Source organism: Typopeltis vanoorti, chromosome 1, assembly GCF_054136105.1.
Source record: "Typopeltis vanoorti isolate ZY-2024b chromosome 1, IOZ_Tvanoo_1.0, whole genome shotgun sequence".
Classification (NCBI taxonomy): Eukaryota; Metazoa; Arthropoda; class Arachnida; order Uropygi; family Thelyphonidae; genus Typopeltis; species Typopeltis vanoorti.
In genome coordinates, this window is record NC_143549.1 from 168855308 (window position 1) to 168999486 (window position 144179).

General features: G+C 35.1%; 1 protein-coding gene across 1 annotated transcript; it reads right to left on the reverse strand.

Moving 5' to 3' along the window:
* Positions 1–804: 804 nt before the first annotated feature.
* LOC150110633 (failed axon connections-like) lies at positions 805–92772 on the reverse strand. The gene is made up of 5 exons (XM_090399957.1): positions 92272–92772; positions 39038–39240; positions 25290–25422; positions 4625–4762; positions 805–2843 (listed from the first exon to the last, which is right to left on the reverse strand). Exons 1-5 carry the CDS (start codon positions 92524–92526, stop codon positions 2457–2459), a joined length of 1116 nt encoding a protein of 371 aa, XP_090256083.1. The 5' UTR covers positions 92527–92772; the 3' UTR covers positions 805–2456.
* Positions 92773–144179: the final 51407 nt, after the last annotated feature.

The following is a 144179-nucleotide window of genomic DNA, read 5'->3' on the forward strand; positions in this document are numbered from 1 at the left end:
CTACCCATCCATTTTTTATCTGTCCAAGTGGGTTGAGTTCCCTGATTAGGGACTTGGGACTTAATGCAGCCTCCGTATAGTAATAGGGGTTACTATTTTACGTCTGTAAGACTGCATTCATTGGACTGCTTGTTCTGAGGGACAAAAAAAAAAAAAAAAAAAAAAAAAACCTGAGTTGCTGAGAGAAAAACCTGTGCCTCCATATGAGACAGGCTAACTCACCATTTGACTGAAAGGACATGATAAAGGTTCTTTACATTTGCAGATGGGATTTGAATATGAGTCTTTTCAGGCCACATCTATATCAAATGAGCTACAGAGGCTATGCTATTAAATATAAAAAGAATTTTAAAAATTACTAATTCTGTAATGTTATGATAATCAACTAAAATATAAAACTTCTGCAAGACAGTAGTCCACAGTATTTCACCAGACTTTTGAAACACAAGTTTTATTTCTAGAAATCTGTTCAAGTAATAAGAATTGGTTTTACTTGAGTGGTTTAGAATATTTCATAATTTTCCTACCTTTAATAATCCTTAATTAAACATGCATACTAACTATTGAAAGGACAAAAAAATTAAGGCTAACATCTGTCCTGGGGTACTGCATACAGCAATGTGTTTTTTCACTTAACTTGTTTTCCATTATGATTTATTTGTTTAAACCCAAAGAAAATCCCTGATCATTTTTCAAATAAATATATTCTGTTTTCCATAGTGAATAACTGGTATATTGGAATCCATGTTTAATTAGGAGTAATAAGCTCCAGCTGAAGAATTTAAATAATATTACAAATCACTGTTGTGTTTATGGAAGGTCATTTTAATGGGAGACACATGTACAGGCTGTAGGTTATAAATGCAAAAAACAAGAATCAGATATACAACTAAAACACCAAATACTTCCTTGCTAAACTTACACATGAAAGTAATTGCATGCGACACAATCAACCTTTTACATAACTGTTATTTACGTATGAAACAGGTATCTATTTCTACTCGACTCAATGTAAAGTCACCTTCATGGAATTATTCATTTGGATAAGTGACTTTTTTATATAGGATTTTCTCAGTTACTCCACTTCAAGGGTGGATTTAAATGACTTATGAATACAATGATGAACAAAGCCTGATTCACAGTTCGTTTTCTCTTTGTGAGGTGAATTTACAGGTTTTATTTTGATTTATGAAAACATTTATACAGTATGTCAGGAGTGCTGCGTTATGGTGCAAGACTGTTTATGGGAAGATTCATCTACATCCCCATTTCAAAATACTAAATGGGATGCATATGATGCTATAAAATTTTCTTAAATCTTTGTATAAAAAAGTAGGCAAAAAAACATTAGCAAGCATACAAAAAACTACAAAGAGAGCCATAAACTATATATTAGATGCTTAAAAAATGTATAGTTCTTTTTAAGGCCTATACAGCACATGCCTTATTAATTCTTCAGTAAGAAGACTAGTTCTAAATATTTGCATTTAGAAAAACTAATCAACTGCCACAATTATATACTTAGTTGGAAAAGTTTCAAGAGGTAATAGTTCCTTATAAATCACAATGCCTTTCTCAAATAATATTAGCACAAAAAAGACTGCAGATTTTAATACTTTGAATTCTCATTGGCACTTGCAACACAACCAGCATAGAGGGTGAGAAAACGAACTTGAGCATAGTTTGGTTGTTAGTATATTTAAAATAACACCAAAAAGGTGCCTAGATTTACTTTTTTTTTTTTTTTTTCATTTGTTTCAGTCACTATCAGGCTGTCTCATATAGAAATACCAATGGCAATTGTACAGAAGGTGATCTAGAGTCAACCATCATGTGCGTTACTTTTTTCTGAACACCAAGAGAAATAGTAATGGTTACAGTTTCTAAATAGGGACAATTCTTTAGAAGACAGAAGTAGTACCTCAAGCATATACAAGTTCTCATAAAACTGTGAATATACTATTTAAGTTAATTTATTTTTACTAGTCTACTAAATCCTGAAGGTAATTGCTGTGCTTCCTCGATATGGAAGTTAACACAACCGGCATCCAACAATATGTAGCACCAATAAAAGGCAACTTGCACATAATCATCTCTTCAGTTAAGCCATTATGAACTGTTCCTATTTAGAAACTATAAAACTTGAGCAACTCCACTGAAAAATTGTTAAATTTAAAAAGGGAAGAAAGTGGAAATATACTAAAAAGGAAGGCTTCACATCACTTAGGCATACACAAGTAAAAACTAACATTGATCTTGGAATGCCAAAATAAGTTCAGCCAGTTAAAAATCGCACCTAACCGACAACCTAACCATTGTCCTGTTTGTATACACACATACCACTTCACATCTCTCAATGTTCGTAAATCATACACTACCTTTCCTTCATTGGTAATGACAATTCAGTCATGCTGTCACTAATAAGTCCAAAGAATGGGAATTCTCTGACCGAAGTCTTATTCTTTCTTTTCTTCTTCAGCCTCCTTTTCCACGTTTTCTTCTTTACTGTCTTTAGGTTTTTCTTCATCCTTCTTTGGATCTTTCTCTTCTTTTTCTTTCTCCTTATCTTTCTCGTCAGCATCACTTATTTTTTCATTGCTTCCTTTTTCATTTTCTTTCTTTTCCTCTTTTTCCTTCTCCTCTTTCTTTTCTTCGGTTTTCTTTGGAAGATGAGAACTTGCTTCAGCACTCTTGCAGACCTCCTCCCAATCTGACCAATAACGTTCTTTCATGCGTTCAACAAACTGGATAAGATTAGAGCACTCAGATTCCAGGAACTCTTTCATGCCATTGAAGGGTACATAGATGAACTGACAGATATGAGCAAAGGCAACACAGTCAAGCTAAAAAAAAAAAAACATTAGTGTTTTACATATGATTTTGATAGAACCTGTAAAATATGAATTAGATATGGTTTGTTAACACTAGAATTCAAGAATGGATGGATGATATCATCAGCATGATTCATGGCTTTATATAAAGATCTTGCTTTAGCAATGTGCTTACTTGTCTATAATAAAGTGATATCTGAGGTGAATAAAGGAATTTGTTACTGTTGGATTTTACAAAAGTATCTATAAAACACTGCACAGAAATCTATTCTATAAAATGAGCAAATGGGGATGGACACAAAGATGGTAACATGGATGTGAGGGGAATGGCTGATAAACTAGTGTTCTGTATGGCTTATACTTGGTACACTAATATTTAAATTTGTACATTAACAATATTAGGGATAACTGGATGTTACTAAGGGGGCTAAACTTGGGACAGGGGGAAACAGTTTATGTAGAAATCTTGTATGGTGATTTGAATGCTGGCACTGTGTGCAACTGGTTGACCAATTTTTCCCAACAAAATTTGACAGTTCATCACTCCACCTTCTTTTAGGACATCCTCAGCATCACACTGGCAATGTCCTAAAAGAAGGTGGAGTGATGAACTGTCAAATTTTTTTGGCAAAAACTGGTCAACCAGTGCCAAGAACAGAGAAAAGTGGAAAGAACTGGAGGAGGATTTCATCCAGCAGTGGACAGAAAATGGCTGAAAAGAAGAGAAGAAGATGTACTTGGTGCTAAAAAAATTGCAAGGTATATGTTATACTCATGGAACTGAGGCCAGGAATATGAAAGACATGGTTTAAGTTCAGGGAACATGTTGCAAAAGTGGACAAAACAGGATCACTTGGATATTGTGCCAAGTGATTCTCCAAGTTATTTTGTAAAAATTAATTACCTATGCATTCCAAAACAACCTTATCACCTACAATGAAACTACACAATGCTGCATATAACTGAAATTTCTTCAAAGTATGCTTATGATCAATGTATTGCACCAGGAAATATTGCTTAGTTATCTAAATTTTACTTCCAAATTTCACATTTAACCTAGACCAAACTAAACTTATTTCAAACTTGATTTCATTTATTCAACATTTAAAATACCTTTTTATATCTATTCGTGTAATAGCTTGCATGTTATGATGTCAATGGGTAGCTAAATGTGTCCAGTAACTAGTTCCAAACAAAGCAAATAACAGTAATTATTTCTATAATTATACTAGTTTGTTATGCTTTAACATAGTCACATTACAGGAAAGAAAATGCCTTATAATAACATGATGGTAATTTATGAAAGCAAAATTATTTTATTTTTCTATACAATGAATTTACTTCAATAATTTATATTTCTATAGTACATTTAAAATGCAAGATATTTAAAACTCCTTTGAACACTGTAAATGAAGAAACTTGAGAGTATCTTTCTACACCTAATAAGATCTTGGAATAGTAGGTCCCTGATACTTTCCAGATGCTATAACTTATCTGTTAACTACAAATGTTTCTGATTTGGAAAAACTGCTAGGAGAGAAACTCTCCTATCTCTGTCTGCAACCAAGCTTTTTGAAGAAACTAAAAATCCCTCTCAGAACAGAATGTGAAGTGTTTTTTTCCTTTCCGTATCTAAGTGATTTGTGGTAAAATCCATAGAGACATTACTACTTTATGCTACACTATTAAACAATACATATTACACAAAGAAATTTAATATTTGTTGGATATTTCTTAAAAAGCATATTATATATCTTATGCAGATGAAAAATAACAGTAAGTGTTAATTTTACCAGGTGAGGCTCTTCTCCAAAGAAGAAAGGTTTCTCTGCTATATACTGACTCAGAGCCCTCAGATCTGCTTTACCAAATTCATAAATTTCTTCAGTACTATGGCGGCCTAAACCATGACCCACAGCTTGTTTGACATTCTAAAAAATAAAAATAAAAATCTCAACTTTGTGCCACTAGCAACAAAAGCAAACACTATATAATGAATAAGAACTATATAATGAATATAATGAAGAAAGTGGTAATTCACTTAACATCTTTCACTTTTTTATAATAAACACTCTTAGTATATGAGACTGTATAATTAAGATCCCCCCCCCCTAGCATATTTTCTTTTAATTAATATAAAGATAATACTAACATACCTATAATTATGCTCTTGGTCTTACAACAATCCCAACTCTTGCTTATGGCATGAAAAGGACAAGTCTGATAATTCATAACACTACATAGTCCATAACACTAAATGTACTAACAGTACATGTAGTCCATAACACTACATGTACTGTTATGAAGTCTTGCAACAATATGGATGTCGGCTATGCTAGCTACTGCTGGCATGATTTAAGGAAAAACACTTTACAGCCAATACAAAAGCAGTTTGGTGTATATCTCTGTTTTACAGAACCAATCTCTAAGGAAGCTGGAAAAGCATTCACATACTACTTGATCTGCAATCCTGTATGCATTTTTTGTAGAAATCTCAAGTGCTTAACAGCACAATTATCAAATTGGTAAAACACAAAATAATATAAACCATAAATCATGGGACCAAATTAATGAAATCACTAGTGATTTCATTAATGAGATTCTAGTCAACACCCAGAATCCAAGTCAAAAGCTATTTCTCTTTGGCTAACCAGGAAGGACCAGATGTAAATCTGGTCCTTCCTGGCACAAAAACAATTCATCCACAGTCTCCACAGATAGTACCTTTTTAAGTTCCTAGTACTTTTTGCTTATACAACACATATTATATAAATCCCAAATCTGCTCAAACATTAAACAGTTTCTTATAATTAAGATGAAAAGCAAACGACTATATTTTCTTCTGAAGTTAATTAAATTAAGGGGATAAAAATCCCTTATTATTTTACAGCCAGTATGCGAAACTCTAAGATCTATAATATATAATATATATGGGCACACCACTCTGGCATTCGTATAGTGAAGGTATGTAAGTAATTTTCACTTAAACTTTGACATCATCCAGGTCTACCTACTCACTGATGAGACCTCAAAAAAGGTTGAAACTGGTCTGGGTAGCGACCTCTCCTCATAATGTAAAGCAGTATTACATCTCCTAGGAGCTGTGTTTTCACATTATGAGAATATATCAAGGATAGTGATGGACCTTGCTCCACCTTTGCTTCAAGTTGCCTTGGTGTTGTACTACCAAGTGGTCACTTATGCTTGGATTCGCCGATAGTTCTTCAGCATGAAACTCGTAGATCATAGTTTTCGATCTTAGAGTTTCGCATACTGGCTGTAAAATAATAAGGGATTTTTATCCCCTTAATTTAATTAAATAGTTTCCTCAATTTATGATGGCTCATAATAAAACCACCCTAAGGATGCTTGATGTTGTTCCAAAGAGGATAATCCACTTTGGAACTCTCATAGACTCTGTTTCTAGGTATTGCTTTAAGGGAGCAATTTGAGAGTCTGGGGAAAGTGTTCTCCGGTACGGCCCGGTGAGGGGCTTTGTCGGTGAATGCTTTTCTCCAGAATATGAGCAGTTCTGCTCGATGGTGGTGGGTGGAAGGCCATCACTGAGTGGAGCCAACACTGAGATGGACGGTCTTTCGCCCACTATTGAGTGGCCTAGGGATCGTCCGAATTGTTTTAGAGATGGCTTTACTTATTCAAAAGGTTGAAACCAGTCTGGGTAGTGACCTCTCCTCATAATGTAAAGCAGTATTACGTCTCCTAGGAGCTGTGTTTTCACATTATGAGAAAATATCAAGGATAGCGAGGGAGCTTGCTCCACCTTTGCTTCGAGTTGCCTTGGTGTTGTACTACCAAGTGGTCACTTATGCTTGGATTCGCCGATAGTTCTTCAGCATGAAACTCGTAGATCATAGTTTTCGATCTTAGAGTTTCGCATACTGGCTGTAAAATAATAAGGGATTTTTATCCCCTTAATTTAATTAAATAGTTTCCTCCATTTATGATGGCTCATAATAAAACCACCCTAAGGATGCTTGATGTTGTTCCAAAGAGGATAATCCACTTTGGAACTCTCATAGACTCTGTTTCTAGGTATTTTCGTGGGTGCTCCACCGAACTGACTAGTACCTAATAAATGTGAGGTCACACGAGCAGCTTTTAGTCAACATCCATATGATTTGGCTTCACACCTTATTGAACTAACTTTGCAGCCTCCTTTTCATTGCATCTACCTTGTTCTTTGGAACTCCCTTCCTCGTACCATTTTCCTAGAAGACCACAGCCTCAAGCTCCCTTAGCACGCACGCACGCACGCACGCACGTGCGCACACACACACACACACACTAATGTTATCTTATAGGCTTAGGACCTCTTGTTTTGAAAGATTAATATTTTAAAAAAGAAATAAAAATTGTGTTCATTAATAGCAACAAGGCTTAAAAATGAAGAACTAAGTGGTTCTTCATTTGGAATCTTGGCCCAACCATTCTAGCACACTACGAGTTGTTTTTAATTGTGTATGACTAAATTTTTTATTTGAAAAAAAATAATTTCCCAACATAATTTTCACAATGTTAATAAAACAAACTTTTTGCAATTTGCAAAACTGAATTGTGCACTTTCATACTTTTTTGTAACTCCAACCTACAAAATTTTGTAAATCCATAATTCATTTGTACTGTGGGTGAGCTAAGATTTTTTTTTTTTTTTTTTTTTTATTTACTTCTTTCATAATCCAGAAAGCACACTGAGTCTCCAATAAGCAAGGAGGAAATCAGACCAGGTAATAAAATTAATTTTGCCAAGGAAACAAAATTTTTCAGAAAGAATTATATAGCCGTTTGGCTTTTCATTTTAATTACATTAAGGAGAAAGGTGACCAGCAGGTGCAGGAACAGTATAAAGCTCAGGCCAGAAAGGTAACAAGGGTGGTAAGAAAAGCAAAAGCAGATTATGAAAGAAAATTGGCCATGCAGGCTAAAGAGAATTCCAAACAGTTTTTTCAATATGTTGCAAGTAAAAGGAAAATGTTCATGGCAGAATGATTTTAAAAAATGCTGAATTACTGTGGAATTACTGAGCGAGCACTTTGCAAGAGTATATCATCCAGGTGGTGACATTGCAGGAATGGAAGAACCAACAGCTTATACTGGAATTGTGATGAATGAAGTAGAGGTAAATAGTCTATTACAAAACCTCAATGTCAACACATCTGTGAGATTGGGTGGTATACCAGCTCATGTCGTACATGAAGCGGCTAAAGAATTGTCAGTGCCTTTGACCATTTTGTTTAATTTGAGCCTCGGGTCTGGGTCAGTCCCAAGGGGGTGGAAAGAGGGGAAAACAGTTCCGCTGCATTAAGGTGGTTCCAAGGCTGCTGTTGAAATTTACCAGCCAATCAGAATAACAGGAATCGTTATCAAGGTCTTGGAGAAAATAGTCAAGAGGAAACAAGATTGGATAGATGAAAATGGGATACTGTATCGGAGACAGCATGGTTTTGTGAAGGGTAGGTCATGCCTCAGTAACTTGCTCATGTATTATAACACAGTGACGGCTGAACTGGATAAGGGTAATGGGTTTACAGTGATTCTACTCGATCTTGCTAAGGCCTTTGACAGGATACCACATGGAATTCTAATCAGTAAAATGCAGCATATGGGGATGGATATAGGGTTGGTGAGATGGATAGGAGGGTGGTTGATGGAGAGATATCAGAGAGTGGTTTATTCAGGAGTAGAGTCCAAAAGACGGCCTGTGACTAGTGGTGTGCCACAAGGATCTGTTCTTGGACCACTGCTGTTTAATTTGTTCATTATTGATATAGGAAAGGATCTGAGAGGAACAGTTCATTTGTTTGTGGATGATGCAAAGTTGGGTAGGGCAATAGCGAATGCAGATGATGTCAAAATTTTGCAGGATGATTTGGATAGATTGGCGGGCTGGGCTAAGGAGAATGGATGTCAATTTAATGTGGCAAAATGTAAGGATATACATTTTGGGGTGAAAAGATTAGCAGCAGTTTACTACATTGGTGGAACTGTACTCCAGGACATTGATGAGGCAAGAGATTTAGGAGTGTTGGTGGATAAGGAGTTGAAGTTTAGGGGGGGGGGGGGGCACATTGCAAAAGTGGCCAAATCAGCTCATCAAATCACTTGGTTGCTGCAGAATATGTTGACGAGCAGAGACAAGCATGTTATTGTTCCCCTGTATCGCGCCTTGAGAAGACCCCATCTCGACTACTGTGCCCAGATTTGGTCACCTAGGTTTCTTCTTGATGGAGAGGAGGTTGAGAGGATCCAGAGACGTGTGACCAAGATGATAGTAGGTCTGTGGAATAAAGCTTATGAGAACAGGTTGAAGATTTGTGGGTTGCAGAAATTGGTTGATAGGCAGAGGAGGGGAGATATGATTGAGACATTCAAATTACTGAAGGGTTTCTATAAAATTAATTCAGAAGATATTTTTGAGAACAGGGCTGGTTGTGGGAGGACTAGGGGACATCCATGGAAGCTGGGCAAGAGTGTGGTTAGAAAGGGTCTTAGAGCTGGGTTCTTTACTTTTAGAGTGATGAATGAGTGGAATGGGCTGCCAGAGTCTGTGGTGGGTGCTGTGACAGTGAATAAGTTTAAGGCAAGGTATGATAGATACTGTGCGAATGTCGAATAGTTGTGATGAACATGATTTGGGGCCTCCCTCGATGAGTCTAAGGACACCCTGGAGTTGCCCGTAATAATAATAATAATAATAATAATAATTTGGTAATTATGCAACAATAAGATTGGCTCAGTTATGGAATACTTTTATTTTGGAGTATGTTACAGCTTCCTTAAAATCTGATCAAGATATGGTCTGAAGAACTGAATACAGAATGTGAATAACTTTTCCAGGTCTGTGCTTCTTTCTATCTCCACTGGGTTGCCAACACGTTAATTTAGGTATGAACTGACTTTCAGAGCTGTTACTATTATCACCAGAACCTCTAGAGTTAAAAAAAAGCTTTTTATGGGAAAGTCTTCAATATATATAAAAAAAAATAAAAATAAAAATAAAAAAAGATTAAACTGTGCCATAAGCACATTTACTTTTTTCCATACATATGCACACACATATTCTTGAACAATGAAACCTAGAGTATCCATAACTATACAATAACATATTGCCACAGGGTTCTGTTCTAGGACTGCTACTATTTAATTTGTACATTAACGATATAGAAAGGATCTGAGAGGAACTGTTCAGTTATTTGGCGATGATTCAAAGTTTGGTAGATCAATAGTTAATACAGATGATGTCAAAATTTTGAAGGATTATTTGGATATATTGGCACACTGGGAAAAAGAGACCAGATGTCAGTATAATGTGGCAAAGCGTAGTTATGCATTTTAGGATGAAAAAGATTAATTTCCTGTACATCAATTTCCTGTACTCCAGGAAATTGATGAAGCCAGAGACTTGGAAAGGGAGTTAAAGTTTAGGGGGAACATAGCAAAAGTGGCTAAAGCAGCTCATCAGATTACTTGGTTACTGAAGAATACTTTGATGAGCAGAGACAAGCAGGTTATTGTTCCTCTTTATCGAGCCTTGATAAGACTCCATATCTGAACATCAGGGTTTCTTGGTAATGAGGAGGTGGTGGAGAGGATCCAAGGTAAGTGACCAAGGCTTGTTCTCATAAGGCTATGGAATGAGCCTTATGAGAACAAGTTGAAGATTTGTGGGTTACAGAAACTGGCTGATTGGCAGAAAAGGGGATGATATGAGAAAGACATACAAGTTATTGAGGGGTTTTTTACAAGATTAATTCAAAGGAAATTTTTCAGAACAGGTCTGGTGGTGGGAGAACTAGGGGCCATCCATGGAAACTGAGTAAGAGCTTAGTTATCAAGAGTGTAAGAACTAGATTTTTTGCTTGGAGAGAGAGTGAATGAGAGGAATAGGTTGCCAGTCTGTTGTGGGAGCTATGACTTTGAAGGAGTTCAAAGCAAAGTATGATAGATACTGAGTAAATGTTGGATGGTTCTTGACATGATGTTTAGGGCATCCCTCAATGAGTCTAAGGACTCCTTGGAGTAGCCCATAGTAATAATATATGCCACAGTAAAATAAATTTATTATCTAAATATTTCATCTGATGTATCATAAGACATCATCAGTACAAACAGCCAGAAAACAACAATAGGAATTGAATAAGAAAACAGTAGAGTACATGCTTAAATTGGAATCCCTAGTTATATACTCACATGTTCATGGATTAAAACTATTAGACTGAAATTAAAATTAATTTAAAATTTAAAAAAATACATAAGAGAGAAAATTTATTTAATACAACTGAGGATAACGATAACAATTTCCTAAACTTTTGGTATTGTGAGGTAGTCATTTCAATTGAGATTCGTCTATGATGTAGGACTTCAGCACTTTCTTTGTATAAATGTTCATGTTTATATACGAAATATCAGTATCCGACCTTGTTGCTCCAGGAACGGGGAATGAATGTAGGAAGACAAGTAGTGTGATAGGAGAGAATGAAAAAAATATATATATATATGAATGAGAAAATAATAGTTGATAGTGTGGAAGGTGTGAGTGACTGTGAAAGTTTAGGAGATGGTTTTGTTTGGAAAAGTGAATTTAGCTTAACAGTGACTGACCTGCAGAGGGAGATAGATGAGTTGAAAGAGGAGGTGGAATGTCTTGTGAATGAGAGCAGAAGTATGAAAGATAAGATTAGGAGAATGGAAGAGATAAATGCAAGCCGAATCAGAGCAGGGGAGAGAGAGAATTTTGGGAGGGCTAGAAGAGGAGAGAAAGGAAACAGTAGAAGAGTGGGAATGAGTGAGAGGTATGGGAATGCTAGCAGACGAGAGGATGGAAACAGTAAGAGAGATGGAATGAGAGAGAGATATGGAAGTGCTAGAAGAGGAGAGAATGGAAACAGTTGGAGAGAGGGAATGAGAGAGATATATAAGAGTGCTAGAAGAGGAGGAGAGAACAGAAACAGTAGGAGAAAGAGGTATGGGAATGCTAAAAGAGAGAGAGAATAGCAGTAGAGGAGAGGGAATGAGACAGACCTATGGGAATGAAAGAAGAGGAGAGAATGGAAACAATAGGAGAGAGGGAATGGTAAGAGTTATAATGTATGGCGACTCAATGATTCGTGGTGTTCAAGATAGGATGCGTGAGGAGTGTTTGCCAGGAGGAACAATAGAAAGGGTGGCTATGGCAATTAAGGTGAAAGAGTGGATGAGATGATTGTGACAGTAGGAACAAATGACGTGAGTGATAATGTAAGTTGGGCAGCTTGAGATATGAGATTTTTGCTTGAGGCTGTACGGAAGAAGACAGAAAGAGGAAAAATAGTGTGCATGTTGCCTAGGTATGATAATGATGAGCTGAGCATAAGAGTAGTGATATTGAATGGCATAATAGCGAGAATGTGTGACAAGAGAGGACTGGTATATGTGGATGCCTCGAGTGCGTTTGAGGAAAGAGAAGAATTGTATGTGAGAGACCGCTTACATTTGAATGAGGAAGGACGTAGGCATCTGGAGCGATTGCTGTTCTGAACGAGTCAGTGTGTCCCAAGGAGGATGATAGCAGGGGTGGCCTCTTGTGGGAATGGATACTTGGGAGAAGGGAAACGACATCAGGTAACACTGAGCCCAGTGGAGTCTAGAAGGAATAATGCTGGGTATAGAAACAATGGCATTTATATGCTTTATACTAATGCCAGGAGTATCCGGAATAAGGGAGAGGAATTGGTGGCGCAGATAACATCAGACTGGCCAAAAGTTATTGGGATCACCGAGACATAGTTGACAGAAGGGGATATAATAACAGAAACAGAAGTCACTGGGTACAGCATTTTTTGTCAGGATAGGAGAGGAAAGAGTGGTGGTGGGGGTACTGCTTATGATAAGTGATGACCTATGTCCTCTAAGAGTGGAGGCTTTGGAAGGAAGTGAGACAAATGATTTTGAGAGCGTATGGTGTGAGGTAGAGGTAGGCAAGACAGGATATTTAGTGGGGTGTTGCTACAAACCCAAGAGCACAGAGGATGGGGACCAGGAGATGTTTAGACAGCTAAGTTTGGCAAGTGCAAGAAGAATGACTGTTATGGGAGATTTTAACTACAGTAGTATAAATTGGAGAGAGGAAGATGCATGTAGCAATAGGGGAATGGAATTTCTAGAATTCTTGAGGGACAAATGTCTTAGGCAACATGTAACAGAGGGAACAAGAGGTTCAAGAGTTTTGGATTTGGTTATAGCATCAGAAGAGTTGATAATAACTGAGATGACATCTCTCCCACCAGTTGGAGAGAATGACCATATGGTTTTGACTTGGAAAATGAATAGACATGCAGGAGTATCAAAGAGACGGGAACTTATGTGGAATTATAATGCAGGTGATTCTAATAGTCTTAGACGTCAACTTCAGGAAGTTTCATGGAGGGAGGAATTGGAAGGCCGGGATATCATTAGCTCATGGGAAATTGTGAGAGAATATTTGTTAGCAGCAATGGTAAGTTGTATACCACGAGTCAAGAAGAGAACACAATTTCGAGTAAAGTGGATGACAAATAATATTAAACAGGAATTGCATGCAGAAAAAAAATGGCTATGGAACAGATATAAGGAGCCAGATGAAGAGAAGATGCATGAAGAATATAAGACACAGGCCAGAAGGGTGACTAGTGTGGTAAGGAAAGCGAAACTGGAATATCAGAGGAGATTGGCCCTAAGATCCAAAGAAAATCATAGGGAATTTTTTAGCTATGTGGCCAGTAGGAGGAGAAATGACTGTGGAAGAATGATATTGTGGGATAAAAATGGGAATAGAGTGACTGATGCAGAGGACATAGTGGAATTGTTCAATGAACACTTTATTGGAGTATTTCATCCTAGAGGAGTCAGTTTTAATGCTAGAGGGATAGGGCGATTCGAGGTTTAGATGTACAGGAGGAGAGCGTGTTTCAGATACTGAGTACTCTGGATGTCAGTAAAGCTTTGGGACTGGATGGTATTTCACCACGAGTTTTGAGAGAATGTGCTAGGGAACTGACAGTGCCTTTAACCTGGCTTTTCAATGAAAGTCTGGCTTCGGCAAAGGTGCCCAGAGAATGCAAGGAAGGTAAGATAGTGCCATTGCATAAGGGTGGTAACAGACTGGAAGTGTCTAATTATAGGCCAGTCTGTGTGTCATCAGTAGTTGTTAAGATCTTGGAGAAAGTAGTGAGGGACCGTGTACAGCATTGGGCAGATGAGGGTAATGTTATCTGTGAGAATCAACATGGATTTGTGAAAGGACGCGCTTGTTTTAGCAATATGCTAGCCTTTAATAATAAAGTTACAAGAATATTAGATGAGGGAAAGGCATATACTGCAATTTTCTTAGACTTAGCAAAGGCATTTGACAGGGTGCCACATGATAAGCTGATATTTAAGTTGCATCACATGGGTTTGGATGTCAGATTGGTCAACTGGATTCAGGATTGGCTGTCTGATAGGTATCAGAGAGTTGTGTATGGTGGATCAGTTTCAAGGAGGCAGAGGGTTAAAAGTGGGGTCCCACAGGGCTCAGTACTAGGACCTATATTGTTTAACCTTTATATCAATGACATTGCCAGGGGATATTCAGTTGTTTGCAGATGATGCGAAGCTGGGAAGGATTATTAGTAATAGTGCAGATGTGGTAGCCCTGCAAGAGGATTTGAATAAGCTAGATAGATAGGCAAATGAATGGGGGGGGGGGATCGGTTTAATGCAGCAAAACGTAAGATCTTGAGGTTTGGGACACATCGATGGGATACTGCATTCTCTATGGGAGGAGTTATACTGGAGGAAGTAGGGGATACAAGAGATCTGGGGTTGATGATTGATAGAAACCTGAAATTTAGGGGACATATTGCAAAGGTGGTGAAGGTAAGGTAACACAGAAGATTGCTGCAATTATGAGAAGGACAGTGACCAGCAGAGATAAAAGGGTTATCATTCCATTGTATAAATCTCTGATCAGACCACACTTAGACTATTGTTCTCAGATTTGGTCCCCAGGATTTGAAGGAGATAAATTAACTGTGGAAAGGGTACAAAGACGGGTGACAAAGATGGTTTCAAGACTGTACAAGCATAGTTATTAGGATCGGCTGAGGGAATGTGGACTGCAGAGTTTGGTGGATAGAAGAAGGAGAGGTGATATGATTGAGACTTTTAAACTGTTGAGAGGTGGTTACAGGGTTGACAGTGGGGAGTTGTTTCGCTTAGTTGAACAGCGGGAAGGAGTGATTACAAGAGGCCATCCCTGGAAGTTACGAAAGGAAACTGTGAGCAAGAGGTTGAGGACACTTTTTTTGTTTGGAGGGTAGTTGAACTGTGGAATGCATTGCCTGATGGAGTGGTGAGAGCGAGAACGGTCAATGAGTTTAAAGAGTGGTATGATAGACTTTGTGTTTCTTAGGGGGGGGAACCTCCCCTCGATGAATCTTGACAGACTTTATGTTCTTAGGAAGGACCTCCCACGAAGAGTCTTTTGACTCCATGGAGGCCTGAATAATAATAATAATAATAATAATAATAATAATAATATTTGGATCTAGGTAGCAGCTTAGCATTGACATTGGATCCTGTAGTCAGTGTTTTCAATTCCATGTTGTGCAAGGCCAGATTTGTGAGGATAAGACAGAAGTGGTCTTGAAGTTCAGAGATACATTTATTTACAGATTTTAATGTTTGTCCATAGTAAGACAAGTTGCATGAACATGATACTTTGTGTATGCCAGGTAGCATCAGTGGTGAGAGTTTGTCATTGGGAGAAGGTAGCAGGCTATGAATTTGGTTGATGCCACACAATCAGAGCTGCCTTTTTTAATATATGGCATAAAAGTCTTGTGGATTTCTTATTGTCTAGGTTGCTTTACAGAAGAGGGTTGATTATTTTGGGGGGTTTATTATTGAATTATATCCATTTAGTAAAGCTGTTTCTTTGACAATTTCCAATTCTTGTTTGAGAGATCCTTCAGAAGAATAATTCTTGTATGCTCTGAATACTAGGGAATTTATGATGCATATTTTTGATGGATGATGGGCTGATGTAATGTAGATATAACAACCTAAAAATGTTAGTTTTTGGTAGACAGAAGTGGAAATGGATCTTTCTTGCTTACACTGGATATGTACATCAAGAAAGAAAATACCTTTTGATGATTCTAGTGTGAACTTGATATGAGGATAAAGGGTGTTGATTTTTTGTAGAAATGATTGGAGTTCTGGTTCTGTATAACTCCAAACTGCAAAGATATCATCAATGTAACATAACCAAATTGTTGTTTTTGGGTAAATAGTAAAAATTCTTTCCTCTAGGTATTCTGGAAAAAAGTTTGCTAGGTTAGGTGATAAGGATGAGCCCATTGCAGTTCCTTCCTCCTGTTTATATATTTTATCTTTCCATGTGAAGTAACCTGATGTAATTGGAAATTTGAATAATGCCACTATGTCCAATGGAAATTTTTAGGTTAAACATTCTGTAGTCTCTTTGTGAGAGGTATTAGTGGGGGCAAGAAGAAGGTTAGACAGAAATCTTGATATTTTCTGTGAGGAACTGCTTATAGAATCCACAATAGGTCTAAGTGGATTACTTTTGGTGAACCATATATTCTAGGGGGTCTTGCATGGTACGTTCTGAGTCTTTTGATAGTTTCTTGATCAATGGATCTTGTTCAAACAACTCAATGATTAGTAGATAAAACAACATCCACTGATCAAAAGACTCGGTCTGGGTAGTGGCCCTCCCCTTGATGCATAGCATTATACATGTCCGCAAGGAGATGTGCTTTGCATTATGGGAGATACTAAGACGAGTGATGAGAGCTTGGTCCATCTTTACTATGAGTTGCCTCAGTCCTGAAGATACTTCAGGTGCAAACTTTGTTTGCTTACACTTGGGCAGAGGATTAAACTAAAAGTGGAAAATAAACTTCCAACCACATTGATGACGTCTTTGCAGTTTGGAGTCTACAGAACCAGAACTCCAAAATCATTTCTATAAAAAATCAACACTTTACATCCTTGTATCAAGTTCACACTAGAAAAAGGATCACCAAAAGGTATTTTCTTTCTTGATGTACACATCCAGTGTAAGCAAGCTGGATCCATTTTCACTTCTGTCTACCAAAGACTAACATATTCAGGTCATTATATACACAATTCATCAGCCCACCATCCATCTCCAAAATATGGCATTGTAAAATCCCTAGTATCCAGAGCATACAAGATTTGTTCTTCTGAAGGATCTCTAAAACAAGAATTGGAAATTGTGAAAGAAACAGCTATACTAAATGGATAAAATCCAAAAAAAAATGATAATAATAATCAACCACTCCCCTATAAAGCAACCCAGACAAGAAGAGGCCCAAAGGACTCCTATATCATATATTAAAGGCATCTCTGAACATGTGGCAAAAATTATGAAAAAACATCAACTCATTGCTATCTATAAACCCATCAACAAAATTCATAACCTGCTACCTTTTCTATCAAGCCAGAGAAATCTAACTTCTAAAATCTCTTCAAAAACCAAATGACTAAACTTGTTCGCAGTCAACATGCAACTGTTCAAGGCCTTGTAAAGTGTAACTAATGTCACATCGTGATTGCCATCATCTAAAGCATTGCCTTTGTTTCTTTTAATGTGCCCCTTAAATTTCAAGTCCTTGTCTATCATCATATCTGGATCCTTTATCTTCTCCACTTTCCTGCAGTATATTGCTGTCAAATGAATGCCGAACATTCCATTCTTACTTTCCAGACTTCAAGACATTACACTTACACTCATTCCGCCCACAAAGACTTAAGTCATTCAAATCCTCCTGGAGAGCCACATTAGATTCACTCCCAGCTCTCTTCATCTTTGTATCCTCTGAAATCGGATGCATATCCCTCTTTAAAATTTCTTCCCGATAACTACAAGTTAAACAATCATGATCCTAAAACAGATTGTTACAGCAAACCACTACCGATGGTTCTAAGATAAGTTGTAAGGGGTACAGTATTTTCAGGCAGGACAGAGATGACAGAATGGAGGGAGGGGTTTTACTAATGATAGATGAAGTGTTAAAGTCAAAAAAAGGTAGAAGTGCCTAAAGGTGACAGGTATGTAGAGGGCAGTTCATTCGAAGCTGTTAGGTGTGAGATAGAGATTAACAAGGCAAAATATGTAATCGGTTGTTGCTATAATCCAAGGGATATAAGGGAGAATGCAGAGAGTATGTATTGGCAAATTAGCACGATGAGTGAATTTCGAGTAATTATTATGGGGGATTTTAACTTTGGGGACATAGATTGGGAGAAAGAATGGTCTCAAGGAACAAAGGAAATGGAGTTTATACAGTTGTTAAGAGATGACTACCTGAGACAGTATGTAATGGAAGAGACAAGAGATTCTAGAGTGTTAGATCTGGTCATAACATAGGAGAACATATCAATAAGTAATTTAATTACACTGTCTCCACTTGGGGAAAGAGATTATGTGGTCTTGACCTGGGAGATTGTAATGTGCTGAATATTCTGTTAAGAAGGGGTATATGTGGAATTACAAGGCTGGTGATTATGACAAGCTGAGAAGTCAGCTTTCAGTAGGGCTATGGCATGAGAATTTGAAAGGGAGAGATGTTGATGGTGCATGGGAGATTGTCAGACTGTATTCACTTCGGGAGGATGAGATCACGTGCTGTTTACTATATTAACAGAACTGAACTGCAAGAAGTTGAAGTGGCAAAGGACTTGAGAGTTATTGTGGACAGATAACTTAAGTTTAAAGGTCATATTGCAAAGATTGCCAAAACATCACATCAAATTATTGATGTGATGTTTTGTTGAAGAACACACTAACAAGCAGGGATAAGGAAGTTATTGTTCCACTTTATAAGGCATTAATAAGACTGCATTTGGACTATTGTGCACAGATCTGGTCACCTGGATTTCTTGGTGAAGAAATGGTGGAGAGGATTCAGAGGCGAGTTCCAAAGATTGTTGCCGGTCTGTGGGATGTTTCCTACAAGGATAGAATGAAGATCTGTGGGCTCCAAAAACTAGCTGATAGACGTAGGAGAGGAGATATGATAAAAGCATATAAATTATTAAAGGGATTTTACAGGATTGATACTGATGACATTTTTAAGACCAGTGCAGGAAGGGAGAGAACGAGGGGCCATCCCTGGAGATTATGTAAGAAAATGTGGTTAACAAGTGTTAGGACTAGATTTTTTACTTGGAGGGTTGTTAAGGGGTGGAATGCATTGTCAGAGGTGGTTGTGAATGCTTCGTCTATGAATGAATTTAAGGAGAAGTATGATAGGTATTGTGTAAATAATGGTTAGTGTGTCAATGTGGGGTCTCCTGCGATGAGTCTTTTGACTCCATGGAGACACCGTTATAATATTTCAGTTAAGGGATATTATATCCCATATTGTTTCTTAGCTGAATAAGAAACTCAAAGAGTTTCATGACGAATATAGAAACTATATAAAGTTCGGCGATTCCAAGCGTAAGCTTGGAATCGCCAAACCTAGATAAAGCAGCAACTGACCCTTGAAGGTAGTGCAAGCTGAGGCAACTCATAGAAAGGGTGAAGCAAGCTCCAATCACTATTCTTGATATTTACCCATAATGTGAACTTAACTCCTAGGAGCTGTATTATTGTTCAACATTATGACAGAAGGTCAATACCCAGACCGGTTTCGACCTTTTTTGAGGTCTCATCAGTGAGTAGGTAGACCAAGTTAATACCAAGTTTGTAGCGAACAGAACTTACATCCCTTCTATGAAAATTGCCAAGAGGCGACCTATTAAATTACTAATTATAATGAAGAGCCAAAGGCTTCAATTTGGCGACATGAACTTATTTAAGTTAAGGTATATTATATCCCATATTGTTTCTTAGCCGAATAAGAAACTCAAAGAGTTTCATGCAGAATATAGAAATTATATAAAGTTCGGCGATTCCAAGCATAAGCAAATATCTGGATAGAGCAGCAACTGACCCTTGAAGGTAGTCGAAAAAAAAAGTCAAAACTGGTCTGGGTAGTGACCTTCTCTCATAATGTTGAACAATAATACAGCTCCTAGGAGTTAAGTTCACATTATGGGTAAATATCAAGAATAGTGATCAGAGCTTGCTCCACCCTTTCTATGAGTTGCCTCAACTTGCACTACCTTCAAGGGTCAGTTGCTGCTCTATCCAGGTATTTGCTTACGCTTGGAATCGCCGAACTTTATATAGTTTCTATATTCTGCATGAAACTCTTTGAGTTTCTTATTCGGCTAAGAAACAATATGGGATACAATATCCCTTAACTTAAATAAGTTCATGTCGCCGAATTGAAGTCTTTGACTCTTCATTATAATTACCATTATAATAGTAATAATAATAATAATAATAAAACTTTGCCAAGCATAACTTACTGATATCCGTCAGATCAGCAATCTTCTGCACATATCTTTGATCATGTTGTAAATGTTATTTCATCCACCGGCGAGGTGAATGAAATAGTGAGACCAAATTGCACTTCTTATCCATGTTATTATTATTATTATGTGACATGTCTAAGGAGTCCAAAGACTCATCGAGGGAGAGTGTGCCAACACTATCGAATGATTGAACCCCTTCCAACTACTAACTGCACTCAAACTTGATTAAGTTTTTGCAAGTGATTAATTAAAGCAGAGACTCTACCAATTGACCATGTCTATCTAACAGATGTTACAGAATCGTATCCAGATTTAGCTGGACATCTATAGACATCATGGCCAGTTGGAGGGTTAAACCCATGTTTGGCATTTTTTAAAGAAAACCTTGATAAACTCAAACCTGGATTCTAGTCCTTAATCTAACATCCATAAATCTGAATAAACAGATTCTGCACATCCCTTTGATCATGTTGTAAATGCTGAAATTCACTCTTCCCCTTTAAACCCATGTTCTGGCATTTTTTAAAAAAAACTTTGATAAACTCAAACCTGGATTCTAGCTCTGAATCTAACATCCATAAATTTGAATAAACAGATGTTGAACGTTTTTTCACTTGGTTACACTATAAATTAAATATGCCAAGAAATCATATTCTTGGTTTAATCCTTTATCCAAGTGTAAGCAAAATTTTTCTGCGTGAAGTATCTTTGCAACTGGGCTACTTGTACACAGAGGCTATTGCCTTCACATCAATTACCTTAGTATCCCATAATGCAAGGCACACACCCTTTTGGATGTGTATAATACTATGTATTATAGGAAGGACCACTACCCAAACTGGTTAGTTAAAAATACTTTCTACATCTAGGCTGAATATTTGAGGCTTCAATCTCCCCCCCCCCCTCTACACACACACACACACACACACACTTCACTTTTGCAGTGAAAAAAGGGCCATGCAAAAGGAAAGAGTCCATAAGAATGAAAATATCTACTTAAGAATCGCAAGACTGCTCTTAACTCCTTAGAACATCCCTTTACTGTTTGGGTAGAGATGCATTTGTAATGTTAATAAGTAACAAGATGTACTCTGCAGTGCAAAGGTGCAAGGTTATGTCATATATTAATGGAGGTGGATGAGATTCAAGATCTGGGGTGATAGCCAAGAGTGACCTTAAGTTCACAGGGTAGGTTGCATGTGTTACAAGAGCTTCATAGTGCACTGCTATTATGATAAGGAGCACAGTAAAAAGTAAATATAATTAGGGATGGATGACTATCACTACCTCAGGCAGTGGTCAATACTGCACATTGACTATCATATTTGGTTCACCTAGTTCCATCATAATGTGTAGACTCTTGTAGAGCACTAGGAGACAAGTGACTTAGGCAACATCTAAACTCTGGAATGCTAGTTTTGGGAGAGGTTGAGGAAATGTAAACTGCAGAGTTTAGTGGATACCTGATATCAGGACTGAACCTAGGAATTTTCCACCCCATGCAATAGCACATTTTGCCACCCCTCCCCCCTAAAAAAACTTTTAATGATGTCTTAAAAGCCATGATGTTAAGCTAGGCTTCAGCATGCCTGATCATAAATTCTAAATAGTAGCATTAGCTAATGAAAAGTCATAAATTAATGAAAAATTATCATAAACTATATCTTTTTATAGAAAGAGAGAGACAATTAACCTTTCAAAGGTGGAATTTTGTTCTGAAAATGTGCATCTGCATGGGTAATTAAAATCAAGTGAAGATGAGTATACTCATCAAATGCAGAGTAAATGCACTTGCTGTTAATTTTAATTAAATTATAGATTATAATTTATAGATGGCAATTATTAAAAGTTAGATTGTTTGAAAAATAAATAATATATTACTATTAACTTACATGTAAGCATTACTTACATTTAGCAATTCATGTAGAATGAAGAATTGCTAAATCACAAATATAATTTTTGCATTATAATTTTTACGTTATAAATATAATTTTTTTACATTCTAGAACACATGTCATGTCTTAACATGAATTAATTTACATTTTCACTCTTAAAATATAAACTTAATGTTTAAATTGAAACTTTTCTTGCTTTCATATTTGCAAAATCACAAAAATTAGGACAGTGTCTGTCTAATATCTCTACTCTAAGTGCAGTCTAAGGAAATTCCTTATTAGTTAAATGAGATTTACCCTCAGGTCAAGGTCAACTCACAGCCAACAATGGAATCAGAAATAAATGCAAGATAGAAGCTGTTCGTCACATCATCTGATATTAAATGCAACATAATACTACATTATTTTAAATTATTATGGTTTTTAAAAAATATACAGTACAATGAAGTTTTATTATGTAAAAATTTACTAACAACATCCTGAAATTTGGTTTCAACAGACAAGGAATAAATGACTTTTTTATGATTTATTTTTCGAATAGTTTAGGCCAATTTTGCCACACACCCCCTCAAAACTTTCCACCCCATGCAAATGCACTTGTTTCACCATTGGTAGAGCCAGCCTTGGGTGATATGATAGAAACATATAAGTTGGTAAAGGCATTTTATCACAATAATACAGAAGGGACTATGTGTAGAGCAGAGGGCAAGAACAAGAGGCTGTCCCTGGAATTCAAAGAGTGTGGCAAAGAAGGAAATGAAAAAGTAGATATTTTGTATGGAGAATGGAATGCATTTCCAGAATGTACTATGAATCAATTTAAGGTTTAAGATACAAATGATGTTCAGCAAGCAGACAGCATGGTGAGTCATTTGACTCCATGGAGGTTGTTATAGCTCTCATGCCTTTAAATTCAAAATTAGTGACAGTATCCATAGTGTTCAACATTGTGTATAATAAATTTATCCACTGGCTTGGATAAATTTATTCTCACTGTTGATTCTAGGTCCTACTATAAATATCCCCTCTGTCACATCCAACATACAAGGGTGGTCTGAAAAGTTCTCAGCCTAACAATGAAAAAAGAAATTTATAATTTCTTTTTTCATTGTTAGGCTGAGTTATTTTTATTTTTCAACATAATTTTCTAATACATTTATTCCAGTGATGTTCCAGCACCATTATCCCATCCCTGTAGTGGTTCTCAGTAAGATCTGCAAAATACCCCTCTACAGATGCAGTCACCTCTTGATTCAAAGAAAAACGCTGACCAGCGAGGAAGAGTTTTAGTTTTGGGAAGAGATAGAAGTCAGAGGGAGCCAAATCTGGGGAATAGGTTGGATGTTACAACAATTCATAGCGCAGATCCCTTAATTTTCCCACTGTCAAAACACCTTTGTGGTCAGGTGAGCTGTCCAGAAGAAAAAATCATTTTTCATCATGCAAACCAAGTCTTTTCTCACAAATTTTTTCATCTAGTTAAAAGATCGTTTTATGCTGGTTAAAAGATCGGAATAATATTTCCCGGTTATTGTCTTATCCTTTTCAAGATAATTAATAAACAAAATGCCTTTAGCATCCCAAAACACCGATGCCATGACCTTTCCTGCTGATGGAACTGACTTTGGTGCTGAACAACTGGCTTCTGTCCACTGTTTTGAGACTGCTGTTTGCATTCTGGTGTGTAATGGTGAATCCAAATCTCATCCATAGTAATAAAGCAACGCAGAGAATCAGTTTTATTCTTGTTAAAAACGAGATTTTCATGCGAGTGCATTTTTGATCTGCTGTGAGCAAGCGTGCCACTCATCTTGTGCAAAGATTTTTCATTTGCTATTCTTCATGCAAAATATATCCTACATGTTCTTTTGAAATGCCTATAGTCTCAGCAATTTCACACTTTGACTCACTGGTCATCTAATACCATATAGTGCACTTGATCAACAATTTCTGGTGTAGTTACACTTTTTGGACGTCTTTCACGTGGATTGTCTTCAAGGCTGGTAAGGACACGTTTAAACTCAGCAGCCCATTTCTTAATTGTCGAAAACAAAGGAGAAGAGTGCCCATAAACTTTTATGAACTTCGAATGAATTTCTTTTGGCGTTAAACCTTCTTTTACAAAGAATTTTATAACTGCACGATAGTCAATTTTATCCATTTCAAGGGATACCGACAACACTCATGCTTCAGACAGCTGTATAAAACAAACTACTTGATAGAATGACTTGCAATTCACATGGATGCTTATGACAGATGTACCAACTTAGAAAAAAAAAATGTTGCTGATAGTGTTGCCATCTATGGTTGAGGCTGAGAACTTTTCAGATCACTCTGGTACATCCCTTTTCTATTTTATTCATTCCAATTCTTTATTATTTTCTTGTTTTCTCACTTTCCCTAGCCCAAAATTACTGTGCTCAGTAGGGTGTACTTCAATTAAGCCTTACACAAAATGGAGCAAATTATCTATTCCTCTGTCAGAGACAGTCTAATTATTAGTGGCCAGCTTAATCTTTAACTTCATATCCAATTTTTGCATATGCACGTTATGTCTGCACAGTTAGCCTAGTGGCTATGCGCTTCGCAACCATATGCCTGGGGAAGGAGTGTCCTAGGTTCGATTCCCGTCGGTGACGTGAGGAGCTGAAGGATCTTCCTCAGCCATAGCCAAGTTAGCCAGTCTTGGGCATGGACAGCAGGGTTTTTCCCCCAGTTTATTCTGGGGGTTTTCATCCCGCAAAGAAGCAAACTGGCCTTGAGAACTCAACACTACAGGCCAAAGGATATACCGGGGCATAAGGCTGACCACCTTATCCTGTAAACGGAGTGAGGTCTGATGATCGATGGACCCTCAACACTGCATGGTAAAAGAGGGTATAAGGAAGATGAGAGGAGGTTATTTGGTTAGACTATCAAAAAAAAAAAAAAAAAAATGCTCAGATGCAGAAATAGTTTTGAAAATTTAAAATATTTATACAGTAGCATAAGATTAGCAGTGACTTACTGATGTCTTAGCTCAAGTTCATTTACAGATGAAATAAAATTTATATTTACTGATTTTATTTACATAACAAAAAAAGGAATGGGTGGGGAAAAAAAAGATAAATAAAAAACATATAGTACTTACCTGTTTCAGTCCAACTTTGACCAAGAAACTAAGCACAGGTTTGGGTAACTTGTAGGTCAAAACCTTCTTCACATCTAGTTGAGCAGTTCTAATGAACTGACCGGGATGGCTATACCGCCAGTAACGGAATACCCTGCATTTATATCACCGTATTTAGAAACTGTGGCACACAATTACAAATATATATCAATTTCCTTAACTATAAATGATGAAATAGCTAAAGAACAAGAACTTTACATGTATATATAGTATTGCAAAAATTATACGTAGACGTTGTTTTGCAAACTCTAATAAACCTTAGTACATCATTAACATGCTTTTAGCTTCAATCTTAGATATCACACCAAATGGAGCAGAATCCCTGTCCACTAAATGTTGGCAAATAAATGGATACAGGAACTCTGGTCTATTTTTCCATCATAAACAGTTCCCATAGTGAAAGTGGAACTGTAAGTCCTGTTCAACTGACAATGTTATTTTCTCAAATCATGTAGCCAAAGCTTTGAAATATGACATGCAGCATTATTAGTGTCATATGGTATACACCCTACTCCATATTTCCTATATAAAAACTAGATAATAATGCAAGGTCCTCAGACATGTGTGTGTTCTTACAAATCTGAATTCACCAAGATATTGCAATGTTTTGTGGGTTAAGCAAAAACACCTGAAATTATTAACAATAGAAATTGGTAAAGTAACATTAGCATATTCAAAAAGGCACAAGATACAAAAAACTTTACAGCTATCAACTCATGTAAACAAAGCATAAACAGTTCTGTCCATCCTCCCTAAAAATATTATACCCATCATACACTTCCTATCAAAATTATGTCCAAAGGCTATTTATTATAAATGTATGATGTTCTAATTTTTTTTTTTTTTATGTGATTCCCACTCACAGAAGGTTGTAAGCCTAAACTACATTAATACCATGGCTGGGATATTGGTTTTTTATTCTATTTATATTAATTTTTTACAGTCTGGAAACCCTACTCTAGAAACTAAACACGTAACTTTTTCAAGCCACTTCAGGCCTCCAATAAGCAGGGCAGTAGACTCACACTGGGTTTTTAAATTCATCACCCATCTAAAGCCAATCACAAACATCTATGACCACGGTGGGATTTGAGCCCATGACCTGTTAGAGCGGATATACTAACCACTCGGCCAACCAGGCCAGCAGTTTGCACACATTCTTCTGGTTAGTTGGCTTATTTTGCAGGATGAAAAGCATGAGTATTTTTGTCCTCCTATTGTCCTCGGTAGTCACATTTCAACAATAGCAAGTTTGTGCAAATGGGTTAATTTACTTTGCTTTTATCAACAAAATGCATCATCTTTTTCTATTCTTAAATATTTCTGGCATTTGTATAGCTATAACTTGCTTCAAGATTCTTCTGCTCTCACGATTCCCATCTAACATTATGTAATGCTATTGATGATGTGTCGCTATAGTTTTCTCACTCATCTATCGTTTATCGTTTTCATTTCTATTTTACTCTTTTATTGTTAATTTTTTGTAAATTATGCTAGACCTCTCGCTTCTAGAGCCAAACAAGTTCTACTCAATATGTATCTAAAATCGACTAACTCGGGAACCAGCTGAAAAAGAGACCTCGGAAAATTACTGTAGTAAGAAACCAGACAGTATCTAATTACATTCACGGAGCCCAATTTATTAATGTCCAGTAAACAGTTAAAATCATTAAAGCGTTCAACGTAACTCCATTGCTTGTCATATGTTCTGTAGTAAAGCTAATTCGCACATCACACAAGTTGCAAGTGCAGCTATATATATATATATATATATATATATATTTTTTTTTTTTTTTTTTTTTGAATTACTGTTAATCAGGGTTTTTATTTTATTTTATTTATTTATTTTTTTCCCTCAATGTCAAGACCTAGACCTATCAGTCAGGTCACTCATCCATTCTGGAGTTATTTCAACCGATAGGCAGATTGCGAATGTCCTTGAAAACGTAAAGGAGAAAACACAAAATATAAACAACGCAGCGACTACAACCGGGGAAAGGGAAAATTAGGATATCTGTACTTGCGTACAGATATCCTAATTTGGAAAGACTACAGTCTGATCCAAATCGCACCGAGGTTGGTTGAACTATCATAGCTATTTTCAGGTTATGGAATACTACTTTTGCATTACTGCAAGATTTTCACAGTTAGGGCACAGTGCTTTCATTAAGCTGAGAAATTTCAACAGCGCACTCTTAACAAAAAGGTTTGTTCATAAATACATGACACTTTGGGGGTAGAGGAGAGTTAAAATTTCATACATTTAGCTCGATAGCTAATTACGGGGCATTTGTTTGGAATTGGAAAAATCTTTGGTTCGAATCCGTATAGGGCAACGTACCTTCATAAGAATTTTGGATGAAGGAGAGGTAGTAAGTCTAAAGTGTATGGCAACGCTTTCCTTCAGATAACTCTGGTATGCCAGATCTCTCAAAACAGGAGGAAACAACCACCACACAGCACGGGTAGCTGACAATGATTAAACTCCCTATTACATCATTAGATTTATGTTACACTGCGGAAGAAATTGGTTTCTTCGCGATTTAGCAAATCGACAGGAAAATAGAGCAACCATCAAATAGTAATAATGTAAACTTAAAAAGTAATACTAACTTCCTCTCAACAGTTTTCCTCCAAATCAGTCTCATTCACCAAGATTGGTGAATGAGACTGATTTGGTCCTATTCAGATAGGACCAATTTGAAGGGATATTATCGATAAGAGTTAGTAGTAATGAATAGATAAAAATAATAAAACACTTAAATGAATAGTAAAACAATTATACACAAACAGGTGCTAATTATAATTATTGCTTGACATCAGTGACTCTTGTCTGACTGGAGCTTTATATTTCTTATTGCTCGCGTCTTTTCTTTAAGTTTGCATTACTTTTCACAACGGAGCTAAAATCTATGTTCACACTCATAGAAATTTTGTAATTTTCAAAATCAAGTCTCTTATTTTTCGTAACCAAAGTTAAAATAGTACAAACGGGTATAGAATGGAGTTGAAGTAATTATTGATTACTTTAACTAGGTTGCCAGATATGCCATATTTGTGCTGTTACACATACTTAACTCGTGAAATCTCTCACTAGAGACGATTTGTCTCCAAGCGAGAGGCCACAACCCTGCTTATTGGAGATCCGAGGTGGTTTGAAAGTAAACCCATAAACCTATACTACATTAATTCTGTAGACTAGGGTTTGCGGATTATATAATCCGCAGTCCTCCCACGGAACTAATATATTCTAGATTTATGGGTGAGATTTCACACACACTCCTTTTGCACTGTTTCAAGTAAAACTCCAGGGTTTGTTAATTTATCCCCCCCCCCCAAAAAAAATAAATTTTGAGAAACCTCTCGAGATTTTGGACCTGAAATTATGTTTTAATATTTTGGTACGAAATATGGTTTCTTGTGCCATAATTTGGCTGAAGACATTAAAATCTCACTTGTTCAAAGCCTATTCCTGGCACATTCATATACCATATACACAACACAGCACGGAAAGCTGTGATATACTTTTGGCAGAAGAACGATGTCTGCCATTAAATTAGGACATTAGGATAGGAAATTATTATTATTATGTGACACCTCCAGGGAGAGTGCGCCAATAGCATCGAACGATTGATCCCTTCCAATTACTAACTGCGCTCAAACTTGCTTAACTTTTTGCGAGCCATTAGTAGCAGAGGCTCTAACACTCGACCAACCTTTGCTGGCCATATTAGCCAGCAAAGGTTGGCTAATATGGCCAATAAAAGTTACTTGGTAAATATGGTTAATAAAAGTTACTTGGCCCTGCAAGACATTGAATCTAATACGTTAATTATTAATGGAACACCTCTGCCATGGAGTTCTGGGACTATTTGGGGGAGATTTTTCCATATCATACAATGCCAGTTATACTCCAGTTTAGGCAACATATTTTAGTCATTAACGATAAATGAGGAAGATTCCGCTCTGCTAATCCCACCTTAACCCAAAGAAGGCTCATTTGTTCTTTCAGACCGTGGTAAAGGAGGGGAAGGATCTTCCCTATATTTATTCTTCAAAAATCCCTTCACTACCTACGTCTGTTTTCACCTATTGGTCAAACCTTACAGTCCAAGTTATCCTCCTATTCACAATTCATACTTTTGATATGCTCTTACACGTGTACAGCACTTGAAGTGGTCCTGAAATGTACCTAATCTATTTTGTTCCTTCATCCCTCTGCTACTACTTAGTACTGTACACAATTTTATTTTATTTCTACGATCACACGATTTTATTTCTGTGATCGTAGTCTTTTAGAATTGCGTTGAAACGTTAAAATTAACCTAAAAAACAGCGCAGTGGTAGAATTTTTAAAACATACAATAAAATTACCCTAAATACCAGAGGACCAAAAAAGTTCAAAAACACCCTTCCTCTAAAAAGTATTAATGTTGAATTTGAGAGAGAAAAACGTTTATTCTCCGGAAACTTATGTAGTGAAGGGGAGATTATGTTGAGAAAGCCCCTCAAAATAAAACAGAGATTCAAACTACCTCGTTTTTATTACATTGGCATCTTGTAATAAAGATGTCATACAGGAGAAATTACGCTGAGAACACCATTCGTAAATAACACCTCTGGGGAATGAAATGGCTTTAGAGGATATAACAAAATAATTGCTTTATTTCGTCAACACATATTTATAGATTTATTTGTCCATGAGTTCCAAAATCCAGGTTAGGGTCTAAACATGAAAATCCCTTTTCAATACGTTGCATACTGTAGATTACAATAACCCGATGTTCACCTCATTTTGTAAACATTACAGTTTATAAGCCATTGTATCACATTTTAGTAATAAAACTTTCACACCATTGCCAAAATCAATTTACTATATATTATACCAGAGCTCGTGTGCATGAGCTAATTCCCAGCGGTGAGAGGCCCCAGCGCCACAGACTAGTCGAGTTTGGACAGTACGCGCTATTAAATGCAAACGGAGCCTCTGACTCTCATTCCCATAAATCATTCATTACATCTGGGAGGTCATTATCTCTGTGGAAATTCCCTTTCCGGTTAGTATATTAAATTATTTCTTTTATGATGCAGTGGAAGTCAGGCAGGAAAGCCATGACAGTCACGGCAATAGTCTGACTCTTGATGGCCATAAAGAAGGGAAAACGGTGCGAAGTAATCATATCTATTCTTCTTGAAATGTCTTACAAAATAAATAGAAATAAATTTTTCTCTTACTAATTTTTTTTTTAACCTTACAAAGTAAAAATAAAATTGTGAAAAATGTCCCAAGTCAACTTAACGTGTGGAATTCGGTGATAAAAAATTCTGCTGACTTATGATTGGAAGGCGTACCGCATTAAATCTGCATATTTTATTCTTCCTTATTTAAATTTCCATTCACAGGATAATCACATATTTAGATTTCAGGGGATTTTCTCAAAAATTATCCATTTTCATTATTTAACCAAATTTTATAATTGCGCTACTGTCCATTGAGCGCTGATGTTTTCTATTTCGTAATTTCAGTAGTCGTATAAAAAAATGGAGGAATCAGTACCAATGTCTGAAATTATGTTTAAATTGGAACCCAGCGAATACCACTTGTGATTGTTACCTTCATTCTGAATAATGGTAATGTTTCCACAAACTTGTGATACATGGACTTATCCATGGAAGTCTCAATGCTTTCTAGTTTTAAGGCTACACTCATTGCATTCTCCAATTAGTCAAGAGTTATACTAATCATGCTGCTCAAAATCTCCCATTTTCGTTAATGCTTCAAGTTAAAACGTTTACATTAAATTTCATAAGATAGGTATTCCGCTTCGTGTTCTAGATTTCAGATTACTTTTTACATTGTTTGGACAACATACAAACTAGAATCAATAATATTAAAAAAATTAATTTAAAAAAAAAGAAAAAGAATTGGGATGGGAAAAGACGCATCCTGAGTTCATTTGTTGCATAAAGAATAAATGGAACACTTTCCCGAAGAGCCAGAAATGTTTACAGTTGGTCCTTCATCGCTTAAAACAGGGAGTAACGTGTAAGAACTCATTTATCAGTCCATGGAAGAAGTTCTTTCCCTAAAAGAATCTCCAATTAATTGCTCACTCGCGGCATTATTGGTTTATAGTTTTGAGAACTTTGAGTGTGTAGTCGAAAAAAAATGTTTATCCTACTTAAAATCGAAGTCTGAAAAGAGGAGTAGACTTTCCTTTGGATTCAAAATTAAGTTACAGCATTTTTCTTTAATTGTTCAAGTTTGTGTTGCATAGCTGACGCTTGCCTTTTTATTCCTCCTACAGCATGAAATTACCCAATGTGACTCTTGACTCCCATCATGGATGGTAAACCTGCAGTACGTTAGTATCGTGGATAAGTTGAAAATGGAAATCACCCTTATTAATTTTATATAATGTTTGTATTAATTTAATTTTACATAATCCGTAAACCATGCTCTAAAGACCAAACATTGAATTTTTTCAAGTCACTTCATGCCTCCATCCAGAGACGCCTCACAAGCACTTATGTCCAAGGTGGGATTTGAACCCGCAGCTTCTTGGTTGGTACGCTAACAAAGTCCAGTTATTATTTAATTCATTGTTCAGTATTCAATTCATTTTCAAAGGATATCAAATTACTGTGCAGTTTTTTTATATTATTATTATTTCATTTCCAGAATAACTGTAAATCCTTTACTATGTGATTACCAGCTAAACATGATTTTGTCATTGAAATGGTGACAGTTCAAGGGATCATGAACTGTCACCATTTTTGAACGTCATCTAGGAAAAAGTTTGGGATATCTCAAATAGTTGCTCTTGATTTCTGAAACATTTCATCGGACTTCGCACAAAGGTCTAGCAGGTAAGCTCCCATCGCATGGAACGTCTTCTGGATTTCTATATCCGGGTTGCCACTTTCTTTCTGGTCACACATTACACGTGCTTGATATTTATCAAAGTCTGGAATTAATTCTTGAGTTGTACGAGGCTCGGTTCTTTCACCTGATATCTTCCTTCTGTATAGCACCGTCAAGCACCACAATTTTGCTATAAAATCAACCAAGTTTTAGTGATAGTGTAGCGCAACCCTTTTGCTTCTGATAAATATTGCAGTAAACAAATCAACCAGTCTTCCAGAATATCAACTTGACACGTGAAATTGATCCCCGAACCGTTCTTCAATGAAGTTCTAATGATTGTGTTAATTTTCATGCTCGTAAAAAACTGAGTCTTATCTTAATTCTTGCAAAGAAAACTTTTTCCCATCTTGCCTTTTTACAACACCCAAATTTCTGGAAAAGCATCTTTTCTTGGGATAATTCTAAACTTCAGTCTTTCTTATCAAAAAAATGTTAGAAATACCCACACCTCGGGCATTTTCCGAACTACAGAACATTCTCTCATTATTTAAAATTTAACCAAGCACGATTATTGCCATGAAATGGTGTGTTATTTCTATCATTTGCATGTGTTCTGCCGGATTTATTATTATTATTATAACAACATCACACCTCCGTGGATCTCAGGCTTTTGCCGGAAGCCACTACTCCACAAAACACTGAATAATCCACCATCTATACTACGCCAGCTTTTTTTTTTTTTTTCAGTATTGTCCGTTAATGTGCGTATAGCCACCTGTTTCTAGGAGGTAAATCCCGCTATCTTCACGAGACTGGCTAACTCACATTCAGCTGAAAGCAAACAAAAAAATTCCTCGAGTCTAGATGAGAATCTAATTCAAGACTTTTCCAGTGGCGTATACCCCATTTTTCTCCCAACTATATTATGGAAGTGGTAGCTAGACAACGATCTCCTCAATTCTACATTCGAACTAATTCACTTATCAAACCTTAGTGGGTTTTTTTTTTATAGACTTGCATCATGGTCTTTCTAACAAACTGGAAAATCGTTCTTTCAGCTGTGCTAGAAGGTGTGCCTCGTCAGAAAAACTTCATCAGAATGCCTAGTAAATTAAGTTGCTTTTTGCGTAAAATTTAAGGGATGCATCACTCTTTAAATCGATCAGTTATATTTAGATTTTTTTTAGTTCATAAGATAAGAAAAGTCTGACCCAGTGAGATATCTTTAAATTCACTGTCCTAAATCAGACTAAGTGAAAATATTAGGAAGAGGCAACTGATGCCAGCATTTTATGTGGGTTAATACACGTTCGCTGTAGCTCAATCGGTAATGTACAAGTGTTTTAGTTAGAAAGGAAGAAAGTGCTTTAGTTTCGAATCATATCTGACATAAAGACTTTTTGAGGGATTTTTAACTGTTCCTACTGAAGTGATAGGATTTTCATCACAAAGTCGGCCAAAGAATATACACAATGTGTAGATAGATTAGTGACTTGGTTAATCGTACGAAGTCCAAGGCCCAATGGAAAGGGGTGGGAGCAAATAGGTCTGTAAAGAACAAGTTTTTCAGTTTACACACACACACACACACACACACACACACACACACACACACACACACACACACACACACACACACACACACACACACACACACCATGAAGATTAAAATGAAAAGTTTTTCTTGTTTACATTCTTTCTTAGCGGGTGGCTTGGCCTTTTCGCATCACGTTCACATTCTGTGGATGCAATCTGTCATCAGCAGGGGCGTTGTGACTTCTAGTTTGACAGACAGATCATGAGGTGCCTCACCGACGATCACCTTCAGAATCTGAACGGAGGCAGTGAACCCTCCCCGTCACTCAAGAATGGGCATCACCCGTACTGTGTGGGTTATCGATCTGCACTTGGTCGTAAATTGGACGGAACTGGCATAGCTACTGTAAGGAACCTAGGTCAAATATGTAAAAAAATAATTTTTTTTCTACCATTGTACATTCCATCAGACTGAGACTCTAAATATATCAAATAAGAAGTGAAACTAGGACGACCTGCTCGAATTTTATTTTATTAAGAATGGAACCACTGAGTTTATGCTACGTAAATTAACTTCTGCTATTAATTAGCAGAATCTGCTATGCTGTATTCATTATCATAAAAGTAATGACGATATGTTTGGTAGTCTGCGGGATTTTTATTCTGCGGATATACGAAGAAATCGATATTGCAAAACTTGTCTTCTGGAACGAAATTATCCGTTTTAATCTCTAAAGTATCTTATGGAAAGAAATTAGGCAATGTGACAATTCATAAGTGAAATTATACGTAGTATTGTTCAGAATGAATATGCTATAGTTTCAAAATGTACAAAATCAGGAAGTGGATATCTCTCCACTCTTCTACTCTCCCCAACTATGCGGTGGGGTTTGAATCTCACTGTGGCATCTCTGTGAATGCCTAGGATTTTATTATTAATTATATAAGATCTACATCCGATAGATTACAAACATAGTACATTAGTATCGTTAATGTGACATTTTCTCTCCAGTATAAAACCTCCCTGCTAATACTGGATGGTGTTCTAATACATGATTCCTAAACTTCAACTCACTCACGGTATATATATATATATTTTTTTTCTTTTTTTTTTTCAAGTACCATAGTTTACAACTTTTTGGGAGTGGGATTCACATAGTTTATGTGAATCCCACTTGTTTTAGAAATAACTTCATATAAAATTATAATTATTATTACGTAATAACCTCCAGGGAGTCTAAAGACTCATTGAGAGAGGACACCTACTATACAAATCTCCGTCTCCACCTTCATCATCTACGCCAACGCCATCTACCCCCGATCAACACTAGTAGTATTTTCACAGACAATCACAAACATCCATGCCCACGGCGGGATTCGTACCCGCAGCTTCTTTGCAGGAGAGCGGATACATTAACCGCTCGGCTAACCAGGCCGGCGTGCGACGGCTTTGCGACAGCAATATGAAGGTACTGCTCTTCGGGAAGATCATTCACATGTGGATGCTTAAGACAATCACTTCTTTACTTAACCTATTGCGTCGTCCCAAATCTTCATCGGAGAATCAATTATTTTCGCCCTCATGGAGAAAGCCAAGTTGATAGCGACTTCTCTGAAGAAAAAGAAAACTATTGGTTTCGAGTTGCCGGACTAAACACCACTGGATGTTATTTGTGGAGCAAACAGAAGAAAAAGAAACGCATATCGTGACCTAATGCTTTATGATTAAGGTTAAAAAAATAAAATAAAACTGAATATATGCTTTAAGAATGTAAAATATGCATTACATACTAGAAAAAAAAAAAGATTTGTATATTATCGAAAAATTTTAAAATTAACCTATGATAAACTGTCGTAACGGATTACCTCTAAGATGAGTGCAGCTAAAAAACAGCAGTTTTCCACTTAAATTATATTTAATTTAAAATAATTTTATTAAATATTTTGAAAATAATAAATACATTTGCTAAAAAAAAAAAAAAAAAAAAAAAAAAAAAACATGGCTTACATAAAAACTACACAAAAATGATTTTTGATTACATGAATTTATGCTTGAATGGATTATCTGTAACTAAAAAAATGGATTGTTGTGTTTTCCCCCCTTTCAAAAAGAACTTTTAAATCCTACAACAATAGAAATCGATCAGTTGGTTTAGCATTAGGAACACGCGATGGCAGTAGCTGTCTGTCATATTCTCGTGTCACCTTTTGTCAACGCGAGTCAGAAATGCATCACAATCAAATTGTCGGTGATGGAAACAGTTGTCAACAGATGTAAGTTTGAACCTTAATGCTATTTATTATCTTTGTGGGAAAAAAAATTAAAGGATTTTATATTTTCATCCTGAAAATATAAGATGAAATACTGTAGTATTGTAACTACGCAGTTAACTTTAATAAGTGTTAGGCATTGAAAAAAAAAAATCGCAAAAAGTTGTTAAGCATTATTTAAAAAAAAAAAAAAAGATCTTCAGAAATAACATGAAATGAATATCAGAAAACTTTAAGAATCAGAAAAGTTTAAAATATAAAAAAAGCATTTATATTTTATAGCTACCATTTTAAAATTATATTGTCAATAATTGATAACAATCATGTGTTCTGTACCTTTCTGTATTTATTTATCATGGAAACAATTCTAAATGTTTTCTGCTTGTTTAGTTAAAAGACTTTTTGTTAGACCTAATTTCAAGATTATGAAAATGAGACTAAACTACCAATAACGATGAATACAGCTTTTCAGAGCAACAGCATCGCTGACTACTGTCGCCATCTCGTGGTCCTAAACCGTAACTAGTATTACCGTCTATAATAGTTATTATTATTATTATTATTATCATTATTATTACTTGCACGTGGCAAGATAAACTAATTCGGGGACTTGCCGAAGAAAGACTTTGGAAAACCTCTTTAAGTCGGCGACTAGATTTGAATCTAGAAGAGTCGTTCTTCTAGCTACCTATCGCTATGGAATGCAAAGGCCATTTCCACGGTTATACACATGCACCATTTCTTTTATTTAGAAATTTGCCTGAAATGGATAGCGTCACAAAAATTATAATACAATAAGCTATTTCTGTTCATGTACCCGTTCAGAACTTAAGTTGTGAACAGCCTTTCTATTTATATATATATATATATATATATATATATATATATATATATATATATATATATATATATATATATATATATATATATATATATATATATGCAAATACTTCACTAGCCATAGTTTAGAAAACTTTAGATATGTGTTTCTCATTCATAAAATTGTAATGAGATCAGATGGTTCGTTTATCCGTTAACAATAGGTTTGATTTATACTGTACCTAGAGATCTTTCAACAACTAATATATAATTGCCCCTATAAATTCCAGCACTATCTATACCTAGCAAATATTGTGCTATATTCGCTAGGTATAGCGAATATATCAAAATATTTCGTCCACCTTTCTTCTATGTATATCTTACAGTGCCATTTGCATTGGAAAAAAGATGGTAGAAAACTGAGCTACGTTTTTCTTTTCTTGGTCATCTCAAACTAACATAAGGTTATCACAAGACTCTTTTTCTCATATCGTAGTATAATCAGGAGGACTGGTCAACATTTGCCTGTCTGTATGGAAAAAATCTAGAGTAAAAAACGTTCTTCTATCCCTGACTTCCGTCCAAAATGCAAGGGAAAATGAGATACTTTTACCTGATGTCACAATTAATTCTATAAAGAATGGCAATATGTACTAACCATTAAACTGTATTACATTTGAGAGTGGCATCCGTATCTTAAAACATCAATCCGATTAATGACTTACCTCGACAGTTCAAATGCATCGCACTGAATCTAATCTATTAAAATCTTCATAAATGCCTAAACACATTCGAACCACTTTTCATTCACAGCTGAATAACACAGAAAGACCAATTTGTTTACTTTATTCCCGTACTGTTATTCTTTGGTTGTTCTAAAAACAACAGTACAAGATATTGCAAACAGGTAAATGTATGTTCTCGAATACAACACACATAGAAGTTTCTTCTTCCTTGAGCTCTCATTCTTCCATGGTTTGTAAGCCTTTCACGTTTTAAGATCGTCATTAAAACGTTTCAAGATAGTAACTGGAAAGATTTATTCTGCAACATCCCAGCGACATTTGGAAACGTGTTCCGATTGTGTCGGTTATTCATGTATGAGGACTAAATATCATCTGTGGCAGATATTTTATTAAAACATTTTTCTGTAGTTCGGGTATATGCATTGTAGAAGTGATTTGTCTGCTCACAGTTCCTTCATTTGTGTATTTGGTACTTGTTTATCCAGTTTGTATTTACAAAAATAAATAATAAAAAAAGCATAATATATCTTTGTACAATAGTGGTTGTTTTCTGTGTTTTAGCAATGCATTAGCTGTTGTTTAGATGCAAAATAATTGCCATTCATATTGAATGGACTGCTGGTCAACTTAAAATGACCAGTTATAAAAGATGTATTGTAAAACGAAATGAAATATATACATGCCCGCGCAAACCGCTTAGCACAATAGTAAAATCTTATAAAAATATTGTTGTAGTACTTACTATCATATCTTAAACGTTTGTTACCTAAATGTGAGTTCATATTTGGTTTAAAATCGACCTTTTCGAATTAATCCAAATATTTTCGAAAATATCGAATTAGTCAAACAGAAATATATCATAGAAGTTTCCTTCAAATTCTCAGATACAAATGATAATATGAAAAATCTTCAAAATAACTTGTCTTTAATAATTCCATGAAACTGGAATGACTAGTTAATGGTATTCCAATGATGTAGCTTATTTTACAATGCACATGACCGTCCATAACAATAACTTGGTAAAGAGTGAGTTCCCACATTTGACAGTTTTAGTGGATCACCAACAAATAGGAGATGTGCAATAAATATTCTAAAATCTTAAAATAAGCAACATATCCAAAAGAGTCCTTAATAAACGAAATAAAATCCTCTAACAATGATTCCGAATAGTTTCCTATTCTAGTGAACCTAACTATTCTTTTACTCGGCATCACAAATCTGGGATGCTGAGTAAAAGAATTTGAGAAATTTACTTAATATCCGGTCTGGAATGCCAAAGTTTCATACAATGCAACAGTTTTGCTTTTAGGGAGATTTTATCAAGGTTTTATCTACTCGATGAACGTCATCTGCTGAAAGAACATGGGGTTAAAATATTAATATTAATCATGATAAAAAAATAAATAAATAAAATAAAAAAAAACGCAGAAGAATCAATTTCAGCATCAAATTAAAATAATGTAACTTACCAGCTAGTATGGTTGTTCAGCATGGATATGAAGGCATGACTGACATTTTTCTGGTCGGAGCTGAGGTCGATGTCAAGATCTTTATTGAACTGTGCACCCAGTTCTTTGATTATGATATCTGAATCTGCTATTTCAGATCCGTTCAGTTCAATGAATGGAAGCTGGCCTTTCTTGGATTTGAATTTCATCTTGTGATCGACGCACTGAAATAATAAAAAAATGGACTTTCGTTTTGTTTTATTTTATTATTATTATTTTTAATTAATTAATTATTTTTTTTTTGAAAAAAAAAAGCTTACAGAAACATTATCCAGTATTAATGCTATAAGACAGTGTTTCTCAAAGTGTGGTACGCGTACCCCCGGGGGTGCGCGAAAGGTCGTTAGGGGGTACGTGGCAATTTTCGGCTATGCATAATAATTAAAGGAGTCATATTTTTCAACAAACAGTGCAATTTGAGACAACCGGGATAAAACGGCACTAACTAATGAATCACATCCCCTCTCCAACAGAAACTGCTGTATAGACCAAGCAAAACCATATGTTGCCGGTGGAACATATGGTTTTGCTTGACACCATCCCGTCGTTAACGTGTTAAAACTAAGAAACATACAGTGAATGTGTTTCAGATATTATGGAATTCGGTTGAAGGGAATTAGCATTTCAACTCAACTGTTGAAATGCTAATTTGTCTTTGGTTCGCGCGATCTTTTGTTAATACCTCACCAATCATATGCAGTTCTTCGCTGCTCTACGTATCTCAAGTCTTGTAAATTACTGGTAATATTTGCTTGAAATAATGGGAAAGAAGATGACGCTATTTGAGTAGATGACTTTGACGATGCACACAAAAAAACTGTTCTCGATGCAAAAGTAGTGATAGCGAGTAGGAGCTTCTTGGTAAGTCGCACCATTTTCAGTTTTTTTCTGAAAACTTTAGTTTCGGAAAATTTCCGCACGTATCTCGCAACACGATTTTTTAGCTTTAAATTTGGGAAAAAAAGTTAGAGTTACATTTGAGTAAATACAGTATTTTTTTTAGCTTTCAAAATGGATCATTGGTTAAAGATTGGATTTATAAAATGCACAAAAGAGAGCAATATAGCAAATACAAGTAGCTGTAAGCAACAAGAAAACGTCGATATTGCATCTGGATCAAATGAAATTGATAAGGGTGTGTCGTCTGACATCTCTAGAGAACCAAAATTTAAAAATAAATCATATTTTATGTTTAAATTCAAATAAGATATTTAATTTTAATTAATATTTTAAATTAATTTATTAATTTTAATTAATTAATTTTAATGAATGAATGAATTTTTAATTAATTAATTAGGGGGTACTTGGTAATAATCAAAATTTAAGAAGGGGTACATGGATATCAGAAGTTTGAGAAACACTGCTATAAGAGAAGATCGAGAAACTTAAGACGAAGGGGAAAAAATAGATATCAAAATAATGAGGTGAACACATACTTCCTTGCCATAATCAAGACATCCGATAGCAGAAATGTGGGTGAGCAGTATATAAATGTTGTGATCTATAAAAAGTCAGCAGTTACGCTTAGAAATCATTTCGATTTGACATAACGAAAGATGAGTACCAGAAAAGCATTAACAGTATTCTGAAGAAATACATATTAAAGGAAGATTCATAGCTGTTTTGAAATTACGGACGAAGCGAAAGGGTGAGGCCAGTATTTTATATCTGTAAACTGGGTGTTTTGCCAATCTGTCTATTTTACAGAAAGAAAAACCTGTGTTTCCAGAAAGAAAAACCCAACCACTTCCGTATGAGACCGGCTAATTCTCCTTCAGTTCAGTAACCTTATGAATAATTGTAACGTACTTTTAAGTTCACAGTTGGTAACCTGAAGAAATGACAACCTGCTAATGAAACCAAATCGAAGAGAATGGTCAGCCAGCCTAAAATAATAGAAAATTGACAAATCTCACTCCGTTTTTATCAAAGAATTTTAAAAGGAAATTATCTGCAAATTATAATAGCATATATCATAGATTTACCCGATCATAACGAATTTGGGGTGATTCCTCAATCAGAAACCAAATCAATCTGGGTTGATTTAGTTTCTGATCATTTGGCTCTTACTTAACAAATATCAAATGCTGGAGGTAGACTATTTGTTTTTACTAAGAGAAAACCATTTCTCTTCTCTGCTTTCAGAGAAGAAATGATCTGCTTCCAGCTGGAAAAAAACGAACTTCAACATTATTATCTCGGCACTTTAAGCGCCGAGGCACCTAAAGCAAGAAATAGAATAATCGCCACGTTGTTGTGAATGTTGCCAAAGTGTATACAAAAATGGCTGAAAGAATGAAAATGCACTCGAAGTTTCGAACACTGTTCTACTGTACCGAAATTGAACAGTGTGTATGTGTGTAAAAAACAAAAAAAAATAAAATAAAAAAAAAAATATATATATATATATATATATATATTATTGTCCGTCAATCATACAGAGAAATAGAAAACTTTTTACATTGTCTGAGATACATCAATTCAACTCTAGAAGCCCTAAACCTCCCTTGCATCAGTTCCTTGATAAGACTCAAACATGGATATTTCCAGTCAAGGGAGACATGGTAGTCCTGCAATCACTTCGACACCTCGTGAACCCACTGGGATTGAACAGTGACTTCAAGATATGTTATAACCTTGTTTCTCTTATACTATATAAGATGCACGAGATAGAGCGAATGTCAACACAGTATGAAATGGTTTAATGTTTCGCAGTAGGTGTAATAGAATATTACGATATATTTTCTAGCTCACATATTCTGATGACGACGTTGTTGAATGTAATAATGCAGTTTCCATCGCATGAGATCAATTCTCGTTAATATTTCGCTGCAAGATTAGTCTTTCATCCTGCTATTTCAGCATAGTCAAATGCATTGAAATGCTATCTGAAGAAGTGCATTTTATTATCAGGATGTCGAAAGCATAGGATATCCGCAATGGATTTTCTGTAAATGCACAGTATGTGAAGTACAAAAACTGGGACATTCTATTGTTCCAAGTTCCAAAAAAAGTTCACCATTGAAAGGAAAAAAGAAGTTTTCCTTACAACGGTGAAATTTTTTTGGATGCCATTTAATTTCAAAATATTATTGACAACTAAATGAGGAATAAAACTTTATTCCTCTGTAAAAATTACAGAGGAATAAAGTTGATGTCCCACACAATGAAGATCCTAGAAAGGGTTCTTGATGGTAGATTGAGGAAGGAGGTTGAGATTGCAAAGGAACAATTTGAATTCATGCCTGGTAGATCAACAACAGATGCTATCTTTGGGTTACGGCAGATGATGGGAAAATATCGAGAGAAACATAGGGAGCTACATCTGGCATTTATTGATCTGGAGAAAGCATACGATAGAGTGCCAAGGCAAGAAGTCTGGAGGTGTCTGAGGGAGAAGAAGGTGCCGGAGAAATATGTCAGGTTGGTGCGGGAAATGTACAGAAATGTGAAGACAAGTGTTCGGACCTGTTTGGGACAGACAGAAAGTTTTCAAGTAACAGTTGGCTTGCATCAAGGGTCAGCATTAAGTCCGTTTCTGTTTAATATTGTGATGGAGGTGGTAACAGAGGAGGTGAGAGAAGATGCGCCTTGGACAATGCTGTATGCAGATGACATCTTGTTGTGTGTAGATTCAAGAGAAGAAGCGGGAACTAAACTAGAAAGATGGAGAAAAGTACTGGAAGAGAGAGGTATGAGACTGAGCAGAAGTAAGACAGAGTATATGTGTTGCGCAGTGGGCGGCGGCCAGGAGACAGATCTGGAGCTGGAAGGAAATGTCATCAGGAAGGTGAGAGACTTTAGATACTACTTAGGTTCAACAATGGAAGAAGATGGAGGAACTGAGAAGGAAGTGGGATGCAGGATACAAGCGGGTTGGAGGAACTGGAGGGAGATGGCTGGAGTGTTATGCGATAAGAGGGTGCCGATCAATCTGAAAGGCAAAATTTATAGGACAGTAGTGAGGCCAGCTATGATATATGCTATAGAAACTGTAGCCCTGAGGGGAAATAACATCAGCAGGATGGAAGTAGCAGAGATGAGAATGCTTAGGTGGATGTGCGGTGTGACCAGAAAGGATCGTCTGAGAAATGACTATGTCAGGGGAAACAATGAAAGTTACGAACTTAGGAGCAAAAATACAGGAGGCAAAAGGTTGAGATGGTTTGGTCATGTCATGAGGAGGGAGGACGAATATGTGGGAAGAAGGGTCATGCAGATGGATGTGCAAGGAAGGCGGAAGCGTGGGCGGCCAAAGAAGAGATGGAGGAAGCTGGTAGAAGAGGACTTGAAGATGAAGAACTTGGATGTGGTGACAGCCCAAGACAGGAAGGTGTGGAGGAGACTCATTGCAAACAGTGACCCCACTTAAGTGGGAGAAGCTGCAGAAGAAGAAGAAGAAGAAGATTGACAACTATTTTTATCATATATCTTGTAGTCCTACGAGCATTATATTTGGTTTGCATAAAGCGCAAAATATCATTCCACTATTTTAAAATTCATAATATTGTTCATTTGTCCTCATTTCCACTCCCTTGATAGCTATTCAGTCAAAATTGTGCATGGTTCATACTATACTTTTTCCGTTTCCCCTCAAATGGCAGCATACTCAGTCGATTGAAACTGATACATATTTAAATTTCGTTTATTTATTATTTAAAGAAAATTATTTATTAAAAAAAAGGAGTGCAGTTCTCTCTTTCCCATAATGTACTTAAAATGTAATATAATAAATAAATGATGATGATGAGTAGATATTTTTTTCTTTTGTGTCCTCGAGCTATTTAATCCTCTTCTAACTTCACTTTTCCTGTTTCTATACCTTCTTGGCTTGTATGACATTGCAATCCTGGTCAATCTTATACGTCATACATACGTTACATGTTCTTTCCATTTGCATGTGTGGTAAACAAATAGGTATTATTTGCGAGATACTGAACTAATCCAATGGAGAGAATAGTTCTAGAATAGTTAAATACGTTAAATATTATGCAAGAAGTCGCGTGAAAAAGACTGCTTAGTACATTCGAGTAGGATTCCAAGTTTATGTTTTGTGGATGGGATTATGACACGGTTTCATAACTTTTCATACACTCATCGCAATCATGCATGTGGAACGATTCATTATTATCCCAGCAATTACATTTAGCTCCATTTTTTGATTGTTTGTCATCTGAATCAATTTTGGGTCATTTTGCCAAATGCTGAAACCGATAGCGAAATTTTAGTAGACTCAAAATATTAAATATGAATAAAATTCATCAAGCAGTTGTTTGTCTTGTAATGGATAAAATTTCTATATTTACTCTTGAAGGGATGTGTAGGATACTACGATAGTAAATGTAAACCTGATCATTTAGTACCACCTTCTTATTAATGATAGAAATTTAAAAATTGGGGAAAATAAATAAATAAATAACTTCGCTAAATAGGGTTTTCTTCATGCAACTTTAAATCAAAAACCTAAAAAAAAAAAATAATAATAAATTATTGGTCTTGGAATACTAATTGTGAAGCCCATATTAGTAGATGCACACTAAAGACGCTAGAAGACGAGGTGATATTGCAAATACTTTACAGTTTCTCATAGCATGGCCCGAAAACCTTCAGGAGCTGTAAGCTCTGTAAACCTGAAATGTTTCTTACTATAAAAAAATGATATTTATATTCGACATGCATTAAAAGAATGCCGAATGGGGTGGAACTACAATTGCATTGGCTGCAAAATTCTTTTTCTGTAAGATAACAATTGTTTTAAAACTTCTCTTGTTTTGCCTTTTAAGTTCTGTGGGGCTGGTTTAATGATGAAAGTTGGAGAAACTGTTCTATACGAAAGCGTAATGAACACAGTAAAATTGTCATGTGACAATTGATCGATCATGAAACTGCATACCACTGGTGGCGTTCTCTCGCACCCAACTGGTAGTTATTGACTTAGGATCGCTGCCAAGGCCTGAGACTATGCGAATTATGTTTTAATAATTATGTCATCTGGTTGGTTGATAGCAATCGCACTGGTCACGAGATAGTGATTAGCTTATAAGAATACAAAAGTGTAAATCGTTATTCATACGCCCATTGCTGCTGAACACTTTCACATTTCCTACACAGGTGAGCGACTGGGAAAGAGGCCAGTGTAAAATTATGTTGAAATCAAAATAATTATAAAACAACTGTAATGAATCTACATGAATTTTTAATAGCATCAGTGGAGTAACACTGACCGCAATACAATCTTGTATTAAAATGCACATAGCTCAAATGCAATTTATGATGGATTTAGGATGCGAGGAATATTTTAAGGATTTTTCAACTAAAAACTCAGGTTTTATATGGAGTTGAAGGGAGGAGTGTTTTAAAAACTTTTCCTTGCCATTTCGAAAGTGAAATCATTTACAAAACGTGGACAGTCAACTGCTAGGTGTATCACTGCCTAGATAGCATTGTGTAATTTGGGTAACCTCCCTCTTCTACAAGTGGATGTAACCATTCTTTTTTTTTTAATATCGCAGATAAAAGATTGTGAAACAACTATAGGATGATCTACGGGTGAACAACGGCACAGGACTAGAGATTTGTGAATAACAAATCTCCATGCCCTGCCCCGTAGGATTCGAACCCACACTGATGGAGAGTAGAGATACTTTCCCTCAGAAAAAGTGAAATTTGGTTAGTGTCACAAGTTTCTGGTACTGACATACTTATCAAAATCTGTGTTCCTTTCAAACCATCAAACCAACCATGCAGGAAGATGCAACAGGAGTAGCTTATTGTTCAGTGGCGCACCCAGGGAGGGGGGGGGGGAGAGGAGCCCTGGCCCCCCAAAAGAAAAAGTCAAAAAACACTAGAAAAATTTCCAAAATACTTTTCCTAATTAAAATTCATTTTTTATTTATGTTGTGTCATGTCTTCTATTTCAAAAATGCTTATGAATTAGGGGTCACATAAGGTGAGAGAACCCTATAGCAGTGTTTCTCAACCTATGGTCCGCGATGATGGGACAGGTGATCCACATTAACCAAATAAATCTATATATATATTTTAATGTTCATGAAATGAACATTCTGCCACTATTCTAATTTGTAGCGGCAGAATGACGAGTAATAAAAGAGGGGTGAAGTGAAAAACAAAATGGTTTTATTGCTTCCAAATTCCCTTGCTGTTTTGTCAAATTTGAAGTGAGCATGTGTTATCCACATGACCACATTTCAACCAATTGCTCGTTGTTTATTGATTTTTATTGTTGAAGGTTTTCCTACTTCAATCAAGGCTCAATATATCTTCAGAAGTGCTAAGTAATACTTAGACAAAATGTGTTGTGAGTATTTATATATTTTTCGGAAATCGCGCGAAAAGCAAGCTGACAGTTGAGTTGAAATGCTAACTCTCTTCAACTAAATTCCAATAATATGTGAAACTTCCATAACAGCATTCACTATATATCTTAGTTTTAACACGTTTACGAATATTAACTTTACGAAATTTTAAGGAAAGTACCTGTTTTTCTTGCCTCTGCAATATAGTGGCTATTGGGGGAAAGCGTGTTGTTTACTGCGGGAGCAAGTTACTTTCGCCCTGCTCTGAACGTGTTTCAGCTTTTTTTCATTTGCGAGGTATATGCAAAACTTTTTAATTTCTTTTTTCGAAAAGTAAAATCAGGGGTGAGAGTTATATGTGAGTAAGTACGGTATTTCAATCATGGATAAGTACATTGGTACCTTCTTTAAGCGGAAAAATATCTCGGATGGCAGTGATAATACAAAACGAATTTGTAATGACAGTTTGTGTGTAGTTTCTGACGAGAAAGAGGTCTGTAACGAATCCACAGAAACACAGAATTCCCTTCAGTTGCAACGATAATATTAATACGCTTAAAAGGAAAGATTTGCTGACTTGCTGGACACTCGACCAGTGGATCGCACTCAAAGGTAAATACAATTGTTTAATTTGTAGGAACATTTTTCTGTTTTGTGACTTTTCTCCCTTTACGGTAATTATGCCTACATTATTGTGTTATTATTCAACAACTGTTTACAGTTTTGAATGTGTATATAAAGTCAATATCAACAGTAGCCTGATTATGAACGCGTGATGAAAGGGATGGGGAGGTTTAGAGCTTCCCCGGATAGTTCAAAAGGTAAATACAATTGGTTATTTTGTATAAGGCCCTGAAAATTATTAGTTTAGAAGAGTTTGTGTCCACCTCAAAACTCTGAAACAGAATTTGGAAATATTTTCCGAATAACCTTTTATCAGAAATTTCTTTGATTTCACGATCCATTTCAGGCTTGCAGTCACGAGAACGACCTTTCGTTATCAAAAAAAGAGCAGCTAATTGAGCTTTCAAGTGACAGTGGGCTTAAAATGCAATTCCGTGATCGTGGTTTGGCTCGATTCTGGATCTCGCCTTCAGTGAGAAGTGAATTTCCTGAATTATTTGAAGAAGTCGAAAATCGTCATGCAGTTATCTTTGCGAGAAACGATTTTCATCGCTCCTTCAAATAAAATCAAAATACAGAATTCGTCTTAGTGTGTGTGTGTGTGTGTGTGTGTGTGTGTGTGTGTGTGTGTGTGTGTGTGCCGATCTTCGACTGAAGTTGACCAATATTGAGCCAGATATCCAACAACTCTGCAAGGTCGAGAAGCTCATCCATCTCATTAAAAGTAAATAGTAACATAATTATATCATTTTATTTATTTGTTTAATAAAAATTAAAACTTTGTTTTAATTTTTATCCACAAAATTTAATTTTTTATCTATTATATCTGGCCTAGTTGGCCGACTCTCCAGCCAAAAGGCTGGGAGTTCGAATCGCGCCATGTGCATGGATGTTTTCTGTGAAAATACTAGTGGTAGTGTCGGTGGTAGACAGCGTTGGTGTAGATGATGATGATGATTGTAGTTGTGGTTGGTGAAGACGGAGAGTTGTAGAGTAGGTACCCTTCCTCGATATGTCTTTGGACTACCTGGAGGTGTTATGTAATAATAATATCGACAAGCTTTATATGTTCATTGCGCATCACATAGTTTGAATTTGGCACTTGGAAATGCTATATCTGTGACAAATAAGAAATTGCATTGGCATAATTGAAAATTGGTATTTAGTGGTATTTCTTCAATACCACTAAAAGACAGGACGTCCTTGTTGTTTATAATATTATAATATTAATATCTTTTAAGATTTATAATATCTTTATTTAACTTGCAAAAAATATTTGCATGCACCTTACCATTGTCTGAAATAATGCAAAAATCTGACAGTGACCTCTTAATTGCCCTCTTAATTTTGTTGATGATGTTGTGGCTCAATTAAATACCGTTCGTGAAACACCGGATTCTTCATTTAAAGATATTCACGATGAAGCATGTATAAAATCCAATAATTTTAATATTGACATTAAAAAGTTAAGGACTTCATCAAAACAAACATTAAGTCCAATGTTCCAGCCGATTCTGTAGAAGAGTATTTCAAGAGAACTATTTTCATTCCATTTATTGACCAAATATTGACTCAACTTCATGAACGTTTCACTCTGCACTGCAACAAGATGCTCCAACAGCAAGTGCAATTAGAAGATTTTCGTCAATTGTGTGAATTTTATGCCAGTGATTTGCCTTATTTTGAACGCAATTTTGAACGCCGAATTCAAGTTATGGTATAAGAAATTTGAAAAACCGTTTGCAATAGCTCCATACAAAAATGCCGTTGATGCAGTTTCAAAGTGTGACAAAATGATATATCCTAACATCTATAACTATTAAAAATATTTGCAACGCTTCCGGTAACAACATGCGTCATTTTCTAACTTTCGAAAGGTCATTTTCTAACTTACACCTTTTAAAAACCTATTTAAGATCTACCATGACACAATCATGATTGAACCGACTGGCTTTGCTGTATATACACAGAGAGATTAATGTAACCACGACTGAAATAATTCAAGAGCTTTGTAAAAAGAAAAGAAAACTGGAATTTATTCTTTAGATGAATTTTGTTTAATAAATTTTATTGAATGAATGAAATTTAACGAATTTTAGTTAACGGATAAAAATATTTTTAATGCAAATTCATTTTATTAAAAATATTTTTATCCGTTCAACTCCCCCCCCCCCAAGATTAAATCCTGGGTGCGCCACTGTTATTGTTTATGATTACTCCATGCTAGTTAAAGATAAAATGCATGTTTGTTTTAATTTTATTTTTTTTCCCTTCCCTAATGCTCGAATCCCATCCAGTACACGAAAAACCTTTTAGAATTACCTTTTGAATTGGACATGTGAAACTGGCTAAGCCGAAGTAGCAGAGATCCAAAATGTAAATCAATCCCTACTAGAAAATTCATCTTCAGTTGAAAAGTCACATAAAATTATTTGCATCAAAGACCGCATTCGAACCGCAATATTTCCTAGTAAAGGCGATGAGTTTAAGATTGGCTAATTTCTAATGATTATGAATAGTTCTGCATTTTGTAAATTAGACTCAGCTCTAAGTTGAGTCTTTCCCAAACAGAAATCCTCACAATTTTCATTGCTGGAACCGTTCACTCAAAACAAAGAAATTATTAACATACAAAACACCAGAGGGGGATTAATGCTTTATATTTATTGATAATGAATATTAAAATACAATACTCGAGGATAAGGAAACAAAATGCCTTAAAACTAAATATGCGATTAGAAATGCAACCGAAAGTGATGTCCTTTTTTTTCTTTAAAAAACGCTGGGCCATCGCAAAGTGATGGAAAGCTTTTGTTGTCTGACGAAAGAGTTCTGCGGACTGTTTTTAGAGTTGAGCCCATATGAGGAAGAGCTTACTCATGCCTCATTCATCCAACACAAAAGTAGGGTTAGGGATAAAAAGGTAGAAGATATTTTTAATGTAATTCACGTCTCTTCAATTATTGAAGTGTAAGTAGAGTTTATAATGGCTACAATGAGGTATAGAAATTAAATAAAAGGAAAATGCTTCTAAAAGAAGCATTTATGTTTTTCTGAAACTTGAATCCCCTCCCCTTTCCTCAAAAAACATGATTATCATTTGTAGTGGGATGGAAGATTTAAGGCTTGGTTAGTTTATATCCTGGCATAGTGTGTGGAGGGAAGGATTTCAGGGGATGGCAGTCCTTTAGACCTAAGCATTTTATACTATACAATCATTTAATAATTTTTTTTTTTCCATCTGCTCGTTTCGGAAAATGAGAAATTCGAGTTTCCTGAAGGAAAACTCTGCTACTTCGGCGTAGCCACTTTCACATGTCCAATTCAAAAGGTAATTCTAAAAGGTTTTTCGTGTACTGGATGGGATTCGAGCATAGGTCTTCCAACCAAAGTGTATCCCCGATACCATCTGAGCTACGAAATCTCGCAGACCAATGAATATGTCACTGGTGCCCATAATCGACTCGCATTTAATCTCGTAAACGGATTTTTGAATATGGCGCACGGGGATATCCAAACAAAAATGAACAATCAGACTTAGTCAAGGTAGCATTATTTTTCTGTATTTCTATAAAAACCACTTTGTGTAAGGACAGTAACCGTCGTATTAAATAGTTCAGAAAAATAAATTACGTTTAAAATGACAAAAGTATTTCGATGAAATAATGATGGAATATTTCCTAAAAGGTTAATTCCAGTTTTTGAACAGAAACTACTGTCACCCAGGGCAGTGCAAATGTATCTTGGGACAAAGTTCCATTCGGGAGGATCATTCCAATATTTTTAATAATTTTTGCTCATTTATAGCGAAGGACCTGTGTAAAACTTGTATAGCTCAGTGAAAATAGCGTTTGCAATCCTGAAAGCTAGAGCGCGAAGAAGTAGCGTTCTAAATTCGATTCTAATGGCGCCGAACTGTTAGTTGATCAAGAAAAGTTGTTTTTTCCCCCTCCAGGAAACTCGGGATTTTCGTCCATTAAACTCAAAAAAATCGACCACAGAGGCACACATTTCAGAAATTAAAAATATTCTGTTAGAGTTAAGGAACACGAGATGGCTGCACTTGTTAGCCGTCTCTTCACCGGATGCCACTTAAAATTAGAGATAATCATGGCTAGCTATCTCTGATTGGCTATCAGTGGAGATTGAACTGCCCACTCAGTCTCCAAAAGTTATAAAGGGATAAACATGGCCTCGATTACTTATCCCATATAAGAATATAAAAAAGCGTTAGTTTTTTTTTTTTTTTTAAAGCGCAGGATGAAGGATGAATAACCACGATAAAAGCTCTTGATTGATAAGCGAGAAGATAATTTGGCATTTTGTAATAGCCATGCTTAACCTTTGTTGTTTAGACGTGCAATAATTCAAAAATGGTAGTGAAACTTTTTATATTGAATGGTTTTACATGACCAAATATTCTGTTGCTTTTAATACAAAAGCACGCTTTAGGACGCTTCAGGTGCCAGGGGCATGTAGTACATTTTTTCTTTTTCTTTTTTCTTTTTTTTTTTTTTTTTTGTGGCCTTTCTTATTTATTTTATTTTATTTTATTTTATTTTTTTGAATCAGAAGAAAAGTTATTATGATATTTTACTTTTGAAATCAAACGATGGATTTTTAATGAATTTAACACGGGAAACTGTACTAATTGTTATGTACTAATTGTTAAAACAAAAAAACTTTGCTTATTTCTTTATGTCTGTGATTTTGAGTAATATCCATTCGTTTAGAATTTTTAAAGGGAGGAAACGAGTATGCGTATATTATAGAAAAAAATGGGAGTGTAAAAAACATATAAAAAATAGCTGAATTTTTTCTATATAGTTTTGGCGAAATAATTTAAAACGATAAATTTTCAAGCTAGCAGAATTAATGAAACCCCCTAAAGTTCAAAGTATTTAAGATTAAAATCTGTTCTTTCAACTGGAAGATATGAAATAGAAAAAACAAAATTTGCAATACTCTTAAGTATACGCATCACTCTAAGTGGTTCAATTGTGATAATGAATGGTCTCGTTACACAAAATGCTATTAGAAAAAACTTTTTATGATTATCGAAAAATAATCACATCATTTCTTTAATTGTGTACCAAGGTCTGAAAACGGTAGTTTGTCTTTTTAATGCAATGTAGATTTATAATTTTTAGTTATTTATTGAGAAAATTAATCCTGTATTTTGACATATTTATGTTCATTTGATTTCTTTTCCTCCATTTACCTGTTAACCAATTACCACAAATTACTACCAAATCATATCTGGATAGAGGGGAAGAAGAAAAAAAAAAAAACATTTTAAAAGGTTAACTGCAATGAAATCGTGTTACTGTTGATCAATGTGCTCAAAACGTTCACGTGGTCGGTTCGAGATCAAAAAGTGAAGCGAACGACTATTTGTATTGCAGCATCTCCTTTAAATTAGGACAGTATGTATACTAAATAACATTTGACCTGGATCAGTCTTTTTCCAGTATGACATTCTAAGCTAGAACTGAATCTATCCCACCGCAGCGACCTCTGATCATCCAACAGAAATTTAATACCTATCAACGAGCAAGAAATATCTGGGTAAATCTTATCTCTTAAATATTATGAGGTGTATTGTAGTGGTGTGGTTTTTCCCTTCAACTCTTTTCCTCTTTTTATTAGATTTTAACAGGGTAGTTCACCATTACTTCCCCCCAGTTTTTATCCGGACTCGAGACCGGCATATAACTGGGACGTATTTATGACTGTAATCCATGTTTTTTCACGGGCTCGGTTTGCCTGTTCTGGAGGACGAAAAACCCGAGTTTCCGGGTACAAAAAAACCCTACCTCCGTATGAGACCGAGCCACCTTTCGCCGAAAGAGACCAGATAAAGGTTCCTCACGGGAATCGAACCCAGGTCTTTCCGACCAAAAGACTTCGTCTATACTAACTGAGCCACGGAGGCTCATTGGGCGTATTGGACTCTGTAATTCAGAAAAACACTATCCATTCATCTGGCCTCAAGATGAATAACAATAATATCCCGTACTAAGGAAAGAAACAATTCACCCAAGTATAGAAAGTTATGTAATCAGAATACTTTAACTACGATATAAGTGTAAAATGTATATGTATAGATTCGGAAATTAGCAAATGTCTTGGCAATTGCTGTATAGAAAATTATACAGGTGCAGTTCCTATGTATTTATATTGTTTATCACTGAAAGATTTCTTTGTACTATTTTGCTGTTTTCCTGTATATTTTATAGTCATAATCTAGATAAGCTGTTGCTCTTGGGTTACATATTATATCTTCAAACTGTAACTCGGAAAATGTATTTCAAATGAAATAAATATTATCCAATAATTGCAAGATAAATAAGGTAAGCAATTGATGAAACTATTCCATAAGCTTTTGATAGCATCACAACACGGGTCTACTGCAGGATTACTATTTTGTAGTTATTTATTTATTTAAATGGAATTTCCTCCTTTTTCTCCCCCGTCCCTATTCGGGCGAGTTGAGCCCCCTCATTGGTGTTCAGTATTTATGGCTGTAGATCCGTGTGTGTTCGCGGGGCCGGTTTGCCTGATAAAAAAAAAAAACAGATAAACTGGGGGGGGGGGGGCTTCTGTCCACGCCCAATACCGGCTGTCTTGGCTATGGCAGATCCTTAAACTCCTCACGTCGGCGACAGGAATCGAGCCCAGGACACTCCTTCTCCCAGGCATATGGTTGCGAAGCGCAAAGCCACTAGGCTAGCCGCGTGGACCATTTTGTAGTAAAGCCTTGCTTATCAGTCTATCCGTTATTGGTGGCTAATAATAAAAATATATTCAGACTAATAGTCATATTAGAAACATTATATCACCCAAAAACACACGCATGCCGACATACTTTCAAAGTAGACCGGGGGAAAAAAATGTCCCGTATATTTAGCAGAGCATAGAAACCGAAATTAGTGTTTTGTCCTCCTCCCCTACTCACATGCAACAAATATGGAATAAATTCTCCATCATCCGAAATACTGAAATTACTCCAGGAATTAAATACATAAAACTTCTTTTATAAACTGTTTTCTGGCTACGATAGACAAGAACGCACGCTTTTAAACCTTTTTAAGTTTTATGTAAGTTAACCATCGGAATCCTAGGAAACTGTCTTGTTTTCGGCTTTTCGTAACGATCGTGCAGAGCACGACCTCTTTAGAGCAGTAAAGTTAACGAGGCTTACCCCACTATCATCCACAAACTTGAGTGATAGGACGGGAGGTGCTAGACGAGATGTAGCCTGCTTTTCCGCCCTGCACGATGCGCTACACTAATGTGGAGTTGCAGTCAACACAATAAGCTCTCTGAAGTCTAGTGATGGAAGCGAAGCGGATAGCATTTCTCCCCCTTCTTCCCTCAAACATATTTGTAGCCAAACGGGGCAGCCCCCTAAGTGTGTTTAAAAGAAAAACAAGCCCATTACACATTAGTTCGATTGATATACACCAGAAGGAAAACGAGTTATCGGAGATGGGGGAAATTGCTTTCTGCGCGTGACACGTTACAGTGGGTGCATTTGGCAGATGTGGGTTAGTGAGGAGAAAGTTTGTTGAAGCGATTACAAAGATGAAAGGGCTTCTTTGTTTTTTCATTATCCAAATAGGATGAGAGATTATAAGGATCATTGAATTTCGATTTTAAAATTTCTTGAAATAAAGATCAAGTCTGTAATTGCCAAACATTTTGACTTTGAGATTATGTTTCACAGTTCTTTTATAATCTGTCATTTTTAATGATCTGTTCAAGAAGTATCTGGATTGAGTGTGTATTTCGATGTCAATCTCATTCTCGTTATGAATGTTTTAAAACTGCAGATTTTGAAAAGTTAAACCACAGGCCACTGATCACTGTTACGCAAACGCGTTTTACTTCGTGGTATTTTTAGTATCTGAAATTATGTTACACGTTTTGCAATGTGTGTTTTAAAATTGGTAAAACGTCTAGTGAAACATGAGTTGCAAAAAATATACTTGGAAAAGTGATCAGTGGTTCCGCCTCTTAATTATAGAATATCCTCAAACAAATAAGATCCTGTGGACTATCATCAACGTGGATTTACATTTAGTTCAAAGTATTTGAAAATATTTGGATTCAAACTTTAACGAAGTAAAAATCTAATTTTCTCCCCATCCCTTATTACACACTCACGTATAAAACTGACTAAGCCACCGTCCTCCCATAAACTGGTTTTTGTCCTGAAAATCGAGAAAAATCGACCAGAGAACAAATCAGTAAACAAAAATACATTAACTAGTCGTAGGAATTCGTGGAGGAGACGATTTTAAATTTACGAAAAATCGACAATCAGCCGTACTGGAGATAGTACAATTTCGACAGACCAGGCTTTCTGCAACTCAAATTTTAATCGAAGGTCTGAAGAAAAAAAAATTACCCTGCACTTCTCAGCAAAGTAAGTTGTATGGATCGCTTACAGATGATGTATCAAGAAAGCGTTTGTCGATGGCTTCCTTCAAAATGCTTTTATTTTAGATAGATTGATATTAAACTTTATTCTAAACTTCGTATTCTAGTACAAAATTTTGACAATCATGTGTAATCTATGAGCAACAGCTCGTCCAAGGTTACCACATGCATAAAGTTACAAAAATTTATGTACCTCTATATAATATACATATTATACTGTATACATTAAAATCCCAGGAGACATGCTAGAATGTATAGAAAAAATTGCATAACATCATTGGGGTTTTGGAACAAAATAACAAAAAGTAGTTAAATAGTCTGTATTGGTACAATCCCAAAATCAAGAAGCGAGATTAAGTCATTTGGTGGGTGGGTGGGGGGGGGGGGGGTTCAGCACCACGAATATACTTCATCCGGATAAGCAACCTAAGGAATTTTGAAATAAAAGTAACTGAATCTTGAATTACTTTGAAATGGTCTTTAGAAAGTGCATGTTTATTAAGATGGGTCTCAACTTCTGTTTGACAACAACAACAACAAAAAAAAAAAACTACACATTGAAATATGTTTTTAAAAAATACATAAAAAAAAATTCGTACATGCCGTTTTACTTTGAACCAAAAGTTATTTCATGATTTTCCTTTATTTCTTACTAATTATTAATTCTTTGATTTTTTTTTTATTATTTCGAGCTACTGTACAGCAATCAATTCACACGTCTCAATCAGCATTTATTTTTCAGTTAAAACACGCATGCACACACACAAAGAGAGAAAGAGAGGGGGGGGGAAGTAGTTTAAAAAAGCAGAGTATATTTCAGGCTTTTGCGATTTAGATATTACAGTACTTACTAAAAAAAAATAATAAGATTTGTATGAGATTACTCGATATATATATAATCACTAGATAAACTCACCGGTGCCCTCATAATGGTACCTCATGCATTTCCTGCAAAATGGGAAATGCGTTTGTCTTCATAAAAAGTGATAATTATTATTGCTCAATTTTGTCAAACTGAACATGCAGTCTTTTCTCAATCTTAATATTTAAATTATTAACAGTTTATCTTATTGCATTAGTGCTGTTCACTGCGAATGCTCTTAACACCAAATTATTCGCAATAAGTAGGTCATAATCGTGTAAACACTAATTTTTTTCTGGTTTTCAAATAGAATCCAGCTAATCGGCGATCTTTCTTCAGGGGAAAAGTCTTCTTCGTAGACTTCTATGATCCTACGTCAAGTTGGTTACTCCGGTAACATGGTCATGATGATGATTTATGGTTTTTTGGTCAAGGAACAGCATAATTCATACTGCGTCATATCAAAAGTTATAGCAGTACACATGGTAAGACAATCACAAACATTCATGCCCACAGCGGGATTCGAACCCGTGGCCTTTTGGTGGGAGAGCGGGTACGCTACCCACTCGGCCAATCCGGGACGGTAATGTAGCGCATATTTGGCCAAATGGTTAGCGTATCCGCTCTCTAACAAACAGAATGTGGATTCGAATTCCGCGGTGGAATGGATGTTTCTGATTGTTCTTTAGGTGGGGCTTTAGGTGGGATATATTTCATCTTCAGGTATGAGAGCATCGTCCCGCTTTTTGGAGGTCTGAAGTGCCCAGAAAAGATTCCATGTTTGGTCTCTAGAGTAGTTTCCGGACCAGGTAAAAATGAATAAAAAATCCTTAGCTTACTTTCGTTACTAATGTACTTAGAGATTTATAATCTTTCTTGGTGGGAGTTTCATAATATTGAATGTTATCCGATACCCTAGTACAGTAGTGTTCAACCTTTTTTATTACGCGAGCTACTTTTCTATAAAAAGTTATTCGGCGATCTGCTCTCTTATATAGATCACGTTCCCCCAACCTGATATCTGATTACGCACAAATAAACAACTAAAAAAAAAAAAAAAAATACACAACTAAAATTTTATTTGTGTATTTAAAAATTCATTTATTACAACAAATATTTTAATACAACAAAAAAATATATTGGAATAAAATATTTATTTCTCTATTTTGGAAAACACTAAAGTTAGAAAAAACAAGATTGATTACAAACTCACAAGTGCTGGTTGATTAAAAAAAAAAAAGTTAATGTGAAATTTGGCATTGTTTGGACCTCGCAATATTTTCATAGTCAAGTTGATATGAAGAAGTGGCCAATCGTAGACAATCATCCAAATGATCATTTGTAATTTGGTTTCTTAATTAATTTTTTATGACAGTCATATTTGAAAAAGCGGATTCTAACAAGTACGTCGATCTGAAACCTGAAACATGACAGAATTTTTCGCGCAATATCAGTTAATATTGGGAATTTTTCAGGTGCATACTTCCAAAAGACTTCATTGTTTACTGATTTTAAATGTAAACTATTCTGAATGTTTATTATCTCAAGTTCTACTTCAGCTTGGTTTATATCAAACAGCCCACTAATTTTATTTGAAATTTCTGTGATGTTCAAGTTTTCTTGAAATGGATTATTGATAAAAGATACAATCATTTCAGTTTTATTAAAATCTTTAAATCTTGAATTTATTTCTTCCTCAACTAATTCTATTTCACGAATAAATTCTTTTAAATCATAGCGAAAAATTTCTTGATTTTGTTCAAAAAATTTTAATAAATATGGGAGATGTCTAAATTCGCAGTCATTTACATTTTTTTTTAATAAAAGTAAGTATTGTTGGAAAGTTTTTATTGAACTTAACATGTCAATTAAATTTTTATAACTTGTAACTCTAAATTTAAATTGCTTAATTTCGTACAGAAATCTACTAAAAATGATGTGTAACAACCATATTTTATCACTCAATTGTGGATAAATATCTCCTTTTTCATCAAGAAAAATTTTTATATCGTTAATTAATACAAGAAATCTTTCTAAAAATTGACTTCTGCTGAGCCAGCGAACATTATTGTACAACAGAAGTTCCCTCTCATCATCTGCCTGTAATTTAAATAACCGCCGTTGCAGGACTTTTCCTCGAACAGAATTTACAATTTTAAATGTAATATCCGAAACATCTTTTGTGTTTAATCTTTTACTACACAGTACTACTTGTTGGTGAATAATACAGTGGTACGTTAAAAAATCTGGATATTTGTCATCGTTTTTACATAATGAAATGAAGCCTGATTTATTACCTATCACTGCAGGAGCACCATCAGTAATAATAGACACAAGTTTAAAAAGCGGAAGTTTGTGTTGTTTCACAAATTCATCAAATGCCGAAAAAGTGTATTCTTCCATAGTCCTTCCCAATAATGGTATAATTTTCAAAAGTTCTTCTTTACTTGAATAATCTTGAAATACCATTAACTGAGGAATATCACTGAAGTCATTTGATTCATCAAATTGTAATGAAAACGCAACACACTGGTGAATGTCTGACATTAACCTGGCCTGGAAACTTTTCTCCGGCAATTGGAACTCTTCCTTTCGGCAATTTGAAACCTTGTCTGTTGCCTAAAAGTAGTCTCTCTCTAGCGACGTCTCGAACCGAGAAGCTCCTTTCTGGAAGCGGGAAACTACTCTCTCAAGCAACGTGGATCGCGGCAGTCTCTCTGACGGCGACTCTGGACCGGGCAGCCTCTTCTCTAATAGCAATTCTGGAACGGGACCCCTTCTGCTTGTTTCAGTCCCTTTTTATTAGGCCTCCTCTGAGACCTCGCATGAAGTTCAGACAACCCCCAAAGAATCGGTATGAGTCTTTCATCTTAAGTTTCAAGTTGAGCACGCCTTTTGTTCTCCTCCACTTTCTTTTGATTATAAGTTGCCGGGCATCGGAAAGTTGTTTGAACTCTTTCTGACTGACTTCGGAGATGTTTACACTTAGAGCCTGCAAGCCTTTCTCATACATACAAGTTTCAATAACAATCTTTCTAATGCCGCCATCTACAGCTTTGGCGACAAAAACATTGCCTTTGTTTGTAACACTAACATATTCTTATTAAAGTAGTATATACAGTTAGCTTCAAATGAGTTATTTACAAAAACATCTAATACAAACTATACCGAGACAAACAAAGTTTATTTTTTTTTACAATATTCACATGGGACTTAACCTAAGTAAAAAATCGATGTAATGTGCTTTGGAATATTTAATATTTAAGCTACAATCGAGTTTTTACACTTTGCTTATAATCGTATTATAAGCAAAGTGTAAAAACACTTGGTTCGCTGTTTGACTTACACTGATCCAAATTAATTCATTTACCCGGACTTATAAGAAAATTGCTGATTCGACAATTTTAACGAAAAATAAATAAACAATAGCAATACGCTTAAAGCGAATTAAAAATAATGCAAAATAATGATAAATAAAATATTATGTTTTCAGTTTTAATTCAATTAGTAAGTAAGGAGAAATACACAAGAGATCGACCAAAAATCGCTCCGCGATCGACGGGTTGAACACCCCGGCCCTAGTACAACATTGAATGATAATTAAGTGATTTGAAGTGGCAATTCAAACCACTGAATTATCATTCTGGCGTTAAATATTAGTGGAGTTGAATACATAGCTAGAAGGGAATCTTTTATGGATGAAAGACACCAGCTGTTTTGCTGAGTTTAAACCAGTGTTTCCTGAAATTTCTGACCACATTGTATCACCGTTCTGATCTATCACAGCCCACCTGAAAACAAAGCGGTAGTTGCAAAATTTTTGGTAGCGAGGAGATTGCGGAGTTGCAGTATGTTGTTGAACGTTTTTAGAAGCAAACTTGTTCGTGGGCTTCCTCCTCTCTTAAACACTGTCTGTAATTTGTAAATATATTTAATTTTTTTCAAAATTTAAATATATTTACAAATAATTCCAAATAATAAAATTCCAAAATATATTTAAAATTCATATATTTTGGAATTTTAAAACAGATCAAGAGTTACAGAGAAGTATTACATTTTCGTTTTATATCGAAACAAATTTTAAATAAGGATATTCAGAGAGAAATGAGTACAGATTAATAACTAAATAGAAATTACGGGAAGTAATTAGTGACATCCCATAATTAACATTTATCCGTCATTGTTCTTCTTCATATTCAAAATATTTTTGTTTATTTTTATTAAAAATTTCTTTCAGTCTAGATTAATCGTAATTTCAATCATGCCTGATGGAATTACACAGCGTGATCATGCAAAGGAAGACGGGAATTAAATTTTGCTAAGTAGAAATAAAAAATTTGAATTTATTTTATTTTATTTTTAAATTAATTCTTATGGAAATTAATATCAAGTTCTTTGGAGAATTTTCCGTTTGTGAGGTGTCGCTAGTTCCGTATCAGTTAAAAAAGATGGTTTTATGCAATGTATCTTTCTTACTTGCATTATTGGTGTTAATATATTAACACCAATTTATATATTTTCCCTTATATTTTCATCAAAAATGCTGAGATAGTCTGGTGCATTTGATAAGATGAAATCAATTCAATAACTAGTCGAGTGCTTAACACAATTTCGTGTTTGTTTAAAACTTCAAATAAATAATAAATATTAATAAATAGTTGGAGGTGTCACGTGTTATTATTATTATTATTAATAAACATTGTAGACGAGTAATTTTTTATTACTTCGTGTTCTTGTCAAAAGTGGTAGGAATGCAAGTACGAGGGTGTTATAAAAAGTTCTCGGCCTAACAATGAAAAAACGAATTTATAATTTCAAATTATTTTTATTTTTCAACATACTCTCCCTTAAGACTAATACGTTTATTCCAGCGCCATTATCCCGTCCCTGTAGTGGTTCTCAGTAAGATCTGCAAAATACTCCTCCACAGCTGCAATCGCCTCTTGATTCGAAGAAAAACGCTGACCAGCGAGGAAGGGTCTTAGTTGTGGGAAGAGACAGAAGTCAGAGGGAGCCAAATCTGGGGAATAAGGTGGATGTTCCAACAATTCATAGTGCAGATCCCTTAATTTTCCCATTGCCAAAATATCTTTGTGGACAAATGCATTGTCCTGATGAAAGATGATTATTTTCTTCTGCAACCCGGGTGTTTTCACACGATTTTTTTCGTCTAGTCTGGTTAAAAGATCGGAATAATATTCCCCGGTTAACCTTTTCAAGCTAATTAATAAACAAAATGCCTTTAGCATCCCAAAACACCGATGCCATGACCTTTCCTACTGATGGAACCGACTTTGCCGTTGAACAACCGGTTTCTGTCTACTGTTTTGACTGCAGTTTGGATTCTGGTGTGTAATGGTAAATCCACGTCTCATCCATAGTAATAAATCGACGCACAAAATCAGTTTTATTCTTGTTAAAACGCTCCAAGCACTGTTCAGAGATTTCCACACGAGTGCGTTTTTGATCTGCAGTGAGCAAGCGCGGCACCCATTTTGCGCAAAGTTTTTTCATTTGCAATTCTTCATGTAAAATATATCCTACACGTTCTTTTGAAATGCCTATAGTCTCAGCAATTTCACGCACTTTGACTCGTCGGTCATTCAATACCATATCGTGCATTTGATCAATGATTTCTGGTGTTGTTACACTTTTTGGACGTCCTTCACGTGGATCATCTTCAAGGCTGGTGCAGCCACGTTAAAACTCGGCAGCCCATTTCTTAATTGTCGAAAACGAAGGAGAAGAGTGCCCATAAAATTTAATGTACTTCGAATGAATTTCTTTTGGCGTTAAATCTTCTTTTACAAAGAATTTTATAACAGCAGGATACTCAATTTTATCCATTTCAAGGGATACAGTTTTGCTTCAGACAGCTGTATAAAACAAACTACTTGATAGAATGACTTGCAATTTCACATGGATGCTTATGACAGTTGCCGATAGTGTTGCCATCTATGGTCGAGACTGACAACTTTTCAGACCACCCTCATATATTTTAATATTTTTGTTTTGCAGGAATTACCAAATAATATAAATTTCTTGCCTCGTATAATATACTGTTGCCTCATATAATATACATTAATTCATTAAATACCTGGGCTGTTAAAACAATTGTCCAATTCGTGGAGATAATGTCTGAGATTTACATAGTCAAATAACGTTGCCCAATATGAAAATATTGACGAGGAGCTATGGATCACACTGGGAACGTGTGTGGGAAAGAATGGTGAGAAGCCATTCTACTAGTTTGCTATAGCCAAAAGGAATAGCATATTTTATTTTCCCCTCCGGAAACTCGCGTTTTACATACCGCATACAGGAAATTCGACCATGAGAACAAGCAATTTACAGGCAAAAAATAATAAATAAATTATTGGTGATTATGGTGGACGGTAGATGGCGTTGTGCGTTGATGGTAGTAGTGTTGTGTGTAGATAGATTAAGTATGGAATGCGATGAGTTTTGTTTAGTGGAGCAGAGTGCCCTCCCATGATGAGTCTTGGACTACTTGCAGATGTAACATAATAATAGTGATATCTCTGAAGAAATTGTAGGCTACTAAGTATAATATACAAAACATCTTAAGAAATAAATGCCAGTTTCATTTACAATAACCATCAAAAATTCGGGTCGTTTTCGACTATTGTATTCTGGTGAACAGTCTCGGAAGGCCAAATTCACATGTTGCGCACACCTGAAAATACGGCTTAAACCTAGTTTTCGTAATGAGCGTTAGCAAATGTTTCTCCAAATGAAAGCTACAAACTCCTTGAAAGTGGCTTTTGCGAATTTTGAAATTGGACCTGATGTTCTGTTCGGGTATTTTGTAAGGAACTCCTGGACAAAAGTTTCTAATTAGATAGCATCAAGATTTGAGTTAATATTTAATAATAATAATAATACTTAATAATAAAATTATTATTAAGGTGGTTTGCTTGAATTTTCGAACATTTCTTTCAGAAATTTTCATATTAGTCCATCCAGAGATAATTCTGAAATTTTGCGTGTTCTAATTAACTAATTTTTTAAATGCCCTCAATAGCAAGCTAATTTAGTTGTCACTTACAGTGCATTCATAAGTTTCTTGTAGCGACTATATCTTTGCAGTTTTTTTAAATCACATGAATGTCCCTTCAGCATTTTTACGAAGTTATTTTTAGTTGAATACAAAATTTTCTTTGAAATCTGTAAAGTCATTTAGCTGATGGAACCGTTTACGCATAAATGTGTGTAAAACCAGCTATTTGTCTTTTTTAGAAAGAGAAATCAGTAGTCTGATTTTCTTAATACTATTAGTAATTAAAAGTTTGTTTCCAAATTAAATTTATTGGAGCAAAAGAAAAGTTACAAGCACCAAAACGGAATCAAGATCAGTTACGTGATAGGAGAGAGTGTATTTGTCCTTCGTTGACTTTAAGAAACGGGCGGCAATTTGCTGGAGGAAGTTGATTCTTAATAGCAAGGCCAAATGGTTCTCAGTAGCCAACAGCAAAACATGTTATGGAAAAAGTAATTAGCGTGCCATCGTCAAGGATTTTGTGGTAGTGTTACAACTGCTGCAACTTGTCAGCCTAGAAACATGGAATGAAAAATTGTTGGATGGATTTCTGCTTCTCTCGTACTTGTGTTAGTTTTCAAAATTTCAGTTATGCGATGTCTTTATGGTTTCACTTATGTTGGCTTCAACATTGCTGACTGGACATTCTTTACTTTTCCCTCCCCTCTCTCCAGAGACTGGAGAAGAATGCTGGTGTTAAACGGTTGAGAAGTAGAATAAATATTCTCCCAACTTTTTTTGCATGGTTGGTTGTTCATTATATATAAATAAAATAAATTTATTTGTTATCGACTAAGATATGATTTTTTTTTTTAATAGCTGTCTCATATACAGGAGAGGTTGTTAAACCAACAGTACTATACATCAGTACTGTTGATGGACAGAATGTTTAGGAGAAGGTGTTTCAAATTTACCATTGAATTTCAGAATCTGCAGATTATATTCAGAGCATAGGGTGTGGGGGTCGGTTCGAAAAGTACAGCAGTAAAAAGAAAATTTTGTTCTATGAATCGAACACCGAAGCGTTGAATCCCCTGCAGGTAGCTTAGACGAAAATGTGGGAGTTATCGATACGAATTCTGATTGACAGAAATCATGGCAATATCTGTAGATGCTTTCATTAAAAAATATGAAAGAGAGAAATTGTGAAGAGCCATTAATCAACTTCATTTCTCTTTTCTACAGCGTTAAAGTATTTTTAAGGAGTTCTTAAATCCATCATCCCAAATGTGATAACGATATTCAATAGTAATTAATAGATTAACAGATAAAAGTAAAGCGTGGTATGGCATGAGTAGATTTTTGAAAGTTGTTGGTTTGCTTATATATATATATATATATATATATATATATATATATATATATATATATATATATATATATATATATATATAAATAACAAAGTAAATGAAGTCCTACGGTACCCTAGCATCAGTTGGCAAGTAAGTATTTAGGTATCTTGCGAAAACTGTACCATAATATGGGAAAACTCGCTTAATAAGCCTATGTACCAAACTTTATCAATTTATCAAACATCTTAAAATATATTAGAAGCACCCACTTTGGTTTTGCTAAATATCATTATGGCATTTGTCCAAAAATGGAAGACATAAATAAGATCTGTTATGAAAGAAGTGACTGTTCGTGGTAACCCATTAGCTCAGAAGATAATTGGAAAATAGGAGTAACTGGCGTAAGATTGATTGCAAATGTCGCCTCTCTCTCACTCAGGGGTAGGTTGATGAGCTAATCTTTAATGAATCGGAGAGTAAAAAAAAAAGCAACACAAAACTAGAGTCAACTCTGGAACGCTAACTTTTAGAACAATATTGTAGAAATGCCTTTAATTGCAAGGGACAGACACTTTTTGGTTCGTCAAGTTTTATCTCTTTCCACTGGCAAAAACTGAAAAAGGCTGTTGGCTTCTGTGGATAACTATGCAATTCAAGTGGTAAGAATGAAATTTACAGCCAGTAACATGGCAAGTAACCAGAAAGCATAATTGCCCTTTGGGCATAATGCAAGTTTTCTACTTTTGACCTTTTAAAAAATCAGATTTGGGATATGTTGATGAATGTAACTTATTGTAAACTTTCGTATATGCAGAAAATGGAAATTGAGATTTCAATTAACACTAGTTATGAAACGTCTGGTGCCAGAAAGATGTACAAGAGGCGTACTCTTCGAATTTCTTTGAAAGCCGATGCTTAGAGAAGAGGCCATAACTTAATGTCAATTTCACGTTTCTATGCATATAAGAATACAATGATATTTTCACTGAAAACGTTGAGTTCAAAAGACTGAAAATAATTTATTCAAATAATTTAATGTATATAAATCGCTTAGATTAATTTACTCGTGTTGCATTCTTATAATGCCAAAACACGTGGAATCGTACCTCGAATGGAGCACACGTTCTTTTTAGGGTATAGCAATAATTATTGCATGTTTTTGCTGCCTCGAACGCTATCTTGAATGTTTTTTATTATTTACTATTATAATACAGCTATATTGCCTGCTTCAGTTTAGGAGTACCCCTGTTTAAATGTCATTGGCTATTTACTCATGGGTTCTTAGGGCATTATGAGTGTAGATGTACTAAAAGTATATGTAGCTTAAGGAATAGAAAATTGCACATACCTTTTTCTGGGTGTTGTGGCTTTTCCTCTGTCTGCGATGTCGAGAACTGCAGAGTGTGTGTGTGGTGTTGGGGGGGGGGTAGGCAGTTTGGTAGAATAAGTTAGAAAAACCCGGGTTTTTCTAACTTATTCTACCAAACTGCCTACCCCCCCCCACACACACACACACCACACACACACACTCTGCAGTTCTCGACATCGCAGACAGAGGAAAAGCCACAACACCCAGAAAAAGGTATGTGCAATTTTCTATTCCTTAAGCTACATATACTTTTAGTACATCTACACTCATAATGCCCTAAGAACCCATGAGTAAATAGCCAATGACATTTAAACAGGGGTACTCCTAAACTGAAGCAGGCAATATAGCTGTATTATAATAGTTTATAATGAGGAGTAAGATGGGAGTTTTCCCAGAAATAATATACATAATTTTATTATTTAGTTCTTGAGTAATTACAAGCAAATTATGTTTGCTATTGGACTTGGTTCATGTTCGTCTGGTACTAAACGTTATACATGAAAGAACCGTCTGTTCTTAGCATATAGTTTTAGCGTGTGTGTGTGTGTGTGTGTGTGTGTGTGTGTGTGTATGTGTGTGTCCTCGTGTTATATATCCATTTTTATCTGCATTCTGCTCTGCTTATGGCATTCTTCAGTGGTTATATTTTTAAAAATTCAGAGAAATTTTTAAAAATAAATTTAAAACAATTTCTTTTAACTTTTATTCACTAGCCAATTGATTAAACGCCATTGAACACTGATCTGGTGATGCGTTTACACTATTCAGCTATCCAATTCAATGTTAAATGGAACAGCAAGCGAACAGTTGGTGGGCAGCCGCAGGGATGTAGTAGTGTGTACTTGATGAATGATCCAACCCATGTTTATTCAGCTCCCAGTTCTCCTACAACCAAGAAACACAAAGGACGCCATTATTCCATTTCGATTCTTTCCTGTAACACTCGTCCTGCAGCATTACATGACTCATCGTACCTCACGTGCGCCTGTCATTTGGCCCTTGACCTCTCTCTCTTCCATTGTGATTCCGAGTGCCTGGAGTGGGACGGACGTGCGCAATGCTAAAAGCAACTATCGAAACAATATGAACAGAACGTTCAGAGAACATAGGATTTCTGTATTCTTCCTATCCCTATGGCCTGGTGAATGAACTGAAATCACACATTTCATAATCAAATGTATTAGAATAGTAATGGGAGCTGATAAAAAAAATTAATAAATATACATATTGTCTACTTGAAAGTTAACGATTGTTCGTCATATGGTTGTAACTTTCCATTGCGCAAACATACGGCCTAGAAGAGTTTTTAAATATTATCATGGATGCTAATCCTCGAGATATCCCAAATTTGTAAATCAATAATAATATAAAAAAAGACATATTTTAGAATGTTTGCTGACTCTTGAAATTCAAATAAATCTAGTGTCAGTTAGATCCGAATTCATCTCACTTCGTAATTTTCATGCGTAGAGACACAAGAAATACTCATAGATTTAATAAATAAATAAAAATAGTATTTCTAGGTGGAGGACTCAGACCTGAAGACTAAAAGAATGTTTTGTTAGTTGATTTAGTACGAAGGACATTTTGAAAGCAAAAACATCAAGTGAGACTACGTCGTTCCATCACAACCTGACATCCATTCTGTCAATTACCAGACTTCCAATCTTCAAATAACAACAATAATAATTTTCATTAAAAAAAAGTTAAAAAATGAAATAAAATAAAGAGAAGAAGAATGTTCATTAGTTCGAAGCTTTTCGAGAAGACTAATAAATATGCATAACTGATTTTTATTAAATAAGAAGGGAAACTGCTGTCTTCAGCTGTTCACATAAATGTCGCCTCCAATACTATTGGAATGTCGCGATTCAACTGACTGTTAATACTTTAAGTTCTTTCAGATGCAAAAGATTCTGTGGCTTTAAATCAGTCTATTGTGAAAATAGCAAGCACCCCATCCCTTTTCGGTAAACTTCAGAAAAACAGGATATGTTTGAAATCGCATGCCTTCTTCAAGAATTTATTAAAAATTAAACTTTCTCTTCACGCTCACATCAAAATACATTATTCAATAATATCAGTGAAGTATGTATTAGAGTTACCCTTAGGCGTCATAAATTATAATCTTTCGATGGAGATATTAATCCTGCCTAATGAATGATTCTACATTTGTTTTTTGTTATTAAGTAATAGATCTAAAAATGATAATATATATAAAATTTAACATTTCCTAATTTGTTCTAAATATGATAACGAATATACCCAATGCATTCTGTGAACCAATACAATTCAATTTGGTAGTTTGGAATTGCAGTTGAAGCAGCTAAGGCTATGACACCAGTATATTATGCCAATTACGTGTTCTGGACGGTTGACCTCTTTTGTGATATGAAAAACGAGTTTCCTGGAGGTGAAAAAACCCGCCCACTTCAGTATGAGACCAGATAACTCAATTTCAGTTGAAAAACCCAAGTCTTTCCAAAGGATATCGTCAATACCGACTGAGCTAAGGAGGTTACCAATTCACTTGGGTTCGTAATGATATGATTCAAGAAGATTGCCTTGTCACAAGATTTTTCCGAAGAGTCCTTACATTAAAAAAAAAAAGTTTTAATGTAATATAAGAAATCCTTGGATTTCTTAGAGTAAGAAGTGAATCCCCATTAATTAACACGTGATGGAGTGAATGAAGGAGAGCATTCAAACTAGCTAATCTTGGAAAATATTTAAGCTACTTTTTGGATATAAGTTTAAACTATTTATAAGTTTATTCACAAGTATTAGTTTTACATGTCAGTGACAAACCAAACGATAGTGATACAACACCATTTTGATAATTAAAGCATTTGTATCAAATGTTACAATTTGTAGAAGATGCGGGACATTTCCGCAAACCAGTTTGTCACGTCTACTTATACTAATGAGAAAGGAAAGGGTCACTCTCACATGATCATGGGGTGGGGTACAAATGAGGAAAGAGTTACAGCTGCACGCGCATATAGGGGATGTGCATGTGGGGAAGGGCGGGCGATCGGGAATAGTTGAGCAGATACTTTCGTCTGTCAGTGTGCAGGATACAAACACCATGACGCTATCAGTTACTCATAGGGAGCATGCGCTTTTGGGATGGGCTTTGTTCTAGTAACTGACCAAAGGTCTATGTACTCTTGAAGGTCAGTCCTTGAACCATTAATAGCAAAACATGTTACTCACCGCCACACTAAACATATGTTGTTTTGACAGATGGAAGGCAAACATTCCCTTAAATCAAGATATTTTCATCCAGTAAATTATTTATAAAGCAGCATCGTGTTGACAGTAATGAGATGTGGATGATTAAAATTTTTTTAAAAGAAATCGAACTTACAAATGAACATGTTAACTAATCAAGTCTAGATTTTACGTAATAACTTTATTATGATAATTAATAAGGTTACTCGTCCACAACACTAAAAATTTGCAGATCAAAATAAAGAAATGTATGATATTCTGTATTGAAGTCTGTCTATAATAATTATTTCTTTTATGAATTTTGAAGAATAAATTGGAGTGTAATCTTACTTTTAAAATCAAAATTAAATTTCGGAATATAAAAGCTATGGTTTTTATTGAGCGCTGCTTCGAAATAACATGCAGGATCGGTTCTTATAGAGTTTGAGCTGGTGTGGTGTAAAAAGGTATAATTGACGCGTTTCACTCAAAACGATAGCCAACATATTATGGATACTCGGGGGGGGGGGGTAGCGTAGAATCGCTATGGCACTCAGCCAGTTGTCAAGGTGCTAGTGACAGGATATTTTACCAATTACTGAAACTGTCACACTGAAAAGGCGCATAGCTACGTTGCCGGGGTTCCAAAACGTAACTGAGCTTCTTGTAAGAAAAGATCATTGCGGAATTGTAATTAATGTTAGAATACCACATGAAACATTTTTTTCAATAACTTCCTAACGAATAAATCCTAAGAAAAGATAGGAGACTTCGAATAAGAAAAAAAAAATCGAATTCTCCGTAATTACACGAAATTATCTTGATTTTTCAGACCCTGTCTAACTTTGGTACGTCACAGCTTTACTATAAAGCAACAGAAATGGCTGCACTATCGTTGTAAAGGACAATGCTCATTATGAAAACCTTTTAGTTATGATGAAAATATCTGTTTTGTACTAGTGATTCTACCATTGAGGATGTCCAATGTATTACCTTCTTGAAACCGACAGATGTTGATTTTTGTCGAGAGTGATTGAAAGTGACGTTGTTTGTCGTTCACTAGGACACAAATGACATCGTTGCAAACTCCCGATGTATCCTAGCTAGCTCTTTTTTTTTTTTTTAATTACATTAGTTGCATTACATAAGACATGACCCGCTCTTAGAACTAAGTAATAAAACCCGTCTTGGTGCCACCAAGTATTTGTGATCAACGAAGTTTCGACAAAAACCAAGTTCGTCCACAACACTAATGCATTACAGGCTTCTGACCTTTCTTGAGTGATAAATAACCTTGCCTATGACCGACAGCATTTGTCTGCATAATGTAACATGTCAGTGCAGTATTACGCATTCTTTCCACAGTCATCTGTACCTAAACTGCACCCATCATACCTGCACATAGCTACCGTAAAAGCTGGCAGGCGAGTTCTCAAGTAATTAAACCGGTAAAAATTGAACCATTCGCCCAGTTCTGATGATGTCTCTAATCTACTTCGAGGGCAAAAGAAGTTTTCCAGGATAGAACTAAGCACAAATTGGATATTCACATGGAACCATTGGTTTCTTCAGAACATTCAAAACCACTCCACTCTTCAGATGAAACTTATGATTATCATATAGGAAACGGTTATTAAAATGACCTTGATTATATTGGGGAAAATACAAAATACTAAACTAAAAGATAGCAGAAATAAAATGCGACACACCAGTTGCGTTTTTCGCAGTAGAGTTTCAGGGAAGCATGGTTTCCAGAAAAGGAATTGGCTCATTTTTTTTCCCCATAAGTTAATTCTGATTAGATTTTTTCCCATCCATCCATCCATCCATCCATACATACATACATACGCACGCACGCACGCACGCACGCGTATGCAGTTGATGTAGATATTGGGATCTGTTGTAAGAGTCAGTATCGTCGACAAGCTGTAGCATAGAGGCAGCCTGCCTCACGGCGGGGCTTAATAAGGGCGCTCGTTCTAGCTTAAAATGATTAAAAATTATTTGCGAACAGCAATGACTCAAGAAAGATTGGTTGGTCTAGCAACTATATCAACAGAGCTTATAATCTAAATTTAGAATTTACTTATAAACAGTTTCATTGTGCGACATCCCCGTAGAGCAAACATTTAATTAATATTATTATGTAATAGTTTTGCATTAATGTTTCCCTTGTAATAAAAACAAAATAGCAATTGGAGATTGTCTTATATTTTTGTCTTGTAATCCATCAGGGGCGATATTTAATTGTTTGCCTTGGGCGCGAGCGACGGCCCTGGTAAGAATGGTATGGTATGTGAAACAAATACTACATTGGGAATTTTTCGATAAAAATTTTAAAAACAAAGATCCTATTTTTTTTTTATTTATTTATTTATTTTTTTTTTTTTTTTTTACAACGGTCGGAAACAATCCTGAAAGTTAACATCCTGTAATTAATCCCGCAGTGACTGGGTTAATAACAGGCTCAAACTAGATAAACAGAAATTATGCATCAGAAGAAACACTACTTACAGGTCCTAAGTACATAATGTTTTGTATCTTGATTGAAATACGAGACATATTTAAATATTTATTTATTTAACTGTTCTTAAGAGGGGGAAGAAAAAAAAATAAGCACAATGTTTGTTTTCTGGAGTAGTTTCGAGATTATCTGTATTCTAGCCTACCTAGAGTACCAAGTGTGCAACAGCTGACTGACTCTTTGATGTCGGAATTAACAAAGTTCCTAATTAGAAATTTAAGAAAATTGAATTTATATATGTATCAAAATGGCATTTAACACCCGGCAGTAACTATTTGGTTACTGCCGGGTGTTAAATGCTAAATCTAACCTCACTAGAAGGAAATTGCATATGAATGGCACGTACTTAACTATTGTCTATTGACTAATCTAAAGACAGTATGTGCTGTTCAGTTATAACAGCTGTCCAGCATGATATTAAACCTAATTTCGACCATTAGACAAAATCACTCTGACTATTATAATATTATGACTTTATAGATGAAATTTGCCTGAGAGTTCTTATACAAATTCATTTAGAAGTGACTAGGATAGTACCTAAACTTAATTGCTTATTCAGGACGTTTCGTTTCGTGGGTTATCATTTATTATAAATGTTGGAGTAATTGCATATTTTTGGCATGAAAATAAATTAACGTGTACATCCTGGAGTGCAAAAGGTTTTGCATAATAAATGAAGGTTGTGTTTGATGGTCATAACGGATAATTCCTAGGGACTTCTGGAAAATTAGACCATTTGGTTATTGCTGGGTGTTAAATGCTTGTTTCTTTCGTAATTAGGGAGTGGCTCACTATCGAAAGCTTCACTTGGCTGATGAAAGCTCAGCTGAGTTTAATTTATGAAAAAATAAATAAATAAAATCATGTATTTTTCATAAATTCATTTTTAAAATGTAAGTGGACGCATTTCAAAACAACATTAAAACTAATGGGAATAAACCATTGTAAATTATTAATAAATATTGGGAGCAGGACATCACAATACTTTGCATCCAGCTGGGTAAGGAGAAAGGAATTTAATACCTGATGGTATTAGTAGCTAAATGAATAATGCCAGGATCAAATATATCTCTGGTAGCTAAGATTCATCGCGATTAGAAAGCAGCTACAACCATGAAACTGGACAGTATTTGTCAATTGCCTGTGTTGCCTCCGAAAAGTTCCTCAATGTCCCTTCTACCACCGTATGAGACTAGTTACTCCCATTCAGTTTAAAAATCGAAACTTCTTGTTGCTTTCGTCCTATACTTGATGTGAACCAAAGATTTCTAGCCAAGATATGTCGTTTTCCCAACTATGTTATGGAGGTAGTAGTTCACCGTTAGCTTTAGAGCCTTTTCATTCTAGTTTGTAAGACAGGATTATTTGGAAAAATGCTAAACTTCATACCTTTAAAAATTTTAAAGTTCATTTTACGATTAAAAAAAACAAAACTTAAATGAGTTAGCTAATCAATTAACTCTATTTTAATAACATTAATAACACAAAACATAGATTTACAAATTAACGAGATACCTTTCTCAGAAAAGCAGCTAGTTGAGTACGCAAGCTGAATGGCATATGTCATTAAATGTAGTGAATTACCTTAATGTATCTGTCAGGTACCAATATTACTGTAATTAAAATACTGGAAGCCAATTGGTCAAATTTTTTCCTAAACCCAAGAAAGACTTGAGCACTTAGAAAGTAAGAATAAAAATATTCTACCAAAAGAGGCGACATTGCCCGAATTTCTGAATTAGTGCAATCCCCTTATTATAAAACTATTGCAGCATTCCTTATTTGTTCCTTAAGTATTCCTTAGTTAGAATTACGGCCGAAGCGATGAAGCCTTGAAAAGACTAGTCGGATTAATGAATTTATTATTGTCCATGTTAGGATAATGGATATTACAGAAAGAAAATTCTGAAACCAAATAATTTGGTTGGTATGTCAATTCTGATATTTTTTATTGTATAGATGAAATTTGTTAGGTTGAGTTATTGAGTTTGTTCGGGTGTCACTCCAATGGCGCACCCAAGGGGGCAGCAAGGGGCCCTTCCCCCTGAAAGAAAAAAAACATTAGAAAATTTTCCAGAAATCTTTTCCTAATTAAAATTCTTTATTTTAAAAACATTTATGTTGTGTCGTGTCTTCTATTTCTATACTACTTATGAATTAGCGATCATTGCAGATGCTCAGTCTAGGTCGTACGCGATGCGTAGTGTGTTTCTCAGATCGTCTACTCAACTCGCCTCCCCCCCTCCCCGAGATTAAATAATACTGGGGCACTTATTAGAGCACAATGTTTCACTGTTTCGGAACATTACCTTATCAAAGAGAGGGATCAGCATGTTTGTAAATGGAAATCTTCGACTGAATTCATGTAGAAAACTGTTGAAATGCTTTCAGAATTTATTCATCAAAGTAAAGAAAGAATATTTCAAGGTAATTCAAGTATCCAAACTACTGCAATATTTGTAGTAAGCAGCATGTATGAAATTATACGTCTTTTTTTAAGGGAAAAAAACTTTCATAATTCTTTCATGGAAGATAAACAAGAATTTTCAAATTACAACTTGTTAGAACGGTTGAATTCGGATTAATGAATTTATCATTGTCCATGTTAGGATAATGAATATTACAGAAAGAAAATTTTGAAACCAAATAATTTGGTTGGTATGTCAATTCTTTCATTTCGTAATTCTTTCATGGAAGAAAAACAAGAACTTTCACATTTCAACTTTTTAGAAAGGTTCTTGTTTTTATTATACTGTAACTCAATAGTTCTCACTCAAACTTTTTACCTCTGAGCACCACCTGACAAGAGAAAACGCTGTCAGCGCCCCCCCCCCCCTTCCCTTGCCGGTTTTATTTATCTAAATAGAAGTCATACTAAATTTGACGTTTTATTGTTTATTTTGTGTTTTCTGCATACTATTTAACAGTTTTTGACACAAAATAATTAAAGTATCACAATATTAGGCCTACAATAAAAATTAGTTTTAACACTTGCAATTAACCAAAATATGTACAGAAATGAAACAATATTTAACTAACAAGTATTGAAATGAAACAATATTTAACTAACAAGTATTTAATTTTTCTCTGTAGAAATAATCAAACATTTAAATGTCAATCTAATGTGATGGATGGGCCTGCTTTTGAGAACAAAGTTTATCAAAACGTGGTGTGATATCAGAAATGGCCACTCTAAGTTCTTTAGCAATATTTAGTCTTGAACGATACTTTGACTTCATAGTTGCCAAAGCAGGAAAGCCTTTCTCGTATAAATAAGTTGTTGCGAAAGGAATAAGGATCTTCAATGCTTTTTGGCTCAAAGTTGGGAATTCCTTGCCAATAAAACCTGTATCATCAAAAGTGTTTCTTTCTGTATTTTTATTTGTTGTTATTTTTAAAAAACTGATTTAGGGCAGTTTTAATTTTTATCTGTAGGAAAGTATGTCGCGCCCCCTTTCAAGTTATTCCTCCCCTGGGGGTCGCGCCCCACAGTTTGAGAACCACGTGCAACTGAATACGGTTGAGATCATTTCTTGCTAATTGTTGGTATCCATTCTAAAAAACAGCGTCTTTCCTTTGCAGCCTGTACTTTAGAATCCATTGTGGTATGGCTAAGTGGTAGAAATGCAGGTGAAAGAGCAGAGTTCCGATGATGTAACACCGAGTCTATTACTGTGCTAAAGTAATTTTTATTCCTATTTCATGGGAATTGCCATAAAAAAGACATGGCACTGGGCTTTTACGTTGCATTTATTCTTTTAGTTAAAGGGATATTAAGTTTTTCTCACAAAAAAAAAAAAAAAAAAAACACTCGCGCATGCCAAAGTGGTTGAGTTAATTTTGATTTTTTATCTATATCATTTGAAACTGTATTCGCTCCACTATTTATTCTTAATTCTAAAAACGCTGTTTGGAAACAACTTATTTACAACCTTGCATGGTCTATAAGCCCCCCCCCCCCCTAAGGGATCTAATGTTAAACTATGCAGCATTTAAAAAATTTGACCTTGCATTCCATGAGATACAGCTGACGTTTATTGCTTCACCCAATTAGTTATCATCTATCAAAATCAGAACTTCTGTAAAGATACCAAACCACTACTGTACTCGCTTAGCATGTTTAAGTGTCAGGGGAAAGGAATATAACGCTTTGTCTGATATAACATCTTCAATGAGCCTCAGTAGCTTATCGGTTTTGACGGAGCATTTTTGGTTGGAAAGACCTGAGGTTGAATCCTGTCTATGATGCGAACCTTCATCAGAGCTTTTCAATTGAAGGTGAGTTAGTCAGTCAGTCTCATACAACATGGAAAAGTTGGGGTTTTTTCTCACGAAAATTCCAGTTTTTCGCCCCCTCAAAATAGGCAAATCCGTGAACGATATCATTGCAAAACGAATATTAATATCAACTAAGCTCAGGGAGAGACAGTACTTTCTTTTTATAGCAAAAAAAAAAAATTTAATTTTATGGGTGTTTTGGGGGGCCACCGAACATATTCTAGGGGAAAAAGCATCGAACTTTTCAAGCGACCTCGGGTCTTCCAAATAAGGCAGAGGCAGGTTGTTTGTATAGTCACACAAGGCGGCGAAAATTGTTTATGAATTAAAAATATTCGCAAACGTCCATGCCTCCAGTGGCATTCGAATTGACAGCCTACTGGATGGATAGAAGAGCTAGCTGTCCACTCACCCGAAAACAGACAAGCACATGCTTTATACACTTCTTGCTATTCCTTTTTAACCTGCTTTTCTTTTGCAAAATTCATACATAAAGCATACAGATATAATAATGGAAACAAAAAAGGTATTACAATATTTATCACATGAGCTCCAAATAAAGTTTTAATAATGAATTTTTTTACAATTCACGTTTTTACAAGTTTAGATACTAAAATATGATGCAGTTTAGAAACTTAGGTTGCAAATCGTATTTTCAATAATTAATTACGAGGGTAATAAGTAGATAAGTGAAATAATAAAATACAACTTTATTACAAATCTGAATTTATAAAAACAACATTCCTATAAGTTAGTAGTTTCCATTGCATGTATGTTAATATAAGAAAATGCTACTTTCCTAATTGTAATATTTGTGACTTGCACTACAAGAAACATCTGACTAGTCTACTGCTGGTAACCTATGCTGTCCTGCTATGACTTTCGTCAACGACAGAAGGTCATTAACCAGAGAAACAACTAACCTACCAACCGACTGGCGTTCAGGCGAGCCAAGACGCTAGTCGTGGTTGAAGAAGCGTTCCATTGAAAATAGTTACGAACGTTGGTGGCAACAGGAATGAGGTTCCTAAAGGAACTGACAAGCCTCCAAAGTTTTGGAATTTGTCTACTCTTGTGAATGTTCTTACAAGAATTACAAAAGAACAATAGTCGATAATGAAGTTGTTTCAACCCACCTTTTGCAAATAAGGAGATTATAGATAAAACAGGCTATTTGGTTGGAATTAGATAATCCTAAGAAATATGAAATTTTAAAATAACAAAACTGTGCCTGTTTTAATACAAATTAAAATGGTGGCGTTAAGTGAAATGGCTCTCTCGATCAACATTCCAAAACTTATTGTTATGATTTCTTCGTTTTGACCAAAATGTTTTGGTGAAAGGTCAGTCTATAAAATGCATGAAAACACCAGCAAATATGTATCACACAAAATTTAGGGATTAATAATATTAAATTACTAATATAAAATTATTAGTAATTGTTAGTATGGCATTTGATCTTCAAATGTTGATCCTGACAGGAAAATAAACCATCCACTTGAAGCTGCAAGTCTTAATATTCTGCAGAATGTTAATTCTTAGTGCAGTCATGAAAATAACATTTCGTTTATACACTGCTGAACAAACGTGGCATGTCATATATATATATATATATATATATATATATTTGAGTGTGTGTGTGTGTTTCTACTTAGCTTGTGATGAATGTTGATCTTCAAGAGGATGGCTCAACTACACTGAATTTTGTATCTAACATGCAGGTATGCATTGTGGCTGTAAATGGTCTGCTCGTATATCTAAGGTGGGATTACTTTGGTTATTGAGCTTATTTCGTTTTGCAATCTCTCTTGAAAGCTGCATGTTGCTGTACGTTATAGCGAAACTTTTTAACGACGTTCTTTGACATAGTGGGCACGTAATGTGATCATGTTATGGTAGAACAATAATTCGTGAAATTCCCTAATGGTGTAGGGGGAAGGGGGGAACAGAATATTGCGTCCAGTGAAGTTGCTGCCTAATGGCAGCTAGTAGGGAGGGCACACAAAAATTTTAATCACTTCCTGTGTAGTGGAAGTGAAAATAAATGTGTGGGGTTTTTCTCATTGCAATTTGTTACAACTTGTTAAAAATCCAAAGTTAATTTCCTCCTACGTTAACCACTCTGCCAATTGGCCAGCATGTTTGTTATCTTCTCGTATACTTTTATTGCAAATATATGCTGGTCCATAGTTGTCATTCTCCTCGATAAGGCTTTGATACGTCGACATCTTGACTAGGTGCTCAAATTTAAGTCGCTTGGATTTCTTGTGAAAGTGATAGAGAGAATCAAAGTAGGAGGACCAAGACGGTTCGAGGTCTGTGGAATGCTTCGTATGAAGATTTGTGGGTTACAAAAATTGATTGATTAAAGAGATGAGATGTGATAGAAATACAATATTAGCTTCTGAAAGTAGTTCTGGCATGGGTGTGGGGAAAGTTTTTCAATATGTGTAGCATGGAGAGAAAAAAACAAAAGGGTATCATTGGAAGTTAAGTAAAAGTATCGTTAGTAGGGATGTAAGGTTTAGATTTTTTTGCTACGAGGATGATGAATGAGTGGAATAAGTTGCTTGAGGTTATTATCAGCGCCTTTTCGGTGAATCCGTTTAAGGGTATGATAATATTTTGCAAAATGGTTAGTGTGGTGCTCCTGTGATGAGTTTAAAATCCATGGAGATACCCAGTTAATAATAAAATAATAATGGTGCAGCGATGTCAGTGACAAAGATGTTAACAAACAAATGTCAACAGCACACTGTTTTCTAACTCGTCCAGTTTTCCTCTCCATAGAAAATTATGTTTAAAATATTGAAAATAATTCTCTAATAATTTATTTATTGGAGACGAGTAAATAGCATTATCTGATGTCACACTCAAAGGATTAAGTATTCCATTTTCAGTACTCGAGAGCACATGCATTGAAATGCATCCATAAACACAGTCCATTTAATAAAAAGAAATGCAGAAATTTATCATATTGCCTTCGTGGACACAACCTCATTTTAACTGAACTCTCGCAAGCTTTGTCGGTAGTACGGTCAGTTATGTTACAGCATTTGCCTTTGAACCACGTGTGGGTAAGACGCCTTAGAGATACATATTTTTCCCAACTGCATATTCACCGTCGATTTGACTGTTTTTCGGAAGTCAAGCTGCCATCTCCAAAATAGCTCTTATAAGGTATTTTCAAGATGTAATTAAGTGAGTAGACAATAAGAAAAACATAAACTGAATTTCTTCCTTACAGAAAGATCTTTAAAAATTCAAATCTTTTTGTAAGGAAGATCAGTTTTAAAATTTTCCTTGTCTTGAACCAGAAGTTTAATCAGGAACATTTATGAGATTTAAAGCTAAGTCCAGGGAAGGAAGAAGATGACTACGACAACTGATCTTTTTCTTTCTATAGAGTTGTATAGAAAGGTAAAAAGAGTTGCGTTATGAATATTTGCGTTTGTGAGTATTAAAAAGTCGCATTTTTTCTTGAATTCAGTTCAATATACACAATTTGGCGCATTTATTTATAGTGGTCTGGAATGCTTCATGCTTCTGGTCTTTTTATGAGCAGGTTATTGCAACCGAAGAAACAATTGGGGGGGGGCGTTGTGATTCATAAAATAATAACGTCGAAAAGAACAGGATGCGTTGCAGTGGATCTGGCCAGGTTCCAACAAATGAACTGGAACGCTCCATTGTAACTCCCTAATAATACGCTGAAAGGGATTATCAGAATACTTTCACAAGTTCTACTCTCTTCAGTAATGCCCAACTAATGCACTCGTCTAACAACCTTAGATGACATTCCATTGATTTCTCCAAGAATCATCGCATCTGTCCATTAGCCAAGAGAAAGAACTGATCTGGAGCATTAAATGGATACTTTGTGTTTAGACAGTTCTGGTATGCATTTCTCCATTTCCACAACTTGAATGATTATAATCACTTGCAGTTTGATCATTCAATGCAACTGAAATTAACGATTTTTTTAAATAATTTAAGAAATTTCTTCAGTGCTCGTGCATACATATTTGTTCGTTATAACAGCGAGCTAAACCGATTGTGACGTCATAACAACAAGTCACATCCGTTTAAAACATCGGTGAAGTGATACAGTATTCATTTTTTTCGCCCAAAATCTATCGGCTAAAGACCGCAGATGAAAATATGTGGAACATGACCTTAGTTGCCATGTGTAATACTAAAAACCTTCGTGATTTGTTTAGGAACGAATTTAGTATTGTCAAGTGCAATGCTGAGTCGATGCGATTTGCAGAGTTAACTTATAATAAATATTTTACAAAAAGTTTTTAATGTACTTTGAAATGAGAAAGTGTGAAATACTTAAAATGGCGCCAAATCAATGTCTATTATACGAAGTTGTCAGAAAATGGTTTTGAATATCTTGACTTTTATCTGTGCACAGAGGAAGCGTTATATGAACACGGAAATATTTAGCAAGTGTTAAAATTAATTATTTCTTGTACACTATAAAGCTGGTAGAAGTTTCCAGGAGATATCACCATCCTGGATGGACTAATCTTGTCGTTATTTACAAATCGTCAAAATAGCAGTAATGTTACAAAGATGTGTTTAGCCCAGTTACTTTGATTTATGAAAAAACACGAGCACTGAAAGAAGATTAACTTAAAATCATTGACCAGGAGATTAAAAATATTGCATAATTATTAAAGTATTCTCATTTATTTATTTCATGACAATCCAGGGCCCTCGTAGCCCATTAATCAACCAAAGCAATGCCTAGGAGCGTCACGTTTGGAATGCGGAAAAATTGTATTTTAACCAAAAAAGCACCATTTTTTTTTTTTAATTATACATATTTTGTTAAATCAGGGTGGCAAAATAGTGCTTGCTTAGGGGCGTCATGTACGCTAACAACGGTCCTATGACAATCTCTGTAAGATGGTTATCTTTTATAATTCATTTCGTACAGTGGCGAACTATGGCTTGGCTGGATAATCTGTTGGACTCTGCTCTAGAAACCAAACATGCTACTTTCTTGAATTATTAAACACACTACTTCTTAAGCCTAATCTCAGTAGGGAGGAGAAAATCTAATCGCAGCATCTCTGGAATTCTTAGTTTCACAAATGCGAGGAATTCATGCATTATTTAACTGTGAAGGTTTGCTAGTTTAGGATGAGTTTTTGACATTTTCTTACTCCTTAATGATAACTTAGACACAAAAGCCAAGTGTTGTTCTTTATCGGAATTACTGTTGATGAAGTTTGAGACTTTGACGCTAGCAAAATTCATTTGTAGTAATTGGAAAACCAAGAACAAACTTGGTATTGGATTTCCTGGGATCTAATTCCTTTAGACACTTATTCCCTTATCCCTAAGCACCCCCTTTAGAATAAAGGTCACTTTCCGTCGGGTAGGGGCACAAGGGGTGACCCAGTTAACGACAATCGATACTGAACAGTTTCACATGCACAACAACAGACATTTTCTTCTGCGAAGTCAATGACAAATCGTACAGGAATCTCAAGACTGCGTTTACCCTCCTTATCTGGCATGGGAAAGGCTGCACGAAGTCTGGTCGTAGCGCATGCCATTCGGCCACGTGTTTTTTTTTTTTTTTTTTTCATCCCCCTTCCCTAGCTTCCTACGCGTTACGTCCAGTGCACGTGCACTTTCTGTCTCCCATGTCTTCAGCTGCTAGAGGCACTTGCCCACGTGTATCCTTGACAAGGCAGAAGCGACTCCCCCCTCCTCGTCATTAAATGATTGTGCTCCCCAGAATGCACACTGCCCTGCGTGTCGCATGCGTTTACTTCGTCCTGGAATGTGGCGAAGTAGTCCGCACGAGGGTATTTAAAGACTGCGAGAAGTCATGAGGGTATGTGAACTCCGTTCTTATCTGTTATATGTAGAGAAGGGCTCTTAACATGCACGTGGATGTTTGAGAGATATAGATTGTCGCTTGTAATGCGAGATACTCGATTAGTCAATCGATGCAATTTTAAAACGTTATTATTTATGTAACTGTTCTGGAATGTTTAGCTCAAATTGGATCCTTCTGGCACTGGTTTGAAGTGTGTCTTTGGTCTTCATAACAATAGTTATTGGATACGTTCCTTCATGGAAATGAGAAAGAAAAAAAAAAGCTCCAAGTTAACATTAGAACCTTATTTTAGAAAGGATAATGTCATTTGAGAATAAGAGTCTTCACTTTGAAACTAAGATTAGAAGTATCGTAATCAGTTCGTAAAGAATTTAGACCTGCTAAAACCTAGAGCTTTTGCTTTACTGATAAGCTAATTAAAGACAACTGAGCTAGTCAAGTCCGTAAAATCGCCAAACAAAAAGTAAATTTTACAGGTGTATGTCCTTTAAGCAATCGATGAGTTTCGGAACTTAATCCTCCAAAAGAAATATTAATAGCCTTTAAATTAAGGTGGCTGTTAAAAAAAATCAAATAGGAAAAAAATAATGTTTTATAGGATTTGTGGCGTCTGAGAGTGGAAATTCCGTTTCATTTACTCAGCCATAAAAAATAAATGAAATGAAATTTATAACGCATTTAAGAACTAGTTATACTATATACCTAGCTTGTAGCCTTGTCACTTGGTTTCAATGCTCGTAGGCTACCAGCTAGGTATATAGTAAACCACACATGGAGGCCTTAAGGAGTTTGAGGAAGCACCAAATAATTAAGGATACTGAGATCAAAAGTTCATTTTCCACTTAAAGTTCTTCCAAAAACATTCATATATATATATATATATATATATATATATATATATATATATATATATATATATAACCATGTTTGTGAACTGTGTGTGTATAAGAGAAGGAAAAATATTAACATCTATACTGTAGTGAGATTACAATCCATGGCATATTCACTAGAAATGCCATCCACTCGACCAATTAAATGTTTGTTTCAAGAGCGGACTTGAAATTTTCTGGTGGGAAATAAGGGCTCTTTCCATTTGTGGAAATAGCAGAACTACTTTCTTCATGAATTGTTTTGCTCTGAATGTGACTTGTCGAAGAGCTGAAACATTGATTACAGTCTATAAGATAGCAATGAAGAGTTGTCAAGTTATGTTCGTAGGATAAAATAAATATTAATTCTGGATTGAAATTCCTAAAAAAAAAAAAAAAAATCATGAACTTGATTGGTTGATGTCAAAACAAAATGGTTACATAGGAAATGCTGCGTCTTGGGAGATAGTATATTAAATGTGTTTAAAGCAGCCCCTCAGGAAAAATGTTTAATCCTAAATATACTAGAAAATCTTACAAATAAAATCGTTAAAAAAATGAGATGACGAATTTATTTTTATACATTCATAAAATCAATGACTGTGATTCTAAAATTAAAGAATCAAATACCAGCCTCATCCATTAAGGTCGTAGAGTACGCAGATTTTTCGTCTAGGGACCCATTATTTTTTAGTATTCATAGCAAGGTCTGAAATACTACTAAGTGCTACAGAAAGATCCTTATGACGCCAGTAGATAATCACCGAAATTATGTAATCTATGACGTACTTGAGTTGTAGGATTATCTTCTTTCTAGAAATATCCTTTACTGAATGGCAGGAGATTGCAGGTTTTCATCCGGAAACAAACCAGAAGAACACATGCAGTAAATAGATAATACATCATAGCATTAGTTGCTTCGACAGTAATGCCAACAACTCCGTGCTCTGGTAGAGCTCAAATGAAATACATAAACGAAAATATGTTAAGCTGGAAGTGAAAACTTCAAGTATTTTTACAATTCATTTGAAGTTTATTATTATTATCATTAACGAATCACAATGCAAATTATATTCATATCAGATAATGACAAATGACACTTCACTAAAAGCAAATTTTTCGAAACATGAATTGGGTTTATACTGTGATATTTGTAATTCTAATTCTAAATTTAGAGATAAGTGGTATGTACAAAATGAAACAAATATGCAATATATTATCGTACGTTTAAACTGGAGTCTTGAAAAAGTTCTTGAACTTTTGTTATGGCTGATATATTTTAATACGCTATTTACTAAAGAAAAATAATTTTCTCTGTTTCTAGCATACCCCAGATGACAAAACCTCCTTCAGCCAGTGTTTTCCGTTGTTAAATCTTTTGCCAAAATCACACCAACCCATTTCAATCGAGAATGGAAGTCTAGTAAGATTACTGTTTGTCGGAAATCTATATAGATGTTGTACTCAGTGTTAAGAGGCATTGTGGTGACATTTTCATTTGTTGAGAGTTTCCTACATATTTCATCAAATTCCATTCTCAATGTTATTAAATAACTGCATGACATATGATTCCAATTCCACTATTCATTTAAATCCGAATGTTTTGTTCCTCATGTCTGAATCTTTCAACTATCAACACGATCAATGAAGTGCAATGTCTGCACAATCAGGTAAAAATCGTTCATAAACATAATTGCATTACATTGATTGATTTTGTTGTTGATGTTGTTATCACACCATACAATGAAGTTTGATTATTACTACCAACATTGCTGCTGTATTGACACTTCTATCCGATTTCCCCCCTTTCGCTTCCATTTATATTGGAATAGGTTGGAAATGTCGAGAAAGGTGGATCTCCAGGTATTACAGGAACTGACAAATAAATATTTGCGCAGTAGTAGTCTTAATTAACCACAAAATGGGTTACTCTGGAATTAATACCGTTGACTCTGAATTGATCATTTGATTTCGTTGCCCAATCTAATTAAACACGTACGTAATTGGTACTAAATGTTATGAGTCTTTATTCATGCTGTGCTCTTTTGTCCTGTCTGATTCTAAAGCCTCACATAGGCTCACGCAGCCTTCTAAGGCTGCTTCTTCGAATATAACTGTGCAATGTTCGGAGTCTTTAAATAATGGATGACTTTCGTCTACTTTGACATATTTGAACATATTACATATTCGCCAAGTTCAGTTTATCTTGATCTACCCACGCTAATGGTAAACTGAAGCGAAACGTTATAGTGCGCATGAGCAAAGATCCTAGGAGACTTTTGCCGTACTCGTAATGCTGATGGCTTTTAAGCATTCGTTGGAGAATGCGCTATTTAGAAGTATGCATAGGGTTAGAGCTATGTCTCTTCCAGAAGCTTTCCATAAGCTGCTGTTGAGGTAGAGCCCTCTTAGTCTTAACTGGGACCAATTAAAAATTCATATCTCTCCATATCGAGGTCGTGGCACATGATGCTGCCGTATTTGACCAGCGCTTAGATTTCTTATTGGTGTAACTGCATTGAAGAATTGATATGTTCCAAAAGGAAAACAGACCAATCAGACCACTGTTTTTTTTTGTTTTTTTTTTCAAACAATGAAACATAACAAAAATGCAATCCATTTTGTAAATGATCGATATTCCCAAACGTTTAAAACTAAAGATTAAAAAATAAATAAAAATCGACGACTATATTTCTTGTGATTCTTATATTCACTTGCAGGATCTTGAACTACACATTGCAACGTAATCTCTGTCTCCCGCAAATAAGTATTATTCTAATTAATAACATCGTGATTCTATCGCTACAACACGAGCGAATTCGATACGGGGAAAATTAATAGAAAGAGTTATCCGAAACGTCTTTTTCACCGCACTCGCGAAACTTGAGAACACAGAAAGAGCTTCCCCAGTGTTACTTTTATAAATATCAAATTTAAGTTCCTCGTTTCAATTATCATCAGGAGACAACCGCGTGCAGCAAGGTCAACTCAAATAAGACTTGGGAAGGCAACGCCACACATTTTTGCTTTCTGCAAAGCATCGCTGTTCACCAAAAGCCCATAAGAAACAAAGACTTCATATTCTTCGGGGCATAGCGAGCAGCAATAAGGAATTTGTTGGTTCAATCCTATGAGTGAAACGCAAGACATTCTTTAAACAAAATAATGAATTCCCAGAGTATGAATGCCTGTAATCCATTCTAAATTAGAATGATAAACCTCGTGTAGCTAATTCTTTAAGAGCTGTGCTTATTAAGCATGTCATGTTTTTCAGAAGCTGAAGTGCTCCTGAAATAATGCTCAAAGAAGTACGTGAACAAAAGGCATTCAAGTGTGTAAGTACATTGTTATAATACGTTACAAAATCTTCTGTGTCTATGAATTCATCTTTCGGCGTGTTGCGAATTGCCGGAAATGCAGTCACATTAAGGTGTGACTGTGTGTGTGTGGGTGGGTGGGTGGGTGGGAGTAGGATGCTCAAGCAACGCTATCCAGAAATTTAGTGGGAAGATTAATGAACAAAATTTATTCTGTTCATTAATATTACTCCTGTAATCAAATGCAATAAAGTTTCTAATTTAATTTTTCGCCCATAGCAACAAAAGTTGATGGAATCCTTAAAAAAAAAAAAAAATTGTGAACATCATTTAAGACAATTTACACTATATACACCAATTACACCTCAAGAATTGTTAAACTTATAATCTCACTAAATTGATTTCTCTTAAGATTGACAAATGGGAGGAAAGAAGTTCCAAAGAATAAGTTGCTTCTTGTTTTTCATCATTCTAGTTCATTAATAATTTTAAAATGTAATTTTACATTTTCGTCATCGCTGACTAATGTGGTGCCACATTAGTCAGCGATGTCACTACATGGTGCCACATTAGTCACTACATGGTGCCACAAGATTATACTGTAAGCGACAGGTTAAAACACTAGCTTATCGAGCACATTCTTGTGTAGGCTTTCGGCCAGGAGAAAATTCTTGCAGATTTGAAATTTCGGCTTTTGTAATTTTTTTTTTTTTTGGGGGGGGGGATTTACCATTAAATATACTGTTGCAATCTGAGTTGTTTGTTTACGTAATTTGGCTATAAATAATGTCCACAAATAATGCCCGGTCTTTGTTTTCTGAAGAAAAAAATTTGATACAACGTATCTTACCTTCAAGTATGCTATTTGGAAGGGGTAGATATGATAACAGCAGACAAAATATTTTGGAGGGACATTAAGATTACTTTGAGAACGATAAGGCTAATAAAAAACTGTTCTTCGAACTGAAGACAAGATTCGATAACAGTATTTGAGAAGGGAAGGGCAACAAGTGGCGATGGTTAACCCTAGTGCCTAGATGGCGAACCTATGGCACGCGTGCCAGAGGTGGCACTTCCGAGAATTTTGCTGGCACGTCAACGATTTACAGGCAGTGGTGAGCTATAAGGGGCTCGCGCGAGACCTTTGTTAAATTTTTCTCGATTTGCGATATGTTCTTCTTGTTTACTCTTTTATTTTTTTCAAAAAAAAAATGTTTATTTTTGAAACATATTAAGCGACAAACTCATACGGTAACCTGACAAAAATTAGTCTATTCGGCAGTGTATAGATTATTTGGAATTATGGTTTCAACTCCTCTATAACGAATGCGCCCAACTTTGAAAATAAAATAAGCGCATGTGCTATCTTTACCCTTCTCCCTTCTGGTAGCCAATCGTATGGAAAAACGAGTAGCCAATCAAATGTTTTATAAAAGATTTCATTCTTATTATATTTTGATAGTTAAAAATATTTTTCTTATGTAAGATAAATTAATACAGCTGATTGTGTGCAAATATTTCATATTTAGATCATGAAATATTTGTTTAAAAATGATAGCCTTTAGAGGTTCATTGTCCTCTAATACTTCTTGATTGGAATTTGTACACAAGCTGTATTAAGAAAAGTTTTTGTGTGAAATACGGCTCTTTTTTTTTCTTTTTTTTGCGAGCCCTTTGTTAAAATTTCCATGGCTCACCACTGTTTACAGGTGATATCTTTTTATACGCTTATAAATTATTCAACCTTTTTTAAAATTATTACAATACGCACAAGTTAAATTTGTTTTACACGAGAGAACAGCTCGTGTAAAAGAGGCGTGCATATGATTGGTGCGGTATTAACAAAAGATCGGCCACCCAAAGGCAACCGACAATTGAGTTGAAATGCTAAATTCTCTTCAACCGAATTCCATAACGTCTGAAACTGTCATAAGAACATTCACTATATATTTCTTAGTTTTAACACATTCACGACGTGGTGTCATTTATCGTTCCGACGGAACTTCGCATTACCGGCGGGCTCAACTCACACAAAGTTTCAACCCCTTGGTTGAATTTTATTGCTGTTTGTTTGTGTTGGAGCTGGCAGACGAACTCGCACACGCATTATATGGCATGTTTCAAATCGTGGTAGAATTTTATTTGAAGTTAGTCTTTCTGATCTGTCATAATGACATTGAGAATTTCAAATGCAATAAAACAAATTAGTTAGATACTGTGTTTCTGGTGCAACATATGGTTCTGCTTGAATCTATACAGAGTAGTTTCTGTGAGAGGGGACATGTGATTCATTAGTTAGCGCCGTTTTTATTCCAGTTCTCTGTAATTGCACTATTTGCTGAGAAATATATTACACAGACCACAAACGTCTCTGTACCTTATTCAGGGATACAATAAATGTACTTGTTTTTCTTGCATCTGCAGTATAACGGCTGTTGGGGAGGGCGTGTTGTTTACCACGGGGAGCGAGTTACTATCTCCCCGACTTGAACGTGTTTAAACTTTTTTTCGTGGGCGAGGTAGATGCAAAACTTTTTAATGCCTTTTTTTCGTAAAGTAAAATCAGGTACGAGCTATACGCAAGGGCAAGTTATATTCGAGTGAATACGGTAAGCGTTTCGCCGACAAGTTGACATCTTTCTGCTGCTTCCCCTGCTCAGCTGACTTCTATGATAAGTTAAAATGCATAAATATTTTTCTCACTACCTTTTTTTTTTTTCAAACCAACATCATTAAAATCAATTTAATAATACAAAAATGAATTTTAGACTGAATAATATTATAAATTTATATATAAATAAATATTATGAATAAAATATTATAAATTAATTAATTAAGTTAGATTAATATTCTATTAAGTCTATAAATTAAAAACTGCCTGGCACGTCAGCAACTCGATTGGTAAATTTTTGGCACGCGCACATAAAAAGGTTCGCCACCACTGCCCTAGTGCATCCGCTGCTGCTCTGCCTGTTTTTTTCCGCAAACTCCTCAAGAAGTTCATTAACTAGGAAGGTCTGAACTCTCCGAAAGAAACACACCAATTGAGCATTGGATTCTCAAAAGAAAGGCAAAAGATTGCCTATTTATTATGTTTTCTTGAACAAGACGGTATTCATGGCTACTGTGACCAGACTGATTTATAAAAAATTACATTTAATGCTTTCAATGTGTAGATATCTCGAATTTGAATACCAATCACTAACACTGCTGGTTTGACATGCCATACCTTGAATATCGATTAACTAAATCTTGCCTACAGAAAAGGTTAATGAAACCAAGTAACACGTTGGAAAAAGTCGAATTCCAAAGACTTGATAGATGTGACGAATTCTTTTGTAAATTATGAAGCATTGTTTGTAAGGCTTTCGGAAACAAAACAAACAAAAACATAACTGGTTAAATATGACTTATTGCCAGTTGTCCTGTCACCTTCTTCGGGAGGTGGGGGATCTTCAGCTTTTTTTCTTTTAAATCCCATAGCGTTATTCCAGGAGCACACTGGAATGCTTCTGAAAAGTGATCAATGAAAATACGGCTTTAACTGGATTAATATAAAATTATTTTCTGTAAAGTGCATACGTTCTTTTTGAAAGGTCTTAAAAAGTATATAATGTCGATTTTAGTTGCTTTTCCTCAGGAGAACAGCGTTATGGAGATAAAGATTAAAGAAACATTCGGATTTGTACAGTACGCGATTGATATCAGTACAGAATTAAGAGTAATGTAGTTTCCCTGCATTTTTTCCCCATTCCGTGCGGATGTTCGCAACAAACGAGTTGTCTTTCACTGCAGGCATGCGCACTACACCTTGACTGTTGCGCAACAGCTCAGCTTAAAGGGAACGATCATCAGCAAGACTGCGAAGTGGATTTTCAGTCAATTGGAGGTCATTGGGATACATAAGGGTGAGTAAGTGAAAGAAGACTCCAAGGCATTTCAGCGTTAGTGGCGAAGTTTGAATAGAGATCAGTCCAGTCCAAAACACGCAATGAAGAGTGTGGCAGTGCAGACAGGAAAGTGGCAGTGCAATTGGTAAAAAAAAAAAAAAAAACACGGAGCGGAGATAAATGAGCTAGTTTTAGAACTTCAGCTTAAATCTCCAGAATATACAAAAATTCATACGTCAGTATTTAAGTATTTCACCTTAAAACAATTCAAATAAAAAATAAGGTTCGTTTTTTAATAGCATTTGTTTAGGGATGAAACGGTTATATTGATCTACATATATGGATTGTAAAATTATCTAGTGATGAATTTTACAGATCCTCCAAGATTTAAGAAGTCTTAGAAGATACCAAACTCATTTCAATCATTAATAATAAGCTTTGTTAGAAAGGTAATAAGAATCAAAATGATTATGTCAAGATGTCGGAGTTTGTCCTCTGATCTTTTGAGCAGCATGCATCAGACAGTTCAGTCTTACTACCGATAAGTTAAACGAAACATTCGATGTTGGATAGCTACGAAGATGCCACCTTGTTCAATGATGAATTCCAACACAGGTCTTTAACATTAACCGATTCAAAGTATATCCGTAATGCAGGATACACTGCTAAGACACAATGCTGTCATTCTTATGGAATTGGCATATTAAATATTGTTTAAATAAAAACCTATAAATTGAAATATGATTAAAACAGGATATAAAGAACGCATATTAGATGTTATTAGTATGTAGATCTTTTTTTTTTTTTTTACGACGTATAACAGGAACTAGTATTGCTTGATGACCCGTGATCAAGATTCGTCCCAAAATATTAGAAAATTTGGGAGAATCGCTATAGTAATAAATGTCCCGAAAATGCATTTCTTGGCGTCGGTCAGATATCATTTTGCGGCACCAAGCCTAGTACGAGCACAGTTTTTAATTTAAAATAAAAAAAAAAATCTGAAATATCTCATGATTAGCAAAGGATGCATTAGACGTGACCAACAGATTACAAGTGTCTTTTTTTCTTTCTTTTTCTTTTCTTTTTTTTTTTTTTTTTGATATATTAGAATTTTAGTGCGATTTCCTTGAAACTCCGTCTTGAGTTCTTTATTTTGTCCAATTTACGTGATTTATAACATCTTATGAAAAAATCGCACAAGGACATAAGGTTTTTAATGTTTTTTTTTTTGTTTGTTTGTTTTTTTTGCTATTATATCAATGGCATAAGCTGCATTGTCATGTCACGGACCACAGAAAGCGTTACATTTTTTTTTTCTTCATTCCGATGTCCTTCATAATAGATTCTTACAGTTCAATTATTGAGTATTTACATAATAGACCGTCATACTATATACATTTCATGATTTCATTTTTCACAACAATCAGCTTAGTGGGCTACCACATGCCTGTGTGTACGTTTTCTCTCAAATTAGTAGTTAGTGGGTAGGAATTTTACTTTACTAGGAAATGATTATGGCATAAGGTGGTTTTCAGTGTCTCACTTGTCCGATATATTTTGTCTATAGCTGTGTATTCACATGGACCGGTAGAGTCTCCGCAGCTCAGTCGGTAACGATGCCTTTTGGTTGGAAAGAACTGGGTTCGAATCCAGTCTAGGACGCGAACAACCTTTAACCTTTTCAACTGAAAGTGAGTTAACCAGTCTCATATGCACGTGGGAGGGTTCTTCCATCAAAGCATGCAAACCGGCTATTACAACACACGTAATTAAGACATCCGGGCATAACCTGAGTTGCTTCGGTCGTAAATTCAAATAAACAGGGCCGGTTTATCTGATTCGAAGATAAAACTCGCGTTTTCGGATGAAAAAACACCCTCCATCACCGTATGCGACCTACCATCTCACCTTTGGTTGAAAAGCCCTAATAAAGGTTCTTCGCATCATAGATGGGATTCGAACCCAGATCTTTCCAGTTGGAGAGCTCGGTCGTAACCATCTGAGCTACGGAGGCTTAGGCTACCACATACATGTTAGTTATAATTATCCGAATACGTGGGGAGGGTAGCAATGAAAAAGTTAAAGTAAACTCGGATATTTTATAACCAACAAAAGTTAAAACAGATTTAAATAAATTCAGAATCAATTTTTCTTACCATTTTTATGCTCTCCCTTCCCCTCCAATGCACCAACTGCTGGTAACTAATGTCACCCGCAAGTAAATCAGTGTTTAAAATAAGCAAACAAGCAAAACTAAAATTCCAACGTACCTCATATTTGAGTCCCGTCATTCGCAGCCATGTTTCTACCTTCAGACAGAACGGTGAGGGAGAGGGAATTGTAGGGGTCCTGCAGAACTGGTACAGATACACAATATCCTTCTCAAAATCGGTTTTGTGGACAGCTGGTCTAGTTCCAGCCGGTGCAGGTTTCGTAGCAGGCGTGGTGTTTGCGTTCGTGGTTGCAGTGGGGTTGGTGGATGCGGAATAATCGTTTTCCGTAGCGGGAGCTTCTTCAGTGGTCATGATAGCGATGTGCCGTCAAAAATCAGAAGTTTTACTTTCAAAATGGCGTGCGGGCACGCGAAAATGAGAGAAAAGCTTAAAATAGGATGACAAGAGGCGCAAAAACAGAACACGCAGTTACAGCTATCGCCGCCGCCCGCTACACGATCACTAGCGATGAACTGACGACAAGCACAGGAAGACTTCTCCTGGTAAAGCTTTATTTCGCCTCTCGGCTACGTGAAATCTCGAACCCCGCTCGCAAATCTCGCGTTGCTGTCTGCCTGAAGGAGCAACTGTCACTATAGCGTATCTCAGTCACCCGACAACGAAATAAGCATGATAACATGCCTCCATGTGTCTGTGTACGCTGTGCACGCCTGTAGATATATAGTTTGTTTATTTATTTTCGATAATAAAATGAATACTTGGGTGGTGTTGCATTATGGTATTTCTGGATTTTTTCAAATTTTATTTTCGGGCATTGCAACGAAAAAGAAAAAAAAAATGCACAATCTAACCAATAACTAGTAGAGCAAGTTTTTAAGGTGTTCGGTGGAATTATAAAGTGTCAGTACTAGCTCTCCTGTTAAATACAAAGTTCCTATTATTGGGAGTCAGTCCTATAATTGCTGCTATTATTGGAACAGATGGATTTCTTAATATTATTACCTATGCGAAGAGTGTGAGACGATGTTGGGTTAGATGTTAGTATTAAGTATTCTTAAGTCTATCTTGTCTTCTTTTAGGTTGGAAAACATGCCGTTTTCTACATTTTTAATTTAGTCTTAAATGAAAATTTTCCATGGCGTTTTCCTGTTACAAATGCGAAGTATGTTTGTGTTTGTCTATCCAACATAAGACCTTTCCATCTCATCTAACAGCTGGTCTCTCTCTCTCTTCCTTCGGTCTATATTTATCCACCTAGCGCACTTCTAATGTCTTCATTTCTTATATAGTTTCATTTTGTGCACCCTTTAATTGTTCTTAAAAATCTTATTTCTGCTGCTATATTTTACTTTGATCTTCCGTTTTAAGAGTCCATATTTTTGAACCATAGAACAGAATGGGAGTGGCCATCACGTGAAAAAATTTACGTTGATTTTTGTTCTAATATGATCTCTGCCTTTAAATGCGATGATTTTGTATTCTTTTGTGAAATCTTTAAATTTTGTTGTTGACTAATTTTATTTATTTCATAAAATGATTTATGAAGGTCCCTTCATTGGCTTGTAGTATAATCTGATCATCTAGTTAACTAGATACATTGTTTCATTGTTAGAAGTCGAGCGTTTTTAATTTATAATATAAAATTATTATCATATATATTACCCCAAAAATAATCAATCTGTATTTAATATTATGTCAAAATAATTATAAAGTATTATTGTTAAATTAGCAAAGCCTGGTTGATGAATAATGTCATGGGCATCAAAATCTAAACTCCAACAACACAGCTAACAGAGTTTCTGGGTTAATCTCCTTAAACATAGCTTCTTCTCGAAAGTAAAATCTTGTTCATGTTTTTACCGATGAAAGCGTTCATCAATTGCACTTTTTAATTATGCAAAAAGAAGGTCCCTGGTCTTATACAAATATCGTACTCTTTTGAGGTCCTCTTGAAAGTTTTGGAGGAAACGTCATAGTTGTCTGTTAGGCGAAAAAGTGGACAGAATATGAAAAGAGATATCTTCGTTCCTTTTGCATATTCAGTTCATTCTCTAATTACATTAACAGTTCCTGGAGAAGAGAGTCAAGGTACGCTAATTTTCTGAAGAAATTACAGCAAAATATCATGATTTTCACTATAAAAAAAAAATTTTTTTATAGTGAAAATCATGTTAAATCATGCTTTTTATAAAAAAAAAAGCCATGGGCTTTTTTTTTTATAAGAAGCATTTTTAACAAAAATATTAATTAAGAACTTATATTCATTTAAAGAAACTAGCAAATACTTCTCATTCGATTCCCCTTCCTAATTTTCGTTAATTATCTCTCCCAAAACTAAAAGTTACCCGCTTTTGTTTCGAAATATTAATTTTTTTTTTTTGGTCGCAGCAGGCAAGAAATAAATGCTTCCAAAAACAAATATTGGCTAATGTTTTGATCTTTTGGCACGTACCGTAAATGTGTCGTATCCGGTTCCAGCTGGATGAAGAATAAGAAGAAAAATTCTGCTGTAACATGAATGTGGATATAAAAATTCTGCCGCAAGGAGAATTCTTATATCCACATTCAAGGCAAGCATGGTCGGCCAACAAGGAAGCAACCTTTTTCACCATTCTGCAGTTCTGTCGGTCAATTCCCGTGTGCACCTAAAATCGCTACTGATTAAATGCAAACAGAGTAACCACCAGAAGAAAATATCTAGAAACGAACTGGAGAAGAGAACTAACGACCTTTGCGACGAATGACAGGAGTATACATGGGAAAGAAAGAGACTTAAGTAAAGAAATCAAACAGACAGAATCTCAATTCTCAGCTGTGACAAAGATAAAAGATATGAGATGTTCGTAGATGTATTTGAGCATAAGGCTCCAGTGGACTTAATTTAACAAATGGTGATTTATTATTGAACCATAAATAATAGGGATTATTTCTCTCTCTCTCTCTCTCTCTCTTATTGCGTAAGGTCCAATTAAGGATGACAATTTACATTTTCCTAACGGGAAAGGGATGTTTGGTTACTATTAGCTACCGATATATGCTATCGACTAGTAACTAAACAATTCAGTACAATCTAGTATGAATAGTCGAATAGTTCGAATCTTTACTTTGCAAACAGTGAGTTTGTGTGATTTTTTGATTTCTGTGTGATAAATCACACAGAAATAAAATCACGCAAAAATCAAAAAATCACACAAACTCACTGTTTTCAAAGTAAAGATTCGAACTATTTGACAACAAGATTGGGGGAACACACTGCGAATTAGAAATGAGAAATTGAAATTGTAAAATTGAGAGTATATTGATAGAAAAATGTATAAATACTTCTATACATTTGTATTATTCACCACTTGTGATATATATTTGTTGTAATTTAACCTTCGTTATTTAAAATTCAACCAGAAAAAAAAAAAAAAAAACTTGAAATGGTTTTTCCACTTACGTTTTGCATACATACTGAGCCGTGAAAACATAAAATGTTTAAAGCTGTGACTTGGAATAGAAATTCCTGACCATAAAATGTTTCTGCATTTCAGTTTTTCATATAGTACATTCCTATTATATGGAACAGTCAATTTAATATAGTTGTAATTATTTATTCACCTTTCTGTTGATTTTAAGAGGGAAACAAAAAACTCATCACACATCAAATGTTTTTCTGCTGCAAAATACGTTTATATATATTCATGATATTTTTGACTGCCATGTTTATTTTAAGATTTAAATTTTAGATTAATGATACAAGATCACTGTTGTCCATTAATATCTCCCCAACAGAAACATATTTTTCCAGTTTTACAACTCAATAGTTGCACTTTCTACCTATGTTTTGCAAAGCTTTGAGTTTGTGTAAATGTGTTTTAAAATGTAGCTGTATTATACAAATAATGTGGTTACCGTTTTACTTGTGAGTCAGCCTCCTGGGACAAACTGCTGTATCAGAAGACGAGATATGTGTGTTTAGGTGAGGAGGATACTGGTGACGTAATATAGGTGTAACAAACAGCTGTAACTAGGGATTCTTTTATTTGATTTTGAAAGCAACAGCGCGTTAGTCACTTTTGTATTGCAAATGTGAGAAAATTTTATCTGGAATGGATAAAGAATGGTGATTAAAATGCCAATAAGATCCAATTGATAATCTTTAAATGGTGATCAAAACACAAACATACGAGGCATCCACTTAGAACATTTTGATAAACCTTAATAACTAAAATATTGGGCTTGGTACGGTTTTAAAGCATATTAATATAAGAAATAAAAATACAGATTTCGAAAAAAAATCTTATGTTATGCAGTTGCTTCACAAAGACGGGCCCTTTACACGGCATGTTCCATGACTTATGGACCACCCTGTACTATTGTAATCGATAAATTTGTCATTGTAGTTGATGATTAAAATGGTCGATTTTATTGTCCATTATTATTTATATTTTTATTTATATATATTTTATTATTATTATTGCAAGCGCCTCCTGGATTCAAGACTCATCAAGGGATAAAGAGATTCAGTATTTTTTAAATAATTACAGTTATTAACATTGCCTTCAAAGAATCATTGCTAAATTAATTTCCATGAAAAGCGCTATTCTTAGGTGGAATTCTTATGTGGATTCCTGACAATAACACAAATTCAGTATTTGCATAATTGGAATTGCAGAACAGAGAAATTTAAATCTTCACATTTGTATGCTAAGTTTAAACGTAAAGTTTGAGGATAAATCTAGTTTGACTTCACTACTGAAGCTATATCGCTAATTTTATTTTCCCAAATGCTGATTTTTATTGAATTACAGTATTAACAATTAATTTTTTTTTATTTTCCCAAATGCTAATTTTTGTTGAATAAGGTAGAATTCCGAAAGGGGCCAATTACTGTTTACAATTATCGATTCAGATTCAAAAATGGCTTTCTGTAAAAGTTTCTTTTTCAGCTTATTTTACGTTAATATTAGATTAAATTGCAATAATAAAAATAACAGCATCCTTTGACGATCTTTATTCTGCATCCTCACAACTACAAATTTGATTCTTTTTATATTTAGTTGTTGACTTGAAAACTTTAAATGGTGTGGAGTAATTGTTACAAATAATTAGCAAAATAACTAAAGAATTCGTTGGTATTATTTACCTACAGATTAATGAGTAATTGCATGTAATTATATGAATTAAAATTATATTTTATAAACTATTTAGTTTTACTGCGCTCACATGAAAGAGCAAAAATTATGTACAGGTTGTAACTGCAAGTAACGCTATAACCACGTAAATAATAATTAAAAAGTATGAATTTTTATGTAAACTTGTCTTCCTAAGTTACCAGTACGTCCATGCAATATAAATTTTCTACAACCTTCATCTCTAAGTTTCAGGTATAATGTGCAAATAGAGTCCTTCCAAATAGATACAAGCTGGCAACTACAATGCTGCTATATTTCTTCATTTCAGTCTTGCTTTTGGAAATTATAAGAAGGTATGAACACTTTTTATGGGTATTCTTTCGACTATGAAGAGCCAGAAGTCGAAAAGTGCATAGTCAGAAGTCTAAAGAATCTTTCTCGTTTCTGAGAAATGTGCCTTGAATATTGGAGGAAAACTAGGTTACTGGAAAAACACAGCCAAACCTAGGTCTGCTGCTCGTGTGGCAAAACAGTTACTATTTCTGCGAATTGTGACGGATTAGCGAATACAACCCCTGCTAGTTTCGAGGCGTTGACTGCTTCATAAAGGTGTGGCGAGTGGTCCTACAGTTTAATATATTCCCCTATCTGCACCTTTGTCTGCAAGATGTTTCATAGTCCTCGACAGTTCACTGATCGCACACATTTGTCCTTCCGTTATTAGCCTCCTGCGGCTCAACGACACAAAAGAAAGGTAGCAATTTGGAAATAGTTTAGCTAATTGATCTTTTCATTAACGATAGTCACTTAAATGGCATCGCGTTTATTGTAGATCTTTTTATTTTATTTTAGTTTTTTTTTTTAACCCAAAAGGTTGTCAACCTATAGCGCATTAGACTCTGTTATAATCCGTAAATCTTGCTCTAGAAATCAAATACACAGCGGAATTAGAATTCAGCCTGTCACTTGGTCAACCTGGGGGGGGGGGGTGATGTTGCATACTGGTACAGTATGAATTATTCCAAATGAAAAAGAAAATATTACAGAAGTTCGATGATTTACAATCTCGCATTGTCTCTAGTTCTGCATAGCAATGGAATGAATGAATCCGCCATCTATTTTTAGAAAAGCTAGTAGTTGTTTATCTGAATAGTTTCTTTACCTAATTGCTACTCAATCCCAATGGTTTGGATTTCACTGTCATCTCTATATTGGAGATTTTTTTTTCTCTTAACAATGAAGATAGTTTATCCGTAGTATCCATTGACTATACATCAAATCGCTGCTGTAATTTGATATAAAATCGTATGCCGATGATCAGTCATCCATGGATTGTTATAACTCACCATATCTATAAATAAAAATAAAACAGAAAAATATTTTGGGGAAGCAACGTTAATTTCGGAACTACCTCACCAAAATGGATGATGGGGTTTATATTTTTCAAGATATTTAGTATTTTTATTTTAACCTACGAGGACAAATGAGCACTTTTTTTTAAATTTTATTTCTTTCCTGCCCATAATGGAAATATCTTATCGTTACTAAAATTAAAGAATTTTCGAATTAAATTTTTTACATGGCAATTCCAACCACAAAAGTTTGTAAACATAAGCACCTAACAGTCCAATGGCCGAATCAAAATTTAATAAACCTGCTATAAGGGACCAAATATTATATTTTAATGCCACTTCAAGTCTCCAATAAGAAAGATATCTTTCTTATGAAGATCATCTACCATCTGCAGATTCAATTATTAGCAAAGTGGAGCAGCATATAACAAAGGCTAGATAATCACATTTCATTTACTTTTATTTATTCTTTTTCATTCCTCCAGAAATGCTTTAAAATAGTTTGGTATTTGGCTAAGTCATCAATTGTATTTAATTGTAAATCATCAATTACCTTGTAATTGTAATTGTAATTGTAAATCATCAATTACCTTAGCCAAATACCAAACTTGGTATTTGGCTAAGGTAAAGTCCTTATAAAGGTTCCTTTTGTCCTGGATATTTCGAATCTAAGTCACTCTAACCAAGGGATATTTGTTTTCACATTGTGCTATGGAGGCGCCTTAAAATATTTCAAATAACCGATCTAGAGGAACTAGAAAGGAATAGGTGGGTGGTGAGGATCGGGTTTTTACGAAAAACGAAAGAAAAGCATGACAAATATGTATAAAATCTGTTGTATTACATGGCATATTAAAAGCGGAATGCACACAATATCATATACAATAGCGTTAGAAATGGGAAAGAATATATCTTCCGAGTTGAAATGAAACAAAAGTACTGTTTGAAGGATGAACAAACGAATTCTCTGCGGACTGTCGATGAATCTCCTTTCAACCACGAAAGTCTGTAAATGTACACTGGCTGAACAAGGGTTAAAACGTAACTTCATTTTGGAAGTTACAAGCTCCCTTCTAAATCTTTACATAATTTTATATTAAGTTAGTTACCAATATCTGTTGTAATATTTTTTGTCAATATTTTTTTTTCATTCATAGCACCCCCCCCCCCCTTCCTCTTCAGGCACATCATATTATCTAGTTTTTCTTCATCTTGTGTTTTTACAATGTAGAATAATTGACTGCGCAGTTTATTGTTTAGTTTGTTCCTAGAAGCGGTGAGGACGAAAAAGATATTTGAAAATATTAAGTTTTCAATTTCAAGATTAAAATGACGGTAAATCGGAATGTTATTTTATTAATAACGAATACTTGACGTTAGCACAACAGAATTCTGGGAATGATGCAAAGACAACATCATGAAGGATCCGAGGAGTACATACAACAGGCGAATCCAATGATATTTACCGCAGATATTTTCCTTCCTGGAGAGCTAAGATTATACACTGGAAAGCAAAGATATTTGTTAAGGTTAAGAAAGTTTGTATATTTTGTTAGGACAGTTTGTTTAGCCATTAAAAGAATAAAAGACTTTCTACGAAACCTGAACGAAGTGGTTAACATAACTACACGTTTTAAGCTTTCTTAAAATTCACAAGAATCGTCGCAAGTACACACCTTGTGTTCTTGCTCATCTGTTTGCCTTACACGAGGTTTTTTTTTTTTTTTCCTGCACAGTGAAAGCACAAACAAATAAAAACAAGGATGGAACCGGTAATTGATATTCGAGAAGAGTCATTAGGCACAATAAAAAAAATTACACAGAATGAGGTGACGAATAATCAAAAGGCTCATCATGCTCTTAGGAGAGTAGTGGCGACTAATTGACGGCAAACTTCTCTTTACCAGTTGAGGGCTTATAAAAAATGGGGTCAAGTGAATGTAATCATCGTTAGTGTCATTCACGAGATAGTCATTTGATATATTTAACAACGAAAAAAAAATAATAAATGAGAATTCTAATAATAATTAAGGGGATACAAATCCTTGTTGTTCAACTGCCAGTATGCAAAACTCTAAGATCGAGAACTACGAATCTACGAGTTTCATATATACCGAAAAACTATCGGCGAATCCAAGTGTAAATGACCACTTGGTAGTACAACACCCTCATAGATCCGTAGTTCTCGATCTTAGAGTTTTGCTTACTGGCAGTTAAACAACAAGGGATTTGTATCCCCTTAATTATTATTAAGGATGCCAGAAAAATAGCCGTTTGACAAAATGAGAACTATGAAAGGTTATATGGAAATATTTCTTAGGCCTTTTCGTTTTCCTTTGTTTGCTGTTGCGAAATTTCGATTGTAGAGGGTGTCCATAAAAATGAGAAACGTCTTTATAAAAAAAAAAATGTAGATTGCCGTTTTGCTTGAATATACTAAACAGAAGTGGTCATCGTATTCATCACTATTTGAATATAAACTCTATATTTATATTCAAGACAGTGAATACAGAATTCAAAAGCAAGTTGAGGTCTTCTATAGATGAGATTCATCTATAAAACACAATCCACCTGCTTCTCTACAGATAAATAAATATATATAAAAAATGCGTCAAAAAAAATCTGCTTTCTATATATTCCTTAGAATCAGCATGCAACGAGCTTCCATTCTCTCATTCCGGCAAGTGTCGACTGAACACATCTTCCCATCTCATTTTGAGTTGGGAAGATGAATTTTTACGGTCATCTGAACTGCACGTGCAAAAACAGCATTTCAGTTTCACTTTGTTTATCCGAGCGAAAAAAAAACTTTTTTTTTTTCTCAGTCCCTTTTCTTATGATCTTCCAATTCCATTTTGTGCCTTCCACTCATTCTAATCCTGGTAACCTCGAAACACGCGTTCTCCCATGTTAATGACCTCATTGTCTGCGGAACTCGGCGCCAAGCAACTGATTTCTTCTCGAAATCTCCTTTTGTAATAAGTTTCCCTGATCGCACCGTTGGCTGACTTCGTGTTACGAGTGGGACGGAGTGTCAATGTTTCTCACACGACACACTGGCAACTGCCTCATATAATTTGGTTACTAGGACAACTAGAAACAGCTGCCTGTCTGTGTCACAAATACCATGTACTAAACGCCACCTCCCCTAAATGTCTCCAGTGACCTTTTGTGCACCTAATAACAGCCATGTGTCAAACTCCCTACTTAAAAGGGGGGAAATGAATCACCACTTAGCAAATATTCGTTCATTACCGGGAACAGTAAAAATAAAAGAAATAACAATAATACATAAAACATAATGCCAAAAAAAATCAAATGAATGGTAGCATCCATATAATGTTTCGACTTACATTGTTTAAAGGCCTAGTTTTTTCTTCGGCTGCTGAGGTTAATGAGCATCAATATATCACCAAGTTCCCCTCTCTCTCTCTCTCTCTCTCCCTCACACACACACACACACACACACACACACACACACACACACACACACACACACACACACACACACACACACACCACACCACACACACTATTATCCAGCACTATATCAAAAATATATTTGAGAATCTTCCTTCTTTCAAATGAACCCTAGTGATCTTTTATCTGTCTTTAATGACACTGAGATTTCAGCGGCATATATTAATACAGATCTTACAAGTATTTTTTCATTTTTGTTTTCCATGAGATCATATACGATTTGTGTTTCCATAGTCCATGGAAATAGCAGAAACAATTCGTTTTTAGATCTCAACACTAATATGATTTTTACAATTAACCTGTAATCCCAAGTATGTAAATACAGAATTTTGAATTTATAAAAATTGATTTCTGTTTGAGAAGGACCATAGGCACAAACTTTCCTAGTGCATCTTTCTATGCATCTTCTTTGCTGTTTTTTTTTTTTTTTTTTCAGACAGATAAGTTTCTTTCATCGCTGTTTGTCCTTACTCGTATAATATCAGTATCATCAGCTTATGCCGATTATTGTCTTGACGAAGTTAGCATCTTCTGGTGATCTTTTTAAAAGCTACCCTCTTGTTGAACACCATTTTTATATGTATTGGATTAGACAAATGTTCTGAATATTAATAATTTCCGAGGTATAAATTAATACAGATCTTATAAGTATTTAGTCATTTTTGTTTTCCATGAGATCAAATACGAGGATCAAAATCAAAGTTATAATGAGAAACACCGAAGAGTTTCTCATTATAACTTTGACTAGGACAATGATTTATAATTTATCCATTGCAAAACTTTTACATTCTGTCTATGCTATCTCATGTTGCTCTGAAATCTATGAAGTGGTGTGTTTCATTTCCGAATTGAAGCTTGGAAAGTACGAGAAATTATTGTTATCTAATTAAAAGTACTCATTTTCAATGGTTAAATAAATAAAAATAAAAATAATTAGTTGAATACTACCGTAAATGGTTATTCCATCATTCTATTTTGTTTCGAAGTTGGCTGGCGTGTCACAGGTCATCATAGAAATGTGTGATACATTCTCAAATGCATGTTCCGATTCTGTCACATGATGAAAAGGCACATTCATTACAGAGGGATAATTACTCGACAGTTATCAGCAAGTATAAAGAAATTTAATCAAATGCATGATTAAATAAAGAAGCAAAATTTTGCTTGTGTAAAAAAATTAGAGAATAGTCTTGATCACGCAGTTAGTATAGACGAAGCGCTTTCTTTGAAAAGACCTGGGTTCGAATCCCGTCTAGAACGCGAAGAACCTTTATTAGGACTTTTCAACTGAAGGTGAGTTAGTCGGTCTCATAAGTAGGCGGAAGAGTGTTTCCTCCCAGAAACTCAGGTTTTTCAATCAGGCAAACCAGAATAACACATGCAATTTACATACAGAGAAAACTTATATGCATAGCAGGATAGGGCTAACCGCCTTATCCTGCTATTATGGTTAGGAAATTCAAGGATATGTGGAAGGTAATGGGCGTTTAAGCGTCTGTTATAACCAATGATGACAATGAAAAAGAAATAAAAAAATGCAGGAGAACTCTGAAGCGACTGAAACAGATGTGTTCCCTTCGTATTATACGTACGTACGTAATAGGAAAGATTATAAACTATAGAAGGCCGAGTTAGCAGAAAGCCGCCTTTTTTTTTTTTTTTTTTTTACTAATCCCATCCACAAAACGTTGTAAATAGGATTAAAAATTAGATTATTATTCAGCTCTCTGGCGATCAAATATGATACTTTTTTTTTAATCGCTTTTATATCCGCTTCAGGTTATAAATGGAGATTGCGATCTCACGCTGGACGATAATGATTTTTATTCCCGCCTAAAGATAGAATTTCACGAACATCCATGCCCGGAGTGAGATTCAAATTCTCTGCTTGATTGGAGGAGGGGGGGAGGGGAGATGCTCTACCAGCCAGCTCCGTAACAGATTCTTTCAAAATGTGGTGTTCTTGTCGATTATTGAACAGCACAAAACTGAGTTTTAAACTCTTATACAGAAAGCTAATAAACTGTAGGGATTAAAGAATAAGTTGGGATAGAAATAAAGATAATTTGGGATAGAAATAAAGATAATTTCAGCCTTTCTCAACGGTATTTTGAACTGAGATCTCGCTCATACCTAATACTTTGTATTTGCATTGCGGCATATTTCTTACTAGTTACTGCACTTTATACAAGTACTAAAGAGACGTCAACTTTATTCATTTCAAAATAATTTAAAATAATGGCTTTACAAAGGCAATAGAAAACTAAATATAATTTATTACTCTTATATATTTCGCTCGATATGTCATGAACCTATTTCTAAGAGGGAACACTATTAGAGTTCAGTGACGTAGGAATAGATGTACAATTAATTAATTTTAAAATAATAAATAAATATAAAAAATATAAACAATTAACAGCAATCACTTCCCAAAACTTATAAATAGGCATATAGTGTGTCCGACTAAGATTAAAACAGTGGTGTAGGGCTTCACACGATTCAAAAAAGAAACGATTAACTTTGAACCTATTTGAAGCCTATTTCTAATTTTTGGAAGTGATTGCTATTAATTGTTTATATTTTTTTAATTAATTAAATAATTATAAATATATTCCCACGCCTGTGAACTCTAATAGTGTTTCCTCCTATTGGACAGAGACACGTGATGTTATACGTACTGTGAGACTCGTTCTTGTATTCAGAATTTAAATGTTAACAGTTTTTCTGCCTTCTTCCTGAATGAAGCTCATGACATATTGTGCGAAATATATATAGGAGGAATAAATTATATTTAGTTTTCTCTTACATGTATAGCCTCGATTTCACATAATTTTCATTGACTTTTTATTTACTGGGAGCAATTAGCACGCATGGGACTTTATACAGAAGTAAATTAAAAAGTATGGACGATATTTTATTATTATTATTATTATTATTATTATTATTATTATTGTGTTTCTTTTTTTTTCTTTTTTTGCCGAATAACACACATCTTTGTTTAAATGGGAAATCATACAAATTTCGCTTAAAGAAATGTGTTTATAATATACGTTTTGACACTTTCAAAATATAAACAAATACGTTCTCTATGAATTTGGTCAATAACATAAAAATCATCCATCTTCTTGAACTATGTATGTCATTATCTGAATACTCTTCTCTATATATTATTATGCATACGATTACATATGTATACGAGCGGATGCATACGATTTTTCCGCCATTTCACTGCTTAGTATAACATTGAGCCATAATATAACAGCGAGCATATGGTTCATAATATAACAGTGAGCAGCTTTCGTTCGGTGTATTTTTCACTGTTTGCGAGTTCTGTTCAAAAAGTAATCAGACTGGATGCGTATTTAAATCGATGTCAACTACGTCCACATAATTATGTTAGCATTGAAAACCTGTGTTGTATAACGTCAGTTTTGTGGTGAGTTTGTAATACTAATTGTGTTTTGTTTTGTGGAGATTTTGACAGGCTGAAAATACGGAGTAACGTCATTGTATGAAATTTTGTTTTAAAATTAGAAAAACAGCTTCAAATCTATATTTACTTTAAAAAAAAATACGGATATATTATACCATGACATGTATGCAAGTTTATGGAGGTCTTTTTCGATTTAAATAGGGAAAATCACAATCAAAAAGGACCTTTTTTGTGGGAGAAAAAAAAAAGTCATTCATGACTGCTATGACTCAATTTTAACTGCAGATTTCAACATGAATCTCAGTATAGTGAAGTTCATGTTACTTCTGCTTCCGTTTTGGATCAAAAAACAGAGCACCAATCTACGAATTTCAGCCCATGTGACTTATATGAAGGACAAAAAAAAAAAAAAGCTGCAGATTTGATGGCGTCAGGGAGGCCATTAAAGGAAATTTGAGGAAAGTTATGAAATAGTCCATTCTGCCGCAGAATGGACTATTTCATAGGAAATTAAACTCATCCCCCCCCCTTCAAGTCTGTTATTCTTAGTGGAATTCATCTTCCTATTAAGTAACAATAAATAGCAGCAAATTAGCGATTAAATCTCTTTATCTCTAGTATGTTTCTGATCTCCGACAACAACATTCACACAGCTTCTGTGGCGCCTTATGGACTCTACCCATTTTGGGCCTCTCGTGAGCCCTTCTTGCTTACATCTCATGCCTCTAGTGGCCTAGATTTATTTCTTAAATTCACCAGTAGCCGTGGTGTATCTTTTCGTGAAAATAATGCCAAGGTCTTTAAGTGCAGTGCTGTGACACCCCGATCTCTTTGATGCGGAATTTAAATTCGTTCTGCTTCTTCTAATCAGTATTTCTTATATGGCTCATACTATTTTTTTATACGTTCAATAATCGAATTTATAAATGCGAATTGAAAAAAACAAAAAAAAAACGCAAGTATACAAAGATTTTAATTGTGGTTAACTAGTTAAATCCAGAAGGAGGATGAAATAAGTGTTATCATCCTTCCCTTCAAAGAATAAAGAACTAAATATATTCTATATTATGTGACAACACAAAATCAACAGGTTAATTAACTGTTATATTATAATATTTAGATGAGTTACACAAAAATATAGTTCATCTAAATATTTTTTTAATTACAATGCAGATTAAAAATCCGAAGTAAACGTTAGCGTAAAAAATCAAATTAAATCACATTAATAATAAAATAAATGTTTAAAAAAAAATTCATGATCATTCGCCCTTCTGGCATCAATCGCTCATCCAATGCTGAATTCTGGACCTCCCCACCCCACTATTTATTCCTCTAAACCAGGAGGATCCATCATCTAAATGTAACTATACTATATGCCCTCACTGCATCCCCTCTACATCATATCTCTATAATACGACTTCAAACATCTCTGAATCACTTGATTGTGGAAAAAACTATCAAACTATGTACATGTATCGAATTGTATATAGTTCGATAGGTTCCACGAGTTTATAAACTCAGTAAACTTGGTTAGCAAACGTAAAATGACGTTCCAGATGATAGTAGCCGCGAAGATACGTGGTTATCAGTAAATATATCGTATTTATAGCTGGATTTCATTTATCACCAGACTGATTTGAACGCGTGCAGGCTTAGATCTATTTTACAAATTACAGAGCTTAATAGAGCAAAAAGATAAAGGATCTCCAAAATGCTATCAGTAGCACTGCCCGTGAAGCATATACAGGTATGAATGCTTTTCCTGGTAGCAATTACTGTTCACGCTCTCTCTTACTTCCGAAATAAAGTTATTCCTTCTAGGGTTTTTTTTTTTTCTTTCAAAAATACAAAAAATTTAAGTAAGTCAGAAAATATTTTACTTGATTGTTGTAATGCAGTTGTTAAAAATAACGGCATTACAAATGTTTCAAAGTAATTGCACATGTTATGTAATATTCATTCTGTTTGCAAATCCTGTTTTAATTTTTTTTCCCTGTAAATAACAGTATGAATATGAAATTTAAAAAAAAAAAATCACAAAGATCATTCCAAAAATAAAATATAAAAATTAGCATTAGAAAACTACGAAAATTATAAATATACAAATAAGAGATTTATTTGCTACTAAAAACGACAGAAAAGGTTCAGACGGATAATTTATTCTATTGTTATTATTTTTGTGCGGTTTTTTGTATATGTTGTAACTAAATATATTTTAATAATTATTTTATTAGTGTTATTGTCGTTTGTGTTGTTGCGTAAACACAGAGCGGAACAAAAAAATGCTCAATAAAGAGTAAATGTACAAATTACCACGTGATTTTTTAAAATTTGTGTTTTGGAAACCGGAATTAAATATTTTTCAGTATCTGCTCGTTTTGAGCTGACATCTGACATTTTTTCCGATGCATAAAACTAGATTTAAGGGAAAGCTTCCTGGAAAATAATGCTTTATTGATTCCTCGCAAAAATTCGCTTTATAAGTCCATAGGACTTATAAAGCGAATGTTGCTCAGTTTGACACTTTTATAATGACTTGAAACAAAAGTTTAGTTTACTTTCTGAAGAATTTGTGTAGGAACCAAGCTTATGTCCATGGCATAGCAAACAAGTTCTATCTTCACACTATATCCACCAAAAAGCATTTCTTTTTTGTTTTTTTTTTCTTCCATTTAATCAGAATTTCGTTCATTTTTCCACGGAGGACATTTATTTACTCACGTGTGTACTAACTAAATCGGCAGTAGTGTGTGTGTGTGTGTGTGTGGTTACAAAGCACGTGCTGTCCGATGTGCTAGCCTAGCCTACGTTTTAAAGGCAGTGTCACCGACTGCAGTAACAACTGCGATGGCATTTGCTTGGCTGTGGTTTGCACGCACGTTTGTTTGCACACGAATGGAGACGGGATGTGACGGTAGGAATGGGAGCGGGGGGAAGAAAGATGATGAACACAGAAATGCGGGTGTTGGTTAACGCTCCAAAACGTTCCCGAGGAACGCGCCGCTCGCATATTAAAGATAAGACGGCAAGCTGTGAGATTGAATTGTTGTAAACGTCAGATACGTAACCAACGAATGAAGGTCAAGAAGAACATAACGCGTGTACGGAGGTGCATTTGGGACTTCGAGTTAATTTCTACCACGGAAATGAAGAAACGCTCAGTATTGCCTACAAATGATAAATAACTGAGTTCCATCTTCTTTTTTTCTTTCGTCCACGACAACAGCGGTTTGTTACTCAGTCGATAAATCAAGTCAGAGATTCTTATTGCTAAAACCCCAAGACAATAGTCAGTCATTAAACATCTTTCCAAATATCTTCGACTAAGAAAAAGGTCGAAGGAGAATGCCTTATTTAAGAAATCTTAGAAATTAGAGAAATCTGAGAATTGTCTCCGCGTATCCTTCACCATTCAGAAACAACAAATGGCCTGAATATCCGTAGGTTTGTTTGTTTATTTTCCCTAATTACTAGGACTGACTAATTTAGTCATGTCCGATTTTTGCTTTGGCTCAGTTGAGTCCATTTATGTCTGTTAATTACGTGTGTTTTTCTGTTTTGCGAGATAATGATGATAATAATAATAATAATAACTACCGTTTTTTTACGAGACTTGCTAGTCAACCTTTATTTGAAAAGCCTTATAAAGATTCTTCATGTCCTAGACGGGATTTGAACCTAGGCCTTCAGAATCAAAGGGCATCGTCGATACCACCAACCCCCTCAGTAAGGCGAAGTATAGTGTTTACGAATGTTCTGAATGATCTATCAAAAATTCATAAGGGGCCGTGTCAAAAGTTTGTTACTGGAGAAGAAATTTGGTAGTTATGCTCTATAGAGATAATCGTCTTCTGAAAGTTCATCATAATCATTCACTGAACAGCCCTGTATAGGTCCTGGCCTTCTTCAGAAACTTCGGTTAGCCTTTCTTATTCATTGCTAAGTTCTTCCTCCAGTTTTTTTTTTTTTTTTTTTTTTTTAATAATTCTAGGACCTTAATATCCTGGATTACTCCATCTTTACATCTCAATTTAGATCTTCCAATTTTTATTTTATTTTTAATTCTGACATGCCAATGAACACCTTAACTGGTCTATTATTATCCCTCCGTATGATATGTCCGCCACTTATTTTAATGTGCTTAATAATAACTGGCTCATTAAATAATCGATATAGCTCATGGCTGTATCTTTTCCCCTACACACACACACACACACACACACACACACACACACACACACACACACACACACACACACACACACACACACACACACCATCACTTGTATTGCTCCAAAAATATGTCTCACCGAGAACTCTTCTGAAATTTAATTCTGGAATGTATTTCAATAATAATAATAATAATAATAATTGAATAAGTTATACCATCACATTAAAGATAAGGAAATGTCTTCTATAAAATCGGCAACTAGAATTATTTGCAAAATTTTTCTGTCACTTTTTTCAAGTCGTAACGATAATCGACAAAACAAGAGAGAGAGAGAGAGAGAGAGAGAGAATTTCTCTCTCTCTCTCTCTCTCTCTGGTAATATATGGCATTATATTTAACAAATTCTGTTTAAAATTTTTCGTGACTTTTGCCAGTTAGAAACTGACACTGTTTAAAAAACATTTTTATGTTTTTACAAAAAGCTATAAAGATTTATTCTTGTTCAGGTCTTCGCACTGATTAAAGCAAACAAGAACGCAAAATAATGAAAAGCTTGTTGGTACACTCACGGTTATCAACCCTGATTTTTTGCGCACGTTATCTTAACAATGCCATCTAATAATGAGGACAATTTTTTACCCTTTTCTGCTTTCGAGCATTGTACAGTACAATTTTTCCATTGTTTCACCTGGAGATGATTGGGTCAATTACAGCACGTGCTGAAGTTTAAACAGCTCGTGGCTACTAATTTTGACTTCAATTACTTTCTTTGTGCTTATTATTATATGAACTCGTGCCTGCCTGTAGGAATGACTCATGTGGTACAGAAGGTTACTGCAAATTCAGAAGCAGCACGCACTGCTCTCTGTTTGAAACCAGAGGTGACCCAAGTCCAGTACTATTTCTCTTATATAGGGGGAATAAACAAAAACGGGAGGGGGGGGGAGAATCACCATTCTTTTATTCGTTAAAGAAAGGAAAGAAACTGCGTATATTATAAAGACTTTTTTTTTTACTCTCTTAATTATTTTAATGAATTTCATTACCGTGGCTGTTACTTTTTTGTTTAGCGATATATAATTGTCTCGCGCATAATTGAATGCAACTCATCCACTTTTCAGTTTACATTTAGCGCACAATATTTATCAATATTTACGAAAATGAACAGCAGGTAAAATAAGTTCCGATCCTGATTAGATCAAAAAATATCGTTAAAATGCGCTACTCACTGGAGAACAAATGCTGGCTTAGTATTTGGCAAAACCCTTGGAAAAATCCTATAGAAAAGAAGTATTATTTGCTCATTAATTAATACTTTAATTTACCGCGTAACTTAAATATTGTCTGTAAATATTTATTCAATAGTAATTAATTAAATGAAATAAAGCGTGTTGCCAGGAGATACAATATTATTTTAATTGCTGTAAGGAATTTGAAACTCGATGACCTGCTTTTCGCTTAATGCGATTCGTGAAGATAAACAATGGAAAACCCCTTGATCGAGTGCTGCGTTTCTTAAACTTTTTCGGATTGTAGAACTTTAAATAAAAGTACGAAAACTTTCATAAAAGTTATCGGAAAGGAATTATGACAAGCACCGTTTGCAAATAATAAAATAACATAATTAGTCTAGAAATAAATCGATTTAATTAAAAAACAGCATTCTGTCCATTCACTTAAGTTTTTATTTTTATTTATTTATTATTATTTTTTACAGAATCCGCATCTAAGTTATTCTCTTATAACTTAAGGGAAGCTGTTTAGTAATAGGATTGATAACTGTATTGTTATATCCTATTGAAAGGACAAAACATTCATAGGTAATAATCACTCAGCGGCTATTCTTCATCGAATATACATACCTTTATTCTTAAGGTATCGCACCTAAGTTCGAGTTGTGAACATTGAATGTACATTCATCTAAAGAAGCAAGAATTCTTGAGATGAATGTAAACAAGTTATTTTGACAGTATAACAAAACCTGAAAATTATTCAGAATTTTTTTTATTAATTTAATTTATTATGACAATTTTGCTCCAATGCTTCTCGGTGCACTTGGTACATTCTCACAGCGTACCAATTGAGAACTACCGTGTTTTTACATTTTCTTTACTTTCCCCTATTTTGTTTCGCCCAGAGGAATTCAAATAACTAAGCATGGAGAAGACAACTTTGTATGCAATAAGAGTCATTCTACATGGAATTTTCCTATTACCTTCTTAACGCAAAACAACACGTTTAGATGATTACTCAAAACCCAATTCATTTTTTATTTTTCGTGTTTTGTCGAAGTGATAAGATGCAAATGGAATAGAATAGAGTTATGAACTCGCTTAGAAAGGCCTCATGAAAACATCAGCCGCTACATGGAAAATTACTAGAATGCGAACACTAATAACATGAAATTATTACGTCCAAAGGGAGACCTGCCAGAGGAAACCTTCGCAAGAAAGTGGCACAATAAGGTGAGTCGTTAATTCGGACTCTTGTTTGATAAATGGATTATCTTCCTTGGGATCGACGTCAGAAGTAGAACAAGCAAAAATGGATTTCTTGTGTAAATGTCAACTACACATCGGAAAGAAATTTGTCATAAATTAGTTTCTTTTTCTTTTTCTGAGAGATGAGATTTCATTAAAAATATTGGAAGATGTACTGCGTTAAAAGGATACTTTAAAAATATTAAGCAAATTTATTCCTGTATAATATTATGAAATGAATATTCTAAAATAGGAATGGTTTGTTTAGAGGTAACTTTTGGGTAGCTAAACCCACATGACAAGTGCAGTATGTCTTCTCATTTTTTTTTTTTTTTTTTTTTTCCAGCTTGCCTTCTCAGAAACACTTCTGAATACTCTAAAGGGATAAAAGGGAGAGTGACAGCACATATGCTACACGGCGGGAGTAATGAAATTAAGGTTGGTTGTTTTTTTTATCAATTCCCACTGGATGGTGGGGATGGATGAAACACAGCTGAAAAGGAAACAGCTTAGTTGATAGTTGTCACCAAGTGAAACAAAGTCTTAAGTTAATGTATAGTGTAATTAATTATTAGATACTGGATCAATAAATGACTCAGTTAGGAAGAAATTTTTTAATGAAACAGGCATTTATTTCGTTCATTTGATATTTTTTATATAAATTAGGCCATTGTAGGCCATTTTAGATATTCAAAAAAAAAAGGATTTTTCTTCCTCAGAAAAACATAAATATTAATTAACACAAACAAAAATTAATTACTGGATTTTTTTATTTTTCAGAACGATTTTGACAATACCTAGTTTGGTTATTTTTTTATTTAAAAACAAAAACATAATTTGAATAAAATAAAATAAAAAGAACATAATTTGAATAAAATAAAATAAAAAGAACATAATTTGAAAGAAAATTATTTGAAAAAAATATTTTTAAGACATGTTTCATTTTATTTTTTTATTTTAAAATATTGTAATTGAGTAATTTCTATTGTGAAAACATTTCATAAAACATTTGTAAAAGTTTAAATAAAATCATACATCTGTATGTTCTCGTATAATTTTATTGAAACGTATTGGAAAAAAACAAGTTTTTTTTTTATTTCAAACGATTATAGACATTTTCGGTTGTCAAGATACTTAAAAAAAAACAACTAATTAATAAGAACCATAATTTCTTCTGTGTGTTTTAGGTATCTTTTTTGCACAATTCGATCCTACTGCGAAACTTAGTCAGATAATTCGAGTCATTTCTCGACCATTTGTAAATGATGAATATGGTTGATCTTCTATTAGATTGTAGATATTGAAATCTTCTCAGGACAAGCAAGCTGAGTTCGTTTCCACACCGCATCATAGAGAATTCACATTGACATTAAAATAGGAAGGACTGATTAGTGGGATCAGTCGTAGAAGTGCCTGAGCTTTTTTAATTTTTTAATCACATATCAGGGAGGCAATTCTAGCTCGCCTCCTCGTGGTGCACCCTGGGTCACGCTAAAGAACTAGTGCAACTGGCGGCCAGACCATTGTGCAATCGTGCAATCTCCTAACTATATTTACACATGGAAACTCAAAACCTTCACAACGGTTCTTCTTCGAACCAGCTGATAAGGAATATTGGACATAATATCCGTATCTGCCAGTTAAATGTTGCGGGTACTAATGCATCAAAATGTCAATGTCTTTCTAAACTTCTACGAGAAAAAAACGTCGATCTACTTCTCATTCAAGAATCACATATCGAAACTGAAGATCAAGTTAAATCTAGAGCAATAATCCCTGGCTACGACATACTCGGGATTACTTACAGTTGTAGCTACGGCAACATAACGTATGTCCGAAATGATATTGAGAATGCCGTGCTGATATCTTCTTCTACTGATAACGAAATCCATAAGATCGCTGTTAAAATAGCGGACATTACGATTGTGAATGTATATAAACCACCGGCAACTGTTTGGCCAAATGATGTTCTACAGACATACTCCCAACGGTGTACTCTGTGGACTTCAATAGTCATCATATTTCTTGGAAATACGATCGGAATGATCAAAACGGGGAAATGTTAGCTGAATGGGCAGATCAACACCGTCTCCACTTGGTTTTTGATGCCAAGGAAAAAGGCACCTTTAAATCAAGAGTCTGGTATAAGGAATATATAACCCAGCTTTGATGTTCGTCTCCACTGATAGTGAAAATCAACCTCTACAGAATTTCAAACGTATTCTTGAAGTTTTCCAAATAGCCAGCACAGTCCCATCTTTATGGAATTAGGAGTACAAATTCCAGTGATAACATCATTTCCTAGACCAAGATGGAATTTCCAAAAAGCTGACTGGGAAAACTTCATTGCGGATCTAGATGCACTCCTTAGAAGAATTCCCCCGACTTACAAAAACTATACACGGTTCACTGGAGTAGTTACAGAGGTGGCAAAAATACACATTCCTCGAGGCTACCGAAAAGAATACGTGCCTGGATAGACCAATGAAAAACGAATCCCTGTATCGGGAATTCCTTGAAAGTAAGGATCCCGAGATAGGAGAAGAACTGCTCCATAGTCCCAACGCTGCTCGTAGGGAAAAGTGGATTCAAATAACTGAAAACAGAGATTTCAAACAGTCTAGTAGAAAAGCCTGGTCGCTACTCAAAAAGCTTGGTTCAAGCCCCTCTATACCAAAGAAATCTCCTTTATTTCGATCCAAATCAGAAGCTGCTCGTATTGCTTCGCTTTCTAGAGCTCCGATAGATAAAGAACATAATGAAGAGGTAAAACGCGAATTAAAGAATGAAGTCTGTAACTCAAAAGAATCAACAATTCACTTTGCCTTTTTCCCGTGAAGAAATATCCTCGGTGTTTCAAAATATCAAAACGGGGAAGGCTCCTGGATTAGATAATATTCGTAATAAATTCCTGATACACTGTGGACCTTATGCAAGATTGTGGCTGGCTAAGTTCTTTTACGATATACTTGAAAGTGGCTGCGTTCCTAAAGAATTTAAAAGGACAAAAATCATTGCTGTGTTAAAACCAGGTAAGCCAGCAGAAAAAATTGAAAACTATCGCCCCATAGCCCTTTTAAATGCAACCTACAAATTGTTGGAGAGACTAATATTGAATAGGATCAGTGAGAAAATTTTGGAAATTGTTTCAATAGAACAAGCTGGGTTCAGAAGAGATCGGCAGCTGCACAGATCAAGTTCTCAGCTTAACAACTTACATTGAAGCAGGATTTCAAAGATGCCTGAAGACTACAGCAGTCTTTATTGACTTAACAGCGACTTACGATACTTTTTGGAGGGAGGGACTCGTATATAAATTTCTTAAGGTCATCCCATGTAAAATATTTGGTCATCTCCTAAACAAATTACTGTGTGATCGATATTTCAGGGTAGTCACCGGAGGAAGCATCAGTAAACAGAGAGTGCTTAAGAATTGATTACCTCAGGACTCGGTGCTTGCACCACTGCTTATTAACCTTTACATTCCCAGATATTCCTGAAACAGCCAGCAGGAAGTTTGCTTATGCAGATGATCTAGCTTTGGCGATCAGCGACAAGTCTACAAAAAGAACTGAAGAAATATTGACAAATGATCTGTCGGCTTTATGGCAGTTCTATAAAAAATTGAGATTAACACCAAATTTTGGTAAAACCGAATGTTCTTGCTATCACCTCAATAACAGACTTGTAAATCAAAAACCAGGAGATATATGCTGATGGAACATTAATTTCGTTTAATCCGACACCTAAATATCCGGGAATAACTCTGGATAGAACTCTGTCATATAGACATCATATAATTAATATCGCCGCTAAAGTTCGCACCAGAAATAACATAGTTCAGAAGCTTTGTGGTACTGTATGGGGCTCACAATTCTGCGGTGCACTGCTATGAGTGTAGTTTACAGTGCAGCAGAGTATGGTGCTCCTGTCTGGCTCAATAGTTACCATGTCAATAAACTAGATGCTCAACTTAACTCCACTCTGAGTTTAATAACTGGTTGCATTAGGAGTACACCCTTGCAATGGCTCTCCACTTTGAGCCATATTGCTCCTCCGGAACTACGACGATAGGAAGCCTTGCTTTGTGAATATAAAAGAATTTTAAATAACTAAAACCTTCCAATACATGAATTTATTACAGATGCTTTATCTAATAGACTAAAATGTAGAAGACCTGCTATAAAAACCGCCCGTAATCTTCTTAGCCAGAATGACAGTATGGTGAGTAGGTGGGATGTACTGTGGTCCCAAGCAGTAGCATCTGAAGTTCGTAATTACATAAACATCTTCCAAAATCCATCTGGATTTGACCTGCCCAAGAATATATGGACGACGGCTAACAGGATTCGTACAGGCCATGGTGTATGTGGAGACTTACTTTCAAAGTGGGTAAAATACCAAATCCCCACTGTCCCTGTGGAGCCGAGACCCAAACCATTCGCCATATAGTACAGGAATGTGAGCTGACGGCATAACCAGGTGACTTTAAGGATATCTTTGAATTATCCCCAGCGGCGATCAATTGGATTAAAAACCTAAATGTTAAAATATGATAAATCTTCTGCCTGATGCTTGTCATAAATTTCGTGTTTGTATCTGCCTGAATGTAGATGTTTTACTTTTTATTTATATTATCATATATGTGTATCTTATCTATATTCATGTGTATTTTATCTTATTGTCTTTTAACCATGTGTACATGCCATACGATAAATAAATATCCAAACAAAGTCTGCAATATAGTGGTTACTTCAAAACCGATAGTGGTTACTTCGAAATCAAATAAGCATATTTTAAATGGAAAGTCATTTATTTATAAACTTTCAGTGACATAAATGCTTCTTACTCTATACGAAGTATGTAATTAAAAGGCAATTCAATATTTCAACATTCAAAAAAGAAACTATTCAAACAATAGTTAAAAAGGAATCAACATATGACGAGCATTGTCGGGGCGTTAAGAAATCCAACAATAAACCTTCCCGTGATCTATTTGAATCTTCTCAAATTCCTGAGTAGAATATAGGGGAATAATTATTCGGTAAGCTCAACCTAGAAAATACGGTTGTAACTTAATGGATGCAATCTCTTTAACTTATAATGAAAATTCATTCGCACGAACACCGTTTAAGAGATTAGCCCTCCTTAATTGTCTGATTAGAAGCTCAGGAATGAGTACAATTTAAGACGCAAAGTGATTAAGGAGTTGTTTTAAATGATAGTGGAGAGGAGATTTAAGTCGTAGAATTGTAACTAAGAAGGCAAATTTCAAGACTCAGCGGAGCCTCTCAGTGAAAGGCATAACGAAGAATGAAGCTGGATGATTGGCAGCATTTAAGAAAGAGTTACTGACCACAAAAAATACTTTTAACTGAGATCGTCTCCATCCAGGTGACCTCATTTTGCACGTGTGGGCCATTTCTCTGAAATTCACTTGTCACCTCACTCAAGGGAGTGAAGAAAAAAAAAGTATGGCTGCCTCTATTCATACAGTCGACGCCTGGTGACGAATGCTACTTAGATATCCCAAGGACACCGCATTACTGTAAGCCAACGCATCGTTCAGTTATTAACCTTTGTTGTCTGCTGAGACGTGTCGCCGACGCCTACCTGTAGACGGGAGGTAGGCGTCGCAAACTACCTTCTACATTTCCCCAACCTCAAGGTGACGAGAGTTCGGCTCGAAGCATATCTTCAATGTACGAGCACCTGGTGGTAGCGATGATGAGGAGTCAGTGTCTGGAATCTGGAAGACCTGGCTGTAAAAAAAAAAAAAAAAAAAAAAATTAAAAAAATCAAAAGTAGTCCTCAATTTACAATAACGATGTTTTAATGATTGAATGTAATCCATTAGTCTTTCCAGGTTTTACCTTTGGGAGGAAAAGGGAGCAAATGAAAGATTGCATTTAGCTACGCTGTCATTTTATTATTATTATCGTTATTATTAAGGAAAACAAAAATAAGAAAGAGTCTGAAATTTTTTTACGATTGGTTAGCTTCAGAGCCATTTCCTCAGATGAAAAAAAAAAGTTTTTTAATGTAGATAAATATTTAGTGACGATATCGTAATATCCTTACTTTTGTTTTCAAGCTGTTCTCTTTATTCAAGCAACCTGGATGTTGTTGTTGTTGTAGTTGTTGTTGTTGTCGTTGTTTTCTAGTTTAAACTACCATTACACATTTTCGTTAACTCAGGTACTCCCCCTCCTCATACCTGGGAAGCCTCTAAACAGTTAGAATAAGGCTGGATTTCTTGTCCAGTACACCTGTTTAAGATTTATAAACGCAACCCTGGAGGAATGAATTTAAAAGTTTTAAAGGCTCAAGTGATGGGTGAGATAAAACTATTGATTGGATTATTTTTGTGTGTGTTAACATGATAATTCATCCCTGCAGAGGGGATATTTGGTGTTTAGAGAGAAATCCTTCTGAGCAGATTACTTTATAAATTCCGCATTGGTTGGATTTTCGGCTAAAAATGAAACAGGTGACTTCCAAAGGTTGATTTCAAAAAAATGAAAATGCGATTAAGTTCAAGATTTTCTTGTTCGTATCATAATTGCTGATCTCCTACGGATGTGCGTGGTTTCCTGTAGTCTGAAAGGTTCGTCATTGGCTAGCCTTGAGCTATTGTTGTGTCATGTATATTAGGGTGGGATGATGCTCTTTGTAGCAGACATGGAACAGACGCACGCGAATTAGACTAGGCTATACGAAATGTATTGACTGTAACATGCAAGCCAAGTGATATTATAATAAAGTTTTGTTTCTGACTGTTGTTGTGGTAATATCATCCACAAACTGGTTTTCACCGCAAGTTTAGGATACTGAGAAGGCCTCTAACCTTGGTCTCCAAGTTGATAAACTGGCCACCAACATATTTACGCGATTTTAAACATGTGGATTTTTAACGCCAATACTAAAATAGCAAAAAAATGTGAATCTAACTCTAAAAAAAAAAAAGAAATAAAATAAAAGAAAAAGAAACGCTTATATAATTTACGAGGAAAAAATTCGGAATTCTTTTATCCAATGCCTTCTTTAGAATATTGTTTCCAAGCACTGGAATTATTTTAGACGGCCAGTAGACATTGGTTTATTAATAAAGTAGACTTCTAAAAGCAGCTGTTCGTGGTTCAATTTCTCGTGATCAATAAATGCACAACAACCAGTTGTTGTTGAGATGAAACGATTTTGACGTAGACAAATGGAGAATAGTTTGATAACAACGTGTAGGCTACAAACTGATTGAAAAGAGATTTATGATTCGAACTAAAGTTCGATTATTAGCGAACTGTAAAGTTTGCCTTAGTCTGTAATTGATGGACATGCTGGTCTTGCTGTCTCTTTTTTCGTTGTGTGAGCATCACCTAATGATGCTGTTAAATACTTCGCATTATTGTAAATGTGTTTTGTAACAAGAAAGAAATATCGAGTGCTTCAGAGTTTTGGATATATTTGATTTATTTCTTCACCTCGGTGTTGCATCTGGAAGAATGATCGTATTCTTTGTTTAGAAAAAAAAAACTTAAGTTTTAGGAAGCGAGAAATATTTATTAGAACTTGACATCTAAAGATGAGTTTTCAGTCTCATACGATGATAAAAGTATCCCACTGCAGAACAGCAAAAATATCGGTCAGTACGCATAATTGAAAGAGACAGCATATTAAATACGCAGGATACACTTCCCTATCAGAACCAAAATTAGGTTCAGAAAAAGCCAAGGTAGTTGGTTGAAATTTATAAGTGAAAGTTTTGCATTTTTTCTTTTCTTTTTCAAAAGAAATTTTCTATGTAAAATTTAAACGTGCTGTTTACAGTTGAAATGCAAGAAAGTATTAAATTTTGTGTATTATTTGTATAGTTTTTATAACTTTATAAAAGTATTTATGATTTTAATACCTCCTAAATGTATTATTCAGTTAAATAAATAAAATATTTTTTAACGTAACTGTGAAAATTAAATTGTTGAGTTCAAATTTGGCAACCACGCAAGGAAAAATTATATGAAGATTAGAATTATTTCCTGAATTCAAATTAGAAATCAGAGAATTACTACTTAAAAATGTATTAACACAAGCGATGTTGAGGAAGCTAACAGCATCTTGAAGTTTACCCCAACAGGCAAGAGTTTACAACCTTGGGACACTTCATATTAGATCCACATTATCTCAAGAGGATGTTAAATAGTTTGTTGTCAACTGAGATGGATGTTACGTAATGTTTCAATGATATTGCTTAGTCAAGAACGAAATAGTCACCTCTTTCATTAGTATACTAATCAATAGACACGAATTACAGTCATCCCTCGACTTACGTCCGTTCGAAGATACATCCGTGATCCCATAAGGAATAAATAACATTTTCGACTATACTTTCGAACAAGACGCAAGCGTAAAGTAAAAAGGTTTCTATTTAGCATTGCATCATGTGGCAACAACGCATTGCGGCAACCTCCCCTCAGCAGTCTGCACGTGTCTTCAACAGTTCCTCTGTTGATTTTTTGTTTGGGAAATAGGTTATTTGTGTATTTATCGTTATATATTTCGCGATATTTTGTGCAACCCCCTACACGCCCAATCAAAAAATCCAGTGAAGAATCACAGAAGAGGCGAGCAATTGATCTTGAAACGAAGTTGCTAGTTATAAAGCAACATGAAGCTGGGTAAGCACGTCATTTTGATCGTACATGACTTCGGATGGTCTCATTCTACAGTGACGGCCATTTTGAAAAATAAGGATAAAATCGTAGAGGCTGTGAAAGGATCTGCTTTCCTTAAATCGACAATAGCGACGAAGCAACGAAAAGGTCCTATCGATGATATGGAAAAATTATTTGCGTCATGAATACAGGACCTGAACCAAAAGTGCATACATCTTAGCACTATGACTATAACCACTAAGGCACTAAGTCTCTTCAACATGTTGAAGGAGAAAGCAGGACCGGATTACGACTATAATGTGAAAATGTATGGTGAATCTGCAAGCGCCGATGAGAAGGCTGCCTGGAGAAATTAGATAAAAATTATTAAGGAGGAAAATTATTTGCCACAGAAAATGTTTAATAAGGATGAGACCTTCGTATGTTGGGGAAAAAATGCCCTAGCTGACATTCATCCACAAAAAGCTAAAATCTATGTGCCTGGTTTCAAAGCTCTTAAAGATCGTGTTACAATTCTTTTAGGGGGAAATGTGACTGAATATAAACTGAAACCATTTGTGATATGGCACAGTGAGAATCCACGAGCCTTCAAAACAATTAGGAGGCATACTCTTCCAGTTCATTATTGGAGCAACGAAGCAACGAAAAGGTCCTATCGATGATATGGAAAAATTATTTGCGTCATGAATACAGGACCTGAACCAAAAGTTCAGGTCCTGTATTTGTGTGCAGATGTCTTAATTAACTGTTATGCGAGTGAAATGGAAAGCTACTGTGTGAAAGAAAATGTAGAATTTAAAATTGTACTAATTTTAAATTCAAAATTGTACTAATTGTACTAGAATTTAATAATTCTAGATAATGATCCAGGTCATCAGTCTTATATCGGTGATCTTCACCAAGTTCAAGGTAATGTTTCTCCCTTCAAACACCATTCATTCAACCGATGGATCAGGAGTTCTTGCAGTGTTTAAGACTTTTTATCTATGGAGAACTTTTTCACAAGCCATTTCTGCCACTGATCAGACTTTCATGCAATTCTGGAAAGCATTCAATATTTATCATGCTATTAAAAATATTGCTGTGGCTTGGGACGAAGTGACCGCTCAATGTATGGGTGGCATATGGGAAAAAGACATTAAAAATACATTTTTGAGTGAAGAAATAGTAGGCCTAGCAAACAATCTGAATCTCGAAGTGAATGATAATGACATAGTTCAACTCATAGAAACTGTCCCTGAAGGGTTAACCAAGTGTCCCTGAAGAATTGGTCGAACTGGAGTTGCAGAAGAACGAAAAAAGGAAGAGGGGAAAAGAGAAACGAAAAGAGGTAGTTAAACAATTTACAGTGAAGGGTCTTGCAGAAATGTTCTCTGCAGTTAGCGATGTTCTCAAAATGGCTGAAGACATGTATACAGAATGTTGAACGCTACTTATTAGTAGAAACGAAAGTACACGATGCGTTTGCTTGCTGTAAAGCAACTGTCTTACTTGCTGTAAAACAAATTTATGACGAAAAGAAGAAGAGGAATAAAATAAAGCACATTGGACATTTTCATCCAAAAAAAAAAGGTTACATCAGAAGAGCCGGCCACCTGGTCTTTCACATGGGAACGTAATGAAGATGTGAGTGTGGAGGAAGATTTGGGTGAGTCTTCTCCTGCTTTATAGTGATAGTAACGCACAGAACAGTTTTATTAGGTTTAAAAATTAAAATGGCAGTATACTTATTACGGTTAAGTCCTAATCCCTGTAACTTTGTTGATTTAATGTATCAACTTACGTCATGCCGGATGGAACAGAACCCCGACGTAAATCGGGGATGACTGTACGCACAAACACTGTTTGGAATTAGCGCACAAATAGTTACATTTTATGCTCCATCCACTGTCAAACGGCTAAGTTATTTATTTTTTTATATTTACTTTTGTGCTACAGTAGTTGTAGCTTTAATTTGCTTAGCCATTTATGTGTATCCTTCAAAATAAACGAGATGTCATGCTCTCGAAAACTTTCTCCTTCTGCACGCCAGTATACCCCCCCCCCCCTTCTGATTCACCAGAAGTGATGTTGTATGACTGGTACTAAGATGATAATTCAACCCTTTAAAGCAGCTGTCTTAATACATAAATGAAAAGTTTCTCTTTTAAGGCATACAGAAGATCTTGCATCTTTTGGAAAAGTCTGTATAATCTGACAAGGGCAAAGATTGTAACTCTGAAACATTTGCTTTTGCTATTATGGCCATATCTCGGTTTCAGTAGAATTTTTGACAATTTTTTGTACTCATTCGACTTTCCAACACTAAAAAAAAAAAAAAAAAAACTTTTCAAGAGAGCTGTAGAACTCATTTCTTCAAAAACTAGTGACTGATAAACTTAAACCAACAATCGTTGGTCACCTTTTAACCAACAGCTCCGTTTATTACAATGAAAGTCTTTTCAATGATTTTCTAGCTCAAATCATAACAAAATAATAAATGATTTGAAGCACTTATGCTCCTTTTTCAATTTTTTTAACAAAATGAATTAAACGTGAATGCATAGGATTGAACAGGACATTTTTCATCTTTCAAATGCACGCATCAATTCATTGCTGTGAAGTATTTTTCTTTTATTCACGGTTGATCACGTGTCATGAGTATTTTTGTCATAAAAAATCTGTCTAGAGGTGAAGCAAGTCGCAGATGTCTGACTAAAGATATAACGATAAAAACAGCACCTATTTCGTTATTTCCTTCTTTCCCTTATTTCATCTATCACTGAATAATTGATAAGAAGACAACATCCGTTCCTCTAGTCGAGGAGTCATAGCTTCGGAACAATAGAATGTCGCAATGGTACATTCTTTGCCGCAGCTATTTTTAGCACCTCTGACTCTTTGAAAGGGAGTCGAACATTGACTCTGTTCTGCGAAGACCGAGATATAATGTTTGCGAAATTACTGTCGCGGGGATAACTGTAAAGTTCCCTTAGTTGTTTTTACGGATGAGTTGTGGTGTGTCGTTGAAGGACATATACCCGCTGTGCCTAAGATACCACACATGCTTAGGACGTTATTTATTCGGATGGCATGTTTATTATTTGGACTGTGAGCGAAATACCAAAGAACGGAGGTTATTACAACGTACACTGGAATTAACCTTTGATCTAAACATGGATGATTTTTGCTGAGAAAGAATGTCTGATGGTCTGATAGATGGTGCATATAAGATCCTACACGGGTTATATGTATCAAATCATCTGACTTTAAAAATAAATTTTTAATGTCAGATGGCTTCATACAGTATTAGAATGTATTAGGATATGTGGTATCGCAGTTTAATCTCCAAAGAATCGTCATGTGACTTAATATTCTTCAAATGGAATGACGTACTATTAAGTGGAGTTATGATATTGTTTATAAATATTTCTGTCAACCATCATCCATATATTGCAAGAAAATGTAATTATCAATTATTTGACCACATATTTTTGTGAAGGAGGGCTTATATTTTGTTTTATACATCACTTGTTATGTCAGCGCGGTTAGCCTAGTGGCTGTGCGCAGTGGCGTAGCTAGGAAGCGGGGGGGAGGGGGGAGATCCGTCCCGGGCGGCACTTTGTGTTTAAGAAATCTTGCTATACTGTCTATAGAACAGCAACTGAGCGATGAAATAACTTCCACAATGTCATTGGCGATTTTGCTAAAGGAAAAGCAAGAAAAATAACATTTTAGGATGTTGGAATTAAGGTTTGACTTCGAAGTAGATACAATGCTGTCTTGGGCCTGGACAGTAGGGTTTTTTCTCCAGTTTATCCTGGGGTTTTTCATCCCGCAAAGCAGGAAAATCGCCCTTGAGAACTCAACACTATGGACTAGGATACATTGGGGCTGACCACCTTATCCTGTGAACGGTTTGAGGTCCGTTGATTAATAAATCTTCGACACCGCAAAGTAAAAGAGGGTAAAAGGAAGATGAAATGAGACATCACTTTGTTTTGCTGTGTTTTGCTTTTTATGAGTATACAAGGTAAGACAAACCTTTGTTTTCAAAGGACATATTTTTGAGACTTTCTCATACTATTCTGAGATAAGGTGGTAAAGAAATCAGCCAAGTGTAAAACCTTTGTTTCAAAAAAAAAAAAAAAAAAGGAATAAATATTGTTTTTCCTTCAACTTTTAAATAAGGCAAAGGTTTTATGCAACCAACTTATATAGCATGGGAATTCAATATTCTCCTGAATGACTCTAAATAGTAAATCGGTTTATTTATCATAACTGAATTTGGTATCAGTCCTCTTCCTTCAACACTATCGCAACAGTCGATGTAAGAAATATTGATTTAATGTAAGAAATATCGATGTAAGAAATATTGATCTAATCCCCATCAACTGGATTCAGATCAAGATTCCATGAAATGGAATTCCACACACAGCCTACATTACATATTCCAATGTTGAGAAGAGCACTTCGATAGTTAGTTGTTGACGACAGGAAAATCAAATGTCAGACCTGAACATAATTCTTAGATTCTGGAACAATAAAATCGGAACGCTGCCTAGGATATGTTTCCATTGCTCCAAGAACGACGGGTAGCGAATTACTCCAAACAATGTTTGGTACTTATTGTTGGTGTGTAGATCTTGTAAGCTGCAGATACAATGTGAAATTCGTTTCTAGCTACTTATTCCCTCACCCTGTCCATGATTTTCTGTCTTGTCACAACATCAGCTATTGGCAAAGGTTCAAATAGTTTGCCAAGTCAAATTTCTTACATGCCATCCATCAGCCAATTTGCTTTGAATCTAAGCTTCTTACAGCTACTTAGGTTGATTTCTATTAATATCGCTTATGCTGATTTTGTAAAATTTGTTCAGTAAATATTAGATTAATGCAGTAAATCTATAAACTTGTATACTCTAATAACCTAATTTAAAACACGTGTTCATCATCACTCTTTGTCCATCAGCTAGAGAGAACGAATAAGATTCGTCGAGATTAAGATTTTGATGACTCACACCAGAAGTTTCACTGGACGCATCACTAAACTAATGTTAACACACGACGCAATGACATTAATGCCAGCTATTAGAAAGATTCGTAGCGAATATTACTGAGGCAAACTTTAAAGGGTAGAAAGAGATTTTTTTAGTGTTAGAATACTCTCACAAAAAAGAAAACAAGTTAATTAAAAAGTGAGAGAGAAAATTATCGAAAACAAAAGTTCGGATCTTGTCTGAATAATTTATTAACTTTTTGAATCCTTTTTTTTATTAGATAATATTCTAATAATAGAATTTTTAAAAAAATCTGTATTATTTAATATTATAATTAATGACTGAATAATTTAGATCTACTTTTCAGCTAACTGATAGAATATATATTCACAATTTTTTATCAGATTGTCTTCTAATTTACTATGAGCATTAAATCGTTTATGTTTTAGTTTTTTGTGCCCTAAAGTTGGTGAGGTCCCTAGATTTACTTGGTAAACTCTTTGGTACGAATGAATTAACCTTGGAATTATACAAATAAAAATTGCCAAACTGATTTTGCACTGAAAAGATTTCGGCAAGCGTCGTAGTAATTCTCTGATGAGGCTGTGCATTCATGTTTCGTTAATTATTTTATATTTTAAGCAGCATTTCTCACTCGAGACTTAGATTTCGAAATTTATGTCTTTGACTTTATTCGGTCTGAATTTCCAAGTGTGAACTTAGTGGGATTATTATATAATTGTTAATGGTATTAGTTCTGAACCAATTAGTTAACGTATTAGTTCTGAAGCCATCGTTTCAATATAATTCATGTGATGTAGAAGACATTGATTTAGAACTGATACGCTAATATTCAACTAGCTACTAAGAAATAAATATTTCATTTAGTCTAAAACACACTCCACATATGTATTTTATTGCAAAATATCATCTTATCTAAGAATAAAATCTTAAAGAAATCATTTATCTCCTTTATGTTTCAAATAGTGAAAAATGAGAATGCACAGAAATAAGAAAGAGCATTTAACGTAAAAAAATGCGAGTTAAATTTATTTCTCACGTTAACACACTTACATGAATAATCTCTTCATCTTCGTCCATCTAACACATGAATAACAGGTTCACTTGGCATACACGTCAAGAAATTAATTTCTCCCACACATCGGTAATAGTCGCAAATATATTTCAGCATTTAATATATTCTGTTTTGCAAGTCAGTCGGTTGGTTTTTTTTTGTTTTTCTTGGGGGCTGAAAAAAAACATCAGAGAAGACAATGCTTCAAGTTCTAATCAAATTAATATAAACTTTATAAAACTTATGCATATGGGCATAGTGGAGTCAAAAAAAAAAAAAAAACACCCAAAAATTATTTATTGAATAAATTTTAAATTTTTTTATTCAGCTAAATGAGGGTGGTGGTGGTGTAAGGATAGTAATAGAAACCTAAAATTCAAAAATGGTGGAAAAATCTCGTGAAACAATCCAAACATTTATCCCAAAATAACCCAACCTAGTGTTGATAGGTCTGCCTAAGTGAGAAATGTTAAAAGAGGACTTATTACAAGTTATTGTAATAGTCGAAATATCTTTAATGAGTCACTTAAGAATGAATCGTAACAGAGTTCTTAACTATTTCAGTTAGGTGAAACCCTACAGACGAGGTAAAAAAAAAAACTGTCGGTACAATATGCTGAAAAGCAACAAAAATCAGCGTGTTTCAAGCATAGGACTAAATTATTGAGGGTAAAAGGGAGAGAGAGAGAGAGAGAGAGAGATCAAAGATAATGGAAATTAAGAGACAATAATAAGCACTAGATCTATACGATTTCGTATTATGTAGTCTTTAAGTGTATTCTAGTCGATACTTCTCCTTATCAATAGGCATTATTGCATCAAGAGGATACCTTAAGGAACCTACGTTATGACTTATCAACTAAATGTTATTAATTTATAAGAATCCAACCTCTGCAGCTCATGTGGTAATGACAATACCGTTTGGTATTGTCATTACCACAAAGACTTAAGTTCGACTTCTGTCTAGGACGCGAACTTCATAAGAGCTTTTAACTGAAAGTGATTTAGCAGATGTGCTTGTCCTCGCTCCCTCAAAGAAAGCGGACTTACTAGAAGATAATCTTGGTTTCTTCGACCGCAACCTCAAATAACTCAAACTAAAAAGAGCTCACATTCCCAGACTTGCTTGATCTAGTTCATTATTATTATTGTTATTATTATTCCACCATAGCTGGTCTATGTTGGATAGAAAGATCATGTACCTCAATCTTTAATGGTACTAAATCCCTGAGAAGCTTTTGTAGATAAAAGTTTTTTCATTGCCATCAAGACAAAGCTGTGGGAATTCGCAGATTGTTGTAAGCAGAATACGAAGTATTAAATGTATTGAAAGAGCACTAGCTCATGATCTCTTTCAAGTCGTATACCATTTGAGAAAATCTTTCGCTTACCATTGAAGCCAATTCATGTTTTTAACTGGCTAATTCGTCAGCTTGTGACTTGTATCACTAAAGGAAGCGAAAACAAAGTAGTAATGAGAATTTCGATACTGCAGTCAAGAGTGAAAAACCAGCAAATGTCAAAATACCGAAGGAATTCCGATGAAGAGTTCTAATATTAAAGGCATTCTACAACATTGACGTAATACAACTGCACAGTTATAATTGGTAGATATACTCTTCAACTGTGAATCAGTCTTTGTTCATTTAGAAAGTGGAACCAGTTTCACGAACATTTTGCCTCTATTTTTTTTAATTAATGATGAGTTAAGCAGTGTTAAACGAGATCTGAGAATTTTGCCCAGTTTTTATTAAGAACGCATATACTGCGAATAAGAACATGACACTTGACAACCTGAGCTCCTGGCTAAGACTTCTCATATTGCTAACAGCTTCATATAAATGTGATGCTAGAGATTTATACCAACACAGATCAACTAAATTCATTTTAGTTGTGGTATGCATAAGCAATTAGGATTATATAAAGCCGGCATAGGTGACAGAGTGGTAACACTCGGGCATGGATGTTTTGTGAATGTTTTTAGTTTGGATGTGAATGTTATTATCCAGTGTGAAAGCACCGCTATGAATTCTGGAGGTCACGTTTCTGGCAAAGGGGTTCTATGTTTAATTTCTATAGCAAACTACCTGGATTTTCTAATTATTAGTCTGTCCATAATACTAATCTATTATAGAGGTTTGAATGTTTTACTGGGCAGGATTCTCTCTCTCTCTCAAACACACGCACGCGCGCACACACACACACACACACACACACACACACACACACACACACACACACACACACACACACACACACACACACATACACACACACACACAAATGTATATAACATAAAAAACTACTATGGAAGATAAAAATTAAAAATCTGCATTCATATTTGTATTATGTGCAAGCACTATCGCTGTAATTAGTCGGATCAATATGAGGTAACTAAGTCAGTGAGCTATCCTTCTATTATTTTTAATTTCATCAGTAAATTTTTTAAAAAACTTCCTTCCCTAAGCCTGGGACCAATTAGCTGAATTCAGCTAATTGATGCTAAAAAAAGGAACCGTGATGGTAAAGGGAATCTTTTTCCTTTACCATCAAAGGTAAAGGGAAAAAAATTCCCTTTACCTTTGATGGAATTTGAACCTTGGTATTTCGAGGTACGTCGTCTTTTTGACAAAGTCCAGAAGGAATGGAAATCTCTTTAGACCGTATGCATTTTCGATTTTAACATTGCGCTTCTTTATATTACTCGTATATAATACAGTAATTCTTGCACGTGCACGTCGTGTCTTATTACACCCAGCTTGCTACATATCTTTTATCAATTTTGTCGAAATTAGTTTTCTCTCTTTGTTTCATCCAATTAGGTTAAACGTATTAGGCTGAAATATAAAAGAAATCTTTCATATTCTGAAGGCACATCGTGTCATATCGTTGAGAGATTATCTCAGTGATTCTCTTGTAGATGTCATGTATCCAGTTTTTCTAGTAGGTTAAATATAAAATGTTTCAACACAATTAAGCAGATATAAATTTATTTGTATCGAATCTCTTAGCGTCGATAAACGAAGTAAATTTATATCAAAAAATGGTTTTCTTTTTGAAAGCATTGCTGAACAAACAGAAAAATTCTTTGTTCAGCAAGAAAAACTGCCTATTCAGCATTTCTTTTCTGAACTTACTGCCAAATCGTAGTAATCTTACACTTTCGAATAATTCTTTTAAAAAAATATTCTTTATTTTCCGACTGGTTCTGAAATAGCGCATCAGTAGAGATTCATGGACCATCTCATAGCAAAAACATAATAAGCATCAACTAACTCAAGTGAATATGATCTCAGTACGTGAAGAATTATTTATCTCTAAAATGTGGTTCCGGAGACATTTCTTTTAGTCCTTATTATAACGAGCAGTATTTCAGCTGCATCGGAAGTTGTTGGATATTCACTGCGTGTTCGCTCAAAATTTGCTAAGGACAGGATACATAAAATATCTCCGACAATATAAATCTTTGCTTATCCCTTAACACCCTTACGTTGTTTAGGAGGAAATAAATATTTTTTTTTGGCGTGTTTGGTGGGCCAGATAAGACTTTTTCGCGGATCGTAGACTATTTCAAAATACACGCAGTGTTCTAGAGTGACGCATCAGACTCAATTACCAGTCTACTTCTGTCTCCTACCCCCCCCCCCAACTTTCTCGGTTAAGTCTGTGTTGTTGGCCGAGAAACTAATATCTGGTTGGATATCTGCCAACGCCAAAGAGACATCTGTCAACACCTAATAACAAGCGGCGGTGTGTATGTGTGTGTGTTTATAGAAGCAATAATCACCGACGGAGCAAGTTTCCGAACGTTTACTATATCAAATCTAACTTTTTGCGATACCAGTGTACATAAACACGCCTTTTAATAATTTTGTATAACTCCGAAAACTAAATTTTCAATTTCAAAGCAGAAACAGCAGAAGGTTCAGCTCATAGAACTTTTTGAAACATTTTCAGCATTTATCTTCAGTATTTTTGTAACCTTTAATTATCTTTCGAAACCAATCACATGTTGTTTTATTATGAAAATATTCCACAGTTTGATATCTGTCGCTACAATCCTTAAATAAGCAGAGAGTTATAGCTATATCCACCTGAATGGTGTAATCATAGGTCTCATCTTAAGTCGTTTTCACTTGTGTGAGTCCAGTGACCAATTTATATTGCCATTTGCTTTCCCGGGCAGTCAGCGAATGCCATTGCTTATTATATCTGTACATTTCTGAAAGTTTCATGATCTGGTTTACTAGTTTTGCGGAAGAATAAATAACTGTCATCTATAACCACTGTCAAATTTGCCCGTGTGGAGAAAGCTTGACATATCACACGCACGCACGCACACACATAACGTTATAATTATAATAGTGTATTTTCTAAACCAAATCGCTTACTTTATACATTTTTGAAACAGTTTGATATCTGTTTTTTTGAAACAGATATTTATTTACTTAGTAACAACGTTTCAATTGCAAGGATTTCTTTAGGTTGTGCTGATAATATTTTCATGGTGCATTTTTCACAGTCAATATCTTTATTACTGTATAATAAAGATATTGTAGCTGTTCATTGTATCAATGACTGGAAAATTCCTTAAAGTTTGCGAAGAACTATTTCAAGATAACACCGATGCAGTGTTTCAAATTTTAGTTAAACTTGGAATAATTTTTTTTCCTCAATTTTTGCTTTCTCGTCTTTTACTTCCAGAAAATAATTTGGAACAACGCTGTGTAACTTCTCATAATGAGGTATGGGATGGTCTTCGTTATGAAAGAATTGAATCCTGTTACTGTATGTTAGAGAGAGAGAGAGAGAGAGAGAGAGAGAGAGAGAGAGAGAGAGAGAGAGAGAGAGAGAGAAGTGGTACACAATGTCATAACTCTTCAGTTAACTAGCTGTGGTAAGAAAACTATTAGGAGTTATCGTTAAAGGATGTCACTCTTTTTCCAGACTAAGTCACTTTGTAACTAAGTTAAGGGATCATAATTAAGGAGGAAAGTGAATTTTTCATTCAAACATGAAATATTAGTGTTATAATTTTCACATAAACTTATTTCTGTGTTTTAAACTTCAATAACGAAGACATTAACATCCATATTACCATATTTTGAAGTCAGAGGACAAATCCATAGATGAATTATTTTTAGCAATAATTTTATAAATGAATCATGTTTAGCAATTTTTCGAGTTTTTTGAAATATATTCAGATACTCTGTTTCTAAAATGACAAATGTAAAAATACAAACTTAGATAAATGCCTTGACCTCTTTGTGCTAATAATATTTTCATGGTGCATTTTTCGCAGTCATGAAATGCCACATTTTCCAGACCAATCTCTCTCTCCTCCTCCTCCTGCGCTTCCTAAAAGTGTAACATCGTTTTGGATAATTCTTTAGCCATCGTATGTACCGGCAATTTAAACAGACAAACTCACTCTTGGAAGATTAATGAAACAGTAACCACTCCTAACGCCCAGATAAGAATTTTAAAATAATAATGTGTGTGTGTGTGTGTGTGTGTGTGTGTGTGTGTGTGTGTGTGTGTGTGTGTGTGTGTGTGTGTGTGTGTGTGTGTGTGTGTGTGTGTGTGTGTGTGTGTGTAAAGTATGTAAATTTTGCCGGTTCATGAATATTTGATTAAAGTTTATAAAAGGCGACAACTGTTATGCAGTTATACAAAAAGCGACTGATGTTATTTTTTAAAAATTATTTCTTCATTGGAAATCTTCTTCATTAGAAATTTCTCTGGTCTCATGTCGGCCTCTTGCTCCTAGTGTGGAAATTGTTTCGAACGTGCTGCGTGATGTATTCGGACAAGTTAATACTCTGGTTGATATTTAAATGTTTAAGATCTAACACTGTTTCCAAAGATCCCTATATTTTTCTTTCTGTTGTATCCTAGTAACGGTGTAATAATTCTGATTTATCCCATAAAACTTGATGTCTCATTTGCGAAGCGTTTTGTAGGTCAGCTGAAGAGAGCACGTGTGATGACAAAGCTGAGGCTTCACTTCTAGGGTATTCAATATCTCGAACATGTTCTGTCTGTCCATAGTAAGCTGACCTGCAATCGCACCATGGCCGTTAAACACCCGGATATTGGAGTGAGGATATGTCGAGGTTTTGTGGATCAAAGTAATGATCTCATCTTGATAAAGGCGGTAAATACTACTTTGATTTTATATTCCTAAAGTATTTTTGCTAGTCTCATGGAAATAGAGCTAATATGTAGAAGCGTGGTGAATCCTCTGTTTTTCTTCTTCATTAGACATTTCTCTGGTCTCATGTCGGGCTCTTGCTCCTAGTGTGGAAAATAGTACCCACTTTTTGATATCTATAATGATGGGACGAGGCATGTATAATAGACATCTGTCAGTTAATAGAAGTCAGAATTTAATGTTAGGATATATACAGTATATATATGATACCAAGCACGCAATACGTGCAGCCGAAACTTGACTTACTTGTCTGTTTGCTTACTTGGGAAAAAGGATTAAAAACCTAGCTTATAAAATTGCTTGGTATCTTTAACATATATATATAATTATTCATGCTATTCTATTTAATGCTGCTCATGCTATTATTCATACTACTATATTTAATTATACATTAGCTACTCTTCTTCCGAACAATGGTTCCCAGTTAATAATGACACAAACTTTACCTTACTGTGTAGCACAGAAAACACTTTAAATACCCCCCCCCCCCCCATAGCCAGTTAAATCTCTGTTTACGTGCGTATTGTTTTTCCTCTTCTAGTTTTGTGGAGCTGTCCTGATTAGAGTTCCATTTGTCGAAGAACTAATGAAGTACCCTTTCTGTTTTTCTTTATCGTAACTGATGATTGCGATAGCGGGTGAAAATGTTCGTGGTTTTGTGAATACACCAAGATTAGATTACTGTTCAAAATGCAATCGGAGGTTAACCAATTTCTTAAATATCTAGATAACCTTTATTCACATACGTGACCTCTCTCTCTCTTTCATAGATCTTCTTTGGTTGTTCTAATGTACAGTCAATGACCATAAAGTGTGTTTACCATTCAACTATAACTCAGTTAAGACAGACCGTCATCTGCCACACATAAACAGCGATAACATTTCTCTTACTTTAACTGTCAGACAGAACGAAAAGGGGCGTATTTAATTTCCAGGTGTTTAAGTCAATTAATGCTTGCCATAAAACATAAAAAAAAAAAAAGCATTCGCCTCGCATACCAATAGCTATATATCTAAACAGCGTAAAACATAAATCTACTTTTAGTGGTATGGTAATTGCATTTATGCAAATTACTTATCATAGGATGTTGGGAAGTCCAAAATAAGCACGCGAGACGGTCACTTATATTACAATAATGTGAAGATAATGACGTGATAGTCTGAGATTTATAAACACGTAAGAGGAAACTGTCGTGATGGTAAGTCATTCGAATGGAAAGGCTACCGATGCACGTGCATTGTGTAACCGAAGAGTGTCAGATGACTTCAGGGAGTTGGAAGTTGCCACTGAGACAACATTAGTAGATTGACAAGCTTATTGAAAAGTGAAGGAAGCAAAGGACATCGGAAGGTCAGAGTAATGAAGATGCTCTTAGCAGAGGTGATGAATGTGTCCTCATGGAGAAAGACGTGCTCTGAAATAAAAAACGAAACAGAGAATATTGTACGGCAGATCACTAAGTTACGGTGTGAAGAAAGATAAAACTACTATAAATGAAAAAAAAAAAAATGCATTGCTAGGCAGTTTTGAGTAACTACTGTACTTGCCTAAAATATAAGACATTCATATATTTATTTATTTTATTTTTATTTGAATTTATTTCTCAAAGGGTACAGTAGAATCCCTTTAGCTCTAACTTTTGTAAATCGGTAGGTAGCCGATTTCTTTCACTAGTCGTCGCCGGTAGGTGAGTTCAAGTTCTCTTGTTCCTAAACATTAACGGTATTATTGTTGAAATATGGCTGTCCAGTAGCGTTTTCTAAATTGCGAGATTAACCCGGCGTTAGTAAGGTGGGGTGTCATAGACTCGAAAGAAGCATGACTGTATAGCAAAGTTATACAGTATAGACGACAGGCTGTTGCGCGCAAGCAAGTTTAGTGTGCAGAGGTGTAAAGTGTGCCGAGGTCCCCACCCCACCTTACTAACGCCGGGTTAGAAATTCTGGTTTCTTGGACTGAAAAAAAAATAAAAACTACTTACCTGCGTGAAAGATTGACTAACCTTTTTAATCATTTTAATTCCTATCCTCTTCTTTGTTCTATCTGCAACATTTGATTTTTCCTGGCCATTCTTCGAAATTCTTTTTCGGCAAAGTGAATACTTTTGGAAAATAATTTTTCTTTGCGCAATCATAATCCCCAAGTCGCATTTAATTATTAATATTTATTCAAGACAATCTTTCCTTAATAGCATCAATTTTTTTTTTTTTTTCGGTCATTGCTAAATAGACAATCGGTAAAAGTTTAACTGTCCATGCCTCTCCCGTATTACCATGGCAACAGATTTGCCGAATAAACACAAAAACCTCACAATGATAAGCATTTCAAGAGTTTTGCTTACTACATGTAGAAGTTACGACCAAATCTGTGAGTGAAAAGAATGAAGAAAACAGGTCGCATCCGATAATTATCAGGTCACACCTATTTACCGTTTCCTGAGCTGGTGCAATTTTTCTTGTTTATTTCGCATTGTTCCCATCTTGTGTGGCATGCTGAGATAAATGAAATCTCTCAAATGAGACATTCTTCCTTGTAAACAAGACAGAATCAAAGAGTGAGGGTTACCTAAGGGAAAAACATAGAATTTTTATTTTGTGTTATACATTTGTACAATAATTTATAATGAAACTTGACTTACCGTTTTCAAACACACACTCACAGTTGCATTCATTATGCACCTTACTCATTCCTTATTGGGTGTTAATTTTGCAGTCGAAAGATTACGAAAAATAAATGGAAATTTTGTCTGTTTATTTCCAGGATTTATTATAAAACGGTGTGATGAACAAATAAAGAATAGAAAGAAGCTTAGGTAAATCCTGAAGGAGATGCATGAAAAGACGGAGAATTCTTAACCTATGATTGGATTACACACACACACATACAATATTTATGATGCGTCTTAAAATAAGGCACCTGCTCATTATTTTCGCAATAATAAGAAAAAAAAATCTGTGAAAATTTGAAACGATTTAGAGTATATTTAGGGATCGAGACGATTAGTTTTTAATATTGTTCCCAATAAAATTACTTAATATGTTTTTTTTTTTTTAATTTACCTAAGGGGAAAAAATATAGTGCCCTAAAGTGAATTTTTCATTTTTTTTTTATATTTAATTAGCAATTTTCAGTTATGGAGGAAATGACAAAATGAAAGTTTATTATTCAAGTCTATTATCACTTACGTCCAATATAAAATAACTTGCTTCTGGTCTTCATCGTTGGTGTGCAGTTTGTCATATTCGTCCATTACAGCCACACGCCACCCATCTTTCTGCTATGTCGTTGACCACTTTCATGCATTGATGCTGTTGACTGGAATGACTCGTCTTCATTCCAGTCAACAGCATCCTTGTTCAGGAAATCAGTGAGAAGTCCGGTGATAGAGAAGAACAATAGTGTTTGATGTCAAGAAGTCCTCCAGTTGCCTAGAAACGATTCTGCCTGAATCTACTGTAGCAAGTGTAGCTCGTTTCACTGGACCGTCTTCTCCAGACTTCTTTAAAGTTTCGACAATTTTTCGTTTCGTCCAAAGACTTTTTTAACGATGTTCTATGATTAAGCGAATATGCTTAGAAAAAAAAAAGCAGCTTGAAAATTTAAGAGCAGATTTGTTAAAACATGTTCGGGTTGCAAATACGTACGTTTAGTTCGCATATTATATATCACAAACGTCTATACGCCGTCGCGATTCCTAAACATTCAATAAATTTAATAGATTTTTTATTGAATTTCTAGACTGAAAAATCCTCAAAGAGATGCATAGAAAGACGAAGAATTCTTAAAAATGAGTGGATTATTATTCATTTATTATTTATTATATAGAACAAAATGAAATCGTGCCTCATAGGAAAAAATTAAACTTCGAAAAAAATGCACCCTCGGAGTTGACTATGCAAATAAATTAAAGAGTTTAAATAATTTATTTTTAATACGAATTAATTAAATTACTTACAAAGTAAACATCTGTTTAAATAAATTGACTTTTTCGTTAATGGATGTTATGGTTCCAGGCTGTGAACCTTTAAAACTATTGTCTCTGATTGAGCGAGTGAGTGAGATAAGACAAATATCTCGGTTAACACTCACATATTTTTGGGTTAATAAAGTTAGTAATTGAACACTTTCCGTGGAGGGTGAAGAAAGCTTCCGAAGCTTTTAATTCGATAATGCAACAGAGGTTATGCAAGTCTTGAAGTGAAGAACCTTCAGCATAGTAATTTTCCTGATCGTTCCTTTGAGTTCACCTCACTTGTTCAATGCAGTAGAAAGGATTCTTGTTCATCCCATATGGGTGTGCGTAATCATTACAATTTAACTATTACCGGGAGAGAATACATTCTCGTGATTAAACCTCTGAAAACAATTGTTAATGGAATCCTTTGAGAAACACATTTTTGTACGCAGTTTCGTTCTGTTTAATTACTTTAAACCATAGAACTCACATAAACCATACCTTAATACTTTAAACCCCAAGAGTTTATTACTTTTATCTTAAAACAACTTATAAAGTTACAATTTTCTTTAAAAAAATATTTTTAAGCCGAAAAAGTTTATGTTAATTGTGGATAATCTAGGAAAAGTGAGGTTGTACACACAACAATTACTGTTCTGCATTGTATGATTTGTTTTACACATTCTTAATGTCCCTATGTGTGAGTTTCCAGATATCATAAAAATGCACTTAATCTTCTACGTTGCATTTATTATTAATTTTACAGTCAATTCTAAAGGATTTATTGTGAAATCTATTACTGTAAATTCCAGTACACCTTCCGTGGTCTAGTGCAGTGCTTCCTAAACTTATGGATGCCAAGGCCCCCTTTGGAAAAATTAAAATATTTCACGGTCCCCATCGAAAAAAAAAAAAAAATCATAATACAGACATATATTATAATATTTATTGTACTTATATTCAATACAATTTATATTCAAGATTTTGTGTTTGTAATCTTTTTTTGTGCTTCTTACGAATACCTTTGAAATGAAACTTATATGAATAAGCATATATTTACTAATATTCATTAAATGCAAGTATTTACTAATATTATAAGTAATTTACTAATATTCATATAAGAGCTAATATTCATTAACCGAAATACGCAAGAAGCGAAATTTGTGAACCAACACTAATGTGTAATTTTTTCCATTAAAATATAAGAATAAAAAAGAAATAATAAATAATAAAAATTAAATACGTTTCTTTTAAGATTTAAAAAATCTACTTAGTCTTAAAACATTTTAAATTTGTTTTCATTATTTCACGCCCCCCCCCCTCAACAACAGAACTTACGGCCCCCAAGAGGGCCGCGTCCCACAGTTTGGGAAGCACTGGTCTAGCGGAGTCAATGCCATGAAGGATGTAAGCGGTTATCTGGGTAAAGCAGGCCCAACACGCTACTAGTGTAAGCGATCATAATGCTTTGGCTCATAAGTGTACTGTATATATGTTTAGAAACAAAATATGATTAACTGTTATGTATAGCTAGTTATTCGCAATAATATAATTGGTATTAAAGCTAATGAGATACTGAGCTTGAATAAACTGAAATATGCTCCTGAAATTAAAAAAGTGTTTGGAGAGAAATGTTTGTTCCAATTATTCTCACCAAATATTTATTCTTTAATAAAATCTCTCAAGTGTATGTTTAGATATAATACTTCTAATGATCATATAAATAATTTCTGGGTATATTTTTCTGATGTGTGTTCTTGGATTAAAAAACAACCTGGGTTTGAATCTTTTACATTATGGAAGAGGATTTCCTTAATGAACATTTTTTCAATTCATGATAGATATTCTCAAATGAATTTTCCTTCATTTGAGAATATCTTTCGTAAGTGGAGTAGGGAAAAGAAGATTATGGAGCGGTTGTAGTCCCGAGTCTTTAGAAAGGCTTTTAGAACCGTAAGGTGTGTGAGTACATGGAAATAGCAAGTAATAATAACGAAAGTAAAATGCATTTCTGTATAAAATTTAAATTAGTTACTAAAAATAGAGCAAGCTAATATTGCTTTTAAGAATCATTATAGTTCCGAAATAATGTTTTCCAGAAATAAAAACGGCAACTTCTGGAATGCTAGGATATTTGAAAAACTATTGGATACGATGAATGAAGTTGTTGGTAAACTGATGAAATAAATTATGAGGATAATTAACTCAGAATTTTTTTTCACTTGACCTTACTGCTGAAAACGAAACCATTATTAAACATGAAATCTTATTGTCATCTAAGCTTGGTATTGTTCTTAATTGATCATCTCTTTGCTGGATTACCTATGTTAACATGGCTGACTCCGTTGACTACCAACACTAAAGAATAGCACACGATGATTCGATTTTTATGCAGAAGGAAACCTGAAACACATTAGGAGACAGTGTTTGGCTTCAGCGGAGCCTCCGTGAGTGAGTGGATTCATGTGTTCTAAGATGGCCGGAGAAATATCACTGACGAAGAATGGTCAGATCGCACATCACGATGAATGAATGACTACAGATGGTAGACCATATTAGTCATAATTGTGTTCTTAATAGTTGGCATTTTATTAGCAATGAAGAAGTGAATTAGACTGGGCATACCTCGCTTTCCAACCAACCAACCAACCAACATGCACTCCTTTGTTCAAAATCAATGAGACCATGTTGAGAAATGATCCACATAATTTGTTGGGGTTGATAGAATTAAAATGCTAATTCTTTTTTCCTGTTAATAAAATCATGTCATGTGTTAGTGTGTTTGTGGGAAAATGTAGCTAACAACATTATCAGACCATTAAAAATAGCCTCAAAGGGAGTCTATTTTTTTTAAAAGAAATAGCGACTAGTTTACTTTTTTTTTGACCAATCAAAAAAAAAGTACTAATCCCCGTCAATCTCGCGTTCCGGTTATTCCACCAGCGTATTAGTAACATATTTCGTCAATGTTTGATAATTCGTCAAGGAGCGGGAAAGAAAAGTCCCCTATTTCCTAGCGCCAAACATCTTGTGCCATCAATTTATTGAAATACATTAGGACGTATCTTAACTCGTTTACAGTGGAAAACTTGTAGGAAAGCTGATAACAAAATCACTTATGGTTCTATGCAACCCATGCATTGTCTGATTTATTTAAATTTTTGCTCTTCTGTTGCACCGAGCCCTATTACGAGTTCTTGTTAGCCTTAAACTACAGTGAATTAGCTTCCCGTCCGTTTTCAAATGGCTCTAACAGTTATTCAAGATACAGGAAAGCAATTGGCGAATTTATTAAATGATGGCTACGTCACTCGAATCCAGACCTTCAGTAACTACTGGCATGTGGGAAAGGGAGAAGCGTGTGGTAGTTATAAGGTATTTTAACTACGTGTTTAATGTTGGCACACGTGGTTCACGTGACGTTCCATTTCCTGTTTGTTTAAGGGCATGTAACGAAACACTTATTAAAGGAAGAATTACTGCTGTATTAAAGAATTCTTTTGACCCCTGGGGTTGATAGCCTGTAAAATAAGTCTTCCACCAACTCCTGATAGCATCTGACATAGCGAGGTCGTCAGTTTGACATTTTCCTTTCATAGCATTGACATTCATGACAACATCCAGAAGTCTTAAAGGAAATATACTTGCGTTCAGGAGAGTAACAGTTATCTTTGGATACTGAAGGACAGTCAGCAAATGGGGATTATAAGATTAAATTAACAAATCTTAACCGTGCACGGCGTGTTTATTATTCTGGTAGTCGGCGAGCTTCATGAATCTCTTACCGTGATTCTGCTGAAGTAACGAGATTCTGTTGAAGTGCACGTAATTGAATACAGCACGTTATTAATCTTCACAGTTGGTGTTTTCCTGAAATATCTGCAGTGTCTTTCAACGCAGTTCAATTGATTCTCTTAATTTCTGTGATTTACGGTAAGTTAGAGAGGCTAACAAGATGCTAAAGGGTAAAGTTCATCGTCCATACCTAGTCCGCACTTACTCTAATTAGCATCGCCTAGTTGGAGGCACTCTTTGATAGATGAACTTAATCCAGTGTATTATACAGAGAACAAATGCGGTGAGGGTTGTCGCAACGAATTTTTTTTTTTGGGGGGGGGGGATTTGGTAATTTTTCTTAAAGGCCAAGGCAAAGAAATTCTTAGACATGGGCAGCCATTGATAAATATTATACTTGTATGATAAACGAAGCTTATAATATATAAGAAGAAATATAACAAGCTTACTGACCCCAAGGACTGACTTCTTATCGTAAAGGTATCAGGCTGTACGCCTTTCAAAAGATTTAGTGAGGTTAACGGTCAAAAATAGTAGCGAACTTGAGTTGGTACGATGTACAAGTATGACACACACACACAAAGAGAGAGAGAGAGAGAGAGAGAGAGAGAGAGAGAGAGAAGGAAATATATGGTGTTAAAATGTATTCCTTTTTCTGCATACTGCTTTAAGACACACTATTGGCTTGAAAATAATTCTCGTTATTTCCATCTAGAAAGAAATAGAATTTTGAGAAAAATTATATAACTCAAGTGGATATTAAAATCCAGCATTATTATTCGCAAATTACTCAGAAGATCGTAAGGTGTTTTATTATTGAAAACAAAGCAGTTTTCTTTATCTTTTATTTTTCTTCAGATGCTTGAGTTTCCTTCAAGTTATTTTGAATTTAAGACGTTTTATTTCAAGTTTCAAACACCTGAACGTTCATTCAAGAGAATATTTATTTATTTATTCATATGGAGTTTCCTCCCTCCCCCCCCCGTCTCTATTGGGACGAGTTGAGCTCCCTCATGGGGGGGGGGGTTAATTATTTATGGCTGTAATTCCGTGTGTTCAGGGGGCAGGTTTGCCTGCTTGCGGGATGAAAAACCCCAGATAAACTGGGGAGAAAAACCCTGCTGTCCACGCCCAAGACCGGCTAACTTGGCTATGGCAGATCCTTAAGCTCCTCACGTTGACGACGGGAATCGAGCCCAGGACACTCCTTCCCCAGGCATATGGTTGCGAAGCGCAAGGCCACTAGACTAACCACGCGGACCAAGAGAATATGATAAAGCATAAATAAATAAAGAAATAAAATATTTTTTTCTTGCATTTTTCCTTTTTAGTTGACTCGGGTTAGACCGTCACACTGCCGATTGGAGGCCTGAAGAAACTTGAAAAAGATTGGTATCTAGAGAATGGTTTCTGGAATAGCTAATCATCAGCCCACCACCCAACGGTGCTAAGGTAAAACAGATTTTTAATTTCGTAGGAGATTCGCATAAAAGCAATGCATTCTCAAAAGCCGACAAAAATATGTTATATTCTTTCACTCTTACGAATTTGTTAAAAAGAATTAAAACATTAAAAATGATAAAATATGATAGCAACTTTGTTACTGGGTTGCCAGGTCTGGTCGTTCACTGCCTGTCATGGTTGATGGCGTTGAACTTCGCCACCATTGCAGGAGTACCTCAGGGCTCTGTCCTTTCACTACTCTCCTTCTCATTTACATAAATGACCTACTCTCGATCACTACTAATCCTATCCACAGCTTTGCTGACGATAGCACACTTATCCTAATCATTTGACAACTATGCAAAGCACAGACGTCCCACGTGAAAATATCATCTACAATTAGTGCTTAAACATTGATTTACGTACTTCAATGGAGCGAAGGCAATCTGGCCGCGTCCAATGCCACCAAGACACAGTCTTGCCTCTTCTCTCGCAAAAGAAATTTCAGATTACATATCCTTACCCACAGTAATACACAAATCATAGACAAGATCAGATCTCTCTCTGCTTGGACTAATATTCACCTCCAGCCTCTTCCGACACAAACACATCACAACAACAGCCTCCTCAGCATCCAAAAAAATAGGCATTCTCTTTCGTTCAAGAGTTTATTTTACACCCATCAAAAACTCTTAACTATACACAAATCTCAAATCCGCCCATGCTTAGAATACTGGATGGAGCACGTAAAACTTCTTAAAACATTCTTGAAGCTGTCCAGAGGAGAGCAATTTGGCTCAATGATGATCCCTCTCTTACAGATCACAGGCGCAATTTTTCCACTCTATGTCAATTCTATAGATTCGTCAATGGTATATAGGTATACTACAAATTACTCCACCGAACTTCATTCCTCCACTTTCTGTTGCACCTGTTAATACAACTACCCAGCATTCCCTCACTATGCAACTGCAAACGCACCGAACCTTCTTTTTCTTCTTCTTCTTTTTTTATTTCATCTACCTCCGGTTTCTCTGGAACGGCCTTCCGCAAGAGATATTTCAAAACAACTTGCAACTCCTCAAAAAAAAAAAAAAAACGTAGATAAACTGAGTCCTCACCAGCACCCCAGACACGGCACTGATGTGCATATATATTCTTTGACCTTCCGTATATCACACACACACACACACGTGTGTGATTCACGTATTAAATTAGTAATTATAATGAAGGAGATATAAATCTTTTGATGTTTAATTGCCAGTAAGCGAAACTCTAAGAACTCGGACTAAGATCTATGAGTTTCATACCGAAAAACTATCGGCAAATCCAAGTGTAAGTAACCACTTGGTAGTGCCACACCAAGGCAACTCGAATCAAAGGTGGAGCAAGCTCCCTCACTATCCTTGATATTTTCTCACAATGTAAAAATACAGCCCCTAGGGGATGTAATACTGTAATTACATTATGAGGAGAGGTCACTACCCAGACCGGTTTCAACCTTGTTTGAGGTCTCATCAGTGAGTAGCTAGACCTGGAAGATAACAAGGTTTAAGTGAAAAGAACTTACATACCTTCACTATACGAATGCCATAAAGCATATGTTATAATATACAAGCACACCTTTATGGCATTCGTATAGTGAAGGTATGTAAGTTCTTTTCACTTAAACCTTGTTATCTTCCAGGTCGATGATAACTAAAAGCAACGATGCATCCATATATCAAGAGTGTTCAGTTTCGCGTGATTTCGTTCTTGTCTTTTCAGGAGAGAAGAAGAAAAAAAAAAAAAGTTTCCGTAGTTAAAAATAAATAAATAAACTTCACCTCCGTTTGTGATCGGT

Excerpts from the sequence above, each read along its gene's own strand:
- LOC150110633 (XM_090399957.1), bottom strand. The coding sequence starts at position 92,526 with ATGACCACTGAAGAAGCTCCCGCTACGGAAAACGATTATTCCGCATCC. Across the intron at positions 39,241-92,271 it reads TGACGGGACTCAAATATGAG|TGCGTCGATCACAAGATGAA; the intron begins GTACGTTGGAAT and ends TTATTATTTCAG. Across the intron at positions 2,844-4,624 it reads TTGGAGAAGAGCCTCACCTG|CTTGACTGTGTTGCCTTTGC; the intron begins GTAAAATTAACA and ends TTTTTTTTTTAG.